A 125,627-nucleotide genomic window follows, 5' to 3' on the forward strand; every position below is an offset into this window, starting at 1 on the left:
AGCTCTGACTTGCCTTACCTCTTCGCATTGGTGTCTGTTAGGCATTTGTCCTAGGAATGCATATTATGAAACTACGCTTTCCTTGGTAAACATCCTGAAACTACTTTGGTTTCTTTTGCATTGGATTATCTCTATGATGGGGACATTGCAAAGTGTGCTGGTGCCTTCAGTTGTATTTGGAAAAGTACCATTCCTATCAGTACATTTAATCTCTAGGCTCTGACTTTTATCATTCATGTTATTTGTGCACAGGTGGTCTATGAGGTCATATTTATTTTGCTATGGTGAGATGGTGGTTGTTTTGTGGCGGTGGTAAAAGCTATTCTTTGGGTTTAGCAACAAGCATCAAGTTATATGTTAAACTAACATATGTTGTGCATATCTTCCTGGATTATTCTTTCTCTCATTGTGGAAAATGCAATTTAGTGAAATCAGTCAAGCGGCTTGTACTCATTTGTATCTATCAGAAGTGTAGTGGGTCTCATTGCATTCTATGAATCATGCATTTTGCTATAGTTCTTCCATAGTGAAGCAAAGCAAATCGTAAGTCAAAGAGTGCATTTCAAAGGAAGAAATTCTGTGGATCAAAACTTTATTTTACTGTTTTCCAACATAATTTTATACAGTAGTTGGAGACATATATTTTTGTGCCTTTAGCCACAGCCTTACTTACTTGCTTGCTTGCTTACTTACTTACAATTTTTATTTAATAAAGCCATTGTTATCCTACACTTTACACACTTTCCACTGCATTTAAGACTGATTTTTAGGAGAAGCAGATTTGTTGCACAAGAGTGCCAAACCTGCTTTAATTGTATAACCTGAGTTTTCTGGTACATGACTAAGCAGCACCCAGGAGTAACGACAGTGTAGAAGTATCCTTACGTTTCTGTATCAAGTTGCTGTTCAAAGCACAGAACCAATCCCAGTTTTTGTTTTAATGACAACCTTTGGTTATAAGTGGAAAGGTTAGTATGCATAGCACTTGATGGTAACAGAAGGGTTGAGTTTGGATTTTTGTAATGATCTCTGAAACTCATCAGTGGTCATGATTGCAATTTTCTTCAGCAGTAGTACAAAACTAGTGGCACTATTGTGCGATTGCCCACCTGAACTTAAAATTTGTCTCTGCCACTCTGATGAAATCATTTAAAAACAAAAGTAAAATGTTAAGTTTCCAAAATTCTATTTTTCCAAGATATTTGAGGGCAATGATCCTGACATTTGCCCATTGATGTGGGTTTTCCAGAAGTGTTTGCATCAGAAAATTCTCTAACCTAGCATATTTATTGTACTTGTGTTTAAGTAAACAGAACAAAACCTTTGAAATGTCCAAACTTTCCCAATATTACATTAGCAATTGGCAGCCATTCATTGCCACTTAAGAAACAGAAACTAGAAAATTTTTCATTTGGGAAAATTTTCTGTCCCGTATCTTGGGTTTTGCTTGCAGATCTACTACTCTTGCAGCAATTTTCAGCCAGAGTGAATATTTGCAATCTAAAGAGGACATACTCCTGATTCATGGATGTTTATTTATTTATTTGATGGCATTCAATGGACATGTGTGAACTGTCCACTGTAAAGTATTGCATTTGATTTCAAATTGTTGTGCCTGCGATGGTGAATTTCAGAGGGTTCTCTCACACATGTAAATTTCCACTTGATGCTAAAGACGAAACGACATGGATATGTGAGCTGTGCATTAAAAATACCTGTACAATATAGATGGCTTATGTTATACCCATGTGTTATACCCAAGAAATAATACCAATGTTAATTGGTTGGTGGTAGTGTGGAATATAGTCAAATAAATATCAATTCAACTATTGTCACAACAGCTGTGGTCTCCACCGAAGATGTCAAGCATGATGACTCGGCCCATGATTCATTTCTGTATGGTGTGCACTCTGAAAAAGACAGTGAAGTCAGATATTCAACAAATGGCACAAGGGAGGATGTGCCACCCCGAATTGTTCCTCTAGGTGATGATGAACATTATTCAACAGCTACTGGTATGACTACTAAAGAAAGCATGATCTTGACACTACCTCTTTCATGTCAGCATCAACTCTCACTAGTATCAAAGTCTAGAAGTTAGTTAATAACTAGAATCATGGTGCAGTGCTACATCTGTAGTATATCTGCTACTACATCTGCAGATAATATGCTGTGATTACTTAAAAAAAAGAAAGCAGAGCCACACATTTGAAGGCATTTCCCCCCAGATGTGTTCTGTTAAATCTTAACAAAGCCATGAAACCCAAAGCTCACGTGTTATTTGGCTTTGGCTAAGCAAGAGTGAGTCACAAATCCCAAATCTGAATTTATTTTAGACTCCAAAGTTCCCTGAAATTTGCAGAAGTTCCAAACCAACATGTCATCCCTGTCTAACCATATCTTAAAGCAGTATTTTTTAAAGTGCTGTCATATGTAACCACGTTGGCCTCAATTCAGTGCTACACAAAGGGAGTTTGGCAGTGCTAAAGTACACATAGATCAGACACGCAGCCAGTAAAAGTCGGTATAGAAACATGATGAGATTGGCCCATACCAAATCAAGTGGCCGCTGTGTTTTTCAAGTAGCCAGCGCTTGTAGACTTCACAAAAATGGCTCAGATCAGTTCCTTGTTTAGAAAGTTGGGAGCCAACATGAGCTCATTTTGTGATGCTTCACTTTGTTTTAAAGAAAGAACTATATAAACTGCTATTCAAACACATGAAAACAGAGATCTTTTGAACCCAAGGGCATAGATTTGCCAACATTAGAGGAAGATTGCATTATTAGGGAATGAAAGATGAATAAATGGCATTTATACAAACACATACGCAACTTGCATTGCAATTTTGGTTTGGTTTATTATGGAAATGTATTAGCATTTTCTCTTGCAGATGGGGTCTACCTTGCTTTCCTATTCCAAAGGGCTTTCTGTGGGCTTGGTGTTATTTCTCAAAATCTAAAGCATGTTCTCTTGGGCTCATCTCAGGCAGTCATCACAATGTTCAACACATTATGCTTCCTGCTGAATGCTGGGAAAAGGGTTGACTCTGAAGGAAAAATCTGGTGGTGTGGTGGTGGTACCTCAAGACGCTTCTGGCAGTTTCCTTGGATTTAAACAGCAGCACCTTTAGAACTGTATAAGGCTATGCTGAAATGGTTGAACTACATCTGGCTCAGAATGCCAGCCAAAATATTTTTTTTCCAAGTTGATTGTGTGAACCGACATTATCTATCTGCAGCATTTGGCCTTAGTGCCTGGAACAAATGTCTAAACATATTCCAAAAAGTACAATTTCAAAGAAAAAGGAAGAAGAAAAAGAAGACAAGAAAGAGAAAGTTTATGGACTTAAGATGGTGCTGTGATTTCAGTTGTACAAAGCCTTGGCATCTATCAAAGACGTTTGATAGATCAGTTAAAGGTGCAGGCTGTTGCCACATTTTTTCTGCCTATAATACTGTTACACGCCTTTCCGCTATTCCTACTGGTCTCTGGGGCACTGTCTGGAAAATCAGCAACTTCTGATAATCGAGGTGATGACACTGGGTGGCTGTGAATTCAACAATACTTTCCCAAAAAATTATCTACTTTCCTCCTCCTCTTGCTTATGCACATAATTGAAAAAGCAAGCCATATCTAGTTTAACAAGATAAAGTGAACAATCTGGATGGTTGTTCAGCAAGCATAACACTGCAACTGATTCAAAACATCATCATAACAGCTGGGTCCTCCAGTGATGATTTCTTCAAGCAGGAAGACTCAACTCAGAATCCACTAGATGGCGCTCTCTCTGGATTAGAAACTGAAGACACATTACCTACAACCACAGCTTCAGACGTATTGCATCCTGTGCTTGTTCCATCAAGTGAAAGAGAAAGAACTCCAGAGGAAGAATCTTCCCACCATACAGGTATCAGAACCAATAGTGAACTGTAGAATTAGATTTTCATTTGGATTGTTTGCTTTCATTTCCTGATCCAGGTTTCTGGAGAAATGGTGTTTAACCATACTTAAAAATAGAACTTTTAGTCACGGGGCGGGGGGGGGGGCGTTGTGAGTTTCCTTTATTCTTCCATATATTAGAGATGTGAGTTCCAAATTGTTGAGAGTTTTGCTTTTCGCAGCCATTCCCCCCCCCCCATAATTTTTAGTTACATTTTAAATAGATAGGTACAATCTATTATCAGTGTCAAACATACCCCAGATATGTCATACCGATAAAATTTATGTTTATACCATTTGCTAGTAAACCTATATAAATATCTAAAAGTAGACCGTACTGGACTTGATGGGCCAGTGGGCTGACCGAATATTAAGGATGTGCCGTGTGTGAGAACACAGAGGTATAAATCAAGACCACTTTGCTGTCTGGTTATTCTGAAGTTATCTGTGTTTTATCCCTGTTGTGGCAATGCAGCAGCTTGAGTTGTATTGGTTGCCAGACATTGCCACAGTATGCAAATTGAAGAATCTGGGTTTAAGCTGATGTAAGCCTACTGAACTCAGTGGAAGTAGCTGATTCTGTAAGAAGACTGAATTTTCATCCAAGCATTTTGGCCAAATTGGTTTGTGCATTAGTCATTCTATCCATTTCCACATAGAAAGAAAAATTATATAAAATGATAAAATTATGCCTCTTCTTGCACCAACTAGTGATTAGCATGCCAACTCAAACATAGGGAGCTGCCTTATACTGACCACTGGTCCATCTAGCTCAAGATGGACAGTCTGCACTGACTAGCAGCAGCTCTGCCAGGTTTCAGACAGACTCTTTCCCAGTCCTATGTGGAGATGCTAGAGCTAGAGATTGCATGCAAAGCAGATTCTCTGCCACTGAGTCAAGCTTCTACCCCATGTAAGGTTTGAACTATACTGATTCAAATAACCACCTCAGTACAGTGACACTTTGTTGAGGTGAGAGTTCTGACAGGCAGAATGGGCTTCCGTATTGATTTCTGTTGAGGTGGCGACTCTACATGCATAAATAAGGTTTCCATCCTATGGTGAAACAATTGGGGAAGCCTGTTTCCATTGAGGTTCACGCACAGAACTTTCTGAGTCTCTCACTATCTACTAAACACACGGAAATCCAAAATACTGAGTTACTGATTCCTGCATTGTTTATCATTGCTACAATAGTTCTAGCCTTCAATGAAAGTGCTGAACATGAAGAATCACCTCAAGATCAGTTATCCGCAGTGGGCAAAGCTGGGCGGAGTAGTGGTTCTGCCACAAACAGAACGATCCTTGGTGTCCTAGAAACACTTATTCCTCAAAGTGAGAAGCTTCATGACAATGAATCTTCTCAGACAGGTACTGCCTGCAGGATGTTAATGTAACCTTCCTATGTTCAGTTCTGTTTCTCTTTTATGTCAGCGAATAGGAAGGCTTTTATGTCTCAGCGAGAAGTCCAGCCTTTATTAGAACTGTGGTCTGACGCTTCTCCATTTGGGGTGAAACATGGTCTTCAGAAACGGAAGCAATTTGTATTGTGGTAATTGCACAGGGGGACGCGGGTGGCGCTGTGGGTGAAAGCCTCAGCGCCTAGGGCTTGCTGATCGAAAGGTTGGCGGTTCGAATCCCCGTGGCGGGGTGCGCTCCCGCTGTTCGGTCCCAGCGCCTGCCAACCTAGCAGTTCGAAAGCACCCCCGGGTGCAAGTAGATAAATAGGGACCGCTTACTAGCGGGAAGGTAAACGGCGTTTCCGTGTGTGGCTCTGGCTCGCCAGAGCAGCGATGTCACGCTGCACACGTGACCCGGAAGTGTCCTCGGACAGCGCTGGCCCCCGGCCTCTTTGAGTGAGATGGGCGCACAACCCTAGAGTCTGTCAAGACTGGCCCGTACGGGCAGGGGTACCTTTACCTTTACCTTTAATTGCACAGGAGGAAAGCAGCAGCCCCTCCTATGTCACGGTTCTGATCCAGTTCCCCTGCCCCTTACATGGCAGCTACATTCACAGAGCTGCATCTCACATATATTTTGGCCTTCTTACTACCCTTTAAAGTGAATTCCTAGTATTCCAGTATTAGGGCACTAAGATAATCATGGCATTCTGACAAAACCTTCCATTAATAATGGGTTGTTAGCATTCCCAATAATGGATGGCATTACCGCCAGGCCATGGAGGCCTAGCCACCAAACGGCGCCATCCCTTCTGCAGGATCCTACGCACATTTCTCTGTCCTGCTACCTCAGTCAGTGTTAAAGAATGGTGGACCCATGTTCTTTTGCATCAGAGGCACCTAAGCTTTTTAAAAAGGTAGCTTTGAGAAGAGCCACTATTCCATTCAAACAGATAAGTCACATTTCAGCATCTGAGTAGGGCTTCATATCATATTAGTTTTATTTCATCTTGACACCACCACCCCAATATAATTCAATCTCTGACACCAAGAATATTAGTGTCAGAGTGCTTTACACACAATTATTTTGCTTGCGCCTCTGTTGTGTAGATGCAGCCCATTACTGTTGTTTTAGCATTTCTTCAAGTAGAAAATACTCCACATTTACTGTAGATAACCAAAATTATCTACAGTATTTACTAATTTGTATTTCTATTGCCTGCTTTGCTGTCACAACATTGAAAGAACAAATTTGTTTTTACAAATACTTGGTAATTGTGCCATAAACAGCATGTGTCTATGAGGAAGTCAAAATACCTCCTTTGCAAGCTTATTTCTTTTCTTTTTTTAGAAACCTAGCTGTCTGCAAATAAGAAATGAACAAAATATGTTGTCTTCATACCATTTAACTAAAACCAAAATCATTTTATAGCTGTGGAATACAAAATGCTTGCTTCACATGTACATAATAATGGCTAGATAAGATATTGTTTCAAAGGATTTAACTAAAATGAATTAACTGAAATATGAACTGGTTATTTTTTTATTGAAAAATGCTTATACTAAAAGTGTAATAGAGAATCTTGACTTAGTGACAGATAAACAGACCCCTAAAAGGCACCCTTTTTTCTTGCGTGCCACCAGTGTAGTTGGATTCATATTGAACTGCAAGATGCATGTAGAATAGACAGTGGTTCTGCATATATTAAATTAACAAATACTTCACCACAAAAGCAGATAATGGGATGAAAGTTGAAGAATCCACTCAAGGCCCACCATCTCATGGCATATATCCTGAATGGTCCAATGAAGAAAGATACCCCACAAACTCATCCAGCAAAGAGACACTACCTGAAATTATTCATCCAAGTGAAAATGAGCAAAAAAATGAATCCATTTATACAGGTATATCTCAGAAAAGTTCTATTCAGCCCCAATCATTATTATTTCCTACGAAGGGTGTAATCCTGAAGTCAGCATGAATCAGGATTGCAGCCTTAACTATTGATAAATCCTAAGAAAATTATTTACTCTACATAACATGGGCCTGATAGTGAAAATGTGGTATTGATTCAGTCATCATTGTAGCAGTTGTGGTCTCCACGGGTAAGATTAACCGTGAAGACTGATAATCATGGTATATAGATTAATGAGATCCATCTTGGTGGGAGCAATGAAAATTGATATCCTACAAAAACATCTAAAAATGGAATTATGCCTGGTCTCATTTCAAGTGTAAACAAGCATGAAGAGGATTTGGAAATCTCTCATACTAGGAAGAAAAAGAAAATTCGGCATTGTTAAACTTTTCTACACTTTTTAAATTCATTTAATAAATGTATAGTCACCTTTCAAAACAACAACGACAAAACTTCCACAAGATGACTGACAAATATGTAAACTCAAGATCAAACAATAAATTTAAAAACAATTTAGAAAACCCCAAATCCACAAGAAAATAGTAGCAAGCTTGCATAGCACATCAGTAAATTTCTAAGCAAAACAGAAATGTTTTTGAAGTCTTCTTGGGTTGAAGTCCTCTTAAAGATGAAGCCATGCATACTTCTTTGGGAAAAGAATTTGAGAAATGTGGCATGTTAGATTGGAGGTTATTGTTTCCCCAGATGGAATTTATTACTTTGTCAATGCATATGGAGTTCAGTCTTAACCTAATAATTAATACTGCTTAAGCCTTAACCTAATATTTTAATTGACTTCACCTAAAATTCTGATAGTGACCGTAAAGCTAGATAAGATGGGCATCAAATAATTATGAGGAGGAAACTGCTAACATAGGGTATTGTCTAACTAAATCAAGAGCTGATCCACGGAAATGAATGGATTCATGTTATTCCAGTCCACTGATTTTAATGGGTCTATTCTTTATCAGGCTACCATTCGCTACCATTTGTTGTCTTTAAAACAGATTCAGACATTATTATAGCAGCTGTTGGAATGAACTACAAAGATTCCTCTCATGATTCACACATGTAGGCTAGTTTATATCCTCTTGGGCAGTGAAGGCAAATTTATTGCAGCTAGAGAAAAAAACCATGAAAAGGTTTTTTTAAAAACCCACCTATTCTTGCCTTTTCTTCTTTTAGACTGGGTTACTTTAGTCTTCCATTGAGGTTGATGACCAAAGGCCTATGTTGACTTGATCTGGACAAGTATTTATAAATACTCCAGAGTCCGGCAAAATGAGTCCTATGGCAGAAAGATTTGCTTTCCCAGACAAGAGGCTTCAAAAGATTCATGAAGCAGAGATGGTTGTATATGATCTTGGCTGGGACAGTGACAATAAATACCTTGCAAATGCATCTAAATTTAATTAGCCACCTAGAATCATTCCTCAGAATAAAAAGTGAGTAAAAAGGAAATGCCACATACAGGTACAGGCAGTGATTCATTATCATTAAATATTTTAGCTAAATTAGAAATAATAATAATAATAATAATAATAATAATAATAATAATAATAATAATAAACACCCCATCTGGTTGTGTTTCCCCAGCCACACTGGGCGGCTTCAAGCAAAAGATTAAAAATACATTAAAACCGTCCCTAAACAGGGCTGCCTTCTGATGCCTTCTAAACGTCAGATAGTTGTTTATTCTTTGACATATGGTGGGAGAGCGTTCCACAGGGAGGGCGCCACTACTGAGAAGGCCCTCTGCCTGGTTCCCTGTAACTTTGCTTCTCGCAGTGAGGGAACCGGCAGAAGGCCCTCGACGCTGGACCTCAGTGTCCGGGCAGAATGATGGGGGTGGAGACACTCATTCAGGTATACTGGCCCTGTTTTCTGTGTAGATTTTATAGCCATAGAATACGTTTTGGATAGAGCTATAGTTCTGTCTCATCTAAAACGGCTATTGTGGTTACTGATTTCCACTTTCCATGTTAGGGTTAAGTAGAATTGCACTTAGTGAAGCGCATGTGAAATCAGAGAATTCAAAACTGACCCCGCCATCTTTGTAACAGCAGTAGTCTCCAGTGATAGCACTGACTATGAAGATTCCGGTCGGGATACAATGTTGCACAGTGAGCATTCTGGACAGGATAATGAAGAAAAACATCTCACAAACACATCTGGAAATCATTTGCTGCCTGGAATTCTTCATGCAGCTGAAAGTGAGCATGAAAATGAACATTCAGACACAGGTATTGACTGGAAAAATAGTAAAATCATTTTACTTCTTTTTTCAGTAATCTCTCTAGATAAATTAGAAGCTATCTCAAACTATGTAAAGATGTAATCCTGACTCCATTTAAATAAATGGACTTTCACTAAACACAGGAAGCATGGTGTGATGAAAAAGTATGCACAATTTGTTTGCTGCTTGAGATTATCTCCTGCCTGAAATAACTCTTCCAAGTTGAAGCAGTCTTGAAATGGAAACATCTCCTTGGGTGTCTTCCAAGTACAGGAATTCTAATGGCTTTTAATTCTTCTGGTGTTCGATGAAAGGTACTTGAACTGTAAATCATAGTAGGTAAATGCCATCAGACTAAACGTAATTATACTTAAAAACCTGATACGATATTGATTCAATTCAACAAAACTTAGCACTTAGTAAGAACTGATGAAAAGAACGATACCTATGTAACATTTGAAAAATATTCAAACCATCATTACAACAGCTGTTGCCTCCAGTGATAATGGCAAGCAGGAAGACACCACACAAAAACCACATGCAATGCATCCTGGGTGGGAAAGTGAAGATGAAGATACCACAAACACAACTATGGATAATATCCCACCTATAATTATTCTTTCAAGTGAAGGAAAGCATGAAAAGGAGACACATCATACAGGTACCTCCCAGGAAATAGAACTTTAATAAGTTTGCAGTTTTTTGTATTATTTTTCAAATGTACTGCATTGTCACCCTACTCCATTTGAAGAGCTATCCCAGCTACTCTCATTCTCTCTGCCAGTTGATAATAAAGTTCCATTCATTTGCAACAAAATAATGGTATTCATAACCCACTTAAAAGCAGGGTCAGTAATTACAGGAGATGACTCTCCATACTTAGCCTTCAAACCCAGGTGTGTGTTTTTTTATGAGTCACTGTTAGAAGGTGGGTGTATAAATGCAGAAAGTACAGAAATAAATTGCCATAACTGTGACTTTCAGGGATGACAGTGACCACTGACTTAGCATCAGTCAGATGAATGGAGTAATTTAGTGGTGGAGTAGTAAGGACAGGTAAAATACAAATAAATCTAGGGCTGAAGGGCTACTTGGCATTACGCCTCCAAGTTACAAAAACAAAACAAAACTGTACTTGAATAGTCTTGTAGAGATACAATTTTTTTTGTGTTAAACCAATCTGTTTCATTGAAATCTTTTTAAGGAAATTCTGCCATCAACATGCCCTTTAGGGATGCTGATGGGCTAACATATGTATTATTTAGAAAGAGTCAGAAGCCTCCCAATACATAACCATAGAATTATAGAGTTGGAGGGGACCCCCAGAAGCCATCTGGTCCAAGCCCCTGCAATGCAGGAATCTCAACAAAAGTTTCCACAACAGTTGACCATCTAATCTCTGCTTAAAAACCTCCAGTGAAGGAGAGTCCCTCATCTACTAAGGGAGTCCGTTCCACTGTTAGGCTACTCCTATTGTCAGAAGGTTCTTCCTAATGTTTAGCTGGAATCTCCTTTCTTGTAACTTGAATCTATGTGCAGTAGAAGGCCAGGTAATGTGCCTCTCAGTAAACAATTTCGTAATAGATTACATAAGCATTGTAATAAATGAATGAATGATCTAACTATATTGTGACAGCTGTGGTCTCTGATGGTGGTAGTGACCATGAAGATTCTACTCAAGAAGCACATCCTGGCCAGAACAATGAACACAGGCATCCTTCAAACACGTCAACAGATTATTTTGTACCTGGAATTATTTCTTCAGTTGAATACGTGCATGGAAATGAAACTTCACATATAGGTACAAGCAAGAAGAAGAAAATTCAGATATTCTCTTTGTTACGTTCTAGATGAATTAGGCTGCTGTATTGAGCTAGATAACAGGTTGCAATTTTAATCTTACTGAAATCAATTACAGTGGTACCTTGGGTTACGAACTTAATTCGTTCCAGAGGTCTGTTCTTAACCTGAAACCTTTCTTAACCTGAGGTACCACCTTAGCTAATGGAGCCTGCTGCACTGCTTGTGCGCAATTTCTGTTCTCATCCTGGGGCAAATTTCTTAACCCGAGGTACTACTTCCGGGTTAGCGGAGTCTGTAACCCGAAGTACCACTGTATAGAAATTCATTGACATTAAACAAAACAAGGAAGATGCTCGTGTCATGATAGGGCACAATGGTCTGTAATTGACATGAGAACTGGCCATGCAATCATAATATTTAAACTTGATTCCAGCATCATTGGAATAGCAGTGGTCTATAGTTAAGGTGGGACGCGGGTGGCACTGTGGGTTAAACCACAGAGCCTAGGGCTTGCCGATCAGAAGGTTGGTAGTTTGAATCCCCGCGATGGGGTGAGCTCCCGTTGCTCGGTCCCTGCTCCTGCCAACCTAGCATTTCGAAAGCACATCAAAGTGCATGTAGATAAATTGGTACCACTCCGGCGGGAAGGTAAATGGCGTTTCCGTGCGCTGCTCTGGTTCGCCAGAAGTGGCTTAGTCATGCTGGCCACATGACCCGGATGTTGTACGCCGGCTTCCTCGGTCGATAAAGTGATATGAGCGCCGCAACCCCAGAGTCGGCCACAACTAGACCTAATGGTCAGGGGTCCCTTTACCTTTACCTATAGTTATGGTATAAGCCTTGAACATCCATTTTTCATTCATGCACACAGTAAAGCTTTTAAGTAACAATAAAATACACTGCAAATATCTAGAGATAACTTGCTATTTAGTAGTATTCCTCTATCAGAAAGTTAGAATAAAAAGAAAACATTCCATGTAACTATAAAGAGGAAGTGTGCATTTTTGTTTTGTTTTTGTTTTTTCATTCTGTTGATATATTCCAAATGAATTATATTCCTTTTGTGTCCTGGTTTGTAAGGAAACTAAATTTGCATTGAGATCCACTAAAATGTGGTAATGGATATCCATTAGCAATACTAATTTTAAAAAATTAAATGCGATGCTAAGCAAATCATGTGGGATGTAGTTCTGCAAATGTTACAGAACACTTAACATTAACCCAACCCAACCATCATTATCATAGCTGTGGGTTCCAGTGATGATATCAAACATGAAGTTGCTACTCGTGATCCAACGGTACATGATATACATCATGAATCGGGTAGAGAAGATGATTATTCTACAAACAGCACGAAGGATGAAGTACCCATCGAAGTTATTCCTCCAGCTGGAAACAATAACATAGATAATTTCTATCATACAGGTAGTTGTGGCAGATCCATTCTTAATTATGTGGTGATTGGTGATGGTGTGGGGAATCACATTGCTCACAACTGGATTCTTATTTTCAGTCAGTAAATATAGTTGAACATGTAAGGTGCACAAGAAATGTAATTGCATGTAAATATGAGTAAAGCTGAGAACATTGCGCAGTGAGTTATTGGGAGGGGAGTGACTTGCGAAAGCCATCATTTTGTATTTTAACTCGTCCAAACCTAAGTTCATCATTGATTCACCAAACAGCTGTCATACACAACGATCATGAAGACTCAACTCAACAACCATTACCTCCCATTCATCAGCCAGGCTGGGATTCTGAAGAAATATATCCCACAAATACTTCTAGAGATGGTATACCGATGGGAGTTGATTCAGATAGTGAAAGCAAACAAACAGGTATTGCGCTGAGTAATCTATTCATTTCATCACAATGTATGAAATGAAGCACTGTTTTTGAAACAAAGCATTTGTCGTTCTTTAAATCTGTACCCCGCCTTTCCAGCAAATGGAAATGTTGATTAATGTCTAGATTTTAAGGTTGGAATTCTAACCTAAGAATATTATTTGTTCCTTTTAACATAAGGTTGCTGTTTTTGGGCAATTTGAGAGGGACTGATTCTTTGGGATCGATGTCTCATGCTCTAGGAAATCCTCTGATTTTAACTTTTGAATGTTAGCTCTAGCCTCTGAGAGTTGAAAGTGCCCTATGGGGATATTTTTAAGCAATGATACATGACAAGGACAAGTGATTTGTTCAAAATAGGGATTAGGGCATAAATTGTACTGAGGCATAGCCTTCTGAAAATTAGAATTAAAAGTTCTCTCACTAGAGGCAAGCTTGCTATTCCTTAATAATAATAAGGAACAACTCCTGTTCTAGGAGTTGATTTTATGCAAACCCCATTTAAAGGAGATGTTCCTCCCATCAAGTTTATATAGCAGGCTCCAGAAAAAACAGGCCTGGCAATATAGACAATAGCATTCATTCCACGACACAAGAACTTGATAGTACCTGACAGATATTTCTATGCTGATGTTTTGTTTTGTTTTGTTCTCAAGCTAGTCTGTAGGGCATAATGTCCTTTGGTTTAAATTTCTGATCATGTAGAACATAAACTGAGCTTGTAGAACATAAACAAACAAGATATACAAATATGGTTCTGAAACTAAGTCTTACATTTTAATTATTTATATCTCATTCATTATGATTATTATTTGCATATGCCAATCACCCAGCGTCAAATAATGATGTTTGCTGTGATGATCATTTAATTATGACATGATTTATAATAAAATTAGCCCAAGTTAAAACCTGTAGAAGAGTTGAAATGAGTGTGTGAGAAAGGGCGTGGTGAGTAGAGAGCAGAAGGTTGAAGAACGTGGGCTCTCATCCACAACTGACAAGTACTTGGCTGTAGCTCATGAATAGTTTTCTCTTCCATCAAAAGTATATAACACAAATTGTCAAGTTGATGAAATTTTCTGCATGCCTAATCAACTGTCAGTGTCAGCTGGTGATGTCAGATGTTGGATCGGAAAATAAAACCAAGGGGGAAGCCAGATCACTGTCAAAGTCTTTTGGAATTTCTGAATTGTAGCAAATCTGGCATCCCAGCATGTTGTTTGGATAGAAATATTCTGCTGGTAGAGTAAGAAGTCAGTGGATCAGAGTGAAAAGCAGCTAATAGTTTTGCTATTTTTACAATCTCAATTCATTTACCATTGCCATAGATGTGGCCAAAGAAGATTCAACCCCAGAACCAGTGAGGCAATGGGGTCATGAAGACAAATACACGACGAAATCAACAGCAGATGTCTTAGTTCCTGGAATTGTTCCTCGAAGAGGAATAAGTCAAAAAAATAATACTGATCATACAGGTATTCTGTAGAATGGTGGTGGGATTCCTTTTAACCCTGTCTATCTTAGGTGAGATAATCTCATGTTGTTAATTTTCATGTCTATTTTAAAACAGACACCGAAAATTAAATTGCATGTAACCTGAACTTATATAAGGTTGAGGAACAGAAACTAAATTGTTACCTTGGCCAGGACCTTATTGGTAAAACGAATGTGTTGAAGTTGCTACTTGGGGACTGTACCATGTGGAGATCACCTCATAAAATAATGTCATAAAATCATTTGTAAGCAGTTGCAGCCTAATGACATTTCCATATCTTTGAACTTCAGTTTTGAAATTTCCCTGTCAAAATTCCTTGCTTAATATTCTTTAATTGTGGCTAAGGGAACACATGTGATTGTGATAACCATGACCATTTTGATAGCCATCAAGATTGTGAGAAGTACTTGTCTGTTTGCCAGGCACTGCAGGTTTACACAACGTAAATTTGTTGAAGGAGTATTGCATTTTGAGTTGTGATCAAATTGACTGTTTCCCAAACATATGTTATTTTTTTTGCGGGGGGGGGGGGGCGGGAGAGTATGATATGTACAGGGGAATAATTTTCTAAAACAATTTAGGTCATGATTTCTCTATTCCGTTCTCCAAATATTTGCATTTATTGTTTCAATTATGTCATTTTGCTATCATGTGAAGCTAATGATCCTTCACAAAATGTATCTATTATGCTGTCTGCTGTTACATCTCCTACTTGAGAGCCTAGTGATGTCTTTAAATACTGTCTTTATGTCAGTATTAATGCCAAGATGTAAGGTTTTGCAGGATCCTTGCTTAAACATGGCAGTGTGTTGAAGTTTTTGGTGTACTTTAGAGACTCGTTTCCTTCCTAGTTTCAGTGGCTAGTGTTTCTTTTTAGGTAGACAATTAGAGATCTCTTAATATCTGTAGTAAGAGCTGATATATTGATTATTCATTTCACTTTGTTGTTCCTGGCATATTCTTGGGCTTTCCAAACTGCTGGTGTGCTTTACATTTCTTTAATATTTATCTCTGTAGAGATAAAAATCGGACTGAATTTGAGCCAGTGGGTTTGTTTAAGTTTTGAAAAAGGGAAGGAAATGACAACCCCTTACTTCCCAAGCGTGGTGCGGGTTAATGGGCTTGTTAGCAGGAGCCATGCATGAATTTTATTATTAGACAATATTTCCATGTGTACGCACACTCTAATGTGGCATCTTTTGCCAAATGGTCCTTGGATCCAATGTTACTTTGATCTGAGCTGCTTCTGGCTGTTGATCACTTGAGTCTCTGTCCATTACTACTGGAAGGTTTCATGAGCAGATCAGAAACATTGCAACCTTCCCTATTTTGTTCTTTTTAAACTTTCAGTATAGAAGGAATTTTGTAAAACAAAAAAACAAAGCGGTTTTAATTCTGCAAAGTTCAATGTTAATTGATAGTTAATAGTTAATTCAACCATCATTACAACAGCAGTAGTCTCAAAGGATGGAACCAAAACTGAAGAATCAACACAAGATCCACAGTTACATGGATTGCGTCCTGAATGGAGCACTGAAGATGAGCCTCTTGTAAATGGCACTCAAGATTATGTATTACCTGGAGTTTTTCCTGAAATTGACAGTGGTTCTGACAGACATCCATCATCGCCTACTGCCAGTAAGAGTTATAAATTCCAGGACCTTCAGCTAACCTTTACTTTTCCATACATCAAAATCCTGGGGAAATGTGGTGTGGAAACAAATAGATTTTAGATGGAAATCCCACTGTGATTACATTCTGTTCATTTCATGGCTTCTTGCAAAGATGCATGATCAAACTCTGATTTTAATGAATGCGTTTGCACTAGTCGAAGGAAGGTGTGTGATCGTTTCTCAACAATCTTTCTGTCTCTCCAGTTTTGGAGATTAGTTGATTTTTCTCCCTTTTCTCACTTATGGGAACTATTTTCAAATTAGTAACAGATTAATACATATTTCTATAAGTATCACTACAAACAATTACACATAGCAATATTAGCTAACGTCTGCGGTGTTTGCATGAATTTGATAAGTATATGTGGTGTTATGGAAAGGCAGTTTCACCCTGATTGCTACAGGGATACTCTTCACAGAAGAACTCAAAATACAGGGCTAAAGAATGCAATAAATATAAACCAGCTGGAAATTTAAAAGAAGAAAGCATTTTATCATGGTTTGGAAAACTGATTTTAATTTTCATAGAGTAATGGATCCCCCTTTTCCCTTTCCTTAGCATAGCCTGCCAGTATTTTACAAGAGAAGGCTTTTTGAAATGGTTGGCAAATAAGGTGTGATAGGGAGAAACCCAAATGAAAGCTCTGAGGAAACGATGGTTTATATGGAGCTTAAGCACTGCTGTATCCTTGTACTTTACCATTCCCGTGTCAAGGAATAGGGCCTTGTTATGAAACTCAACGCACCTGTGTTTCCTTTGACAATATCATGTATTTTTTTTGTCTGTGAAAACTCAAGGGCTCCAGATTTATATAACACAGCTCTAATGTTTTGTGAGTAATGCATGTTTGTTTGTTTTTTATCTAGGTGATAACCCAAATGACCCGAAGGGGTCCGGAAGAGGGACACACATTGACCAGACAGGGGAATCGCCAAAAAGTGAGCCACGAATGGCTATCATACCAGGTTGGTGTCTTCACTTTTACCATTTATGTTTATTATAAAGTCCTATTGGTTTGTGATTGCTCCTCTCACTGCCACCACTGGAAGTGGTGAGCCTCTAGGTCAGTGGTTCCCAATCTTTTTATGGCCATGCCCCACCTCAGCATCTCTAAAATCCTGATTCCCCACCCCACCCCGGTGACATATAATTCTTATTATTTAAGAAGTGAACTCCTATTCACATGGAGGAAGCTTAAAAGGCCATTCACTGTTAATAACTCGTTCTCAAATTCCCCCGTGTGGGGCGTGTGCCCCACTTTGGGAACCACAGCTCTAGATGCTTTGCATGTAGAACTTCTTAGGTTAAATCACTGAGAAATTAAGTTAAAGGTTCAGTCTAGGCAAGACCATCACCTTACATTTCAGGATCTTCTGCCAGGCAGACAAGGAAAACACTTGGTTACATAGGCCACCAGATTCATTATAAAGTGGCTTCATTTTTGTCATGTATTTGCAAGGTCAGTGTAGCAGGAAACAGGAGGGAAAGTCTCAGGAACTTAGTTATCAGTTCTTGGGGAGCCCGGGGGCAAGTCGCTCTCACTGGTCTCCCTCAGTGTCATTGTTGCTTGTTGCCACTGCCAGACAGAGCCTGTGAGGAAGCAGGAGGCAGCAGCTACTACTGTTTCTTTTCAGCACCATCGTTGTTTGCTATCCTATCTGGGTCAGAGATGGGGAGTCCAGGGGCGGGGGCAGGCACCTGGCTGAACCCACCTTTAAAAATAATATTGCAGCACCATGCTAGTTCCTTGCAAGTATTTCCTTCATGCAGCCTTGTATGTGGATACACAGCCTTGTGGAGAAATCTTAGCATAACGAAGGAAGAACCTGGAAACAACCAGCAGCCATTTTCTTAGTCACAGCAGTGCTGTGTACCAGCTGTTATGATCCGGTTTCTGTATGCTTCCCACTTCTCACAAAAGAGTCTCCATACAGTTATTTTTGCCTTTTATATGGGCATGCAGGGGAGGAAAGAATATTTGTGAGCCAGACCTGAGAGGAAACCTCACTCTGTTGCTTCATACATTGAAAGAAAACAATAAGCATGGGTCCTTTAAGGAAATAAAGTGGGGTTATTAATGATACTATGTCAACTACTGTGTCAACTCTCTATCCAGATGACTAGCCAGTAAAAGTTTCCATGTTTTTTCCCCTCCCTCGAACTTCCACCCACAGATTGGCTTATTGTAGTTGCTTCTCTCTTGGCACTGGCATTGATACTTGGTGTTTGCATTGCTGTGAACAGTCGAAGGAGGTAAGGAATGGCTTTTGTAAATTTCCACTGGTTAGTGCCAGAACTTTCTTTTAGTCTTGTTGCTGGGAAATTCCAAGATCCAAGATCTGACATCTTTAAATAATACAAAGGAGAAAGCAGCTCCTTCTTTCAAGAGATGTCCATTGAAAAGCACACGTCAAGGCACACAATAGTGCATTTATACAAAAGTGTGGCTAGTAAATATTTAAATAAGTAAGCAATGAAGGAACTTCTTTATGCTTCTGAATATCTTTTAACCTTGCAACTATAATAGTTAGCTGGTAATCAGTAAGTTTAATTTTTTCTTGTTTTTATAGTGGGTGTCTGGATGGATAGATAGATGAGAGGGAGAGAGAGGTTGTCAACTATGTATTTTTAATGTGTTTTTCCCCTTTGACATGAAATTGCACTATACAAGTATTTTCCTAAAGGATGCTCAGTCCTGCATGTGGGCATCCCATAGGCATCTAGGTGGCCACTGTGAGAGCAGGCAGGCACAGGAGGGATGGAGCTCTCCTTTCGTCCTATGCAACCAGCATAGAAACCAAGTAGGCTGCCAAAGCAAGGAAGCCCTGTCTTCTGGGCCCAGCATAGAAATGCAGTAGGTTAGAGGAGAGATGGAGCTCCTTGTCCTCCTCCTTCCAGCTCTCAGCACAATAGTAAAAATTGCAGGCTTGTAACTTTTGTGGGCTTCTTTGCCACGCAGCAAAGCACCCACCTGCCTGTAACTGTAGATGATCCTATACTGTTAACCCATTTTGAGTCATGAGCGGACAGCTCTCCACTGACTGTGGACTGAGAATTACTACCTTGGCTGCAATCTGCATTCCAGTCCTATCAAAGTCATGTTACTTCATTGTTGTTGTTTTTATCTTATCTACCACACAGAAGGTACTTTTCAGAAGTATTTCCTGCTAGTTTGTAAGTTGATGCATGGATCTAAGTGTGGACAAAAATGTTTACTAATTAATGATAGTCTCTGACCTTTCATAGCTGCTGTTTTCTTCCTTTGTCTTGAAAGAAGCAGACAAGCACAGACCAAGCATGATCAAATGCAGATAACATTTCCTTTAAAATGGTTCAGTCTGGAAGCTATAAATCAAAATGACATCCTAACTGAAAACATAGTTTTTCTTCAAATATCACAAGATTAAATACTGCATGCATACTTGCAGGTTTCCCATAGGCATCTTGTTGGCCAAAGTTGAGGGCAGGATGTTGGACTTTTCTTATGTTTTAAAGCTTTGATTAACCCAGATAGAATCGGTGAGTTTTACTTCACTTTTTAATGTGATTGTGTGCTTTGACATCCCATGTTTTTCCCTTTCCATTAGATGTGGGCAGAAGCAAAAACTTATTATCAACAACGGCAAAGGAGGCATAAATGAGAAAAACAAGGGTGGATTGAATGGAGAAGCCAGTAGATCTCGGGAAATGGTTCATTTGGTGCATGATGAGAAGCCAGAAAACCAAACAGATGAATTCCAGGCAATTGATGAAACGCAGAACCAACAAGAAGTGGCCTTGAAGAGTGGCGTGTAAGAGAGCTGCGCCAATCCAATTTCATCAGAGGTGAAGAAGCAAAAAAACAATGCACGGAACTGGGACTAGAACTCACAAATGCAATGAGCTACTGATGTCTTTGAAGCATAATTAAGCATACATTTTCTTCTTTCTCTATTTTTAATGGTCAGGTACAAGATAAAAATGTCGTGTTTCCTCTGCTCAAGATTGCTTAATTTTGCCCGGTTCAGATGGGCGACCACCAACATCACCCGTCTCCCAATTGTGGTCTACTGTTTGATAAGGCAGAATACCAACTTCAACTTAGTTCCCCTAACTTGTGCAGCTTTCCCCTCATTATATTGTAATGGAGTCACCAGGATCTCTAGCCAGTGCCTTTAAGGCATTAAGGTACTGAGCATAACCTTGAGGCCTAGAACCTCAATATTAATTGCAATGGGAGACTTCAGAACAGAATTCTTATTTGTCACTTAGCCCTGAAGGATTTGTCATCTTTTTGAATCTCACTCACTTCTTGATATTTGGAATTGTGTGCTGAAGTAATTGAATACAGAAAGACAAATTTATCCAAAAATTCCAGGAACGTCCAGTAACAATTTTTAATAGGGTGGAAAGGCGAGTAAGAATAAAATTGATTTTATAGCAAATAAATTTTTATTCTCTATAATCTAAATAATCTGTGATGTTGTTTTTGCATTTCAAAGTTGCATATCTATTGCATGGTTCATAGTTGGAATATTTGTTAAAAGTATTAATTCAGCTCCATTTGACTACACCACATTTAGATATAATGGATGTACAACAGTAGATTTTCTATGGGATCCTTTGTATGTTTCCAATGAATTGGGGGTCTGAATCGAAACCCTATATGTCTGGGTGTTGTGTCTACTTCAAATAACTCTTTCCATTTTGGAGTTCCATGCATGGCTGCCAGCCAATGTCAGAAACAGCACATGTAACTCCTAGTTAGTTAGATGGTTGGGTGGGGTGATGGCACTCATAAGTTGTATCACAGCTGCTTACTAGGAAGAAGGGGAGGCTGGTGCAGTGCAGACACACTAGCAGAGGTGCCAGATTGGCTCTGCTGGTACATTTGCACCACACTTAACTCTCCTTTCCTGAAAGCAGCAGCAATGTGGCTGATCAGAGGTCAGGTGAGTGCCATTGCTGCAACACCCTGTCTGCTACTGGTAGCTCCAAGAACCATTCAGAGGTCCAAGAACCACACATGTACAGCATTCCTTTGCATACACATTGCCCATCCTAGCAGGCCGTGTGTGGGCAATAAGTTGCTTTTGTGCATAGCAGCACTATGGTGGTGGTTGCACTCTGCTGAGAATATGTTCCTTCTTAGGAAACTAGCATGTACACAGTCCATTCGTCTCATATTACCTGAATCATATTTGCAACATGATGTTGGAGAGGGGTTTTAACCTTTCCTTCAGACACTTCATTTGATTGCACCGGGCACATAAAAATAACCACAGCAGTCTCCATATGCCACTGAGATGAATAGCAAATGATCGCTTCCTTTCCAGTAGAAAGCTATAAATGGCCTGTTGGTTACACATGACAAATGCTATGAGAAATACAACTCACCTGTAGGACTAAGAAGAAACTAACATAAAAATCTCTGAGAAAATCAAACACAAATATTATGAAGCTGAATAACACTAAATAGTTGCAAATATATCACCACAGTTCCTTGTTCTTCTTATGTCCAATTTTCTTAAGAGACATATTTTTTAAAAAAACTAAAAACTCCTAATTACTTCCTAATTAACACCATGCACATTATCATACCAATGCAGAAATGTAGGCCTGTTTGTGGAAGGAGTGTTCCATGCATCAATGCTACAGCTCGGGGTAAGCATTGACATCTGTACCACATTGTTAATCTGGATCACACTACACTGTGTAGACGAACATCAGCCCTCCACCCTGCTCTGGCTGTTTAAACATGTTTGCACCTTGTCAGATAATAACACTACGAATTGTTTCTTATTTTATTCACCATTGCCACTGCAAAATCCTAGTTTTCTTTACAATCAGAAATGCTATGGATTCCTAGCAGCATACCCTCTTTTTGAACCCACCTTTTAAAAGCCCCCACTCCTGTGGATTCTTTCCAAGTGGAGAGAACCATTTTTACTGTTTTAGTGTCATGTGGGAACAATTAGAATGTCATTCATTCTCTCCCTTTCCAAGGCACAGTGGTCTCAGCAGACGTCTTTTAGATGTCCTTGAGTCACTGGCAGAGGATTTTCTTCTAGCCAGCATGTTCAAACAGCTGTGGCTTATTTATTTCATTGCTCTCCCCCCCCCCCATTTGTATCAGGGACACTGGTGGTCTCCAAAAGTTATAAACACTTACTGACGCTTGGCAGTTTTCTTCTACAGAAACGATCTCCATTGTTTTCTAAGTTGAAGCCAGATGATATTTCCTTTAAACAAAAACACCCAATATCCCTGGTCTTCACATGAATAAAATAATAAAAGTAGTTTTCCAGCCCTTTTTTGTTCACCAACTCCCTGACTGAAGCATCACTGCTTAGGAGTTTAAAAATTGGTTTTCTGTTTCTGTGTTGGACATAATTAGCTGCTTAAGAGACAAGTCTGCTACCCAAGTGCAATGTCCTTCAGCTGCCATTGGTTCACCTGCTTTGATGTAACAGTCTGCGGTGCATGGACAGCGTTGACCTAGAAAGCACGTTGCACTGGGACAACTGGAAACCTTTGATTTTAGATTATTTATTCTCTGATCAACTTTGGTATATCGAAACCACAAAATTTAAGTAACAAGGCAAGCTTGGTTGTGTCAGACGTATGGTTTCAGACCTCTTTGCCAGAAAAGAACAGACTTCCTTAGCTGAGTCATACTCAAAAAAACTCCCCATCTATACGTAATTTAAAATAGAGATTTACATATACTAAGTAGAAATAGTGTTGGGGAATAAAATACTTTGCACAAACACATAACATATTCTTTTCAGAGTTGATATGTAATAATTGACACTCGCTCTAACCGTTAAAATTATGAATCCACATTTATTGATGATATGTACATAAAAAGTACAACACTTAATGAAATATTGTCTTCGCTGATTATTTCCAGTATATAAAGAATGTCCAGTTTTGTTTTATACATAAGTTACAGAAATCAGTTCACACAGTAAGAAAGTATTAAAAGCAAATACTGTAGTTACTAAAGGAGGTATAGATAAAGATTAGGAGAATTAGAACTATAAACTACAAAAAAAATATACTCAGTAAATGAGGCATTCCCATTACAATATACAAGAAAGTAACCAGAGTTAATAGAAAGTTTTCGCATCTGCATTCATTAGTCTTTACATAAAATGTGGTACAGCAACTGTACAAGTACATCATTTCGATTCCCAGATGAACACTTTCAATCAATGTCAAAGACCAGGCTTATGGTTTCTTTTGGATGTATTCTAAATGGATCACATCACATTTCAAGGGAAGAACTGCAAATTGATGATATACACAATGGCCATGATCTCAAAGGCCCTGAGCGCAATAATTTCCCTAAACAGCACAGTCCTATACACATCTACTCGGAAGTAAGTTCCATTGAGTTTAATGTAGCTTACCCCCCACATGAATGTGTATAGGATTTTGCCCATAGTTGCATATGAAAAAGAACACATGCACAGATCTTGAGATTTTGTGGCTTTCCCCTTTTGTTGTCTCACACACTTGTGGTCATCAGGCTCAGAGTGATTTGCCACTTCAGCAATTGCTAAAGGCAATTCACAATAGGTAAGCTGGAATCGAAAAAAGGAATAGTTATAGAGTACTTTTAAGGCAGATGACAACTAGCTTCCGTATGGGATATTTTATCCCATGGAATATGCCACAGTAAAGGTGCTACATTTATTGAGTGAAAGCAACAGTGAATCCTGCCAGCCTTTCCACTAGTAGCTCTTTTTCAGAGAGCTTCCTTATTATCAGAGACATTCAAATTCTTAATATATAAAAAGTATGATTACTGGTGCATGGAAATTCTGAGATACAACTGCACATAAACACAACAGGTAAAGCACACCTCAAAAACACAGTTGTTTGTCTGTTTCCAAAACTGACATGAATGGGATTTGTTATAATTTTTCATATGCTTACTTTTGAAAAATGGAAGCAGTATTTGCCTCTGTGCTTCTGGCTAGCTGGTGTAACACAAATCTTAAGAATGATAATGTTAGGCTTGCATCCAGCATTAGATAAACCCAGAGTAGATCCATTGAAATTAATGGATTTGGCCAATTTGGGTCCATTAATTTCAGTGTGTCTATTCTGAGTAAACTTAGCTGGAAACAGTCCAGTGTCTATAGTTAACAGGCATGTCTGTGCCTTGGTTTAAAGCAAAATGACAGGCTCAGGTTATGCAGATTCTTCAGTGGATACTGTTGTCAGTGAACAAGTGAAAGCAAATGAACATCAGAGGAATCTTGAAATGTTGTTGGATGACAGCAGGAGTCCATGTTGCAAAGCAGAAACAGACATCGTAATTGCAAACGATAAGCATGTCATCCAAAGTAAAGAGTACAGCAAGGTTTGTTTTTACTTCTGACCAATGAGCTAACTGATGCAGCAACTTACTAATAATCATGTCTCTACATTTCCAACATATCAGGTATACAGACAAAAATATATTAATATTATAAACTCAGAATAATATGCCTACATTAATTCTTTAATGTAGCAGTGATATTGCATTCACAGTGCAGCAAAATGAGACGGCCAGTCACATTCACTAAGTGCCAGGGATTTACAAACATACACACACACTCGCATGCTGCTGGTTAGATATATAAAAACAAAGACTAACATATGTACAATGAGTCGGCTGCAATAAAAGGTTCCAACAATTATTCAGACTTTGACATGCACCAACATGTTTATATTATCAACATATAAAACCAGTTATCTGCCTATGGAGATTATTCTGATAAATACCTGGGGATGGAAATACTGACAAGCAGCCAACCCAACCCAAATTCTTTTCAGAACATATTATAAAGTTTCTACTCCAGCATAACTGATGTTAAATTAAAAACCAAATGGCAACTATTAATACTGTATACACAATTTCACTGAAATTACACGAAGATAAGCTACATTATCTACACAAAGTGCGGAGAGGCACTGTTCTTCATGCGGAAAACAACGCACCAAGACTGGTATTCATAAGAGTGTCATGCTTTGACAGCTATCATTAGTACTTTTATCTTACCACTAGCACACATTTGGCTCTAATTACGAGAGTATTTGAAAACTCTGCTTTTAAAATAGAAGAGGATTACAAAAGAAGTTTACATTGACAACATTCTAGATCTACTGTACAGTTTGCTCACCCAAACGCAAGGCATGTACAACAGGTTTCTCTAGTTAAATATACCTGTTTCATGGATCGTTGATGGTTTCAGTACATATCCTCTGCTCTGTGTGCTGTGCAGTTGGTGTGCCAAGAGACAACATCTACACTGTATTTAAGCTGTTCCTCAGGTTTTAATAACTCTTATTTGCTCATTCAATGTGCTTGGGTAATAGCAAGGCCATAGGACTAGAGATACTTTATAATTAACTGCTAAGGAAATAAAAGAAAAACAGATCTCATTCATCCTGGTGAAAAATATACCACTTCCTTTCTTATAAATGTCTTAAAAATCAGGAGGTATTTCTATATGTGCAAGTCGATTGACATGGTCCCATAAGAATGTTGTTTGGTCCTTTCGTACAAAGGCAAAGACATGAAACACAGTTCTGCAGTTCCTTAGGTTGTCTGAACTTGTATAAATATCATTTTACGTGACAGACCCTGCAACCCTATGATCACTGAGGTGTTCCATGGCCAAAAAACTGATTCAATTTCACACTGTAAGGGCAAAGCTCTGCCCTCCAGAGGAAGATCCAATACTCTCCCTGATACTCTCCCTGTGGAAACCTTTGTGTCCTCGCCTAAAATAAATTCTTGGTCAGGAAGAAGACAAGGAAAAACAAAAGATCCATTCCAACCTCACTTCTGACTACACCAGCAAGAGCTCAGCAGGCCATTGAATGTGGCCATTTGCCTGTCTTCTGTTCCCTTCCCCCTGCATAAGAACCCACATACCTGGGAATAACCCCCCTTGAATTCAACAGGACTCACTTCTGAGTACACATGGCTAAGTTTGGGCTGTTATTCATTAAATAACTATGACCCCTTATTGGCTTTGCTGCCACCTCCTTTCTTGTACAGTATTTGTCGAGCAGCAAACTTGTGATCTGGCTTTGAAGTGAACTGGCAAAGCCTGTTACTTTAGCCAGTCTAGAAAAGACTGTGGAGGAACTGCAGTCCTGGTCTCTGTAGGCTTCTGGCCAATCCAGCAAAAAATGTCTGTGCACATAAATAAATACAGATGCTCATCTCCTTCCACGTTATGATTCTCACCCAAGCCACTTTGAACTAGCTGGATGCATCACTTGATGCCAATTATGGGACACCAGTTCTTATGCCTGATGGCCCATGACTACAGCTGGATCAGGGCCTACTTCAGAAGCTGCAATCCTAAAGTACACAGACTTTGTAATCGATTCCATTGGAAACATTGGGGACAACAGGAAAATGCAGGAAGGAGAAGGGTTGGGGGACAAAATATACTGGTGAATAAATTATTCTGGATCAGACTCTTTGTATATTGCAGGGTGGAGACCCTTCCTAATTCTCCTGGTAAAGACACCAGGTTAAGGCTGTGATTCTAAACACACTTACTAGGGAGTAAGCACTGTTTAACACAGTGGGTCTTTTGTCTGAGTAAACATGCATAGGATTACACTGTAAGTATCAAAAATAACAGATCAATCATTTGTTCATCTGATCAATCTTAAGATTATTATAACAACATAGTGTTCCATAATGAACTGCAGCATTTAAAGACACCTTTATTTCCTATTTGTGCTTTGCTTAGAGGTTATAAATAAAGTTTACAGGGTTACGTTAATTTAATATAACACAGATAATTTTTACTAATCTATATATGTTATAAGAAAATTTTCCATTTCCCCTTTAATATGGATTCCCTGTAAATATTGTAGCTTTCTCTCTCTGTCTTATAAGGTTGTATAACAAAATATTGGTATGTCTGTAAACAGTATAAGAAAATATCAGTATGTCTGCAAATTACAGATACTAAATTTGTTAATTCAGTCTACACTGTAGTTTGTGGCTGCTGGACAAAAGGTATGAATAAATGCCTACATTAGAATTGAAGATGTATTTAGAAGTAGAAATACATATTTTCCTCATGCATTCCATAAATTACAGTTCACACTAGGAAGGACAGGAAAGAAGGGGATTTTTGTTGTTGCAGTATTCAAAAGGAAGCTTGAAGAAGAAGCTTGGAAGAAGTTAAAAAATGGAATGTTGGAATCTACAGCACTGACTGAAAAATATCAACTGGTAATCAAGATTTGCAAATAAGCTTTCAAAGCTGTAGAAAATCAATGAAAAAATCCCTGCGAAGCATTATGTGTTATGTACAAAATACTGTTAATGTGAAAGACTCACAGTATTAAATTGTGTCCATGTCTTGAATAAATGTGCACAAACCCTGGTTTTAAAGACAATAGTTGAGGGATCTGTGTGCCACTGACTGAAAAGGAACTTAATTTCAAATAATCTTCTTGTTCCAGCAATAGATCAGTTTTGAAGGAATAAATCAGATCCCTCCAGTTATTGGAATGGGGATCCCTGAATATGTAGAGGTCCTATGTGCACATATTTGCTTTTTGCCTTTTAGGAAATACTGTAATAAACCCAGCAAAGACTGGGTTGGATAATGAATTCTCTTTATCTGCTGGTTAAGGCTGTTCCAAGACAACTGAGAGAGTGTTGGGTGGCTTAGAGGCTGCTTTCAGTCAGCTGAAATGTAGGTAGGTTGACTTGTGTTATAACCCAACATCCAAGCAAGTGTGTGATGCCATTCAGTGCATATTAGGCAAACTTGCAGCAACACAAAGCTTGGTCTGGCTAAGAGCTTGGCTTAGTCACATAATCAGAATGAATGTAATACTGGTGACTAGATAACTACACATGTATTACGCCGAACTCAAGCCATTTTAACCCAAATTAGTGACATAAAATGCTACCCCACTGAAGTTGTGTGGACAATAAATGGAAAACCATACGATTAATTGTGACAAATGTTGAGCAGTAACACTGGAGGACTGTCATCATTCCGTTTCATTGCTTCATACCTCCATTACATATTACATATCATTACATATTTCATACCTCCATTACATTACATATCTCAATGAAGCTCTGCCCAGCCCACTGATTTTCAGGCATCATAAAGTTCTCTCTCCATGTAGAGAAAAGAAGAGCATTAGAGATGGAGTTACATGGCTAGAGTGGCTGCTTGAAAAAATGTTAGTAGCTGCAAGATAACAGGTATCACAACGATGAGCAAGAGAAAGAGAAGGAGCTCCAGGCCCAGGGTCATGTCTGGGGAGGAAGAGAGGGGGGGCTTTTTTTGTTTGTTTTTTCGTTTTGAGAAACTAGAGAAGTACAGGTGAGACATTTGGTAGAAGAAAAGATTAGAGGAGATACAAACGAGAGGGGAGGAGAGCCAAGGAGCTATGGGAAGAAGAGGAGAAACTCCAGTTTCTTGGGAAGAGGAGGGTTAAAGTAAATAGGAATAGGGCACAAGAGTTTGGATCCTTCCCCACACTCAATAGATTTACTTATACAAGTATGAATTACTGATTGTGTCCTATGGAAATCCACTGAAAGCAGAACATCAACGGAATTGCCACCAGCAAAGACCAAACCTCAGCCTGCTGTCCTTGAAATCTAAGGAAGATACCCACCCAGGGGTGTATCTAGGGGTTGGTCAAGTTAAGTAGGAGCCCACCTGCCTGTCCACACACTCCCCAGGCTGCTTCTTCCCTGGTCAGGGAGACCAGGCGACATGTGCAGGATCCTCTTGCAAGGGTGCAAGATAAGAGGGGGATGTGTCTCCTTGCCAAGGGTGCAAGGGAGCCTAAGTACACCTGTGTACCCACCCATTAGTTATAGTCCGAGCAGACCCATGCAAATCAATGTACTCAGGTCTGCTCTGAGTATGACTCATGTTGGATGTCACCTTATGCCATTAATTATTTTTTGAAGTCCTTAAATGGTACTAGCCAAAGAACAAAGCCAAGCCACCCAAGAGCAATACAAAATTACAACCTGGTCATCTTCTTTCAAGCGAATGGGATGCTAGAGAAGGTCTAATGCAAAGTGCTCAACATCCTTCATTTCCCTTGACGACAATGTGAGGCAGATTATCAGCATTCTGAAATCTTAGATCCCTTTTATAAAGAATCTACAAAGAGGTAAAAGCAAGGTCCTCTTAATTATGCAGATTAGCAAGCGAGACCTGAGCAAAGAAATCATTTCATCCAAAGTGCTGATGCAAAATTAGCCAAGAGAAGCAAATGAAGTGGAAATTGTTTCTCACCTGCTACTTACATAAGCATTCACCTGCCCAAGAATGACTGAAACAAGGTTTTGAGCCTAAGCAGGGAAAGCACTAAAACACACACATGCTCTTACTACACACACTCATGCTGGAAAGAGCTTGAAGTGTTGGTGAAATGTCAGGGTCTTCCGTATAACTTCCTACAAATGATACTTTTAATTGTTTCCTGTCACTGATTCTGTCTAGATTACTATCACAAGTCTGGGCAGAAGGGACAGTTGGAGATGGGAGATTAGGTTGCAGAGATGATTACAGCTGATTTTACATGCCCCTTGGTAGAAGCTGCATCCTAATAAGAGAGGAATGGAACATAGTATTGAAAGATGGCATGCCTCAGACTAGTAGGAAAAAGCATAGTGTGCAAATTCATGTTGAAAATATAGAACATTTGCAAGTTGAAAGAAGTGTCTATTAAAAAAAGGAATGTGCGTTAGTGTTGTGACCACTTACAGGGTTCATTCCCCCCCCCCCCCCCGGTTTAGCAACCTAGATTCATATTGGCTAAGCAAACTATGAAATGGCAGCTAAGGATATTTAGACTTCATAATTAAATAGAAATACTTGTGGACAGTCAGTTGACCAGTTAGAGCAACAGAACTATGTAATAGCATTTATCTAGAAGATAAAATATGCAGGCCTCCAATATAATAGTTGCTTCCCTCTCCCTGTTTTATATTGTTGGGAAAGGAGTATCGTAAGATTGAAATTCCCTGAGTTATAAAACATACAAAATTCCCTCCCTCCCCCCCCCGAGTTTTGTAAAAGGTGTTCTTTCTGTTGATATCCATTCAAAAAATCTGCACACATGCGGAATTTATCCCCATTTCAATTCGAGAACGTCTTCCTAGTTTATAAAATAAAATAAAAGCAATGGGGTATTTTTTTATTAGTGTTCCTCAAACTATTACCCTAGACAGGGGTCTGGAAATCACATTGCTGGCTCAGTACCTTGTTTGCTCATTCTAATTGTGCACTGAACAGCCGCCAAGTATAAAGTGATGTGGGGAAGAATAGAAATACGTATGTAAGCAATCCCCATGGTACCTCATTGATGTTAACATGAGCATGTGCACAAAAGATGGGGTAGGGCCTTCAATTCTACAAAATGTATGTATTCCATGGAAAGTATAATATCAGAATAGAAAAATCCACGGGTAGATTCCATCCCTACAAGAGCACACTGCCTTTATGTCAAGGAATCAGCAGAGCTGTTTCTCCTCTCTCCCTTCAGTGTGTCAAATTAGTTGGGAATTGAAAGATATGAGCACAGCTCTCCCACACAGCCTACCCCACCCCATCTCTGGCCACTTAGTTAAATTATATGACCTCCAGAATTCAAGGTGATCAAGAAGAATGGGTGTGCAGGCTGGTTTAACGGGAGACAAAGCCAGTCCTCCTACGACCCAGCCTGCGAAGTTACGTTCATGTATGAACAGAGCAAAAGGGAGAAACATGATTCTGTTGAAACCTATGGGAAATCCTTCATGCCTGTTTGGCGAAGGATAATACTCTGTAGAAGTCTGCAGGAAGGCAAACATGTTCAGAGTGGCTCAGTTAGCAGAGCATGAGACACTTTATCTCAATATTTTTGGCTCTAGCACCATGTTGGGCAAAGATTCCTGCATTGTAGATGGTTGGACTAAATGACCCTCATTGACCCTTCCAACTCTGCAATTCTATGATCTGTCAACAAGAGATTAAATCTTTCCTGCTCCAACTTACAGATATTTCCTGTGGCAGTGTGTCCTTTTATGATGGGTTGTCAAGGAATTATTGCAGTTTGGGCATCACAACAATTACTAAATATAATTCTGTTACAATTCTGAATGGATATTCTTTACCCAAACCCATTTGTACAAACCAAGATATAACTGACAAGATTATTACCATATCTTACGTTTCAGTTCTCTGTTCACAAGGACCAAACATATAAAACATTTTCGCCAGTGTATAAATAGCTTCCAGCTGTTAAACAATATTAAACTTGCTAAGTTTGTTTTTAGCAAAATGAATGCAAAAGATGTGATTTATTTGCAGACATTTTATCCCTAAAGAATAGCACCTTGTTCCATCCCAGGTCTCAGCGAAAGGGTGACAAGATATTACTTCTGCAGATTTTCCTGCTGAAATACCAGTGATATGCATCTATATGGTACTTTGACGTTGCTGGATTGAGACAGTCACATATTGCAGTCTATGTTTCTCTTTGTATGGATAATCAGAATTGTGCTAGTTGCTAGTATGAATAGCATACAATCTGGGACGGTTTATTAGCTCTGAAAACTACATATTTCACACCTAAATTTATATACTGGCAATACAGTCCATTGAACTCAATTGGAGAAAAAATCATGGTCAAGCCATGTATACATGCTGCCCAGGGGTTAATTCATTTTTGGGGACCATGCACACAGGCATTCACACCCATCCACCACTATAAACTGCAAATCATTTTTCCTATACCTTCAAGTTTTGGGTGACAAAAATGACGATATCCCCTGGGATCTGGCATGCATGGGGCTCTGGATGGTTAAAAGAACTGGGATATGACCATCGATGTGAGGATGGCATGAATAATAGGGAACTGAGAATATCATATGCCACGTATTAATAAAGCACATATAAAACATTTACAGTGATCATATATTACAGTCCACAGTGCTAACTGTATTTGATATGCACCAAGGTGCTGGTTGACATCTACAGCAGGAGAAGAGGCATTGCAAAAGACTGCACCCTTTACATTATACTTAATGCTTATTAGCCAGAGTCTCACCAGCCATTGGGGCTTTCTGATCTTTCCTCTTTTGCAGCATCTACATTCTCTACGTCTTGAGTTGAACAGAGGAAGCCCAGCAAAAATACATCTCTTGAACTGACAGGGTGTCCTTCAGCCACATCCATTCAAATGGTGACACAATTGAGAGAGATGGTTATGAATTATTTGGCAAAGATGCTAAAGGAGCAATGACTTTATGAGACTGTTTCTAAGTTTCCGTTAAGAGCATTAAATAAGCGAATAGTTTTTATGCTAAATGAAGACAGTGAAAAATCTTCTTGAATCTTGATACCAGCTTTTACCACAAGACAACTTCTGGGGCTTATTAGAGGTGGACCTGGATTGTTCCTTCCTTATTTCTCATGTTTCCAAGGTTCTTCTTCAACAGCATTGAAGTCTGCAGATTTGCCGTTTGTTGCCAGGGTGACCTGTAAATAATTGTCATCAACACCTAACTTAAAGATCAAGGCACTTTTGCGAGAAATGTCAAGAATTAAACAGCAAAACTGAATATTTACAAGATTTACATTAAATCTATGTGTGAAAATATACATACGTGTTTTTATTTTGTACTGAATCAGTTCTGCCCTTTCAATGTTTCTCAATCTGCAGGAAGAACTCAAAATTACAATAGTGCTCTGTCCGCAAAGCAGAATGTTGAGAAATCAGGTCTATAGGCCTGATGTGCAACACATACATATGTGAATCATACACACATACATATGCACATATGTTACAAAAAGCTAAATAGTAAACGGCAGAATTGATCCTCCACAAGGACCTGCTGGGAAACATCACTGTTCACTACTGTGTCCGATCGTGTAATGTTGAAGGTGCAGTTACAACTGAGTCAAACCATACTTAACAAGGCTGCATTTTACATACAAAACCACAAACAGCCATATCAGAGTCTCAGCTAAAGGTTCACATTTCAATGTTAACTTGATAACAATTGTGGAAGACCAAGAATGGTAAATCATTCCATGGGAAATACTGGCTTGTAAGCAACATCTCAGCAGTCAATATTTTTTCTAAAGGAAAAAACAACAACCCCACAGCCAGCCAAGCGCCATCTTTTTCCCCCAGTGGAGATGTGCTATGCATGGCTAGATAAGCCAAAATGGCCAATGTGCTTGTTTGACTGGGCAGAAATGAACTGGACCTTTACATAGTAAGGGAGTCTTTCATCTAATTCTAAACAGAACCCCATTATTTCCTAGCTTACCTTTCATGTTACTGTCCTCAGCTTCGCATGAAAACTTAAAGACAGGACTGATATTCCACATGATGGACAAACTGGACGCATGGGAGCATTGGGACATGAAATCATGACAATGTACCCATGTTTGAAACAAAGCCAGCCTCTTTCTTAGATAATTAAAAGGGAAACACATGCATTATAAAGAACAGAATACACCACATATTTGGAACTGAAATTATAGGTTAGTTTGCAAAGGAAGTAATGTGAATTGTGATTTTAAAAAATAATAATACAGAAAAACAGCCCATGCAACAACAATTGACATAGCTTGCTAATAAAGCATATATTAGCGGTGCAAAGCAATCAAACTAGGAAGCTGTTTAGAATATTAAGTAGAAATGACATGTCATTATATTAATACTTGAGACAAAGAAACAACAACAACAACCACTGACCAGAGTTGCAGCAAACTTTTCTCTTGCAGGGCATTTTCTACAATTTCATTCACATACTTTTCTGTGCTGCTTGTAATTTTTTAAACTTATCAAGAATAATTCAGACAAATTTAATAGGGTTGCCACGCATCTGGAATTTCCTGTACATAGCTGGCAATCAGCAGTTGGAAACTGAGTCTGGGCAGGAATCGCTGAAATGTCTGGGGAAATCCGGACATATGGCAACCCCTGTTGCCATTGTTGTTTTCGGCGATGTTTATTGAGACTTTGCATGCAAAAAGACTCAAAAAGTTTGGTCAAAACTTAAAATAATAATTTTTAAAAGGCTCAACAACTTTTCTGTCCAGATTTTCAATATGCAGTATTTAAATGAGCATGACTGAACTATGTGCTTAACTCAAAGGGGCTCAATTTTTTAACCATGGGATTCTTCTACACTTTATTATTATACATAACTATGTGATCTGAGAAATGTTTAAAACAGTAGATGCCTACTTCAGAGAAATAAACTCAGGTCCTAGGCATAATGTCAGAGCAATGGTGCCTTTCTTTAGAACTGGCATATTTATAAAGCCTTTCTGTCAGATTGTTTTTAGTTACAGGCAAAGCTTTGTTATTTTTAAATTACTTGTGTGATTTTAGAAACCTGATGTTGTACGCAGCCATCAATGGTTTCTCTCCCCTGTTCTCCCTACTGGGACTTAGAAATATCAGTATCAAGTAAGTGAGCTTGATGACTATCCAGCTGAAACATTAATCAAAATCTGAAATGGCTATGGAAATCCTTTAATGACAGCACATTAGGGAAAACTGTAGATCTACCTAAAGAAAAACGTTTGTTCAGTTCAATTCTCCAGCCAGGCCCAGTCTCGTCAATGGCTGCATTCAGACATCATGCTAAACAACAGTGATGCGTCCACAAGGATGAGTTTGGAAGCAAGATGCAAAGCATCCAAATTAGTTTCTCATTCAGCCATGGAGTTTCCTCAAGTTCATGTAACTCTTGGTCAGGACAATTCTTGTTATAATCTCTTCTTAAACCAAGTAATTTACAAACAGCAATAGACAGAAATCACAAAAATGGCATTGGAATGGCCCACAATGAAAATGAAAATAAAGCATAAATATTATGGCGAGCACAAGAGCTCTCAGTTGCTGAGGACGAGGTACAGTGCATGTGTCTCTACAGTGTGTCATGGAAAGCATCGATCCACAAAAGGACAGGCTTCGCATTTATTTGGGTGTCAGGGGAAGCATGAGGATGTGCTTCTTTCTTGTGCTTATCTTTGCTCCCCCTAACTGTATATAAATAGAAACAGCTTCATATTTTCTCCTCCAGGTTCCTTACAGCCTGATCTTAATTACGTTCACTTGGAAGTATCTGCCGTTGATTTCAAAAGAAGCAAGGAAGTGTGCTTCCAATTTCTGCCTTTTTCTACTCGGGAAAATGGCAGCCTCCTGGAACATAACCCACTGAAACAAATGACTTTTGTGTTGCTTCTGCTCCTCCCTGTGGGATGCACAAGAAAAATCTCTGGATTTGACTGAACTTCTGTTTCCAAACAGTTAAATACCTTGCGCTCTGAACTGTCACTTTTAAATATCATTTAAAAGGCCAAAATCACATTTGGTTGGCCGAGGGATGAGAAGAAGTGGAGGAAGTGCCATTCCACCAGTGGAAAGAGAAGGCCTCCACTAGAATGACACTTATGATGCTGGAGATCCTCTGGTATGGCCTGTCAGTGGTGTTCCATCGGTGGTGTGGTCTGAATCATGGAGTTCAGGAGGCATGTTGGGGGAGGTCATGGACCTACAGGATTTCAAGTCCCCTCGTTCCCTTGACACACTCCCCCCAAAGCTCCCAAACTATGTCACCCCTGGAATTGGTGCTGTTGACCCCCTTCCCCACCTGCGGTCCATGAGAGGGGAGGGAAAGAAACAGAAGATGCCAACAGAGAGGGAAAGCCTCCTGTTCAGGCTATAGCAACCCAGCAGGGCTTTAAACGTGGTAGCTGGTCCATCATGGATTCTCCAAACACACAAAGGCAACAGAATTGCTCTGATCTGGAGGAGAAAATGGTGGAGATTCTTTTTGTTTTTTGTTTTTAGGCAGTTTTAACCGTTCTCATTGCCACAACATCAATTCTCCTATTTATCTATAGGCCTTATTAACTGGATTTGCAACCTTTCTTGTAATGGAAAGCTATAAGAATGCTTAACTGGACAATATTCCCCCATTGCATTGCACTGCCTTCCAAGACACCCTGTAGAACACAATGTTATTTGTAAACATGGCATGCATTAGCAATTTAAATACTCAAAGAAAGCAAACAATATATGTACCCACGTCTTTAAACTGATCAACATAGCATGCAGCATTGTCCCATTATTAGTGATACATTTTTTAAAAAATACATGCAGGTTAAAAAACAAAGGAAGATGAGGTATGATTGACTAGATGCAAGTCTCAATATCCATAAATGTGAAAGGTACCTTGCACTCATCTATTATGACAGAGTTGTGGGCTGTATAAACACACTGGTTTGAGTTGTTTTCCCTGTGGTTTTTCATGTCATCATAAATGGACTGTGTCTTGGTCATTTCAATATCTTCGTGTCCTTTGTGATGGGCATCAATGTTTTCCAACTCTGCCTTGGAGAGGTGATAGACAATGCCAGCTCCAAAGGAATCTCCCACAACATTGACAGAGGTTCTCATTCGATCTCTGCAATAGCAAAGCACCAGCAGGATGTTAAAGTAGACCTGAGTGTCATATCTTACACCTAAAGTGGTTCCTTTAACCTTTACTAGCTTTATGTTCTTTTGAACATTTGAAAAAGAATTATAGTCAAGAGATCTCATAATTTGCATCACCCTGATGCTGCAAAGGAAAAACTGGGTAGTTCCCACAGTCTCTTGGGATTTTTGAGAAGCTGCACATGCTCATTTTGTACAGAGAAATCCAATCATGAAGTGAAAAAAATGTGGCAACTCTTTTTCTTTTAAAGGTTCATCTATGTAATCAAATAGTGACATGACTGTAGATTTTGTCCTACTGAAAAAAACCAGGTAGATGACCAATGCCAAACCTTCTATAAACAGGTACCAAAATAGCGTTCAGCAGCAGGTCAGTTATAAATTTCAGTTAGATTGCATGAAACAATCCACTTGCAGCACCCAATCCTTATCATGATGGGTGGATATGAAGTATACATTGTGAAACACTTGCCCCAATCAAGCCTGGCATCCGTAGGTGTGGCGGTTCACTTACTACCAGCCCAGTTTTAATAGGGGTCAGAGAACCTTTAATTCAACTGCTTCCCATGACGACTGTATCTGTGTATCATGGCAGCCAGTCATTGTGCCAATCAGGTGGTTTTCTTCAATCCACAACAATCATTTTGTAAGTTTGCTGTGAGATGGAGAAACATCCCCCTTCTGTGAGGTGCTGCACTGCATACTGAAACCTTCCTATGTGGAGAAAGCTACCATAGAAAGTAATTTCAGACAACCTTCATGGTATGTCCATTTCATTTACATAGGCCCTCACTGTTTCTCAATTTATTATTTAGCACCAGGCCTAAGTACTAAAAATTAAAATGTGATTCCCCCAGGCATTTTTCAGACATAAATCATGGTTTTTTTGGCTTGGTTTCACAGAACGCTAAAAGGGAAGAAAAATCAGGTGTTCACGCTAAATTTGAAGTGGTAGCTCTACATTTCAGCAAGCATTTTAGAAGCTGAACATGAACCATTTACACAAGAAGGCCCTTTCTAATTCTCCATTTCTTTGGGCATAGCATCTCTGTGCTGGAGACCTTTCCGTGACATTTGCTAAGCTTGTCAATTTCCCCTCTGGAAACTTGCAGTTCTTGGCTACCACTAATGACTCTGGATTAATTCCAGCTGTGGACAAATAACACTGTTCTTTAAAATGCCATTTTTGTTCACTTTGGAGTGGAGGAACAGCAGGAGATCAGAACACTTAAAAAAAGATTTCTTTGTGAAGTCTGTATATATCTTCCCTACACTAAACAGAGCAAAAGAAATAAAATAAAATCCAGCATATTTTATACAATTTTAAAGATGGAGTTTGCAACCCAGTATCACAGCAATTTTGAATCAAGATTGACACAGTATAATAAATTGGAAAAGGTTTACTCCTGATAAATTTTAAGTGAATGACCTGGTTTCTTAATATTTCAGTTTTCATAATGAAGAATGACTACCCTTGTATGTTTTTTTTCATGTTTTTTCCCTTCTTCCCAGATTTCATTCATGTCAGTCTATTTAGCTCATACCAAAAGTACTTAAAAAACCCCAGACATATTTTATACCTCAGGACTTGTAAGAAGTTTGCTTGGGTGCTTCTCAACAATAAAATATGTTTCTGCTTTATTCAGTAACTGTAACAGACTTACAAGGTGCACTGATATAATTGCTAGATACAATAGTCCTTTGGGAAAGTATTTCAAGCTGCCCCGCCAGCACCAATGGGAAGATCTACTGGAATCCAGACTACCTGCAATCTAGACATAACATGCATAACAGCAATACTCTTACTGGGGACATGTTCTTACTATTTATTCTCTCTTTTTTCTGTTTCGGCGGCCTAATCCAGCCTGCCAGTCGATTTAATCCAACCCCCATGGCAGTAAATGCCCTGGGGTAAAATCCAAGAGAAAGCTCAACAACTTTGGGGTAAACTTCAATCCTCAAAAAAGCTTAAGAACTTGTAAAATTGTAATTTCAATTCAATTTCATTTCACAAAAAAATTCAATTTCATTTCAATTTCATTTTCATTTCACAAAAAAGCTCAACAACTTTGGTCGGCCCTCACACTTGGTCGGCCTTCACATCAAATCTGGTCCTCTTTGAAAAAAAGTTTGGGCACTCCTGATCTAAGTAGACTAATCATGGGCCACTTCACGTTTAAAACCGGTGCACAGAAGACCTGTCTCAGAAGAATTATTTTTAGGGTGAAATAGCCTTTACAAGAAAAAGAAGAGAGGAAGGTCTGTATATTACATGACCATACTATAAAGCTGCAATTATTTCTAACAGTATTTTATTGAGTATTTTGTACAGTGCACTCTTAACACACACAAACGCATAGTAAAGTGAAACTAATTTGAAAGAAGGCCTAGGGAAGATTGTGTGAATCAGTGTGAAATCTCTCAATTATTTCTCAGGAGATGCCTAGGACTGTGCTGTGAAAAGCCCAGATACTCCCATCAGTTCCTCTATGGCATTAATTCCACTATGGAAGGTTTGAGCTCCTTTTCCTTTGCGCTGCCATGATATTGTCTTGCTCAATCTGACCTTTTCTAAAGAAGCAAATGTCAGCAGCACAATTCACCACAGGGCTTGCTTCAGGGGACAGGGATTTTTTACCACATGAGAATGATCAGAAACACAATGGTAAGCCCTTAGCCCTACCCCCTCGCTAACACCTTGCCTCTGCAGCTGAATTATGGCTTTGTCCATTCACGAGGTAGGACTTCTCCATCAAGTGAAATGTTTTTACTTCAATGACATTTCCTTGAAACAGCAAACAACCACATGCTTTAAGTTAACATCCTCCTACTGTCTGCAAACAATGCTTGCCGATTTCTGCTCTGCTCCAATTTCGCTACAGTTGGGTATCAGAAACAATCTGTGTGCATTTCCTTTAAATGCTTTGTTGCATAAACATTGGTCAGCTGCTGCACATGCAGGAGTGCTTCTTGTAGCAAGCATTATTGATCATGAAGGAGTTGACACCTGAGTGGGTAGTTAAGCCACAACATCACTGTCTGGAGAAAGGTGACAAGTTTCTTTAATGTTACTTACAAAAGCCAATCTACAGCAACAAGTAAGCTGATGTCCTGTGTGGGAAGGCCCACTGCGGTGAGGATGAGAAGCATGGTCACCAATCCTGCACTGGGTATACTCGCAGCTCCAACACTCGCAAGCGTAGCTGTCAGACTGTGAAATTAAACACATCCACTTGTTTAGCTGGGCCTTCTTTTAGTTAGTGTTTCTCTTACAAATATGGGAACTGCTTGATCACTCCAACACATTCCCAGTTATTTCAGTGCAGCCTCTAATATTGTAATTTAGAAGATTTTGACTGAGTTTAGTTTTATTAACACACCAGTCTTTTGATTTTGCAAAAAAAAAAAAAAATCATTTGTTTTCCATAACCACTCTTATTTAATGATTTTTGATTAAAGCAATATGTGATTCATTTAACTCATGCTAACTTGAGTATATTTATTTTCCATTATTTATAATCAAGTACAATGAAAATCTCTACACAACACATTAGCACTGCCTCTGAAACCAGGTTATAGACAGAAATCAAGGTCTGCTTTCATGTCTTACAAATCCCTACACAGAAATTACTTCATGTAGAAAACTGTGTAATTCCCATGTAGGCTACAATACGTGATGCTCTACTTGGGAACTGGCAAAAGCAGCCAAGGCTTTTCACTGTTTATTACAATGGCGGCTCACAACTTTAAACTGCTTTGCAATAGGCAAGGTCTGTAATGTTCATGTTTTCACCATCTCCAGTGTAGGGCAAGAAACCCACCTGACAGTGACTATCTGTCCGCCATCCAGCACAATTCCATTCATCTGTGCTATGAAGATAGCTGCCACAGCTTCATATAGGGCAGTCCCATCCATGTTAATAGTGGCCCCGACAGGCAAGACAAATCTTGTCACACGCTTATCAATGCCCAAGTTTTCTTCAAGGCAGCGAAAGGTAACAGGCAGTGTACCAGCACTGAAGGAGAAAGCAAAATGAAAGGTTATAGGTAAAATTCAGACTTCCTGGGACAGATAGCTCTATTGACACTCTGGGGGAGCAACCAGACATCTTACACACACATTCATCAGGTCTCTGTCTGTCCACAGTTCAACGTCTGCCTCTTCCATCCTGGAACTGATGTAAGCATGTAAATTCTATGGTTGTAAAACTGCTTATGCACAGTGTTTTGATCAAAGCTTGTGCATGCCCCTGTAGATGTATATATTTTGACAGTTGTTGAATGAGGGTAAAACCAGATGTGACAACATGTGCCATTAGAAACCAAGGCAGATAATTTATTTAAACAACCCAAAATTGATAGCAGGCATGATGGAATATTTCATCTGAAGCACAGCAACCCTTAGTTACAATTCCAACAAAACCCGTACCCCTCGCATATGGCAATGAGCCACAAAGTAAAATCCCACTAAGGCTCCAATAAGGTGTTTAGTTTTTAAGTTGCAGGACGGCTTTTGTTGGGAATGACAATCTTTAGTTGCAGGACAATTTTTTGTTGGGAATGCAGCTGGGGAGGAAAGAATTAAACCTCACTCCCCCATGTACAGAAGAAAATCCCTCCCCCCATGCATGCTATTGTACAATATTTTTAAAAAACTCTGATATGTTTTCTAATAACATAACTACTCCTGGTTGTCATAGGGACTAAAGAACTCAGTGAAGAAAAGGTCAGTTGGCAGACGTGCCTTGGGAAGAGAGGGAGATGACAGCTTCCTGTTAGCTAGAGTGGGGGGTGGGGGCATATGTCTGAAACCTGAGAAGGTTCTGTTGGAAAAGCAGAGAAGATCATGACTAAAAGTCAAAGTGGAAAGCCTTGCCTGATTGGAGAGAGATCTCAGACTTCTGAAGAGGAAAACTAGAAAAGCCCCAGCAGTTATTGGTGCTAAAGACAAGTCCAGGACTGGATTTAGGGCAGGTGATCTAGGCCTGGGGTGCTGGGCTTATGGAAGGATTTCTGTCATGAATGATCTCCATTCACCTTTGTAATCTTATATGACATGAATCCCTCATCATACGAATTGTCCATCCAAGTTGTAAATGGACTAACAAGGCATTTAGATGTTATATAGTAACATGACCAGTGCTATTTTTCTAGAAAAAGAGGTGCCAGAACTCACCATGAATACCTCCCTCGTTCTCTTAGAGTGCCAATGGCACCACCTGAGGGGTTCCAGAACTCAGTTCAGGGCTGGAAAAAAGCCCTGAAAATGATACTTCCAATGCAGCATTATATGGTCTAGGCCAGCCCTGGAGAAGACTTTCACCCAGCCCCCAATTCCTGCAGGCAATCCCTGAGGGAACAGATGTCATCTGAACCAAGTAGCTGGAATCACAGCAGTTAATGCTATGAACCAGGTTTGAGTTTGTGGGCACGTGAAATCCAGTTTACACCTTTTCTTCATTTTTAGGTTAATTGATCAGCTCACAGGTATTGCTAATCCACACAATAAGTGTTCGCACATTCAGCTGAGTAAGTCTTGTTAGCAAAGTATTTATAATGGCCCTGAACGTGTTGCTAACTCTGCATTTCATATCAAATACCTCGAAGCAGTGCCTAGCGCAGTAATCCATGCCTGAAAGATGCCCACAAAGAATGTGAAGGGATTTTTCCTTGTGACCACGAAGTACAGCAAAGGCAAGAAGATCCCTCCATGGATGATAAGGCCTATGATCACAGTTACCATGTACATTCCAAGTTGCCTAGCAACTACTTCCAAGTCCTTGATTGCAATGATTTTTCCACAGATGAGGCAGGCAATGCCCAGTGGCGAGTACCTAGAAGAAAACGCGGCATTAAACAAGAATGCAGTTGCAGAAGTCTGTGTCTCAAAACAGAAATGGCATCATAAAGGCAGTTGATAAAGGTATACCATGTAGCTTGAAATTACCACCTTTTGATGGAAAACCTTTCAGCCCCAAACACCCCCACTATTGAATGATGGGACCAGGGGCTGCATGGCCCTATGCTGCAGAAACTGACTGAAAGAGCACTATTCTGTTGGCTGGATTCAGTCCACAGTCTTGAGGACAGCTTTGAAAGTGGCTGGCTGATAGGGGACCAGATCCATTTTTACCTTTGAAGAAGCAGATGGGGGTGACTCTCAGCCACCGGAGCATCTTCAAAGCTCTTCTGCCTGAGGATTGGCACGTTTGAAAACCGATCTGTGCCTTCAGAGGTAAAAGTGCAAATAGGTTGGCTTTCCGTCAGCGCAAACTGCCAGATTTTAAAGCCCTTTTGAGACAGGACAGATGCATTTTCCCCTTTGTGTGCAGGGGGTGCTGGTAGCAGTAGTTGATTTATTCTGTGTGTCAAGGGCTCTTGATAGAAGGGGAAAAAATTATCCACCCCTAATAGATAAGCACTGTGAGAGTGGCTACGACAGAAGCAGTACTGTATTATTAGAGCCCTGATAATTTCTTGGACCAGAGAAAGCCACTCCCTTACAGTTCCTAAAAGTCTAGTGGTGGCTTTTGCCAGGCAGTTAGGATGGTTAACTGACTCAGCTGAGCTTTTCATTGCTTGTGCCAGTACATGGCTTCTGCCCAGACATTTAAATGTTTTGCAGACCAGCCGAAACCTTGCTTGCTGAGAAACCTAATACATGCTGATAATATCGTAGAAGCAAGCCTTTTGTTTGGTTGTTTTCTTTCCTATGATCCATCCCTTCCAGCAGTTCATAATGACACCACTTAGTGAATGGGTGGCTTGCCAGACCTCCCACAAAGAGATTCACTGGCCCTGCCCATACCCAGGACTCAAGCTACTGAGAAGCTTCCAGCTGGGATTCCATGCAGACAGGAATAGAGGTGAAGGTTTCAACAACGGCCTTGAAGCAGGAGTGGCTACCCCATGTCCTTTGGGCTATATCCAGGCTCCCAATCAATTTCTGGTGCCTACCCACCAAGAAGGGTTACTGTGTCAGAGAGCTTTATTTTTTATTGATGATGATTAATTTTGCTGAGCAGCAGGTGGCTTAAAGGAATCTCCACTCTTATGCTCTATATTAACTTTCTTTTTTTTTTTGCAATGTGAAACTTACTTTTTTATAGAGAGATAGATTTAGGAAGCAAAACTGGAACTGGGCTTTTTAGAAAAAGGAATGTCTGCTCTCCATCTGACCTTCTCATGAACCATCCAAGCATTGCCCAGAAGCAGCAAATCAATCAGAAGCTTCTATGAGCTTCGCACAATCCCCATTTTGCACAGTTTTCTCAGGTGCCAGGCAGTCTGCTTCCTGAAATGGTCACTGAGGATAATCCTTAAATAAGGGTTACGAAACATCCTTAGCAGATGCCCAATTTTGTTTTATGTCATTATGGTGTTCACAAGAGTTTCATAAATCACCAAAGCTGCTGGAGGGGGTGGATCTTTTCCTAAGAGAGTAGCCATAAATAATAGGAAAGAATGTCCCTTTGGATATGAAATAAAGGAATGCGTCTCCATAGACTAAATGTTCTCTTCTATGCAAATGAACAAGAGTCATGGGTTGAAGGTAAGCCTTCTGTTGATGCATTGAATTAAGAATCAGTCCCAGCAGTGATGCAAGGACAGTGGCTGTGTGAAGATCAAGTTCTTCTGGGGCCAATCCAGTGTGTTCTGATAGAAGAAAGCCCTGAGCATCCACAGTAAATTAAATATGCAAAAACATAGCAACAGCCTCACTTGATTCGCTGACCAAATGAGGTGTGGTGTGGCACTTCTGAACTTGAACTGACGAGACCTCAGCTCAAATCTCTCAGCATCCCATTAACTCCCCAGGTTGAGTTTGGTCCAACCTCACACATTCTGTTCCAGCTGCCTAGCTGTTGGGGGGGATGGGGACTGCTGTTTATGCCATTCTGAGCTTTGTGGGCTAAGGGCAGGATACAACTTTGAAAAGCAAACAATCAAAATAATTGCTGTAGCTTCAGACCAATATAGTGAGGTAGGTCATGCAGAAATTACAGAAAAGCTACAAAATGATGTCCAGAATACAACTGGATTTAGCGTGTCTTGGCAGATGATGACTTTGACTCACCACATAATCATGGTCACCAGCTTCATTACAATCTCGTTCAAGATATTGAAGAAATCCACCATCATCTTGGCTTGTTCTCCCATCTTGCCCATTGCAATACCAAAAGCAATGAAGAACCCAATGAGTCCTGTTGAAAGAATGCTAAAATATTAAACGCTACTGAGGCTCTGTCAAAACGAAGCACCCACACTCCTGCAATCTTATTAATTAATTTAAATATAAATAAATAAATAAATAAACCTTACTAAATCAGGCTTCAAGTCAGCTCAGACTATTTTTGTGTCATGAACATGTTGCAGAATACACCCCCAGTAAAAGGAAGGGCCCTAAGTGTTCTTCTACTCTCAGGAGAAGCTTTGGGGGGGGGGGGAACACAAGGAACAGAGTGGGGAAAAGATAATGGCAAATTTCCCTTCCACAAGTGATGCATGTGATACAACCCACTGCTATTAATATCTTGCTGTAACCTGTTATATGATGACTTGGTGCTCTTCAGGTGTTTTGGTCTATAAGTCCCATCAGTCCTGCCCTATGCTAGGAAGAACAGTGTTCCTAGGAAAGTTCAAGCATGTACTGTTCTTATTTTATCTCCTAACAAATCTATCATAATATAAAAGATTGTCATGATGACCAAATGAACCATTCATCTGTATATGTGTGTAAATGCTCAATGATTGGCAGTTCTATTTTCCTGAACAGATTTGGATTCTCCTGCCACCATACAGATAAACAGAGGAGGATATGCAAAAATGAATATGTAAATGTGAGTATATGTAAAGAATATGTGATATGATTTATTGGACTTGAATATTGCTTTACATATATTTTAAATTAAAAAGTCTGAAGGCATTTTACAGCATATATAATATGAATGCATTAAAACATTTAATCATTTAGTTAGCGTTCTTACCTTAAGGTCCCAGGGTGGGTTATGACAAGATAGCAATATATTCAAAACAATGCACAATTTTGCTACAATAATAACTGTGAAGCACACAGTGTTTCCATACCTAAGACATTCATGCCATCCTTAAATTCAAGGCCTTTCTTAATCATTAGCTGAGGCTCTGGCGTCACTTCTGTTTCATTCAACATGTCAAAGATGGAGTCTGTTGCATTGGCTGGTTCATCGATCTCTTGAGGGACAAGCACTTTCTTGGTGACCGTTTGAATCTGAAAGAATCAAAATACAGGGTTGCAAATTCAGGTATAAAGTTGCCTGCTACATAAGCAGTGCAAACTCTGAGCTTGAAATCCCCCTTCTAAATTTCTTCTGCCACCTGCCCTTGCAAATCACCAGTGCAACTAGGTAAATTTAGACCCTGGACTTTATTGTCTTCAGCAACCTTGCACAAACACATTTACATAGCTCTATGTTACTGCAGTACACAATTACACCATTTGCTTCTTCCCCCATCTCCATTCCATGCTTTACAAGAGCTTTTGTATCCTTGTTATGTTAGAGCAAAAATTAAACAAAAAGCAGTTTGCCAGCCCTAATAAAAAAAGAAGTACTTTGAACATGTGCCGTTTCCCATTTTAAAGAACTAATTTAATTAGCATCATCATGACTACAGAAAAAAAACGTACTGTGCTTCTGCTGCCCTGATGATAAACTCGAGATTCAGCACCATTTTGTTGTAGACAAAGACTAATATATATTTAAAGTAAAAATAACATGAGCATCTGTAACCATGGACATGCTTGGCTGCTGCCTAACTATAAAAGGATGTTAAATAAAAGGAGGAAAGGATGCCGTGGTGGCGGCGAGTGACAGTCCCAGGATGCCCTTGTTGGCCCAGATGCTGATGCAAGGCCTGTCTGCTACTGCCTCCATCACCTGCTGCTCTCTGAGTGCTCAGTCAGGGCTCTTGTGGTTTGGGGAGCCCTGGACATTGCCAGTTTTGTGTATGCACCTTGCTGCTCTGTGCTAAGGTCTGTGGACTGAGACACAAATCCAACTCTGCCATTAGAAAGCACAACAACACAAGACATCTCTGATCTTTCCTAAAAACCACACGTGGGGAAACATCACTATAATAAAGCAATAACTCTACCCAAATCAGGAGGGGATTATATGGGAGCAAATCCAAATGCAGGTACAATGATTCCCACAATGTTTACTTTCATCTTTGGATGTACAGTGGTACCTCAGGTTAAGTACTTAATTCGTTCTTAACCTGAAACTGTTCTTAACCTGAAGCACCACTTTAGCTAATGGGGCCTCCTGATGCTGCTGCGCTGCCGGAGCACGATTTCTGTTCTCAACCTGAAGCAAAGTTCTTAACCTGAAGCACTATTTCTGGGTTAGCAGAGTCTGTAACCTGAAGCGTATGTAACCTGAAGCGTATGCAACCCAAGGTACCACTGTACTAATATTTTTATCTATCGTTTCTGTGAGAAGTAGATAAATAGTTTGGGTTCTATCAAAGAAAGTAATCACATTCACACAAGGATGCACACATGTACGATGGTATCTCCCATACCTGTCATCCCTCTGTGCTCCCCAAAATCTCTTCTGAGCCCCCCCAAGCTTCTAGTGGGGCACATAGGGAGAGGAGAGGAGGAGAGGGAGGGAAAGTTTCATTGAGCAAGCAGGAGTCTTTGTGCAAACAGGACAACTTTGCTGTATACAAGCCATAATCTACGAAGTCCATTCGAAGAATGACTTGAAAGGTCTAGCTGGCAATGGAACAGAGGCAGAATTTCTAAATCTAGTCGATATTCAAAAATAGGTTACCAGTCATTAAAAAATGCTGTGTGTCCTTCTTTATATGCAGTGGGAATGCAAGGCATTCAAGTCTGCAGGAGGTACTTCCTAAAGCGTCTGTGCAAAGTTGATTTTGTCTTGCTGAAATCACACATGCAGTTTGCTCAATGAAAGGGGAAGAGTTAATTCCCCAGACAATTTAGTCAGATAGCAAAGTTAGCAAAATCAGCCAACAGTTATATTTGTTCTTTCTGCTAAGCTGCCAGTCATAGTGGCATCATGAATGATTAAGGGAACAATGCAGATTACGCTAACCATTTTACTACATTCACATCTTATTAATAATCTAAAAAAATGTGCTTGAGCACCCTGCGGAAATGTGTGGCTTTGAAATGCAGCAAGCAAAAGCAGAAGCTCTTAAGCAAGCCAAAATTCCTACATATTTTCATGGAGTTGATTATTATCTTGAGAATTCTGTCATCTTTAAAACATTACAAAGGCTCTGAGAACAGGAGAATTTCCTGCAACTGAAGGAAGACCTTCTTGGAAACAAAGCAAAATTATGAAGTTTTGGCAGCCTTGGTGAGACCAGGCCTGTCGTTATCAGGGACTGTCACATCAGGATTTATTCTCATCACTAAGGCACTGTATGCAGCTGTGGGAAAAGCTTTGGTCACACTGACTTCCACCTGTTCTAGTACGCGCTGAGTCAGTCATGCATGCCCAGTGCAGGCTGGTTTTAATTCTTGGTATACTGACAGGAACCATAATAAAAATTCAGTGGCTACAAGTGCATACCAATGTCCCAGAATGTGCAAAAATGTCTGGGAGTCAACACAAGTTAGGCTTTCCTCCCCTGTAACTACAATACAGGCCCTTGTCTTAAACTTCTCTTAACAACACTAAGGCTTTGATACGCAGCTAGAAATTCCATTAATTTGTATTAGATACAGGGCGCTCTAGTTCGTCTCCTCGTCAACTAGTCCCTTCCATTTGATACTCTGGACAAAAGTAGACAAAATGTTAAATTACTTATTGGACTCAGTAACATACGAAGAGCCCTGCTGGATCAAAACAAGAGTCCTCAGTCCCATGTCCCATATCCTGTTCTCACATCAGCCAACCAGATGCCTACAGGAAGCCCACAAACAAGCAGGAAATGAAGATATTTTGATCTTGCCGGAATAAAAAAGCCCAGCCTCAAATTTCTCCTGCTGTATATATGGGGGTGGGAATTGTATCTCCTGAATTTCTAATTAACCTGCACCTGTTAAAATCACAGGAAATGGAAGAAAGTGCTAGTTCAAACCAAATTAAGGCAATCTGAAAACAAACTGTGCAGATTTGTTTGTTTGCGGATGAAGATATTTCCTATACTGGAGCTGCTAAATAGTTCAGCTTCAAGGTCTTGTAGGAAGGTCTAGCAGGACTTTAATTTTCAAGTAATTAACTGCTAATTACTTAATTATTCCCTTTGCTTGCCAATTAAGTGGGAGACACATAGTTTAGAAATAAACACTGTAGTAAGTTGACAATCATTGCTCACCCTTCAAGTATCACAGTTTCTTAACTATCTTGACTTTGTGGAGATGGCTTGAATAAAGGTACAAAACCATACCTGCTTGTCTTCAATTATTCTGGGGCAAAGGGCCAGCAGACATCAAGTCCTTAGGAATGAGTCAAACTCACCCTGTTGAATTTTCAAAAGCTGATAGGCAGAAATAGCTGATAAAGTGGCTTGCTAGGTAAAACTGCTAGCAGAAATCATGTGGGAACAGAGGAAAAGGTAAATTCCTGCCCTTGAACCTGGGACCCTCAGCAGGCAAAGCAGAAGTTCTACCACTCAGCTACCGCCCTTCCCCTAGAGGCACATTGCCATTTAACTGTTTACCCAGTACCTATGTTAGGCAGGTGATGAAAATCATTGAGACAATGGCTTCTATTGAGTTCCCCGTAAGCCTATTTGGAAAACATTTATTCTTGAAATAGAAGGCTGTATATTATGATTATGATTATTATCACTACTACTACTACTACTACTACCGCAATGTGTTGGATCCAACAGAAGGCAAGTGCAAAGTTTAACTCTTGCACAGTACAGTAGTACCTCGGGTTACAAACAACTCGGGTTACAGACTCCGCTATACCGGAAGTAGTACCTCGGGTTAAGAACTTTACCTCAGGAGGAGAACAGAAATCGTGCGGCGGCATGGCGGCAGTGGGAGGTCTCATTAGCTAAAATGGTACCTCAGGTTAAGAACGGTTTCAGGTTAAGAACGGACCTCCAGAACAAATTAAGTTCGTAACCAGAGGCACCACTGTATAATATTAAAAGTTGTGCTAGAGCCTTAGCATTAGGCACCGGAGGAGGTGGAAAGTCCCACTGTCAGTCATATGCAAGTGCAGAGTTACAGAGTGGAGTTACCCCTGCTGACATCAGCGCCCTGCACTCAAATCTGAGGAATTATCCATTCAGCAATTGCACCATCTGGCCCTAACATTAGACAGAGTAAACACCTGTCCCTCATGAAATGGCAACAAGTGGTTAGCTATTTCATTTTTTTTTATTGTATTTCTGCAGTCAGAAAGGGAGAGATGCTTGTAGAATATTCAGTCTCACATGTCAAAATATCTTAATAATGGGTATTATGTAACCCAGCTTGCTGTGGCATTTCCATTTCCCTCAGGCAACAAAATGTCTAGGGCCCAGACCAATCCCTACCTCCAGTTCCTGGTGCCAAAAGGTAAAAGTGGAAATTCCCTTTCTCCCTCTACTGCTTTGCAACCATCAGCAATAGTATTCCCCCCCCCCCCCAACAAACGACCTCACTGGCTGCCACTGTTGACAGGTATGTCTACCTGCAGGAGGCAAGTACTGTTATTCTTGGATTTTTCTAAAACCACAATTCTCAACTTTTTGAGCTTCAAGGAGGGTTTCGTGCTGACACAGGATTCTTGGAAGAGTTCAAGGGTGACACTCAGTTCATACAGAATACTGAGCCTGTTGTACATCACTGTCCCTGCAGGTGAAATGATAAGGCAAGGAAGTTGTTTTTCTTGTTGAGGGACCCCAGAAAGTACTCCAGGATTCTGCAGCCACCACTATGAAAACTAATGTAAGAAATGAAAGCTATTGTGTAGACTGGCAGTAAGAGTGAACATGATGGGCCTCTGTTGGCCACCAAGCTGAATCTAACATCTTTCCTAGAAAGGATCCAATAAGCCTTTTCCTTACGTACAGGTAAAATTGTATACATGATCAGATAAAACAGGAAACATGGTTGTATAGATTGGCAAATTCATAGGCCCAGAAGAAAGAAATTTAGTCATTTGGCCTAATGTCTGTCTTAAGAGGGACGCGGGTGGCGCTGTGGGTTAAAGCCTCAGTGCCTAGGGCTTGCCGATCGAAAGGTCGGCGGTTCGAATCCCCGCGGCGGGGTGCGCTCCCGTCGCTCGGTCCTAGCGCCTGCCTACCTAGCAGTTCGAAAGCACCCCTGGGTGCAAGTAGATAAATAGGGACCGCTTACTAGCGGGAAGGTAAACGGCGTTTCCGTGTGCGGCTCTGGCTCGCCAGAGCAGCGATGTCACGCTGGCCACGTGACCCGGAAGTGTCTTCGGACAGCGCTGGCCCTCGGCCTCTTTGAGTGAGATGGGCGCACAACCCTAGAGTCTGTCAAGACTGGCCCGTACGGGCAGGGGTACCTTTACCTTTACCTTTACCTGTCTTAAGAAGGTTCATAAGATGGTACGTATGGCAAGGGATTCTTTTATTTTAATAAGTAAAATTCTGGAGTTAAAAAGGGGTCAAAATGCAAATTTTATTTGTTGGGCTGCCACTTGCTTAGGGCTGCAAACACGCTGACCTGTGAGTAAATGCCAATCAAAGCTAACGGCTCAACTCTAACCCTTACCACAGACGCAACCCAATAGAAGGGGTTGTGAGAACCATCATATCCAGGGCCCAGCCAAGCATGCAGGCTGGAGGTGGAGCTCGGGAAACAGGTAGTTGTGCCAGTCTACGGCTGCCGCCAGAGGCGGAGCAACCTGCTCTGGTACCCGGATCGGCGCTCGTCCCAGGGGGCATGGCACGCTACCCGCGGGAGGCATGGCGCAAGTCCCTGGGGTGTGGTGAGCTGCCCGGGGGGCATGGTGCACGCCTGGGGGGCGTGCGGTGAGCGGCGCACGCCCTGGAAGGTGCCGCCAATCAGAGGTCGGCATTTTGTCTCCCCCCCTTTGGAATGACACCCGGGACGTGCTGCCCCCGCCTCAGAACGCCCCTGGCTGCTGCAGCAATCACAACCAATGCCACCACATGACAGAATCTGGATCCGAGGCCAAGCCTGTCTTTCCCCACTTCTGTATATCGGGGCTGACACACAGTGTGGGTAGGGAGTAGTATTCTGCTAGCTTTTACTCTGAGTAGACCCATTGACATTAATAAACATGTCTAAGTTAGGTCCATGACTGTGGTCTTTTGCCCAACGTGGGGCTCACGCCCACAACCTTGAGACTAAGAGTGTCGTGCTTAACCAGCTGAGTTATCCATCTTAACCTTAACAAATACTTGACCGAAGTGACTGTCGACGAACAAAGAAAGCTCAAAAAAATAGTGAAGTAATTGAAAGGAGCTGCTTGCCAGAAGACATTAACATTACAATCGCCCTGAGATTTATAAAAGGAGTGAGAGTGCCAATATAAGAAGTTAGTAGCTTGCTTCCCAGTCAGCCCATTTAGCCAGTCTTTCAGCTTTCTACCAGTCAAGGGGGCGATTCCCACATCCTGTTAAGCACAATTAACTGGAAAGGGAGAGACCAGCGCAACAGAACACACATTGTTCTACTTTTTGGAACACACTGTCTACCCATGTGACTCTCCTTTTGATGATACCGTGAATAAACATGTCTTTCAATATTATAAGCACCGGGAGGGTGATAAAAGGACTGATGGGGCTAATGTAAGTTAGGTACTTGCTCCCCTTTCAGCCCACTATCCCATTCCTCAGCTTTCTACCCATCGAGGGGCCCAGTTATCACTTTCAGTAAAATACAATTAGCTGGAAAGGAAGAGTTCATTTCAGCGTTTAATGCATGCAGTTCTAATTTTGGGAACGTACTGCCTCTACATATTTGACCCTTCTTTTGATGGTATATCGAATAAACATGCCCTTTAAAGCTACTCAGATTTGATTACAATTCTAAACACGTTTACATGGACGGTAGCCCCACTATAATCTGTTAACTTTACTTCTTGGTAAACATAGTTTAGGACCGGGCTTTTAGGTACTCTTGGGTGCAAGGTAAGAGAGAGGGAAAATGCAGCTAGCTTAGTTCTGCAGCAGTTTGCATCTGTCTCCCTATGTGGTCCTGTCCTTCCTCTGCTCCCCACCCACACGGTACAGCCTAGAGCTACGACCTCAGATAACATAACACTTAAAATCCTTTAAATGGTGCCATTCAGGCATACTTAGCAAAGGTTTGGCAGTGGATCTTGCTTGGATCATTAAAAAAAAAGTCTGTGTAACTGTCAAATAATTTAGCTTCAGGAAAAAGGCTGCTCATACATGTGTGTAGAGCTGAAAGCATGAACAACATGGCTAACATTCATACCACCCTTTAAAAATCATGTTAATATACTTTTCTGATGAAATATGACTGCAGCCTGAAATGTTTATCTACTTAGTAAGAGTAGAATAGGCAGGAAAAGCTTCCTTCCCTCCCCAGCAATCACCCTGTGACATGCCTCACCCCTAAGTAGGTGAATACACCCACCATAGGTTTGCTCAGTGCCAAGAACTTTTGACTGCTTGGGCACTTTTCTTCCAGACATCAAATTGTTTCCCCCCGTGCAACAGTGGCCATGGTAGCATTGTATTCTCTAAGCAATGTGCTGAAGAATAGAAACAGCCTTCAATGCATCAGATTTTACAGATATTTATGTACGAATAATTATAATATATCCCTAGCCCTAAAGTAGTTATTTGCTGGAGATGAAATAAGGATAATGCCTTTTTATGTCTTTACAGTGTTCTATAATTACTAACTTCTGGGAGAAAGTGCTGGGCAATATAAATATGATTGTACGGAACAATCATCAAACAATATAAATATGATTGTACGGATCGTACGGATTGTACGGAAAAAGTTAAAAAAATTCAGAGAACATTCTTTTAAATTATATTCCTATTACATGGAAGCAGAGAATGGGACAACAAAAATGGATTCCATGTGCCCTAATGCTGGCTAAGAGATTGATAGTGATGAATTGGAAGAATAAAGATATGATCCCTTTTAATCAATGGATTGACAACCTGACAACACTCACAACTTATGAACCGATTGCTTATAGACACAGGCTTTGTCTGGATGAACATATTGACATTTGTTATGAGTTTATACAGAATGCAGTAGGCTATTAATAACCACATATGTAGTAAGATAATAATATTGTTTATATCTGTATACCAATATGTGGAAATGTAATTGATTTTACTAATTGTATTACACTGTACTTTCTGCAGTTTTATTTTCCAAACCCTTCTTTTCTTTTTCTCTTATCACTTTATTTCTTTATAAATGATTTTTTTTTAAAAAAATAATAATAATAAAAATAATAAGAATATACCGTATTCCCAGCCCTGTTAACTGAAATACATGAAAAATAAATGTCCGTGCGGAGTAAGATATAAAGCATGCTCTGGTCAGATATGTATGGCCCAAGACATTTTGCTGCCCGGGAAGCAACTGGGCCTGCCTGCCCTCTAAGTACACCAGACCTGTGAAGTTATTTAGTTACCTAAGGCAGGAAAAAACCCTCACAAACACTTCACCTCCAGTCTGGCAATACAAACACAATAATAATAAATTAGATCATTAGCAATATGCTGCCCTTCCACGATGCTCAGAATTGGCTGCCTGACTCTGCCTAGTGATAGGGCAGGTCTGGATCCAATCAAAGCTAATCATATTAAGCTTAACTGACTTTAATTAAAACCAGGCAAATTAGTTCAGAACGCATGTTCATTGACGGAAAATCTTTAATTGAAAAGCTTGGCAAATGGCATGGAAATCAAAAGTATTTCTGTGCTTCTCCTCTCCCTCCACACAAAAGACAGACTTTTAAAGCTGCAGGGAAACAAAAATAAATTCTGAAGCTATATGGAGTAGTAAAGAAAAAACTGAAGAATGTTTTTATCAAGAATGAAGCACTAAAATAAACTACAATGCAAACTGAACAGTGCAAAGAATGAGGAACTCAGTAGAAGCACTGATATTTGTTATTTTCTACTGATAAGTATAAAACAAGCTAAATTTACAGCTGCAAATCTAGTTTTAGTTTCTTCAGTTCTTTTTTTAGTGTCATGGTTTCCACACACAGGATATTAGTGGGAGGCAAAGGTTTGACATTCACCTGCTGAAAGCATGCTTGTACGAGGTTTTCTGGGAACAAGTTTCGGATAAGATCCAAGAAAGCATCAAGGCTGGACACTTCGTCATTCTTCTTTCCTTCTCCCAGCTGTTTCTTGAGCTTTGGATTGCCTGGGTGAATGGCTAAGACCAGAATAACTCCCAATATAGCAGCAATGATCGTCGTGGACATATAGTAAACCATAGCTCTTGTACCTAACCGACCGCTAGCCTTGGCATCCAAGCCAGACAGACCTGTATAAAAATGCATTGTGGTGAGTTAAAGATGTTGTTCTGCAGTTTGGACGCATATGAAAACATCAGGCAGGGAGCGATGGGAAGAGGAAAACAACAACAAAGTAGAACAATTACTCTGGATATTAAAACCATGAGGTCAGCTTGCACACAGTTCTAAGATGGAGATCACAGGCTGAGTAAGTCCCGCACAGGTACTACATCCATAAGGTTACATACTGAAGATTCTGGGATAAAGAATCAATGGCTGCTTTCACTCTTCTTGAGAAAATAAATCCCGACTTATAACCCCGATGTCTAGATGTAACATATTTGTGTAACATCTTGCCTGATGAAGTGTTCTGGCAAACTCAAAAGCTTGCCAAAATTTTGCAATCCTTTCAATTGATCTTAATAAAGGTAGTACACAACTGCGGACTTTGGAGTTTTTTCCAACTCTGGAGAGTTGGGAGGAGCTTCAGAAAAGATTTAGCAAGTGCACAGAGTGAGGGGAAGGAGAAAGTCCTGTTGCACAAGCAGATGTTGTTCCTCTTGCACAAGGAGTTACTTAGTGGTGTTTTGGAGACAATTTTCAAGGCTAATGCCGGTACCTTAATATGAAGAACACACACACTGTTATGAGAGTGTATAAAGCTGTGAACATGACTCTATAGGTCTTAATCTCTCACAAAAGATTAACCTTCTAATTGTTTAGAACAGATCTCACCTGTGATTAAGCTTGAGATAATTAAAGGAAGAATCAACATTTTTAGCATCCGCATCAGGATATCTCCTGGGAAGGCTATCAACATGATGACATCAGGATTAATAGGTGCTGCCATGCGAAGAAGTGCCCCACACAATGCGCCCATGATGACACCTGGATAAGAAAGGGAGGGCACAGAAGAAAGGATTTGAGTAATTGAGTTTCAATTCACCACATAATAGAATAATCCTGTCAAAACACAGTTTTGCACCAGAGCTAGCTGTGCCAATAATGGCCACTTACCGATCCTCCTTGGTGAGCGGTGGTTGCAGCCTTGCCTCACTTGCTGCCCAGACGCAACGGTCCATTTTGTGTGCAGCACGTCCCCCTCAGCCTCTGCAGAGGCTCACGGGTCCCCGTCAAGCCCACTGATTCAAATGAGCTAAGCCGCAGTGGCCTAAGGGGGCATGGCTTGGCGAGTGGACCTGAGGGAGGCAGGCTTCACTGAGGTCCGCTCACCAACAATAAATCCCGGCTAACCCTGAATGTTGTGGACTCTCACTATCCCTCTCCAATGGCCATTTTGGTTGAGGCTGATGTTTTGTAGTCCAAAACATCTGAGGGGCACACAACTTTGGCTAACCTTGCTTTCTCCTGCAGAAATCCGCAGTGAGGAGGATGGGGATAAAATTACAATCAGTTGACTGTCTTTTATTGGCTCTGGCTCCACTTACTATTGGTCTCCCTGCCTTCCATCCTAACAGTCCCAAGGAGTGACACCAGTCACTTCTGACCAGCTCAGAGAAATCACCTCCAGGTACTTGAGGATAAAGCAATCCTATATACAGCTGGAAAACTGAACACAGTGGAGCTTATTTCTGGGTGGACATATAGGATTGCACTGCGTGACTGGGTAGGTGTTCAACCTTCAGTGTCCTCCTAAAATTACCAATTCCATCTTCCTCCTAATAGCTATTTATATTATCCTGTCGAACCATAATGGCAAACATTCCAATGTGGCTAAACCATGGCCCCAGAGTTTTTTTTTTTTTTAAATAATATTTTATTTTCCACATTCAATAAACAAAAAAAAGAACAAATCGACAAACACATCAAAAGGAAAAAAGCAAAAGAAAAACAATACATACATTATACAAAAACAAAAAGAAAAATGAAAACGGTAAGAATAAAAGAGTTAAAAACAAATATTGTATCATTGTATTCTTCAGCATTAACTTAGGTCTGCGACTTCCCCATGCCTTCCCACTCTGTATTCTAGGTCTTATATTCTGGTAGTAAACTCTTTCCCTCTGGCGTATCTTTGGTTCAGATTAATATTATTGTCTTATTTATCCTTACATTTCCCTATGTCTTATTAAATATACTTTCTTTAACATTGTCATTTTTATAATAACATTCTTTTACATTCAATCTGATAACCTCAAACGTTCGTAATTTTATAATGCTTCTATAAATAGTCTTTAAATTTCCTCCAGTCTTCCTTCACCATCTCTTCTCCCTGGTCTCTGATTCTGCCGGTCATTTCTGCAAGTTCCATATAGTCGATGAGCTTCATTTGCCATTCTTCCAGCGTGGGTAGATCTTGCGTCTTCCAATATTGCGCGATGAGTATTCTTGCTGCTGTTGTAGCGTACATAAAAAAAGTTCTGTCCTTCACTTGAACCTGTTGGTTTACCATACCCAGGAGAAAGGCTTCTGGGGTCTTTCTAAATGTGTATTTAAATATTTTTTTCAATTCATTATAAATCATTTCCCAGAAAACCTTAATCCTTGGGCACGTCCACCAAAGGTGAAAAAAGGTACCTTCTGCTTCTTTACATTTCCAGCATTTGTTATCAGGCATATGATACATTTTTGCAAGCTTGACTGGTGTCATGTACCACCTATATATCATTTTCATTATGTTCTCTCTTAAGGCATTACATGCCGTAAACTTTATTCCAGTGGTCCACAACCTTTCCCAGTCAGCAAACATTATGTTATGGCCAACGTCTCGAGCCCATTTAATCATAGCCGATTTCACTTCCATGGCCCCAGAGTCTAGCAGTGACCAGAACATTGAGATGGAGAAAGAATTGTAGCTCAGTGGAAGATCATTGTCCCAAGTTCAATCCCTACCATTTCCAGGCAGGGCTGGGAATGGTGGAGAGCCACTGTCAGCCAGAGTAGATGGTAAAGGGACCCCTGACCATTAGGTCCAGTTGTGGCAGACTCTAGGGTTGTGGCGCTCATCTTGCTTTAATGGCTGAGGGAACCGGCGTACAGCTTCCGGGTCATGTGGCCAGCATGACTAAGCCACTTCTGGTGAACCAGAGCAGCGCACGGAAACACCGTTTACCTTCCCACCGGAGTGGTATCTACTTGCACTTTGACGTGCTTTCAAACTGCTACGTTGGCAGGAGCAGGGACACAGCAACATCCCGTCGCGGGGATTCGAACCACTGACCTTCTGATTGGCAAGTCCTAGGCTCTGTGGTTTAACCCACAGCACCACCCGCGTCCCCAAGTTGACAGTACTGAGTTATATAGATCAATTGTCGGACTTGGTATGAGGCAAGCTCCCTCGAATATTATTGGATTTTGTATAGAGAAGATGGTTAATTCTGAATGAAATGAGGAAAAAATGGGCTGTCATTGTGATATCAGACTCAGGTAGGTAGCCATGTTGGTCTGATGCAGTTGGAATTTTTTTTTTGTCCAGTAGCACCTTAGAGACCAACTAAGTTTGTTCTGGGTATGGAGCTTTCATGTGTATGCACCCACACAAAAGCTTATACCCAGAACAAACTTACTTGGTCTCTAAGGTGCTACTGGACAATTTTTAAATATTTTATTGTGATATCAGTAACTCATGTATGCATGAGGAGCACTGATCTCACATATACCGTCACAACTCCATCTGGCAGCACCCTTAGCTTCAATAAGGTAGCAAACTCATGCACCCTCAGACAATTCCTGAAAAACTGAATTTTGTGCCTGTGATTTCTATACCCCTCCTTCACAGGCTCAAAATGCAGCAGCCTCCGCAACAGGGCTATCCATCATTAGAGTGGTGTGTAGATTTCCCAGGGTGCAGCTTTAATCTAACCAAAAATAATTGTTGTGGGATCCTGCTGGGAAAGGCTCACAGATATCTCACAACTATCAATCTGAGCCAAGAGCTGATGTCAAAATAAATACACCATTTCAAAATCTTTCAGGACAGGAATATATTTAGTTCAGGCTATCTACACAGCCTTCTCTTCTAACAGCACAGCTGTCCATTCAAGCTGAAGTGAATAAAGGCAGGCTCTGTGAAGGCCATGCATTTGGCTGTTAGGCTCACTGTACTGTAACATTAAAAGAAAAAAGAAAAAACAATCTAGTAAGCCTGGGCATGAAGCCAGTGAACCACACTAAAATGTCAAACTGCTCCATATTTGGAAGCTGCGATACCCAGAAGGCAATTGAGAAAACTAGATCACTGTATCACTGGCCTAGTCCCTAGTGCACAGCAAAAGAGCGAGCTAAAAAGTATCAGCAGCCTGTAAGGGGAGGAAAGACCAGGGATAAATTTCTTTTCTTCCTCCTTTCTCCTGACAGGAGAGAGATCTCTCCCTCGCCTCCATCTTCAGCCCTGGTGAAATGAACTAAATTGAATTTCCTAGAGAACAGAAAAAGTATTTGAATTTTGATGCCCAGCATGGCCTGTTCCACTATAGGATTCCTCTGAAACAAGAACAGGGGTTTACATTTCTAATCTATGGGCCAAATTCAACTAAGTTGTTGGGCTAGCAAAAGCCAGCACCATGAGTCCCCCTGTGCCCACCCCAAATCTGCTTAGGAGGGTTAGGAGAATGCTTTGATCAACATGCAGAGGGAGGAGAGGGCAGATCACTCCATTGGGCAAGTAAAAATGCTTGTGTTGATCTCCTTAGTGCAATGCTGAATTCCACCCAGTATTTCCAGGGCTGCTCATCTAGGCTGTGATGTTAAGCTGGTGGCCTATGAAAGTGAGAAGGCAGCCAATCTCAAATCCTGTCATGGCCCTGGGACACTTAATCATCACCATCATTGGTCTTACTCTATGCCACTTTCCCACAAAATTGATCCCAATGAAGCTCACAAGATATCAGATTAACAAATATAACAATTTTTAAACAGAAATAATTAGAAAACAATGATTCAGGAACTAATAATAAGTAACTGTAATAAATAAATAAATAAATAAATCAGTCTTTGCATAAACAATACAAATAAACTACCCTACTTTAACAGCTTAAAACTGAACAGCAGGGAGAATAATACCTAACACAGTGATAAAATGGGGTGGGGGGAGATTGCCATTAAAAAAAAAAATCATTCCACAGAGGTCCAACATAATTAACTTTGAATGCATTAGATGGTAACCAAACCTCTTGCTTGTGGCAAGCTACCCTCCCAGCAATGATCTGCATCTCCTCTCCATCTCTTACTAACGGAGGTAAAGATTGACATCCTTCTTTCATACCCCATATGCACTCAGTTTCGATAGTGTTCATTCTCTCTCCACCAAACATCCCTTCCAGCCATGTCCATGAGGCACAGTGGCGTAGCGTGGGGGGTGCAGGGGGGCCGGCCGCACCGGGCGCAACATCTGGGGGGGGGCGCGCTCGCACTCGCAGCTCTCTGCCCCTACCTGGCTCACTCACTCTCTCTCACTGCAGTGCTGGCTGTGCGAATCCGATCCGAGCCGCCGGGTCGCCGCCCACTGTGGAGGGGAGGGTGCCAGGCGTGCGGTGCAGTGCGGTGCGGAGAGAGAGCGAGGGACTATCTGGGGGAAGGACAGTGCAGCGGGGGGGGGGGGGGGCAAATTACTTGCCTTGCCCCGGGTTAGGGGGCGCAAATTACTTGCCTTGCCCCGGGTGCTGACAACCCACGCTACGCCACTGATGAGGCACTTAGAAACCATGGTCTGATTTCAACTAAGTTGTTGAGCTAGCGACTCAACAGGTCCTGCTACCACAACAGCACTTTCAGTGGGGATCCTTCTTCAGAGTCTGGCCTTCTGGGCAAAAGCCTGCTAATGCCATCCTAGTTTTCTGCAGCAGGTAGCTTTGTAACCTCTGAATTTGTGTTTTTTTTAAATATATTTTAAAGAAAATCTACCAAACTGTGGCAGCAGTGCAAACATTCTCCTAGCCCTCTCACCCAGAATGCCTCAGTTCTGAAGAAGGACCTATTCTGTGTCCTTTCGCAAAGTGATGTGAGGCAGGAAGGAGAATATGGAATTGACAGTGGTGGAGGAGAGCCTTGTCTTGTGTTGCGGGTAATAATGTGGAAAGTAAGCATCCCAGGGAAACCCACCACTGGAGAAAATTGTCTTATTCTGCCTTATGACTGGAATAGTCCTGATTTTCTACCACAAAATGATGTTTATTCCCAAATAAATGCATCAGAAGTACAGTATACCTCATTTTATTTCATTAGTCGCAATGGTGCTAAGATTTATGTGAATTAAAAAACTGAAACTGCACACACTCAGAGTATTTCTTTCTTTCTTTTTTACCAGGCTTGCCAACTTTTTTTTTTTTTTTGCTCCCTCCCCCCAATTATTTTTGGCTCTAACGTAACTGCTTCTACATCTGCTACAAGCATGGACCAGAGGTGTAGGAGCAAAGGGGGGGGGGAATGCTAATGGTGTGCTTCACAACTGAAGTTATACACATAGCCATCTAAAGCTCCCACCCTGAAAGACCATAACATCCAGGGTCCAAAATTAACTAGCTGCGCCCAGGGGCAGAGGAAGGGGATGCGGTGGAGGCGGTCTGCCCCGGGTGTCACCACTGAGTGGGTGACAAAATGCCAGGTGGCACTCACCGTGGGGCCTGCAATGTGCCCAAGCCATGCATCTCCCCCAGGAGAGACACGGTGGCTTGGGCATGCGCAGGCTCCAACGCTGCTCAAACGGTCCACCCACTGCCTCCCCCTCAGCTGTAGGGCGGCTGAGTGGGAGGAGGCAGGCAGACTCCAGAGGCCCCGGCTCACCCCACCCCACAGGTAGCTGGCCATGCCCCTGGGAGCAGGATACATGTGCGGCCCCAGACGCTCAATAGCCTTGCTCCGCCGCTGGCTGCACCACTGTAATGATAACAGAAAGGGAGGTACAGTGGTACCTCTGGTTACAAACTTAATTCATTCCACAGGTCCATTCTTAACCTGAGGTACCACTTTAGCTAATGGGGCCTCCCGCTGCCACCACGCAATTTCTGTTCTCATCCTGGGGCAAAGTTCTTAACCCGAGGTACTACTTCCGGGTTAGCGGAGTCTGTAACCTGAAGTGTTTGTAACCTGAAGCGTATGTAACCCGAGGTACCACTGTATAGGATTATAAGAGGAAACAATCCAGCTGCAAAAAAGAATTACCTTCATGAACCAAAGAATTTTACTTACCAAATACAGTAAGTGAAAGGAGAAGATTTTTTCTGAGCGAAAGGCAGAGCCGCACACATATGTTCTTCTTCCGAGCCTCCACTGGACTCAGGTGGCCTTCATGCATTCGCACTTCTACCTGCTTTGGCATGTTGTTGGCACTAAATAAAAGAAGCAGGGGAAATTAAGACACTGTAAAGTTGGAGTATGCAAGACTTTATGTTGTCACAAAGGAGAAATGAACCAGTTTACTATCATGTTGTTCACCATGACTTCTTAGTGTTACAAAATTATTTGTAGGTTTCCTTCCTTGGAAGCTAAAATATTAAATTCAGGAGCTAAAATATTATTACTTATTATATGCCTAACACAACTATATTCTGCACAGAAATTTAAAACTAAGGTCTTCTCCATGTGTTTAAAATCTAAACAGGAGTGTTGAACCTCTGGCCCAGAAGATGTTCTTAGATTACAACTCTCATCATTGGCCATTCTGGCTGGAGGGACTTAGAGGACACTGATATCTGAGGACAGTGGCAGACACCACTTGCCACTGATCTAAAAAAATCAAATACAAGAAATTGGGGGGGAATTTCTTAAAATGAGAGAAATTGGAGGGGGGAAATGAACATGCCTATATAAACACGGACAGAAATCAGTTTGGAAAAGCAAATGGAAACATTAGGAGGGACTGAACAAATCGGATCTCCACAGCAAAGCATTTGGGACACAGCAAACAACCAGAGAAAATGTTCACTGAAGAAAAGAAAAAGGAACTACTGTTCAGAAAGCCAGAAAGAATCAGAAGAATGTATAGATAGTTGGGCGAGAGCAGTGCTTCTCTTCCGGAGTTCTCCCAGTTCCTAAGTCTTTCAATTCAGCCACTGCATTGAAGCTACCGTATTTTTCGCTCTATAGGACGCACTTTTTCCCCTTCAAAAATGAAGGAGAAATGTGTGTGCGTCCTATGGAGCGAAGACGCTATAGTCCCGCGACCCTCTCCCGGCTGGAGAGGTGACTCACGGCTATGGCATGAGCCTCTATAGCCGCGTGCCACCTCTCCAGCCGGGAGAGCGGGCGCGAGGCTAAAGCAGCCCCCCGCGACCCTCTCCCGGCTGGAGAGGTGACGCGCGCCTATAGCATGAGCCTCTATAGCCGCGCGTCACCTCTCCAGCAGGGAGAGCGCGCGCGGGGCTAAAGCAGCCCCCCGCGACCCTCTCCCGGCTGGAGAGGTGACGCGCGCCTATAGCATGTGCCTCTATAGGCGCGCGTCACCTCTCCAGCAGGGAGAGCGCGCGCGGGGCTAAAGCAGCCCCCCGCGACCCTCTCCCGGCTGGAGAGGTGACGCGCGCCTATAGCATGAGCCTCTATAGCCGCGCGTCACCTCTCCAGCAGGGAGAGCGCGCGCGGGGCTAAAGCAGCCCCCCGCGACCCTCTCCCGGCTGGAGAGGTGACGCGCGCCTATAGCATGTGCCTCTATAGGCGCGCGTCACCTCTCCAGCAGGGAGAGCGCGCGCGGGGCTAAAGCAGCCCCCCGCGACCCTCTCCCGGCTGGAGAGGTGACGCGTGCCTATAGCATGAGCCTCTATAGGCGCGCGTCACCTCTCCAGCAGGGAGAGCGCGCGCGGGGCTAAAGCGGGCTTTTGCGGGAGGTGGGGGAATTCCCCCACCTCCCAGGAAAGCCAAGAGAAGCCGTGCAGCCCTTTTAAAGTGCTCACGGCTTCTGCCGGTTTTGCGGGAGGTGGGGGAATTCCCCCACTTCCCAGGAAAGCCAGGAGAAGCCACGATCTCTTTAAAGGGGTTGCGTGGCTTCTGCGGGCTTTTGGGAGAGGTGAGGGAATCCCCCCACCTCCCAGTAAAGCCAGGAAAGCCCTGCGCAGCGTCTCCCGGCAAGGAGAGGCTGCACGGGGCTATGGATTCTTTAGCCCCACGCAGCCTCTCCCGGGAGGGAGAAGCTGCACGGGGCTAAATGGGAAGCCAAAACAGCCTTGGCTTCCTCCATAGCTGCGCGCAACCCCTCTGGCAAGGAGAGGCTGCACGGGGCTATGGATTCTTTAGCCCTGCGCAGCGTCTCCTGGCAAGGAGAGGTTGCGCTGGGCTAAAGAGGAAGCCAAAACACCGAGCGGGATCCATCCTGCTCTCTGCCTTGGCTTCCTCCATAGCCGAGCACAACCCCTCCGGCAAGGAGAGGCTGCACGGGGCTATGGATTCTTTAGCCCCACGCAGCCTCTCCCGGGAGGGAGAAGCTGCACGGGGCTAAATGGGAAGCCAAAACAGCCTTGGCTTCCTCCATAGCTGCGCGCAACCCCTCTGGCAAGGAGAGGCTGCACGGGGCTATGGATTCTTTAGCCCTGCGCAGCGTCTCCTGGCAAGGAGAGGTTGCGCTGGGCTAAAGAGGAAGCCAAAACACCGAGCGGGATCCATCCTGCTCTCTGCCTTGGCTTCCTCCATAGCCGAGCACAACCCCTCCGGCAAGGAGAGGCTGCACGGGGCTATGGATTCTTTAGCCCTGCGCAGCGTCTCCTGGCAAGGAGAGGTTGCGCTGGGCTAAAGAGGAAGCCAAAACACCGAGCGGGATCCATCCTGCTCTCTGCCTTGGCTTCCTCCATAGCCGCGCACAACCCCTCTGGCAAGGAGAGGCTGCACGGGGCTATGGATTCTTTAGCCCTGCGCAGCGTCTCCTGGCAAGGAGAGGTTGCGCTGGGCTAAAGAGGAAGCCAAAACACCGAGCGGGATCCATCCTGCTCTCTGCCTTGGCTTCCTCCATAGCCGAGCACAACCCCTCCGGCAAGGAGAGGCTGCACGGGGCTATGGATTCTTTAGCCCTGCGCAGCGACTCCTGGCAAGGAGAGGTTGCGCTGGGCTAAAGAGGAAGCCAAAACACCGAGCGGGATCCATCCTGCTCTCTGCCTTGGCTTCCTCCATAGCCGCACACAACCCCTCCGGCAGGGAGAGGTTGTGCGCAGCCTGTACGCTGCTCTTTGGTGCTGGGGGGGGGGAATATTTTTTTTCTTGATTTCCCCCCCTAAAAACTGGGTGCGCCCTATGGTCCGGTGCGCCCTATGGTGCGAAAAATACGGTAAATACTTCCTGCCTGAGTGATGTGGAGCCAGCTTGGCATAATTCAAAGTAGCTCTTTAACCACGTTCTTCAGAATCTGAGGTATAGCCTTATCTTTACTTTTTTCTTTTTATGGTGCCATCTGCCTCATCACAGCTGCCAGCCCCAAACGTTAACTTTTTAATGAGATTGAAATATGTACTTTAATGAGACCAAAAACTTTTAATGAGCCTCAAAATCAAGCATAAGGCTTGCGCTCCCAACAATTCTACTTTATGTGATAACTTAAGTATTTCACGAGTTGTTTACAGCTCAGGCTCAACTTATTATAGATTGCATCTCTGTGTCTCTGTCGGCCAACACATCTGAACATTGCTACGTCAGAGCTGCTTCACATTAACTGAGGTTCAACAGAAAACGTGTTGCCTAAATACCAATACCCAAGAATGAACATGGATGGGAAAGAGACTGCTTCATACTACCCACAAAGACAAGGATTGTGGTTCACAATTTAGCGGAACCACCTGCGACATCGGGGCCCAGTACGGGCCACATGATCTCCTGCAATGATTTTGCAAAGTTTTTTGCAGATAAAATCGCTCAGATTCGGGAAGAAGTAGACTCCACCGTGGGAGCAGGGCCAGGGCGGGAGAGTGCTAGAGTCCTGTCTAGTCAAGTTGCGTGGGATCAATTCCAACCTGTTACCTCTGAGGATGTGGACAGGCTGCTTGGACGAATGAAGCCAATCATCTGTCTCCTGGATCCTTGCCCATCCTGGTGGGCAGGTGTGGAGGATTCCCTGGTCCTGAATGGGGTAACTGTGCCCTTGAAGGACCAGGTGCGCAGCCTGGGAGTCATTTTGGACTCACAGCTGTCCATGGAGGCACAAGTCAAATCTGTATCCAGGGCAGCTGTTTACCAGCTCCATCTGGTACGTAGGCTGAGACCCTATCTGCCTGCAGACTGTCTCGCCAGAGTGGTGCATGCTCTGGTTATCTCCCGCTTGGACTACTGCAATGCACTCTACGTGGGGCTACCTTTGAAGGTGACCCGGAAACTCCAACTAATCCAGAATGCGGCAGCTAGACTGGTGACTGGGAGCGGCCACCGAGACCATATAACACCGGTCCTGAAAGACCTACATAGGCTCCCAGTACGTTTCCGAGCACAATTCAAAGTGTTGGTGCTGACCTTTAAAGCCCTAAACAGCCTCGGTCCAGTATATCTGAAGGAGCGTGTCCACCTCCATCATTCTGCCCGGACACTGAGGTCCAGCTCTGAGGGCCTTCTGGCAGTTCCCTCACTGCGAGAGGCCAAGTTACAGGGATCCAGGCAGAGGGCCTTCTCGGTAGTGGCGCCCGCCCTGTGGAACGCCCTCCCATCAGATGTCAAAGCGATAAACAACTACCTGACATTCAGGGAAGTTTTTAATATGTGACATTTTAGTGTATTTTTCATCTTTGTTGGAAGCCACCCAGAGCGGCTGGGGAAACCCAGCCAGATGGGCGGGGTACAAATAATAAATTATTATTATTATTATTATTATTATTATTATTATTATTATTATTCCTGACTTTTCCAGCATTCAGCTTCCAGATCTAGAACAATGAAAGAGAGAGAACTTTTCTCTAGCCACCTTCTCCACACCATACATAAGAAAACAAAACACCCTGAATAAAAGAAATGTCTGCATAAAAGGAAGGAGATGAAGCATAAGGGGACATCAAAGACAAATCAGTTTTTGCTTGTATATTCATGTTAAGGTTGTTCTTTTCCATTGTGCAACTCATGAGATAAGAATCACCAGGATTTGAGCAGGATGATGATGACTGTCTGCCCTCCATGAAATGGCTTCGAAGTGAAGAAAAACATGCTTTCACACAAAAAGTTTGCATTTGGAAAATGTGAAGACTATCTTGTGACTTTATTTCTATGATGTTTAACTCCCTAAAGCCTAGCAACTTGACCCTTTCTGCAGAAATTTATTGAGAATCAGAAAATCCATATTCAGATCTCTGTTCTAATTCAAGGGGCACTGAATCACTTCTCCATGAGTGTCCAGCAACGTGGCTTGGGAAGTTTATCATCATGGAAATAAAGTCACACAGTACACTCTTTACAATTTCCAAATGCATATGTGACAACATTTAGCCTAAGCAAGCTGCCCCCCCCCCCACACAATATGCCTTGTAAAATGTGGATTCATTTCTGTCAGCACCATCTTCATTTTGTATGTACTGTTGAACAATTCACACATCATTGTTTTCCTGGACATTTGTCTTGTTTTAATGAGCCTGCATTTTGAAAGAGGATTTTTGATTTTAGAACCATGGTATCAAAATTCTTTCGTTCAGAATCTTGTATTAGTTGTAACTGCAAATGTCCAACTCTCCAAAGAAACTGTATTAGGTCAATGAATTGCAGAAAAGATACAGAAACACTGTGGCTGCTTTTCTGGGGATTTCAGCCCACGGGGCTAAGGTAAGTAAGTAAGCACAATATACATTTGGGGGAGGTGTGGAAACTCAGGGTAGAATAGCAGCACTGAAGTGTTCATAATTAAAACAATATTTGGTTTAATAACTTTGTCAGGGGCAATAAATTCTGGCATCCTTTTCTTTCAAAGAAGACTTTTTCTTCATAACCTTTCTAGATGGTTGCTTCTCAGGGACACCAATTGGTTGCTAAACGGTTGTCTATATTTACCCAGAATCTGGTGAAGCATTGAGCTCTAGTTCAGCTGCAACAGGCAAGTTTATGAACATTTTGGACATTTTTGTTACATGCGGCGGATGGCAGGTCAGTGGCTGGCTGCTAAAAGGCAATTCTCACCACTGAGGCTACCTGGGCCTCCAGTGACAGAGAAGAATCCAAAACCACTACCAAACTGCATATCTGCTCCTTCAGGGCAATTGCAACCGTGTTCAGGGCACACAACTGACCAACTTCTTGAACATGGGACCCCCTCACCCACCCATCTTACCAGGAGTCAAGCCCTGCCAATTTCCCTTCATCCATCCCAACATTGCACCCTGCCTCTCCTGATGCAGAAGTTGTGATGAAATAGAGGGACACCTTGCTTCAAACTCCTGGTGACAATTCTCAGCACCTTCATGCAGATACTAAACAGAATTGAGGGTAGTAACTGCATGGGGCCCAAAAAGTACTCCCCAAGTGCTACTCTCTGGACTTGGTCCCTTAGATAGGAACAGAACTACTGTAACACAAGGGCCACAATTTCCATTCCATGGAGCCAGGAGGATATCATAGTCAATGGTAACAGAAGCCACAGAGAAGAAACAAAATCAAGGTTGTGCTCCACTATATTGATTTTAATATAAACCAACATGGAAGGAAATAAAGATAAAAATCGTAACTTCTATGAGTGTACTCATTGCTATTGCTACTCATTGCTATTGCCAACAAAAAAGAAGAAATGGCCATCATCCCATCTTAATACTGATGGGAAAAACATACATTGGAGACGAGGGTTGCAATCTGCAAAGCAAATGAACTCTAAGCCTGTTCCTTCTTCATTTCACTACATCTCCTATGCCAGATATGTTTATATCGTAGTTGGAAGAAACTTGTCTGCTGTAAATTGCCTCCAGTGAAATAGTAAGGTTTCACAAGGAAACTGATACACTTTGGGTAAAATAGTGGACTTTGAGCATATGCCTTGGAGAAGATGAATAAACTAATGCGAGAAGGTTTTTCATCCCTAAGACTGACCATCATGGACACATGAGTTAAAACTATTTGTGCAACGTGAAAAGCACCATTGTTTATCTATCCTTTTATTATCAGTATCAAAAACAATGCAGCTATTTTAAACAATTTTGGAACGAGAATGTGCTCCAATGTGGAATATGCTGATCAAGTTCAAGTCTTGATTAGGTTCTTCCACAACCACCTCAAACAAAATCTACCGTATTTTTTGCTCTATAAGACTCACTTTTTCTCTCCTAAAAGGTAAGGGGAAATGTGTGTGTGTCTTATGGAGTGAATGCAGGCTGCGCAGCTGTCCCAGAAGCCAGAACAGCAAGAGGGATTGCTGCTTTCACTGCGTAGCGATCCCTCTTGCTGTTCTGGCTTCTGAGATTCAGAATTTTTTTTTTCTTGTTTTCCTCTTCCAAAAACTAGGTGCGTCTTGTCGTCTGGTGCGTCTTATAGAGCGAAAAATACGGTATATTAAAACCCCACTGAAAAAATGCAGAACTTGGTGAGGTCCACTGCACACACGGTCATTGAGTATGTGAGCTGTAGCACCAGATGGCTCAAGTATTGAAGTTCTGCCTTCGCCTACCAAGAAAAAGACAAATACAGTACTGTATTTGCCCAAATGACCTTGACTTCTAGCACTCCAGCATTCTGGTGAATCTTAGATCCATGTGTGAACAGTTCAGATCCATTAATAAGGACAGCAAAACATAAGAGGAAGGCATCCTTTCCAGGGGTAGCCATTCCTAGCAGTGACTTGGAATAAATATGAACTATGAAGTAACGACTGCTCGAGATTCTTCTCATACATCTGCATTTTATTACATGGGATTTAAGCATGTTTCCACTGTTCTTTCCTTGGCTGCTGTTGTCTGTGCTTCTCATAGATGCTGCCAGGAGATTCTTAGCTGCAGAATAGAAACCTATCCAAATGCTCCCCCCTCTGCTAGCTGAACTAAAGCCAAGATAAATACTGAGATTATTTGTTTGGCCCGTTCGCTTACTCCGTGAGAGCTTCTGTGTTTCAAATGACATATATGTCTAGTGAAACATGCATAGGTTAAACTACTGGACTTTAGAGGGATCTGCACACAAGGTATATATTACTGACTTTCTATCTAATGATTGATTGATTGATTGGATAGAGATCTTATTATACATAGATATATAGCAAGTGCTTGTTCAAATGGTGAGTGGGGAGAGAGCCAGGACCTATGAATTCAGGGTGGGTATCAATACTTGCTGGGTACCCAACACTGGGAAATTGCTATGGCCCCAGTGCTCCAGCAGGACCTACTGCTGCCACTTGCCCTGAGCCCCACATTAAAAAAAGAAAATTGCTTGATGCTCTTTGCCAGGCATAGGCAAACTCAGCCCTCCAGATGTTTTGGGACTACAACTCCCATCATCCCTCACCACTGGTCCTGTTAGCAAGGGATGATGGGAGTTGTAGTTCCAAAACATCTGGAGGGCCGAGTTTGCCTATGCCTGCTCTTTGCAGTGCTGGATGGTTGGATTTCACTGACATACTAATTTCCTACAATCTCCCTGATGCAGTATCACTCTGGAGCATTGTGGGAAGTTAAAATGCAGAAAGACTCAGGCACTTGATCCTGCTTCAAGTACTGACCAGAGTGCTGCAGCCACCAAGCAGGCCTGATAGGGCAGACCAACTGAGGAGAATCTAGATGCCACTTTGCCTACAGCCTTCTCATCCCTGGAGCTATCCCTGTATGAAATGCTAGGCTGTGTGGTCCAGACCTGGCAGAGAAGATAAAATGATGGCCAGCCTACCAGCATGGTTGTTGTGGTGCTGAATTGCTAGTCAGGATGATTGTGAATCCAAGGAAATCTAGATTGCCTTTGCAGTTATGCAATCAAGCAGTTATTGAACATTATCCCTTTCATATACATTACAGTGGTGCCTCTCAAGACGAAATTAATTCGTTCTGCGAGTCTCTTCGTCTAGCGGTTATTTCGTCTTGCGAAGCAACCCTATTAGCGGCTTAGCGGATTAGCGCTATTAGCGGTTTAGCGGTTTTTAGCGGCTATTAAAGGCTTAAGGGATTAGCGGATTAGCTGCTAAAAGGCTATTAGCGGTTTAGTGGCTTAGAAAAAGGGGGTGGGGAGCGAAAAAAAATCTCAAGACTCGCAAGACATTTTCGTCTTGCGAAGCAAGCCCATAGGGAAATTCGTCCTGCGAAGCGCATCGAAAAACGGAAAACCCTTTCGTCTAGCGGGTTTTCCGTCTTGCGAGGCATTCGTCTTGCAGGGCACCACTGTACTTCCAGTTGTGTATATTAGACTAACGTTATAAACCTGTGGCCTGATTTTGGCTCCTAAGTCCCTCATAGCATCACTGGCAATATTTGTTTACCAAGGTTAATTTGAATGGATTGGCACTGATACAATTTCTAATTTGGGGTTCTCTGACTTACAATAGTCTACTAGTCTGATCCTTGATAGCAATCTTGAACATCTGTGCAATAGTTGCGCTTTTCACATGGAATACAATGTTGCATTTTTACACATTGGTGCCATTTCAGTGAAATCACTGCTTCAGGTTTCATAAGGACAAACACAGGCCCCCTTTGTGCATCATTTGCATGAAGAGGGGCAAAGCATGTTGTCAGGGACTTCCAGAATACGTCTCCACCCCCACCATGATGGCATCCATTTCTTCCTAGACCCATCACTGTCCCATGAGTTAGCATGCACATTTGAGGGTTCCTCGAGAAAACCTGTTCATTGAGCATTTGTCCTGATTTGCTTGCACAAATCTTATGTGGTAGTTAGACTCTGTCCAGTCTTTATTTAGCAGCTTCTTATTGGTTTACACAGCAGTTATACAATGACCATTCATCCTGATTTGCTTGTGGGGTGCTTATACACCTTACCATTAAACATTCATTCACCCACACTTTTCAGTGGATCTCCTTGTTATGGTCTTAGCTGCCATGTGTGCACCTTAAAAACAACAACTGTGTGCTAGGGTGACTGGTTGCTTTAATCCACTTTAACTGGGCAAACCTAAATTTCTGGTTTGTGCTTGAATTTCTCCTAACAATTCAGAAGCACTCTAAGTCATGTGTGTGTTGAACTTTCAGGCCCACCCACTCCCATGTTTCAAGTTTGTGCTGGGCCTAGAGAAACTGTGCAAAAGACCAAACAGGCCAACCAATCAGGCAGATTACAGTTTCAGGGAGGGACAAAGAGTAACAGAATATAACTTTGTCCTACCTGCCCTAGTAGACCAGACTGTCAGCAGTATCTTCCTGCTTCATTGTAAGGGTTCCTAACTAGGCTAGAAGCAGAGAACTCAGGACAAATCAATTGGCCACAGGTGAGGCTGCATTCCAAGGCAGCTGCGGATAAGGAAAATTGATTCCTAGTGGAACTGACCGTGCACTTATCTCAGTTCAGTATTATAATTAAGGCACAGAGGTGAGGTGAGCTCAAGAGGCAACTGCAGCAATCCCTAGGGAAGTGGTTGCTTGACCCATATTACCTAACTTGGGCTTTGAGTGAAGCATCTTAGCAGTGCAGTCCTCCACATGTTTACTCAGAACTAAGTCCCACTAAGTTCAGTGGTGCTTTCTCCCAGGGAAGTGGGCATAGCAGCCTTCACCAACCTGGTTACTTCCAAATGTTTTTGGACTACAGCTCCCATCAGCCCTGGCCCGGAGTTCTAGTCCAAAACATCTGAAAGGAACCAGGTTGGTGAAGGCTGGGGTCCAAGACTGCTGCCTTAGGGCCAGATTTAATCAAACTGTTGTACTAGCGCTAGTGAGAGCTACTGCAATGAGCCTCGCTAGTGCAACTGTACCTTTCTTCCTCTTTCCCCCCTGTGCACCCCCACCCCAAATTGGCTTGGGATGCGAGTGTGTCCAGGAGAACCCCCAGAACAGTATACCAGAGGAGGTGAAAGGAGATTATCCCGTCTAGTAAGGAGAAATGCTTGCACTAATGGAATGATTGTAATAGTACAATACTGAGTTCCATACTTAAGCACACTTATCCTGTCTGATCCTACAGCTCCATGTCATTAACACATCTTATTTCCTAAATTATTCTCTCTCTCTCTCTCTCTCTCTCTCTCGCCTGCCTTCACACTTAATACCTTCCCCTCAAAAAACCCCCCAACAACTCTAATTGGGGTTGTTATCATCACTGTGATTTCTTACCAGGCAGCATCTCCCTTACAGAGTCATTAGGCGTAGCCTGCTTTCATTAGTTAGAAGGAGCAATCCCATTAAGAGCCATTTGGATACTAGACGATGAAAGCAAAACAACCCCCACCCTAAATCCCTTCATTTTTGAGGATGTGCTACCTTTCTGTGAGATGTTAAAAGGATTACAGAAATCAAGTGTAGCATAATAGAATCTCTTGTGACAAATTATTTTAGGTCCTAAAGCTTAGTATGTACGGCTTTATCCTTTTTGACAGCTGTTTCTTGGAGCAAGTATATATGATCACAGTGCAGCATGATTTGATGAGTGCATGCCATCTGGTGGAACCGAAAAGGCTTTTTGCAGAGGGAAGCTTTGAAAAACCGATCCAATTCTTCTCATCTAGAGTAAAGCATTTTTCCTGGTTCCTTCCGTAGTTTAACAGCAACCTTCTTTTTCAGGGTTCCTCTTTACCCCTCCTTCCCTGCCCCCACTCTCAACCCAATAGAATCCTACCCTTCACACACTGATAACTGAATGCACTGCTATAAAAAAGATTGAAAGGGAGCCTCAAGGCCCCCTGGTGTGTATGTGAAATGAACCGAGCGGCAAACTAAATAGGTTACCCAGGTGTGCTATTTTTATACTCAGCCTTCCTCAGATGTGTCTGAAATCAGAAAAATATATATACCGTATATACACTGAACATCAACAACAAGTACCGTATATATTTGTCACGTTGTCACTTGGTGGCAATACAAAAGTGATAGTACCCACTCTCTGAAATGCCTTCTCTCAGGTAATTGATGAGCTGGAGACAGTAATGGTCTTTAAACGCCTTTTGAAGACCAATGAGTGGGATTCAACTAATGAGTGCTTGTCAACAGAAGCCCTGGACAAGGAAGTCTCACGTTCCCATTCTCTGGCCCATTGGACATATAAGGTAACAACCTGGGAGCTTCCAGCTGTTATTTCAACAATGGATGGCTGGGGATATGTTTTTGCCGACTTTTACAGAATCTTGATCAGGACTGGAATATGGCTAGAGGCATTTCTGGGGACATTAATTGTCCCCTATCTCTAGTTGCTGCCAACACTTTTGTCCCAATGGGGGATTCTTTCAATATAACCAAAGAGAAATGAACACAGAAGAGTTCAAGGCCCTGTTCCAGTCAACATTCATTTGTTCTCCCTGATTCCCACGCCCAGCCAAGTATGTTTAAAAATTTAGAAGTCTTGTGTTTACACTGAACAGCGCTTAACAGTGTTGTTGTAGATTGGAGAGTAAATTCTTTGCCCCGATTTTTAGCTGGAATTATCCTCAGTCATCTCAAAAATGACAAATTGCATAATATTCTCAACTTCAGAAATGTTCTCTGTGACTGCGTGTTTTCTCTTGCAGATTCTAAAGTGCATTATATAAACATAATCTAGGATGAAATGGAGAGTCACAAGGCAGAACTTAAAGGCAATGGCTAAAAGGCAGCATAGCGTGATTAAAGAACTCATGTGTTTACACAGTAGGCTTTAATTCCAATGCTGATTTTTCACAGGAACCCATCTACAATTATTATTATTATTTATTTGATTTATTACCCATCCTTCACCATAAGGCATTGCTCATGGACTTCTGCCTCACCTTGCCTTTGGATCATGAACAGGATATCTCCCGACCTCCTGGACTTGAGAACTTGGAACACATAACATCTCTCCCTTTTCAACATTCCACCTCAGTTTATTGTCTCACATTTAGTCCGTCACTATCTCCAAGCACCTCAGCTGTAATGTATTTCAATGTATTTCTCTTTCCTCTTAGTTTTAATGTATCTATGTGGAGTTTGTTATCTGTTTGTTTGTTTGGTTGGTTGGTTGTAAGTCACTTTAGGTTGCCGTGGGCAAGATAAAGCGACTAACAAATTTAATAATAAATAAATAACTATTGCCTCTCCTGACTCGGGTGGAGTAGAGCAGGAGAGCTGGGTGTCATCTGTGCATTGATGACAGCTCCTTTGGTGCTCAGCAGTGCACCCTCTGAATAACTACTCTCTGGAAAGTATTATTAAGGTAGATACGGAACAACGGAAGTACAGTGCCCCTGACCCTCACCTCCCTGTCACATTCCACAAGTGTTGAGTGGTATTGAAAGCCACTCAAGGAGAAAGTGAATGGTACTGGAGACCACTCATTCAAGGAGAGTGAGCAAGGTTGCAGAGCCCACATCTCTTGCCTAAGAAATGATCTCTCCCCCAACAAATGTCATTTACCAAGGTGACCAAGGTGGTTTCAGTGCCAAACTGGCCCCAGAGCCAGACTGGAATTTCTTTCAAGCATTCTTGAAGCTGAACCACCACCCCTTGAATGACTTGAAATTGTATTCAATGCTCCCCTTCCATTCAGAAGTAATCATTTAATCCATCAGAACAGAGACTTTCATGAATAGAAAGGAGAGGGGAGCCCTTTTTGCTGATTCCCTGTCCCCCTTACAGTCTGCTCCCAAGGCTTGGAGTGTGAGAGATGACATGGAAGGCTGACATTTTGGACCAGCTGTAAGGGAAGCCACACAAAGAGTATGGGGCAGTAATCTAGTCTTGAAGTTACCATTGTTAGGAAGATCTCTCCTGGATGAGGCCAAAAGTCCATCTTCTTCTTGGAGCCAGGATGGAGTTTCTCATTTAAGGTAGACACAAGGTGTGTCATCCCAGTTCTCCTTTTAAGAGTTAGGAGCCCACACCTTTTGGGTTGAATTAAGGCTCCTGCAGAGATATTTATCTCATTGTAGATCACTTTAAGTTGTGACCATTTGTTAGCCCCATAACAGTCTTGGGGTCTTCATCCCAGAGCATGAGTAATGTGCTCTAAAACGTCTCATCATCATCATGATTTTGAAAGAGCATTTAGAAAGCCCTTTTGCTATCTATTTATTTTGTAACACTATTTTAAAATTGCAAGCAAAAGTCTGAAATCATCATTATGAGCTGCAATTTTAAAAGGTTTTATTAAAAGGGGGTTTGCACATGTTTTAAATAATAATTTGCTTATCATTAGTACTTAACAAAAGGTGCATTCTTTTCAAAGTCAGCCATGTGTCAGATGAAGTCTATCAAATTCAGAAGACCTTGCATTCATAGTGACTTCATGACAAAAGTTTAAGGAGCAAAATGCATCCTATTCAAAACTCTGATTCATGACTAAGGCAGTGATAGACAGATTAAAAATGTGATAATTAGGTTACATCAATAATCATGCTGTGAGCAAAAAATATCCAGAAAATATTCAGTTCCACACTGGGAATTCTGCATTTATGTCATAGTGTTTGGGCATCGTCTCATTGAAGTTCCCTGCTTTGAAGTGCCAAATATTTCAGCTGGGGTGATTTAAATCACATTCTTAACTCCCATTGATATCAATGGCACTGCAAAATGCTTAAGCCCATTGTGTTATACTTGGGAATAAGTCCAATTGAACTAAATGGGACATACCTTTGAGCAGGCCTGTTTAGGGCTATACAGTAACCCTGGGTGGATTGTGCCCTGCTTTTCCTGTTATGGTGACTTTCAGTACTAGAGGCTTTTGAATGGGATAGTGCCCAGAATCTGGGGTTCTCAGAACCCTGCTTTTCTGCCATAAAAAGCAACTTTCTAGAAGACTGATTAGGTCTTAATAATAAAAAATGCCCACGCTCTAAATATTTATTTTTAGAAAATGTCACTTTATGCACAATTTTAACACTTCTTGCCACAGCCACTTAACCTTTAAAAGGATCTAGGATGGAACACTTTGTTTCAATTTGCATTACAGAATTTTATAAGATGAAGTCTGGTGTTGTTAATGCTTACTGCTCTCTGAATATTTTAAACACTCCAGCAACTGTGTTTTATGACTAAGGCCTTGACGTTGTTAAATCATGTCTTTCCCCTCCGTAGTCATGGAAGAAACAGGGCTAGGTTTAACCATGTTTTCTCAATGCGATTGTGGGAGAGAGAGAGATTTCTGCCTCTCAGTTTTACAAAAGCTTCAGGTAGGGTTTAGGATTTTGTTTGGCATCACACAGGGAACAAAAAATCATGTAGATGTTTTGGGACTCTGAGATTGGATCTCCCCCCCCCCCCGAGCTTTTGCAGGTCAAATTAATAGTGTGCCTGTTCCACTTTGTGATATCACACTACAGCTGTAGTTGTTGTGCTTAATTTAGGAGTCCGTAATTTCTTTCAGAAATGGGTGGTGTGAGAGGAGTTGATAATGGCCACCAAAAGTTTTCACTTAGCACAGCAACTGCTTTTCCCTTATGGATTGCAACTGTATGTCCAAATAATAGCTACCGTACTCACTGATGACAATAAAGCTAGGGTTTGCTCATGCATTACTTTCCCCCGAAGGTGCTGAATAAACCCAGAATGTATGGAAATGATGGCAGTATTGCTTCCTCTGCACATGCACACGAATACAACTGACCCAACTTCAAGTCAGGCATCTCTATACACTGCGGTACCACAAATGCACATTTCCCTTCATTTTTTATCCTCATGCATAAATAAAAGATTGGATTGTGAATCAAGCTAGACGCTACATGGCAGCCAATCTCTTCAGTTAACTCAGGATAAGCAGATTAATGGGGGTAATCCAGACTGTTTAAAACACCTGTTTCTTCATAAGATCATTTGCTACACCAATACCTCCTGTTTCTGATAAGCAGCACTAGAAAGGGAGCCCATCTCACCGAGTTGGACTTGTAACCGTACAACATACTTTTCTTCTTCTAAAGAAGCTTTCCGAAGTTAACCGAGGTCAATCTGTGTTCCTCTGTCTCTCACTCAATATGCCCCTTTAATCTCCTTATGTTTTTATTTCTCAGACATAAGACACACCATTTGTGTTAGTTGATTCAGAGATTTGGAGTATCACATAACTCAGCTGCTGCCTTCTGTCATTTCCATAGGTGAGGGAAGTTACTTTCAGTTATACAGACATTCTTCTTGGCCTCATGTCCCTAACATTTAAAACTTCTAACAACATAGACGGATAGATGGATAGACAGACAGACAGACGGATGGATAGATAGACTTATAATGGCACAAAATAAATTTAAAAAAAGAGTTTAAAATAAAACTTCATGAAGATATAAGCCATATTTGGGTTTCCTCCTCACAACAATCACATGGAGTGAGAGAGCAAGACTGCTAGTTCCACTCCCACAAGTCCTACTGGCCTCATCCTCCTCCATTCACCTTTTGGAGAGAGGAGGAGTTCTCTAAATGAGAGCTTGTTCTATACGTGTAGACTCTCTGTGATGTGAAATCTGGACTGTGCAGGAGTCTACATCATGAAGGGAGCCAGAATACATGCAGCAGGTTCCTCCAGGGTGGGGGTGGGGGACAGAGTGGCCCAAACTCTTCTGCTTCCATTAAATGCTGAAAGAACACATACCATCTCAGTAATCCTTACTCAGCCTTGTGGTCTTGCCACATTAGAGGTGGGAGTGGGAAAGGCTGAGGGAGAGTAAGATACCTAAACCTACTAGGGGAAACCATGATTGAGTCAAGGCCCAAGATTGGTACAGGACACTTTCCATGGCCGACCCATCTCCATAGCCACTGGGCTACGGCCCACCCTCCTTTATTTCCTTTCCTGGTTTCTTAATTTATAATGAACAAGTTCCAAGTTGTCACAGCTATAACAAAATAAATAAAGTGGAAACATGAGTGCATGAAAAACGGGATTATTGGGGAAAGGTTAAAAAAAAGGTAGGGCAGCCTATGAGCAAAGGTAATTTGGAGGAATCCAGAGCTCGTATGGCTATCCCTACAATTCAGTGCAGACTGTCCAAGCAGAAATCCTATTACCCTACCTCCTTGTTTTCTTTGAGTGGCCATCTGTGTTGCCCACTGCCTCAAGCAATATGGCAGAAGGAGGAATCCTTCATGGGATCAGGAGCCCCGCCCTAGATTGACAGGGCACACCTTTTCCTGTATGTGCCCTTTTAACTAAGAGAGAACCAGCTAGGTGTCTTCTTCACAATGCATAAAAAAGTCTGCCTCTGTTAGCTTTGTGATATCACATACTATGGGGCATAACCCATCTAATTATATTTAATTGTATTCATGGACTTCCTGCCTTTTATTTGAAGTATGCTTCACCTGTTTCTATTAGATCATTCAGCACACTGCTAAGGACCTCCAAAACTTCCCGCTGGTATCTTATTATCAGTCTACAGTTCTGTCCCATCAGTTTCCATTAGCTTAGAACACCAGTGTGAGACTGTGTGCAAATTAAAAGGCAGGATCAAATTAGCTAGTGTGTTAATTACAGTAAGTGTAAGGCAGAAGAGACTCCCTAGGGTCTCTCACCTCAGTATTCCTCTTAATCCTCCATTGTCCTTTAGAAGACCATATTGCGCCGATCCTTCCTTCTGGCATGAAGACTGGGTGTGATTAGATCTGGAATTTTCTCTTACATCAGTTGGTGTCTGATGCTAGACCTAAGTGATGAGGGTCATTCTCTGCTGGCTATTATGTAAGCCTATGAGATAAACAGGCTGCAAGAGGCCTCTCTACTTATTCAATACCTGGAGCTGAACTCCACTAAAACACACACCCCACAACACTCAGGATATAAATGATTATCACACACTCGGAAAATGCTCCGTAGTGCTATTATTCCCCATGGTGCACACATTTATTTTTTGTACCAACAAGTGTGTTTTTTTTGGGGGGGGGGTTGGATGACAAAATTCTTTATTGAAATACCAACAAGTTTTGAGGTTCCTCAAGCCATAGTTTAGAAAAGCCGAAAGAAACTCCATATCTTCCTCTTTGCATGACAATTAACTCAACTTCTCCTTTACATCTGCAGCTGTGGCAGTGGATGTGGAGGACTGTCATTTATGCTCTGATAACCTCTAGGTTAGATTACTGCAATGTGGTATACGTGGGCCTGCATCTGATGATGGTTTGGAAACTTCAGTAGGTGGGAAATCTGGGGGCCACGTTGCTCACTGGGGCAAGACAGATTGAGCATATAACACCTAGACCAAGTACACTGGATGCCAATTAGTTTCCAGCCCAATTCAAAGTGCCGGTTTTGACCAATAAAGCCTTAAACAGCTCAGACCGCCTCTCCCCATATGAACCAACCTGAACCCTATGATTATCATCTGGGGTCCTTCTTTGTGTGCCCCCTACATGAGAGGCCTAGATGGTACTGGCACAAGAATGGGTTGTTTCAACAGGGGCTCTCCCTAGAGAAGCTCACTTGGTACCTTTGTCACATATCTTTAGGTGCCAGTCAAAAATATTCCTCTTCTCCCAGGCCTTTGGCTAATTAAACCATCTATGGACTTTTAAAAAGAGCATTACTGCACCATGGGAGTCATTTGTGCTGCCACAGTGCAGTTGCAGTGCAGTTGTTCTTTGTGGTCTTGCCCTTTCCGTATTAGAAGTTCCTCTCACAAGAGCCTGGAAAAAGTGAAAACCATCACACTAAGTTGCAAACGATTGCTCTAACCCTCCTTTGAAGTATTTGCATTAACCTATGATATCATAAGGGACGCGGGTGGCGCTGTGGGTAAAACCTCAGTGCCTAGGACTTGCCGATCGTATGGTCGGCAGTTCGAATCTCCGCGGCGGGATGAGCTCCCATCGTTCGGTCCCAGCTCCTGCCCACCTAGCAGTTCGAAAGCACTCTTAAGTGCAAGTAGATAAATAGGTACCGCTTTATAGCGGGAAGGTAAACGGCGTTTCCGTGTGCTGCGCTGGTGCTGGCTTGCCAGAGCAGCTTCGTCACGCTGGCCACGTGACCCGGAAGTTTCTCCGGACAGCGCTGGCCCCCGGCCTCTTAAGTGAGATGGGCGCACAATCCTAGAGTCGGACACGACTGGCCCGTACGGGCAGGGATACCTTTACCTTTACCTTTATGATATCATAGATTAATAGAACATAAGCCATACATTTCACCTTATTTTTAAATAGGTGTGAAAAAATGGCCATTCATTTTGCCTGAATTAGAGAACCACACAGTTTTAAGTGGTGGAAGGGAAACATTTAAAATGACCTATTAAAAAAATAAGTGTATGCACTGCCTGTTTTATGTGCCATCTGTGCTGGAAATAGAACAACTGTAATTCCATCTCAAAATTGAATTATGCAGGAAAGAAAAGCAGTCACAAGGAAAACTAACCATTTAATTTATATTATGCTCCTTTTGTTTCAATTGCAATAAAGTCACATATGAATTACTTATACAAATATGAAGCAGGTTTATGCAATTTATTTTTACAATGCCTGTGTTTGAGCCTCTTTTAAAATTTCCGGACACCCTCCATCTCACATTAAGCTTGATTGTCTTTTTAAGGGATGAGATTCCATACATATTATGGACTTCAGTAAGCTCTTACTTAGCTTTATTTCATGGAACAGTTATGCCATCCACATATAACATAGATTTTATATGCTCATTTCAGCAGCACAGATCATGCCAACCATATTTGCATCATTCCTATGACTGATCCTTTCCCTTTCTAGCCTTTTTCTTAGCAGACAGAGAAGTATACAGTATTATGCAGTCCACTTAAAGGGCATACATATGAGAAGCAAGATGAGTAAGAAATTATGAGTGCAGAAAGCAAGTTTTCACAGGCCAGACAAGCAGCCATGGTTGCAGATGCATAGCCCTGCAAATGAAATAGGGCCAAACTTTTCAGATGTTTGATAGTAGGGTTGGAAGCCAAATCCCCTACTCTCCACATCCCTAGCCAGTCAAACAACCTGACTGCGCCTTCGTTCACAGAGTTGTACATGTCCTCTATTGGATAAAACATTAGCTATCTTCACCTTGTTTTAGAACTGGCAGGCAGAACAATCAACTGGATCTGAAAATTATGAAATAGATGGGATATTCACGGAAACCCAGGTTCATTCTTCACCTATTTTCTGAAACATCCTCAGTGCCTGTGGATTCACAGGGTTTGAGTCACATGAGGACTAGAAAACTGGGTTTCTTAAATTTACAGCTGACAGAATGTCAAATATTTGTGTTTGCCGAGTGAGTGAGAAGAACTGTACAATATGCGCAGACCAGCCGGTATCCTGTTTTCTTCTTTCTAAGCATTTTCTTTTGCTGCTGATTCCCACACCACTTCCTGTAACATCATATTGTAAGAGCAGCACCAATTCACAGCCCAATTCTTCTTCAGAATGATCATTTGGTAATTCAAAGCAGCAGAACAAAGGAGGGCAGAAGGGCAAAAACCTGCAAGATTTTGTTGCTGCACAATCACAACAGAGCCCTTATAAATATGTAGCCAGAAAATTTACTTAAAATTCTCAGTAGAGACTTATGCTGCTGTAATGCACAAGCCCCTGGAGAGAATTCACTGTAACTTCAGTCTGATTTCTGATGGATGTGATTCACACAAAGAGGAGAAGATGCCAAGCCTTAATGGGATAAATCTAGGTCTCTAAATAAGCACAGACCTACAGACCTTTATATAGTGAGACAGCTGAAACGTGAAGCGTGGATTTTTGTAAAGCACGCATACCAAAGCTAAATAAAGAGGAGCTTTGCTAGTTATGTAGAACATTTTTAGGTTTGAAAGTTGAAACACGTCCCATTACAAATTTAGCAGATACTCTGTCTGTGCCCAGAATAAAACCTGGCAGACTGCAAATTAGCAATCGCTTATGTCGTTTCCTCTCATTTGTTTTCAACAAGAGGTTTTTTGGTTTTGTTTCGCTTTGTGTGATGGCCCGAAATGGCATCCTAGGCAACAAAACCTGCAGCTGAGGATGGGGAGTAGCAGCCTCCTACTCTTTGGTTTCAGCGATGCTTCTTTAGAGGCCAGGTAAAAACGTTTCTCTATAACCAGGTCTCATTAAACAACCTACAGCCTTTTAAATGTATTTGTGGGAGTGGGGTGGGTGGGTATTGGTTGGCTTTGGTATTTTTCCTTATGTATTTTGTGTACTCATTTTGTATATTTACTTTGTGAACCGCCCTGCGATCTTCATAGAATTTGCAGCGTTCGCTATGTGAAACCACTGGATCCCTTGGCTCTCTACGTTTCTCATTTTATTTCCCCTACTTTTAATTCTCTTTATTTAGGCCAGTCACTGACCCATTCATATTTCGGTTGCCACATCTGCGAAGCAGCCTAGTCTTTCATTAACAATATGTGTAGCTTCTATTTTTAATTCCAGAATATTCTGAAGGTCACCAAATAAATATTATTTTATTAGATCTAAACATAGCGGGTTTTGTGTTTTTCTAACGGACTGGCATGGAAAGAAAATCAAGCACATTGTACTGTACTCAGGGGGACACCCATAAGCACGATTATCCAAGCTGTCTTACAAACTACATATGCACAAACAACGCATCTCTCACTGTACAGCCTACAGGCTCACTGTCATCTGCTATTCATAGAATGCCCCAAATATAGGACTCTTTCAAGCAATAGTTGCACTACAGGAAGGGAATTGAGTTGTGGGGGGAGCCTTAGGATTCCTGTGACATCTTCTTTATTCATTTAACATGGTCTGGTATGCCATTTCTGCTCATCGCTGATTAGCCCTAGAGCTTTTTTTCAACTTACAGGCTAGTTAAGAGAAAATCTCACCCAACATGGCCTCAGTGGAACCCCCGCTTGTCTGTTCCTTGCCATCCTGATTGCTTGTTCAAGATGACAGAATTCATATGCTGTGTTGCTGAAAAATGCATGTTGATTCAAGGCAGTTTCAGTGCCTCCCTTAATGATGCACACGTTACTGTATTCTGTTGCATTTCCCCTCCCTTGTCTCCCAGAGGTCTCTAGGGAAGCAAAGATTCTGTATTTCATCTTCCTTAGTATAGGCACATAGCTGCAATTATAGGAAACAATAACAGTGTCAGCTAAGTTCATTTATCTTTTACTGTGACAGGGGAAGTAGGGAAGGAACAGTGTGAAAAAAAATCCACAACCCTATTCCTTTGGCATGCTGCAGAGAATCTCTCTCTCTCCCTCTTTGTTTGAGATCTCATTTCTCCATTACACTGGAGTGTTTATGTGAGCGTGTGGATCTAAGTGGTGGTCTGTATGCATTCATTTTGCATCAGTAATATTTATCCAACATACAAAGACACATTTTCCCCCTGCCTATGTTCCAATGCAAAGTGGAAATTAATTTCACTCATTTGAAAGGCATGTAAACTGCCCCCCGCTTCTTCTCACTTTAGCCTTATTTCAGGATCCCCCCCCCCCCCGGTTTAATCCACATGCAAAGCAGAGACAAGTGCACAACCTTTGCACCCCACTGCAGTCCCCATCACCATCATCCACGCATTGGTAAATGGGTGTTTGCCTGTTCATGTAGGCTCCCCGCACAATGTAGTGTCCTGACTTTCCAACCCTTGATGGGTTACAGGGGAGCAAGGGGGCCGGATCGTGGAAGCATACTTGTCTTTGTTCTCTCCTCTCATGTGTTGACTCAATGCAAAAGATTTGGGTAAATGGGATCCTTCCTTAAAATACACGATATACAATTGCATGCATCTTCCCCTCCATGTTTTATGTTAAAAGCATCAGAAAACTCATCTCTTAACCAGAGGACCATTAGCAACTGGAGCAGGGGCTCTTTGACCTTTCTGCCCTGCCCTGCCTGCTGTTGTTGTTTTGCTGAACATTCTTGTTCAATGGCTTTCCCCCATGCAGGGAAAACCTGTTTACCAGGGTATGGTCTGAAGGTTCACTAGGCTACCACCTTGCCGATGCTAAGCATGTTTGGGTCTGATTAGTCCCTGAATTAGTGACCACCTGGGATACAGGCACTGCCTTGGGTTCCATAGTAGAAGAAAGGTGGAATATAAATGTAACAAAAGAAATATATTCCCATGCTGTTTTGGGTACCCAAACTATTTTTCTGCCATCGCTGGGGGGAGACTTGAGTGGGAAACTGCCCCAATCCCCAGTATCTAGTACTTTGGTCATTAACCTATCTTCCTGAGGCTACCTTTGGTCTAAATAGGGAGGAGGAGACACGAGGTGAGATACATACAGCAGGTCCCATGTAGTCTTTTCTGGAAGCAGTGGAGATGCTTGTCATGCTCAGAATACCATGATAACTTAGGAAGAGCTCTCACAAGCTAGTATATTTGGGAAAGTGTGGAAAGGGAAAGGAGGAAAACTGGCAGCAGGGAGATGTGATAGCATCAGAAGAATTCTCCCTGTCCAGAGCCTTCTCTGCTTTGAAGAAGCATTTCCAAGAGGAGTGAAACCATTATGAATCAAGATGGGCGACTTTTACCTATCACATCCTTCTTTGGTCTATAAAAGGCCTCTCCTGTTTTTCTTGATGGACTCGCGATCTCCACCCATTAGAACAATTCTGTTCCCTTGCTGGTGTTAACTTACACTGTCGTGGAAGAAAGTTAGCCAAGAACCAGTGGTGGTTTTCCCTTTACAACTAAGTTCAACTCTAGCTTGCCAAATCATTGCTTAAAAGAATGGCCACAGGTTGTCACAGAATTAGAGATCAGGTGAACCAGCCCAAAGACAAGTGAGGTTTCCCAGACAGGAAACTACAGTGGTACCTCGGGTTAAGAACTTAATTTGTTCTGGAGGTTTGATCTTAACCTGAAACTGTTCTTAACCTGAGGTACCACTTTAGCTAATGGGGCCTCCTACTGCCACTGCGCCGCTGCTGCGGTGCTGCTGCATGATTTCTTTTTCTCATCCTGAAGCAAAGTTCTTAACCTGAGGTACTATTTCTGGGTTAGCGAAGTCTGTAACCTGAAGCATCTGTAACCCGAGGTACCACTGCATACACATAGAATCTGCCATGTTTCACAAAATGTGGTACTTCCACTCTTCATGTTAAACAGGACATTTCCATAAACAGAAATATGACTACTGGACTCCTAGAAATGGGTTGGATTAAGAGGCACATATTCTGAACTATTAGGGATTTTAAAACTGCAAGTTTCCAGGCAATTAAACTACAGCTAAGCCCAATAGTTCATCTGGACTACAGATTATTCTGCAGGGCACTGATGTAAACAAAGGCAGACACATCTTAATTCTATTTCTTGGCTGTTTCATTCAAATTTCAAAGCTAATTTACATTTTAGCTCTACTGACCTCACTGGACTAGCACCAAACAACACTCAGGTCTCTGCCATCTACTCTGTTTATTTAGGTATCAGAGGTAATTTGACCATGATTCCTTTCCAGCGTTTAAGGCTCAATAACTGTTTGCGCCATTACTGCCAGCCCTGTGACAAATTTGTTCCAAAATACTAAGGTGTTTGCATGCAGATGATATATGAAGCAATATTTTGCTGCACTAATGCTTCCCAAGTGAGCTCCTTAGAAAGAGAATGCCAACTGGAATCTAATATTTCCTAGCACGTTAATTACAATCTCTAAAATGCTAATGTGGGATATTTGAAAAACAACGTTCCACTTAGTTTTCCAGAGATACTTGGCACAACTTAAAATTACTCTCATTGTGCTGAACTGATGCTTTTGAAACAAGATATAGCTGAACAAATAATTAAAAGTATATGGGTCACAGAATCAGAGTTGGGGGTACCACAAAGATCATCTCGTCCCATGTCCTGCCAATGCAAGAAACCCATAATTGAGGGGGTTTTTATCAGCCTTGGATTAAAAATGTCTTCAGAAAGACAAGCAATGCTATCATTGCAGTATGCTACCTTGCGAAGCACAGAGTAGCTTATTTATGCTGAAGTCACAGTAAGAATAAAAGTAACACTTGGATTCAAGTTACAAGAAAGAAGTTTCCAACTAAACATCAGGTAGAACTTTCTGACAGTAAGAACTGTTCAGCAGTGCAACGAACTCCTTTGGAGATTGTGGACTCTCCTTCTTGGGAATTTTTAAACCAGAGCCTGCATGCCTATCTGTCATTGATGCTTTAGTTGAAATTCCTGCTTGCACAGTGTTGGACTAGATGACCCTCGGGTGTCCCCTTTCAACGCTACGATTCTGATTCTACCTTTATACCGTGCTTTGTAGAGAATAAATCCTCTGCAATTTTTGCTGTGCTTGTTAGTCTCCAGAAAGGATTATTATCTACTGTCTCTACTGTATCTTTCAAGTTCAGCATTCTATATATGCCTCATACAGATATATATTTGTATGTTTCTGTGCATAAAGTCAATAAGGAAGGAAGGGCCTAAAAGCTTCCAAGTTCTTCCTAAAGTTCTGTTGAAACCCCCCCCCCCTTTTTTTAATTCAAACTCATTCATTTGGGTCATACCCCCTAGCTAAGTCAGTATAAATCTTACAGAACTAGAATGCCACATTGCTAAAATGAAACCACAACTGATGTTATAACAGGTTAACATCAGTAGCAGACAGAGGGGACAAATAATACCTTCACTTGGTATTCATGAGCTTGCAAAGAGTGGACCAGCTGCAGTGCAGAGCAGCTACAATATGATACAGTATGTGTATTTGCTTACTCTTCAACCACTGTTAAGAATGCATACTATATATCAGGGGTTGGGAACCTTTGGCCCATTGGCCAATCTTGGTCTGCCAGAGGGTGCAATTTTGCCTGTGGGACCATTTTGCCCCCCCCCCCCATTATGCCCAGCTGTCAATCAGCTGGTATCATATGTGATGCCAGTTGATTTGCAGAAGGGTGGGGTCAATTCTGCCTTGGAACAGATGCCTACAGCCAATGAAGCAGGTTTTAACATGTTCAGGGAACATGTAGCCCAAGGAAGCCTGTTGAAAGAACTTTGCCAGCCCTATGTTTATGATGATTTATTGAAGGTCTCAGGGCAGTTCACAGGATAAAATCAGAAGAGAAAACCACAAAGTATATAATCAAAATAAAAACAACAACCCAATAACCCCCCCACACACAAATAACCATTTTAAAAGGGCATAGGACGCCAATCAAATCAACCAAAGGCCTTGTTAAAGAGAAACATTTTTGCCTGGCACCTAAAGGTGTATAATCAAGGTGACCACCCAGGGGAGAACATTCTACAGATGTGGAGCCACTGTAAAAAGAAGGCCTGTCCTCGTGTTGCCACCCTCTGGACCTCTCATGAGCAGCATGGGGCAATGCCACTTGTGCCCAGCTGGCTGTTGGGCACTTGGGAGCCCCAAACAAGAGATTTTGACAGGTTGGAATCCCCCAGCCACCTGCCAGTCATACAATGTCATAATGATACAATGTGGTTTGCTGAGGTGGAGGGCTCAAATTTGGCCCACAAGGCCAATCCTGATGAGAATCTCACTCATGGAGGCAAAAAGGTTCCCCATTCCTGCTATACATGCCAAACATGTGAAACATGTTTAATCAAGTTATAAGACGAATGTAAGAGAAGATACTTTAGTACTTCTCATGGATGGCAAAATAGTGCATGCAGGATAGAGAATTTATTTCTACCTAGAAATAAAAAATTAAAATTCAAGTGTCACCAGACACAAAGCAGTTAACATTATCCATATGACATGATCAAAGGGATGACTGGGCATCTAGGCATTGTGTAGGTTCTGCAAAACCAGTTTCAGGACTGGAAAATCCCCACTGTTAATGGTTGTGGGTTTTACCTTTGCTCCATTAATATTATCTATTCTAATACCATGTAAAGTCTATAATGAAGAGCAAAACAAACACCCATGAGCTTCCATTGCCTTTAATCTTGTTAATCACCCGCCTCCAAGGAAGATATGGCAACCTAATTTGAAGATACCGAAAGGCGTTGACACTGCTAAGTAAGTCAAATTTAAATCTTTGCAGTCTTCAGGCCTATCACTGCTTTCTCCTGCCACTATTCCATTTGTTAAGGAGCCCTCTAAGATTCCTAACAAACCACTTTAAATTAAGGAAAGAGGCTGTGTTTGCTTTGAGTTTTTGTGTTGTCATCTCATGTGCATTTGGGAAAGGCAAAACTGTGGCCACTGTGCAGCCTGAGGCAAAGAACAAAATGGCTTCCCCTATATTCTACGTATAAAAGCTGACTGGACTGGCAATCAAATATCAATTGCAACATTCTCCACAGTCTCTTTGAGGAGCTGCACAGGGTACACACAGCCTTATCGACCAACATCTCACCACCACTCCACGACCCACAGCACCTGCCACCTGGGGCCTCTTTGTGCCCACTGGTAGGGTCAGCCCTGTGCCCAATCTACCACTGTTTTCAGGAAACCCTTCCATTTTTTACCCCTGCAAATGATGCCCACATAGCGTCTGAACACTTGTGCTCCACATTCGTGAATTACCTATGGCCATGAAATGACAATTCTATTCTAGAACCTGAACAACCATGAAAGGATGGATTATTCCAACACCCAAACTGGTATCTGGATAACAGAGTGACATCCCCACCCCACAAATACAAAAAGTTGGTTCTTCCTGACTTCACATACAGCTTGGAAAACCTGACCTATATATTCATTGGAAGCCTCATTCAGCAAGACTGCACACGCACACCGCTAAGGCAGTGTAACATAAAGCAAAGAGCAGAGCCACAACCATGTTGAACTTTTGCTTTTATTCCCCCCCCCCAATGTAGATCTGTGCTTTTTTCAACCACTGCATCACATAATCTATTCCGTAACCTCCCTGCGTACTCTCTGTGCCTCTCTGTGCGGATAAATGCACAGTAGTTTATTTTTAGTGAACTTTTTCAAAGAGTTTTATTTTAAAGCCCAGCTAATCTTTGCTGGTCCACGGACAAGGCTGATCTCTTGATAAATCTTAGTGCAGATTTGTGGTGAGCTGCAAGAAGACACCGAATGCCTTTTCAATTAATCCTCCTTCATAGGCCCTCTTGCAAAACCAAAAGCATTATCCCTCCAAAAAGGCCAGCTGAAAGACTGAAGTGGCACACCTACTATTTGTGATTTCTCAGAATCTCCCAGATAACAGGCATGCTCAGACATGCACCTGCCTTTTATCTGATGGCTTTCATTTTCTTCACGAGATATTTTTAGAATCGTGGTGGAAAAACCAATTCACACTGCTGAAATTACTTAACATGATGCTTTTTTTATCGACGCAAAATTCACATTCTTTCCTAATGTGGCTGAATAAAATAGAAAGGAGAAGATGGAAGAGCTGGGGATAGGGTCTTCCAATATTAGATCAAGAGTCTTCTTTCTTAGGTTGTGCATGGAGCAGGGAGTTTCTGTGCTCTTTTAATTACACTTCCAGACTATTGCTATTTTCAGGTGGGATTCCATCACATACTGGCATGTTCAGGTTGCATAATTAAAGCTAATTTGGAGCTCTTGCACAACAAACCCGCTTGCCCCCTCCCAATTTTCCCCCAATAAGGAAAATGCAGTGGAAAACATGGGGTAACACTTGCAGTGACACAAATCAGAGTGAATGCTCATTAAGTAGCCGAGGCCGCCTAATCTGCCTGCAACACATCAAGGTGAATTTTAAACAAACAGTTCAGTTGAAAGTGCCCTGAGAGGCACTTTAATGAGAGGTACATTCAGTGCCATTTAAAATAATAATGTAACAGCACATTTTGTTTTCCATTATATGGGAGATGTTAATGCAGAACCCATCTTTACTTTTTCTTTTCCTGTTGCTGACTCCTTTATCATTCCAAATCAGATTCCGAATGAAGAAGATAACGCAAGACCAGAGCAACAATGAAAAATGCATTTGCTAACATTTCAGGCATGTGCTGCTCAGCACGCGATGGCCACTGAATTCCAGAGCAAGCACAGTGTCTCATAAACATTTGCATAGACACCATTACTATAAATGAGGTGGTGATCACGCTCTTTTCTCCTGTTATGGGCACACATTCCAGGCCTGTATCTCTCTCAGTTCCCTGGACTACCTCTGAAGGAGAAATGAGTGTCTTGAATGTATATGCTCTTTCCAACTTGTGTAAAAATCATAATGGACACTGGCTGAAGTTCTTAGCAGAAGGTAGGTAATTAGCAACAGTGATGAACGGGAAATGCTTTGGGGTTGTTGGTTTTTTAAAAGAAACCACAGTATGCTTGCAGCCACACACTCTTGATGTATGCTTGAAGCCATACAGTATTTTTAACCTCATTCATAAACCAGTCAATGTGTACAAAAAGAAGTATTAATCACATCAGCTAAGAGACCTGATTGTTTCCGATTCAGCAACTGGATATTGTTATATTAAAAGCATTCCTCTAGTCTTTGTGAGCCAGCCAAGCTTCTCATTCCCTCTGGGTCTTGAATAGAATTGAGGCAGAAGAGCACAGAGAAAATGTACTCAAACCTCAACACAGCAGGCATGCAAGGCAGTATCAAATGTGTGTTACAGATATCCGGGCTTTCTTGGATGAAACCCATTTCCTAGATTCACTTCGATCAGGGTTTAGGCTTGGTTTTGTTATGGGAACTGCCTGGGTTGCCCAGTTTACCTCAGTTGAGAGAAGGGCATGGGGAGTGTGTTCCTGTGAACTTTCCTCAATCTCTCAGAGGCTTTCGATACCACCATCCAAGGTATTCTGCAGGGGCGGCTGTGAGATGCGGGTGGCGGCACCATGTTGCTATGGTTCCAATCTTGATGGGATGGTTGTTTTCAGAAGGTGGTACTTGGGAAGTTTTGTTCAGCCCTGTGGAGACTTGAGGGTTCTTTCTTCAACATCTACATGAAACTAGTGAGTGTGGTCATCAGGTGTTTTGGAATACATTGTAAGCAACATGCTGATGACACACAGCTATACTTCTCCTTCGCAGGTGCAGCAGTGCTGGTTTGATCTACTGCCTTGAGAACTGATTCAATGAGAACCAAGAAAGTGAAGCTTAATCCAGACAGGACTGAGGCACTGCTGGTGGGTGGTTCCCCTTTGGATGGGGTTACACTCCCTTTGATGGAGCACATAGGTAGCTTGTGGGTATTTCTGAATCCATTACTGTCACTTGAGGCCCTAGTGGCCTTGGTGGTGGTTCAGAGTGCCTTCCTTCAGCTTTGACTTGTGGCCTAGCTGTGCTCCTATCTGTCCTCTATGCTTGACTATTGCAGTGCATTTTACATTGGGCTGCCTATGAATGTGGTTTGGAAACCGCAGGTGGTATGCAATTAGGCAGTGTCACGGTCCGGTTCATGGGCGATCAAAGTCCCGATTGGGGACGTCAGGACCGGGGGCAAGATGGCAGGGTGGGAGCAGGAACAGGAGTCCAGAAGACAGGAGTCAAGAAGCCAAGGGTCCGAGGATCAGGAAGCAAGGAATTACGAAGGCAGGGGTCCGAGGAGCAAGGAGTCAAGGAACCAAACACAGCAAGGCAGTGAACATGTTGCTGTGGCAAAGAGCTGAAGGGAAATGCTGACCTTATATCCCTTCCCAGCTCTTGCCACCAGGTGCTATGAGTTACCAATCGGCCTCACCTGTGAAGCCACGCCTTGCCTCTTCAGAACAAACTTAGGAAGGCCCCACTCCTGGTCACAGGGCCTGGCTCCTGCACACACACCTGACAGGCAGGCAGATTGTTGACTGAGGCAGGACGGTCTGAATGTACGATACCAATTCTGGCTGAATGCGTTAGCTCAATTCAAAGTGCTGGCTTTGACCTATAATGCCTTATAGACCACAGAACTGAAGGGTTAAAAGGGACCTTGAGGGTTACCTAATGCATCCCCCTGCAATGCAAGAATATCAACTAAAGCATCCATGACAGGTGGCCAGCCAACTTCTGCTTAAAAACCACAAATGAAGGAGACTCCAGCACCTTTCAAGGGAGTCTGTTCCACTGTCAAACAACTCATACCATCAGAATGTCCGTCCTGGTTATGCAGCTCAGGATCCCAGTACCTCAAAGACCACCTTGCTGCACATGAACCAACCCAGGTCCTGTGATAATCGTCTGAGGCCATCTTTGTGTTCCCCAACCATGGAAGGATCAGAGGGAGGCAACACACAATAGTTCGAAATGAAAACCAGCCCTCCTCCAACATTTGCCCTACTTCGCTGCATGCCTGGAAACTGAGTTGCATTCCACAGTGCAACAATCCACAAAGCTTTGTAAGAGTTTTGTTCTAAAACTCCCAGACAATTCTTACGGGGGGGGGGGGTGTTCAACATAACATATGCTTATGCATGAGGCTGACAGCCATCAGAATCCTAAGCAAAAAACCAGAAGGGGTTCTTCCCTCTCCTCCTTCCTCGACAGCATTTGAGTGCCTCCATTGTGCCCAACTAGGAGGCTGGGGGGGGGGGGAGGGCGGACCAAAAAACCTCACCCATTTCTGTCGCTGGGCAGCACTCACTCTGGGTGTTGTTTCTGGCAGAAACACAATGCCACATTTTGGTGTTCTTTGGACATTGCCAGCCTTACATTATTTTGCATACCTAAAGGACACTGGAAGGACAGATCCTGAAGCTGAGCTTCCAATACTTTGGCCACCTCATAAGAAGAGAAGACTCCCTGGAAAAGACCCTGATGTTGGGAAAGACGGAGGGCACAAGGAGAAGGGGATGACAGAGGACGAGATGGTTGGATAGTGCTCTCGAAGCTACTAACTTGAGTTTGACAAAGCTGCGGGAGGCAGGAGTGTCTGGCATGCTCTGGTCCATGGGGTCACGAAGAGTTGGACACGACTAAACAACAACAACAAAGCAAAAGGTGGACTGGAGCCCATTGGTGTATGATTTTTTAATTATAAAAAAAATAATTGTGAGAGCAATTGGATGCACAAAAATGGCAACCCTGTCTTTCTGAAGGCACTGCTATGAGTACACCATTGTAATGCTGGGCCTGGGAGTTAGAAGACTGAATGCTCCACAAATGGCACGCTGGTTAATAGCTCCAGGCCTAAACATTCTCCAACAAGTATTCACAGATTAGCAATCATATTACATAAATTATTGGGGGTTGGTTGTCTTCTTGTTCTCAGGTTCATGGATTTCTTAATGTTAAAGCAGCAGTGATGGCATGATCAGGTTTGGGGAGCTGGGACCAAGGGTGGCTGCCAAGCCATTGTACGTCATTGGGTTTTTTCTTTGATGAGTGATATGTTGGCAGGAAAGCAATGCATGCTACTGTTCTTCTGCCAGTATGTTGCACTCTCACACTCTCTCTCTCTCTCTCTCTGTGTGTGTGTGTGTGTGCATTTATTAGTAACTACTTATATGAAATTTGGATATATTGTAATTCTTGGGTGGGCAAGAGGGGAACCACCACTGCTAAAAGGAAAAGAATCCTACCACTGTCATTGATGGTGGTTATGACATCCTTAATAAAATTTCACTGCTCTACTAAAATGCAAAGATGCATTGCTCCTTAAATTCTACTTAAAAACACAGTCCAGTTTGCTTTTGGGCCAAGCAGTAAAAGTTTAACATTATATTAACTAAAATATGTAAGTCAATAAACCTTTGAAATCTTCTTGCTGTGGATTTTCAACAGATAGTTATAGGCAAATAATAAGAGATAACTTCCAAAAATAAATATTCAAGTAAGGCTTCCCCAAAAAGTCACAAAATAGTGTGCTAGATTTCTCTTCATCAACAAATCTTCATCAAGCTAGATGCCAAAAAACAACAACAAAACCCCCAAGCCAGATGAGGCAGGAGAAGCGGGCAGGGCCTGTTGGTCTGTGTTTTGTAAGAGTTTTAAGACAGAGTGTGAGAGAAAGTAACAGACATTCAAATGAGGCCTGTTCAGGTGCTTTACAGGTTTCAGGTTGCACCCAGGCCTCCTGGGGATGGGAAAACACATAATGGCTGATCCCCCCATCTCTGCAAATGCAAAACCAGCTGTTAACTCAGTTCTGCCTCCACCTTTGGCAAAATACACAGGTTCTTTTGGTAGGTAAAGAACAAAGAGAAGCGAGGCTGCCCTTATTAGTTTCATTACATATTATGGCTGGAACCCCAAAAGCTGAGGAGGATGTTTGTCATACAGCATAGGGAAACATGGTTTGTGCAACACAAGTTTAAAACTCCCTTGGGCACATGAACTAGTTGTGCAGTTCTTTGGACCCAGGGCAAAACTATTAAAGTAGTGGGATGTCCACAGAAAAGAAGGTTGTTTTGGGTGAAGGTTCACATTTTGCACATTAAAAGACAAGTTTCAGTGTGTATGTGCATGTGTGTTTTAAAGTGATGCTTGTACAAATGTGGAGGTCTGGACCATAATTTAGTTACACCACCTGCAAATATTTGCCTCCAAACAGTAACTTAAATATTTTTTATTGTTATTAAATTTTACATAACAAATTTCAATTTAAACAAATCAATCATCTTTACATTTTAGGATTCTTCTCTGGTTTCCATTGTCCATCCCTTTTTATTAAACTTATCCTCCCCCCCCCCCAATTTGTTGTGTTTATTATTAACTTTCCCAGTATATTTTGTCTTTTACAAGTATTACTCTAATCCTGCCAAACAGTGACTTAAATCTGGGTGCTGCACATGAGAAAGAACTAACACCCAGCAATAAACCTCTGTATGTGGGGCAGCCCCACGGGCATCCAGTTTCAGGGCTGCCTCGAGGCAGACAGATTTCTGAACGGCATGCATTTGATATACGGCATGCAATGTGAAATCTACTCATCTTACTGTATAGAAATATATTTTGAGGTGAACTCTCTGCAAACGCTCTTCCGTTCACAATTTAAACTGTCACTATTACAAACTGTGCCTGTTGAGTACCTACGCAGTCTGCATTTCCCAGATGAGGTGTCCAAGAAGGCAGCTGCTGTGCTGGTGTGGCTGGTTGGTGCGTGCGTGTTCATTGCATTTTGGAAACAGGTATGTAATTTTCAAAATAACACCATGGCTCCTCACATATGCCCCAAGGGCAGGGCATGCATCCCATAAATGTGACCTTCACAAAAGCAAATCAAGCGAGACTGGTTGTTGAGAAAACAAAAGCCTCTGACAGTGTGAAAGAGAACCCTTGCCTCATGAACAACACCCTTGCCTCATGAACAACGGACCCTCAAAACCACCCATAAACACCAATGCCACAACAAATTGGGTAGGAAAAACTATGGGGAAATGCAAATGTGGTGGTGTGGAGAATTTAACAATGTTACCTTGGGTTACAGACACCTCGGGTTACAGACTCCACTAACCTGGAAGAAGTACCTAGGGTTAAGAACTTTACCTCAGGATGAGAACAGAAATCGTGTGCCAGCGGTGCAGTGGCAGTGGGAGGTCCCATTAGCTAAAGTGGTACCTCAGGTTAAGAACGGTTTCAGGTTAAGAACGGACCTCTGGAATGAATTAAGTTCGTAACCAGAGGTACTACTGTAATTGGATCACCACTGTGACCTTTGTTCACTTGCAGTGAATAGTTCAACAGATATAGTATAGTTTTCTTCTTGGAGCCAAACCTGGCCTGAGCTTCCCTGCCTCACAGTGTGTCGTGGATGATACTGCCATCTTCTCTGTGCATGTTTGCATGTTTGCTCTTCCATGTTTGCAAATATGGAGTATGTGTCGGCAACAAATTATGGCACAATATATTATCATCCCTGTTGTAGATCAGCAATTCCCATTTTGTTTTTAAGGCTTATGGACAAGTTTGGATTCTTTATTAACTGTCATGGATACCACTCGCCTCTGGTCATCTTTCTCCCCACCCTTCCCCCATATCAGACTCCTGCCACAGACAGAAAGGAAGGGCACACACAGGCCATGTTCACTTTTCTATGGGATCTGGGTAGCAGTCAGATCCATTAGAATTAGTCTGAGTCATTAGAATTGCATAGAGCTGAAAGAGAAAGTGGGAAAGTGTCCCTCTTCCACCTTCCTCCTTCAGCTCTGTGTACTTTTCAAGGGAGAAAAATGACCAAGCGGACAGCAAGGCATTGGATACTTTGCGGCCATTGGGGGGAGCCCTCACGGGTGCCATTGCACATTGGCAGCCACTGACACAGATGGGAGGAAAGGCAACCTTGTTGAGTCAATGCACAGCCTTTCCTGCCTGGCCTTCACTATAATACCAAAGCACCATGTGGAAAAAATGTGACCCATTCTTTTTCAGCATTTGTGTGTGAAGGTTGCAATTAGTGATCTAGTTACGATTCAAGCTGAGGGGAGTTTGGTCACTACTCTTTCTGAGTCATGTCATTTTCCTTGACCACTGGCAGGAACCGCACCAAACAGGCACTTGGGGGGAAAAATCTGTCTCCTACCTAACAGCATAACACAGAAATGGGACGCCCATGGTTCTCCAAATGTTGCTGGACTCTAACTCCCATAATCCCCCACCTTGCTGGCTGTGGTTGATGGGAGATGAATTCCATCAACATGTGAAGTGCCACAGGTTTCCCATTCCAGCCTTATCTGGTAATCGCCATTGTTAAAGACTTAATGGAGAAGCCCATCATAGCTCAGATCTGCTGTACAGAAAGTGAACTTTCTGTGTCTTACTCATACAAAACGTCTAACTCATACATCAAGATCTTCCGTTTCCACATCTAGTTTTAACAAGATGAGATAAGCTACTTTCAGTGTGATAGTTACATATATGGAAGGAGCCATTTACTCAGAAAAGGAAAGCGTCAAAGACGTTATCAGCCAGGATGTTGTTGTTTTAAAGAGCAAGCAGTGATGTTTTAGATTTTTAAAAGACCCTGTACCATTAATCTGGGCTTTTATTTGTGGGGTATGGGAAATCCAATAGTATTTATAAGCATTCCTAATTGATGTTGAAATGACCAGGTTCCTTTAGCTGAATATCATTATCTTAATTTTCAAATGAAATGTCTGCATGCCATCTGTGAGCGATCTCCTCACAGCTTTATTCAGCTAAGGCCTTTTCGGCTGGCATCAGTTTCTCAGTTCCTCTTCTAAATGTGTTCCTTATCTCCACCGCTTCCATATGTTGCAATTCTGCTGAGTTTATGAGGATATATGTATTTATTTTAATTTTTGCAGAAGGAAATACGATGGTGAAACCCAGAGAATATGAGATACCAGTAATTCTCTTCTCTTCAGGGCTGCCAATCTCTAACTTCTCACCTAGCTCATTCCTGCTTCCCCACATTCCTGGGGTTATACCCTCAAATCATCACCAACTCTTTATACATTAATATTGATGGCATGAATAGTTATAGGACCAATAGTTATACCACCAATAGTTTCTAAAATTACCATCCACTTCCAATGTGCCACCATTCCACTTTTTGCTGCTGCCCTCATGTATCTGCTTCCTGCCCCCCCCTTCCCCCAGTCTCCTAACTTCCCATTTACAGTGGTACCTTGGGTTAAGTACTTAATTCGTTCCAGAGGTTCGTACTTAACCTGAAAATGTTCTTAACCTGAAGCACCACTTTAGCTAATGGGGCCTCCTGCTGCTGCAGCACCGCCAGAGCACGATTTCTGTTCTCATCCTGAAGCAAAGTTCTTACTGAAGCACTATTTCTGGGTTAGCGGAGTCTGTAACCTGAAGCGTATGTAACCTGAAGAGTATGTAACCCGAGGTACCACTGTATTCCTTCTGCTTGCACTTCAAAATTCTCTTGCTTACTAAAAACAGCTTCCTTCTCATATCCTGCTAGCCTAAACATCCTTGCTGGGGATTTGGTCAAGGGTTCAAACTGTAAATAAGAGTAACATTTCTCATGCATTGTCTTTCTGGTAACTATATAGCACTAAGAAAGCATGACGGAAGCTGAGCTGCAGAGTTAATTGCTATGCCCAGGCTCAGAAAGCTGATACATTTCTAGTTTTTTTAGGAAACCTTTCCTGAAAGTGCCTTTCCTGCCTCTCCAATTATAATGATCTAGTACAGCTAATTACACAGAACGCATCTCTGACAAACCAACACTGAAATTTGGAGGATCGCTGTGCCTATATCTTCTTCATGACACACATTTTTCTGTGCCAATTTCTTCCTGCTCCTAAAGACCTGTTCTCACAAGCAGCTCGGCCCATAGCAGGCTTAGAGGAAAAGACAACCTATGCTGACTCCTCCCATGTCAAACTGTAGCCAGGTAGCCATGTTGGTCTGACGCAGCCGAAATATATATAAAAAATTGTCCAGTAGCACCTTAGAGACCATCTAAGTTTGTTCTTGGTATAAGCTTTCGTGTGCATGCATGAAATCTGAAGAAGCGTGCATGCACACAAAAGCTTATACCAAGAACAAAGTTAGTTGGTGTCTAATGTGCTACTGGGCAATTTTTTAAAAAATATATTTTGACTGTAGCCAGGCAGTTTCAAGAAACTAGTGTTGGCATGCACAAGATTCACCCTGGATTTGGCTTCTAGCATACCCTACTTTTAGGTTGAGGTATATGGTGGTGGCTGCAGCAGCAGCATGCCAAATCTAAATCCTGCAGATTGCACAGGCTGGTGACCATGAACTAATGTGGCTAGAGGTCAGCATCAACGGCTTCTCCTCTTCATTACTGCCATGGAATCCATCGACCACACTGTACAAAGAATTATAATTTTCTCATAGTACTTGCTTGCACCATGACAATAACCAGTGTGGTTAGAAGAGGTCACTGGGCAAATCACTCTCTCAGTCCAACTTGCTCACAGGCTTCTTGTCCACACACAAAATGAGAAAGCTATACTGTAACCAATGCTGAATCCTTAAAGCAGAGGAACTCGAATGAAAATGAAAATTTCAATAAAAAGTGTGTGTGTGTGTGTGTGTGTGTGTGTGAAGCCGGATATAAATTTTGTGAAATATATAAAGAAATCATTTTTATTTATGTTTTTCAACATGACCTGGGCAGCTCCTAGTTTACGGATTGATGATTAAGTATGCCTCTTCAAGAAACAGCTTGAAGGGCCTTTGTTTCCTGCTTTACTGCCCCGCTAGACAAGACCTCATATTGTATTAGGAATTACTGCAAGATAATATGCATGTTGAAACACAGATCACCACACCCATCCTCTTTCTTTCTTTCTTTCTTTCTTTCAGACAGGATGATTTATGTTCCCAGCATATTACTAGGTCATATCTTTAACATTATTGTGACTAGGAGTCAAATTAGCATTTTATTAGTTATTGTTCCCAATAAACCATTTGAGGAAAATGCCATTTTTCTCAGAAGTCAGATTAATTTCCGTGGAGATTACTCCCAAGTCAGCTTTTTAATTCTGGGAGTGGTTGGACAGATTGGGGGTGGGGGGGTGGAGACAGAGTCCACTGGGTGCTTTTTTGTGGTGTGAGTGAGTGAGGGGGATCTTCCAGGACAGAGCTTGTATTAGAGCTAAAACCCAATTTAAAACCAGCCATACAGTTTCTCTTTCTGCATACAGCACACAGGTGTACACCTATGTGTCTCTATCTACCTGCAAACCTTCTGTGTGTATAATCCTATATATTGCATGGTTTGTTTTTTAATAGCTTTGTTAGCTGCATGGGCTTTTCCTAGTGACAGAATGGCAGACCTAGAAATATTTCCTGTCTTCCTTGTTTTTGATCCCACTTTTCATCAGGCATGACATCCAAGTGGTTTACATAAAACAAACATAAAAAACCCTCACCTATAAAGTTCAATTGAAAAAGCCAACAGTAAAACCAATGATAATCAATATAAAACACACAAAAAGAAGACTGGAGACTGAAAACACTTCATTTTGAATTAATAAATAAAATAGCCCTTAGTGATCTTTTATGATCAGTTGCACCATAACAGCCATTTAGTAAAATTAAAGATTATGGATACAAAGCCATCTTTTACAGTTATTTTGAAATACATAGCTACATTTTCATGTCATTCATTCTCTGGGGCTAACATGGGGTGAAAGGGGGAGGAGGGTGATCTTTCTGCGTTCCACTATCATTCAGAACCTTTAAAAAACTAAAAATATAGAGAAATATCATTTCAGAAGATAGATAGATATAGCTGCAGCTTGGCCACTTAGTATGGGGGAAGAAAACCCTTGACATGTACTGCCACCTGTTGGGAATCATATGAAATTTCTCCCGGTCCTAACTATACAACAGAAATATTTATAACAGATTTTCTGTCATCTATATAACACCATACCCTAAGTAATATTCTAAGGTAAGGAACTGACCCATTTGCTATGGGGTGGAGGGTGCAGAAGTGGGTATAATTACCACACCCAATTATCAGGGTGGGAGAGGGAACGTATTTATGAACAGATGAACAAGGAGAAACATGTTAGTTTTGTCCATTTAATTAATACATCAGTATCAGATATTTAAAATCTCTCTAAAATACGGCTATTTGAATGCAATAATATGCAAATTAGGCTTAGGCTCAGTGAAACCTTTACATTGCTTAAATTAAATATATAGTGTTGGATCCTAACTTCAATTGCTTCAAAGGTAAGCCTGCAAGATCACTAACTAAGATGGGATACTATTATTATAGCTTTTGAGAGGGCACCTTCCCAAACCCTGGATTTTGATTATTTTGAAGAGAAGATTGCAGGCCAGTGAAAAATACAGGCTAAGCTTCCTTTCCAAGCCTGGGCTACAGGCATTAACATGACAAAAGGTGTTGATGGCCCTTCTAAGTGGAATCATGGGCCTGCTCAGACAGAGGGTTGCCAAGGTAACTGGGTGGGAAGTGACAAGGAAAGAGCGTCTTAAGCAAGGTGTGCTGGGAAGAAGAAGGGAGAAGAAAAAGACTAAGATCCATCTTGGGCAGGCTGGCTGGGAGAGAAGCCTTTGACTCCAGTGCTGGATGGAAATGAAATGACTATGCTGTAAGATCTGGACTCCCTCCATGCAGACTGAAGGTGTAAATAGGTGGATAAATCATATTTCTTAAACCTACAACAGTCTCTAGCACATCACCAATTCTCCAAAAGAACACAGACCCTGGGTGAGTGCCCAGAATCTTGCTACCACTTGGCAGAGAGTGGGGGTAGCACCCAACTTTTGTGACAGTATGATCATATGATGCCAGTTCTTTGTTCACCTGAGCTTGTTTCTGTTCTGGTTCTAGACACAATTCAAAGTGCTGGTCTTAACTTAGCCCTCAACTTATTTGGGCTTCAAGGTGTTGTTGGACTCCGACTCTCTTCAGCCCCAGCCACTGTGGCCAATGATCAGGAATGCTGGGGTTTTAAGTCCATCAACACCTAGAGGTGCAACCGTTCCCCAGGCCTGCTTGAAATCCCTAAAATGGCTTGTTACCAAGTCATCTAAAGGATTGCCTCACAGAAACCTAGCCAAGCCCATATGATCTTTCTGAGATGCCCTTCTCCAGGTTCCCCACCACCACCAAATTACATGCAGCAAGTGACCACCAGTGAAAGATGTGGCTTCTGTGATGCTTTTCCAAACTCGTTGGCCTTTTCAGTAGCAGATGAAGACTCATTTTCACTTTCCTTGGCATTTGCATCTTAAAATCTTCCAATAGAAGATTTTAGAACTTCTGATCAATAGAACTTCTGGTAGTTTTGGACTTTTAAGATCTATGAATTTTTCGTTCCTATTAGTGTTGTTGCCTTGGTTTTTATCCCCTGGTACTGTTTCATGGTATATCTTTCTAGGTAGCTATTATATGTATATGGTTAGCCATTATTCAGTGGCATATAAATGTAAATTAGCCAGTAACCTGAATAGATAAGCAATATGTGCTGTTGCAGAAGGGTTTTTATCCATGTAGTAGAAATGAGACACAAGACCTTGTTATGTGCAGACTTCAGGATCAGGGCCCTTGGGAACAATTAAGAACAGTTCTGTATAATATTATCATTCCTCCAGAAAAGGTTTTCTTTCCCATCAAATATTGTCCTTTATTAGTCTGATGCATTGCCAACCCATATGCATGAACAGCCTTCAACAGTCTCTCCTGCCTGTCCATGCATGGATAGATGAATCATATGTGAGTTGCTTTCCACGGTCTCTCTCTTTCACAAACCATGACACATTTTGGAGCTTCTGCAATCATGGAATTGTGGTGGGACTGAAAGTCTACAGTGCTAATTTATCTAATAAGAGGTGTTCCACTTTGTGAAAATTCAAGTTACTTGTGTGCATATTACACTAGTTGCAACTGTTACGTTAGAAATCATTTAATGCTAGGGTAGCCATGGGCCCTGCTTTGCAGAGGACAATCTTCTATTTGAAAGTGTTCTTCTTGAAGGCTATCTTGTCCAAGTCCAGATTAAAGATACAAAACCATAAGAAAGAAGAGCAGGAAGTTTTAAGTTCCACTTCTGAAAGTTAGCATTTGGATAGCAGCTACATAGGCTACCTAGTCTTCCCCACTATGGAGAGAAATGCTGGATGCTACAGTAATTATTTCTAAATTTTCATCAATAGGCATGAATTAGCACTAAAAATAAAAATAAAAATAAAAAAATATCCCGCCCTCTCTGGCCAGAGCCGGGCTCAGGGCGGCTAACACCAGTAAAATTACAATAAAAACATAATGGGGGGGGGGAAACATAAGGGTCAGACTGAGTCCAAACCAAAGGCCAGGTGGATCAGCTCTTTCTTGCAGGCCCTGCAGAAAGATGTCAAATCCCTCAGGGCCTTAGTCTCTTATGACAGAGCATTCCACCAAGAAGAAGATGACGACAACACAAGTCATCTTTTCCTTTCTCTTTTTGGTAGTTACTTGTGGTAGTGGGGAGAACTGGGAGGCCACACAAGGTACCCTCTCCTAAGGATATACCCACCAGCTTTCCACTGAAAAACGTTGCCTGAGCTTCCTTGTTGTTGCACCACCATAATGGTGGTGGCAGAGGGTGGGTACATTTTGTGAACACTCTCTCCGTTCTGCTTCACCCACGCACCCTGTGCAATGATGCTTTTTAAAAGGCCAACCCCAAAAGGTGGGGGGAGTGTGTGTGCAGCTGCAGCGCCAGCACCAAGGTCTTCCATATCACCACTCCAGTATTTCATATATAGGCAGGACTTCACCAAGTGGCGACGCTACGACACCGGGTTGCTGTCGCTTACTGCATTTGCATCATTTTCCCTGCTGCCCCGTCCCTTTGCCTTCCCAGGGGAGCAATAGTGACCCATCTGCCTGGAAGCCAGCATAGCGGCTTCCACTCACCTAGCAAGCTGCTCCTGGTCTTCATAGACAAGACAGCCCTGATCAGCTGGAACTTCAGCACCATGTTTTGTTGTTCTTGGTAACGTGGGGCGTCATTGTTACTACGATTTCGGTGTCTTTACAACAAGAAGAAAAAATGGTACCAAAGCTGCAGCTTATGCCAGCTACAAGCAGCAGCAGTTTTGAATCCCCACAGTTAGGGGGGTTTTTTTACTACTTGAAATCTTGAGGTCCCCCCCACCCCAAGCATGCAGATACTTCCCTATTGGGCAGGGGTACTGCTGTTTAGGCTCTATACTTGGAGAATGAGAAGCTCCCAGCCCCTTTTTCGCATCATACATTTGGCAAAGCCCTTGTAATGGCACATAATCTGGTTTAGTTGTTTTCTGACACAGCGTTACACACACACACTTGAGAATAACAAGATTTGTCAACATAGTTTGGTTTACAATGATGGTAATGAATTGCCGGTTCCTTGGGGGTGCTTTCTTTTTTCGTCAAGCCACCACTGTATCCCCTTAAAAACTTTGCACAAAACTACCCCAACCTCTGTTTTGCTTCTGCCATTTGTTCTTTTTCAGGGGGCAGGGGAACACCACCGTGTATTTTTTAAGTGGCAAGAATTTTTAAATTGACGCTGTATGAATATGCACCTGCTGGTAAAAATAGATGCACCCACATGCACGCTCTGAGTACAAATATATGTGGGAGGTGAGGAGATGAATGGTTATTTTTAAACCAGACTCTCAGCACGATAGGAATTATTTTCTCTAAATGAATGCCTCCTAATTGGAGGATAAGTTAACTGAGCTAATAACGGTGTACGCTACACCTAACATTTTAAAATCTTCATCTATACCAGGGATTTTCAACTTCCATGTTTCCAGAAGCCACACACTTCTCCAGGAAACTTTTTTTTTTTTTTGGTGGGGGAGGAGGAAGGAATTCAATGTCTAAACTAATAGTCACACAAGTTGTTATTCGGCAAGAAAGCTGGTACCATCTGGCAGTCAGAGGAGTGGGCCATTGCATAAGAATGTATACTACATATTACATACGATGCATTACATAAGAAAATATACAACATGCCAAATCTAAAAGAAATATAGAACCTTAAGGAACTGAATATCTGTTTCTTAAAACGTGAAATTATTGTTCAAGAAAATGTAAATTGTTTTATTTTTTACTATTACACTATGAAAAATGTGAAAGGGTACCTAAAAACAGATAAACCTTTGGTGGGACCCGTCTGTCGACTTAACCTATACAAAGGATTGCCATTTTGTTGTTAAATCAGAATAATTTCTGGATTCAGGTTAGATATCCTACTGCAACTGAAGGATTTAAAACTATGGCAGGGTTCAATGATATTACATCCTATATCTCAAGATTCACCATGTGAACTTCAAAACTGTCATAGTATGAATACCTCCACCCCACCCCGCAGCCACGTAAAAACAGCAGCTGTTTGAAAGCTGCTCAGAGATTTGCAGCCTAAGGAGCAGTCCCTGCTGAAAGATTAGTGAGCAAAGTGGAGGTGAAGAGGTCAGGTGGGTAAAAAAGATGCAGCTAATTCTCCTGTTGTGCAGCTTATTTCATGCCCAACGAAATGAAAACATTCTTCTGGAGCTTCCTAAAAAACATAGGCAGTTGATTCTCCAGAGAACATCTTGAAACCCAATAAATATGTGCATAATTTGCATAGTTCAATTATTAGCCTGCCTGTACCACTGCCACAAAGCTTAGAGACCAGCACCTCAAGGCATAGTTCCGCAATCCAGATGCAGACTTCTGATGCACATACATGCAATGGCGCCCCCAGTTATTTCAGTAGAAGGTGCTGGTTTGGACACACACAGGAATGCATGGGTGGATCTGCTCCTCCATTGAAATGAACAAGAAAGCAGCTGTAGGAACAGACATGCCATACTTGCATAAGAGTTCCCACATCTGGCAAGAATTGCTGGACTGGGTTGTATAGGTGCATGCAATTAAGAAGGGCTTTTTGAGAGATGCTATTTGAGAGGAAGGCAGGGATGGGGAGTCAGGAAAGAGGTGCGGCTCAGTTGTAGAGCATTTTCCTTACATGCAGAAGGTCCCGAGATCAATCCCTCTGTATCTCCAGATGGGCTGCCCCAGACCCTGGACAGTTGCTGCTGCTCAATACTAAGCTAGGTAGGCCAATTGTCTGACATAGTATAAGGCAGCTTCCTATGGTTATGTGTGCAAAGGCTGTGCACATAAAAGGTGCATAAGAATAGGGTATGTTCATATAGTGGCACCTGCCCCTTCCCTATGTATGCAAACCCTGATAGGCATTAGTAGAGCCCTGCTGGATCAGACCAAAGGCCTATCTCGTAGAGGCAGCATCCTGTTTTTCACAGTGCCCAACCAGGTGCCTACAGCAAGCCCACTGGCAAGACACGAAGGCAACAGCACGCCCTCACTGCTGTTCCCAGCAACTGCCTCTTATCCTGGATAGTTCACTCTCCCTGCATTCGTCCATGACTGAATGTCTCTAGCTGGAACGAAACACAATTTGGAGCACTGTAACTGTTTATACAGTTCTGCTTTTGCCGCAATGTTTCGAGCCACGGTGAGCTACAGAAGGGTTCCAACCTCTAGCAATTGTAGCATTCCATAACTTTTTGTTCTGCTTTCCAAGGCTCATCCTTCAAGTCTTACTAGGTGATGAGCCTGTTGGTCTTCTTGCCCCAGGTTATGGGGAACATGGGGGTGCAAGGGAGGAAAGAGGAAGACTCTGATGGGACTCATTAGGTGATTCTTGCCCATAGAATTTAGATTGCTTGCATTATGAACTAAACTTTTGTGGGGAGGGCGTGTTAAGGTTTGTAATCCAAATAAAATATGATACAAATTGTAGCATCACTGTTATATACTGTTTCCAGAGGAGGTACTGTGTTAGCCTGCTGTTGCAGAAAATATAACAAAGTTTTGTGGAGTTTTAAATGCATTTAAATACAAATATCTTTGTGGACTAGAGCCCACTTCATCAGATGGATGAATTTCCTATCCCCATTTGGCATGCATTTCTAAAGGGGGAATCAGAAAAAACCAAGAAAGAATATGGGCTAATATGACAGGTCCTAGATACTATGTGTGTTTCACTTCAGCTGAATTCTTCTGGTGCCATATTTTATTTGTGTATGTTCTTGTTGCTTAGGAAACCTTTGGTTAGCCAAGGTATGGCCAGTTAACTAAGCCCAGAAACATAATGAAAAGCAATTTGAGATACCAACTACAGTATCGCAAATCATAAAAGTGATTTTGGAACTTCTACAAATAGAAGCTGGAATGATAATGCAGAAATGAATACATGCAAAATATGGATTAATGCAGTGGTAGTTTATATAGTGGCTTTTTTGGGTGGGGCACTACCAGATTTGTTTTGTCTGAAACCCTGGAGAACTGCTACTGGTGTCAGTGTCAGTGCCATTAAGCCAGATAAACCAATGATCTGGCTGAGTATAAGGACATGTTCCTATGGGCTATTGGTTTGAACTTACAGTGCTCTATGACAGAGGAAAACCCATCCTTGACAGAAGCCTAGCAGAGGCTCAGATGCTGCTACTTTGGCACTATGTAGGAGGCATTGAGCAAGCTCTGAGATCGCCAGCCAACATCAAGCACTATTATTCTCCCAGTGACTATGGGCAGTATCCAACAAACTTTCTGTTTGCACAATGCAACTTTCCCCCAAAGGAGATTTAGGGGAACATGGGAGCGGGGAGGTTTTGCTGGGCAAGTGGAAATCCTTGCATTGATGGAACAAGCTAATTGGATACTGCCATATGTGTGTTGCTGAAGTAGTCGCTCCTCTGCCTACAACATTCTCCTGACAACATCCATCATTAACGGCATTGGGTCCTGCTTTCTCTTGCTCCATGCTGAGAAATGGAAGCTGGTGGGCCACCAGCAAACTGCCATGTGAACCATTACTGGTGTGGTACTTTAAGTATTATATGACAGGTTTTGCCGATAGCCAAACAGAGTAAGTTTATTGGTCCACTGTTTATTGATGCCATGGGCTCCATTGCATTGACCAGCTCAAGTACAAAGATTAGAAGGGGGTGGGAAGAAAGAAATCACAGTGGAATCCTGAAACTTCTTTATCCCTATGGCAATTTTATGGTGTTTCAATGTAAATGACCGAGTTGTTACATACTGCTGTTCTTCCCTCCCCCTTTTGGCCCTTTTTATACTTTACAGATCCTGGACTTAAATCCTAAATTTAGTACAAAAGAGTTTGGCTGATATAAAGAGCTTGTACACAGTATCCAGAGGGAATAAATCAATGAAACCGAGTAGCAAAGCAGTTTGGGTAGAGAAACTTAAGACTTTGGAGGCGTTCATTGTGTAGTATAAGGATGTGGAACTTCTATCGTCCCTGACTATTAGTCATGCTTGCTGGAGCTGATGAGATTTGGAATTCAACATCAGCTGGAGAATCTCAGGTTCCCCAACGAAAGGCTGTATCCAACCAAGTCAGTGTATTTATTTGTTTATTTTTAAATACTGAAGTAAAATAAACAAAATAAGTCAGCATAGAGACATTGAAATCGATAGACTTGAGCTGGTCATGTTGATGGATTTCAATGGATCTGTTCCGAGTATGACTTAGACTCAATCCACATACGTAAAGATACATTTGCAAAGATGCCCTGTTGTTGCCAAAGGTCAGTACCACCGCCCTGTGACAGCAACCTGCTACTTTCATGAACCCATGAACTTTGTCCCCTATAAACCCAGTCAGTTTAGAGGCTTACTAAGAAGCTAGAAATGGGATACATACATGACACTGCAATGGGTGTGTAATGACACCTACTCAGTAGACAGTACCCCTCTTCTTCAGACGTTACCCCTTCTTTCAGAGGATGTGTGGAGGGAAGTGCAGGGCTGTTTCACCCTAGATGTGAACATCTCTGAACTCCACTGCCAGACCTTCACGTGTTGAGTGCAAAGTCTGAAGGGAGAACTTAAGATGCTTTTAGCTGAATGTCCACAGGCTCAGCATGCTTTGAAGCATTGTGTGGTTGGAGGCCCCCATTGCTTGGAGGAACCTGTTCCATCAGGGTCCAAATCAAAGGGAAGCAGAACTATTCTATCACCTCTGCAGATATACCAGCTGCCTTTGGATGTATCTCAAGAAGCCATTCCACCAGACAACCCATGACAGCTGTTATAAATACTGTTACATTAATAGCTGGTGCCTGAGCTTGCTTTTTTCCCTTTACCCTTACTCTCTCTTTTTCTTTGTGTGTCATATTGCCTTACTTACATTCGCGTCTTACTAATGATTTTGTATCCCACTCCAGGATTCCTTTGCAGCAGAAGAGCAGGACAAAAATGCTTCAAATAAAAAAATCTGAAAGTGCTTGAGAGTGCTTTCTTATTATCACAGTTGCATCTGTACACAGGAGCTCACCTTCCTGCTTAGCATTTTCAAACATGATTAACATTTTAAGAGAGGGTGTGGATTTGACATTCCATTGAATATTTTATTGTTTACAGCTAGAAGCAACAGCACAGGTAAGTCCAATGCCTCAAATGACCATCCAGAGGGCAGCAAATGATGAAGGCTGTGACAAACAGGCCTCTATTCTACATAGTGGGATTTATGTCTTAAGTAAATATGCACTGGACTATGCTGCACACAGATAAGCAATGCAATGTGTATACCTGAGGACATCAATCTCACTATATGGCATAGTCATTAAGCCCTGCACGTTCCCTCTTTTGCTTTTGTGCTCAAGGTCCCATTTTTAACTATCTGAACGTGCTTCTCCATGTATCACAAGATTGCTCAAGATCTCATGTGGATAATCTCACTCTTGTCTCTGTACTAATATCCAAAGAATTTGGATGTTGCCAATTTTAGAAGTCAGTTTATAGAGGTTCAGACTCCCACTTCCCCAGATCAGGTTTGCTATCATGAGTTAAACTTTGGAATATAGAAAGCTACCTTTCACAGTGTCAGACTTTTGGCCCGGGAAGCGGGTGGCGCTGTGGTCTAAACCACTGAGCCCTGGGCTTCCCGATCAAAAGGTCGGTGGTTCAAATCCCTGTGACTGGGTGAGTTCCCGTTGCTCGGTCCCTGCTCCTGCCCACCTAGCAGTTCGAAAGTACATCAAAGTGCAAGTAGATAAATAGGTACCACTCCGGCAGGAAGATAAACGGCATTTCTGTGTGCTGCTCTGGTTTCGCCAGAAGCGGCTTAGTCATGCCACATGACCCAGAAAAACTGTCTGTGGACAAACATTGGCTCCCTTGGCCAGTAAAGCAAGATGAGTGCCGCAACCCCAGAGTCGTTCGTGACTGGACTTAACTCTCAGGGGTCCTTTACCTTTACCTTTTTAGCTCAGTATTGTCTCCAGTGCTCCAGACCTTCAGTTTAGACCTTCTACATATAGAGCATGTGCTCAGCCACTGAGAAACAGTCCTTTCCCTTGCTCATGCCAGAAGAACAAATCCAAAACAATGGCTTCCCAGTGCCAAGATGTTCTGTTTTCATCAACACTGATTTGTGAAGGGGGTCGCTATAATTATGTTACATACTAAAAGCTTTAAAGTTAGCACAGTCAGTATTTCTTGCACTCTATTTCTCTCTCACTTCACTTGCTAACATTCTTTCTCTTGGTAAAAAGGTAAAGGACCCCTGGACGGTTAAGTCCAATGAAAGGCAACTATGGGGTTGCAGCCCTCATCTCGCTTTTCAGGCCGAGGGAGCGGGTGTTTGTCCACACACAGATGAGCTTTCTGGCTCATCTGGCCAGCATGACTAAACTGCTTCTGGCACAACGGAACGCCGTGACGGAAACGAGAGTGCATGGAAGCACCATTTACCTTCCTGCCTCAGCAGTACTTATTTATCTACTTGCACTGGTGTGCTTTCAAACTGCTAGATTGGCAGAAGCTGGGACAGAGCAACGGGAGCTCACCCCATCATGCAGATTCGAACCGCCGACCTTCCAATCGGCAAGCCCAAGAGGCTCAGTGGTTTAGACCACAGTGCCACCAGCGCTCTCTCTCTCTCTCTCTCTCTCTCTCTCTCTCACACACACACACACACACAACACCAGATATATCATTCCCTGCTTCTAATGAAGTCAACTCTAGCCCATCAACACTTTTGTCAAATCAATGTTACTCTTTGAGCTGCCACAAAACTCTTTGGCGGCCAACCTAAACATATGTATTAGGCGGTACACCCCATTAGACACAGTAATACTTACTGGTACTTCTGGGTAAGCATGCATAGGATGACAATGTGGTTTGGGTTTGGGGGGGGGTTCAGCAATAGACTAACATGGCTGGAAATTGCTCAAAAAGTATAGATTACAGCTTATGGCACAGAAATATTAATATTTCTTCATCAGTGACTTTAAAGTAATACCAATATTTCCAGAGCAGTACTTATGCTAGTCTGTATTCCAAAGTCACAGACTTTGAATTCCCTTGAATACGTGAGCTGGTTTACACTTCTGAATCACACCATTTGATGAATGCAGCATCAAATGATGACTTGAAGATGCAAAGAGCCATTACAGATCAAAACACAACAGGTAGAAGTTGCATGTCAGCCTCATACCACTTCAAACAGAATGCTTTTCAGTTTACATGTTCAACCAAGTCATAAACTATTGAGAACTCCAGGAAGGTTCATTAATGTTTATGTATAAACTGGCCCAATGTCTACATTACTTTTACTATTAAAACAGAATGAACATATGCACTTCTCTGAAGAAACTGAGAAATATAGATTGGGGGGGGGGGGGAAGAGACAGAAATGAATACTACATACTATCTATATGCAAGTATGAGTTGATTTGTTGTTTTTTAGTCGTTTAGTTGTGTCCGACTCTTCGTGACCCCATGGACCAGAGCACGCCAGATGAGCAATGAAGGCACTTATATTCATGTTCTCCATCCAGCACATACGTGGATGATGATATTGCTGTACCTTTACAGAACTGTTATAAGAACTACTGAGATACAGAGGTGAAATGCTAGGCAAATTATGGTAAAACAACAACAGCATGTGTCTATTATTATTAAACAATCACTAGAGGAAATGCAAACCTTTGGAAAAGCATTTCATAATGAAAACAATCTAGCCAACATTAGGCACTCTGAACTAGGATGTCACCTAGTTCAAGAAATGGAAATTTAGTATATTCATTGGTTAATCAATTTGTTAAATCCGCATACAAAACACTGGTCAACAACAAATTTGTTGTCTGAATTTTTTCAGTTGATTTAGGACGAATCTGATGCGCTGAATCCAAAAATCACATTGGTTTTGCTCAATCAGGTCAAGTTTTTGAGCTATGGCCACATGTCGGTTTTTTACGTTTTTGTTCACATGTACGCTTGTGTGGAGCATTTTAGAAGAAGTTGGTGAGGGTAAAATGCCATGTCGAATAATTGTTTTGATTGGAAATGATTATTTTAATGACAAGAAGTATTCAGGTCCGATAGTTCTGGGTTATTATGCCGAAAAGGGATCAGTTTGAAGTCATAAAACCTCGAAATCTTCCATAAATTGGTGCGGCTGGGATCAACAGAAAGAACTGGAGCAGCCTCAAGTATCCTGATCTTCAATCAGCATGTCGTCCTGTAGCTCATTGTGATGAAATTCCAGTGCCTATCTTCGGAGAACTTCCTGACATTATTGATGAAGATGCCTCCAGTGTTGAAGGACATGAAGAAGAAGAAGTGGTTCTTGAAGATGATGCTCCACATCCATTATCCCAAAAGGAATTGAATGATCTAGTTCGCGACCTCAGCTTGTCAAAGGACTCTGCTGAACTGTTGGCATCCAGATTGAAGGGAAAAAACCCTCCTCTCTGGCAGTGCTCGCATCAGCTTCTTCCGCAACAGGCATCAAGAGTACCTCCATTTTTTCTCGGAAGAGAAGGGCTTGGTGTACTGTGCAGATATTGCGCAGCTTCTGCTCAAGCTTGGAGTACCACAGTACGAACCCAAAGATTGGAGACTGTTCATTGACAGCAGCAAGCGATCACTGAAATGTGTTCTGCTACACAACGGCAACCAGTTTGCCTCTATACCCCTGGCTCACTCAAGTACACTGAAGGAGAACTATGAAGCGGTGAAGTATGTGCTGGAGAAAATTGGTTATGATCAGCATAAGTGGTTTATTTGTGTTGACCTGAAGATGGCAAACTTTTTGTTGGGACAACAGTCTGGCTTCACCAAGTACCCATGTTTTCTGTGCATGTGGGATAGTAGGGACCATGCTCAGCATTACACGAAGAAGGACTGGCCTGTGCGGGAGGAATTGGTGCCTTGCAAAGAAAGGAACATCATCAGCGTCAGAGACAGAATACTCTTCCCACCGCTGCACATCAAGCTCGGCTTAATCAAGCAGGCTCTGGACAAGGATGGTGACTGCTTCACTTACTTGTGCCAGGCTTTTCCAGGATTGACCATGGAGAAGTTGAAAACTGGCATCTTTGACGGTCCTCAGATCCGTCAGCTCATCAGAGATCCAGAGTTCGGAAACTCAATGAATGAAGTGGAACTGGAAGCGTGGAAGGCATTTGTTCTGGTAGTGAAGAACTTTCTTGGCAACAATAAGGCCAGAAACTACGCAGAACTTGTCAACAACATGCTGACTGCTTTCAGAAACCTGAGCTGCAACATGAGCGTCAAGATGCACTACCTCTTTTCACATATGGACCGGTTTCCTGAGAACCTGGGTTCAATGAGTGACGAGCAGGGGGAGAGATTCCATCAGCACATGAAAGAGATGCAGACCAGGTATCAGGGTCGCTGGGACGCAGTCATGATGGCTGACTACTCTTGGACTCTGAAGAGAGACCTCCCTGCCGCTGAGCATTCCAGGAGTTCCAAGAAACGGACGTTCAAGCCCTGAAGTTTGAAAAATGGTGAAGCAACATGCAATTTACATGTACTTACCTTTATCAATGCCCACCATTCAGTTTACAGTAAACCTGACCTGATGGAGAGAAACGGATGCCATTTCCTGATTCAGCAGTACAAAAATACCCTAAATCAGTTGTAGAAATCTAGACAACATTCAAAAAGTGAAAAATTGTTGCCCAGTGAAATCCATAGCATTGAAGAAAATATACATTGTTGGGAGATGATGCGCATATGCTTCACAGTGGACATAATCTTAGGAGAAGCATCACCCCTCACCTTCCTCCTCTCATGCATAGGTGGGCTTTGCTCTTTTAATATGACACTTGCCACCTGCTGTTTGTGTAATTAATCTCACGGGTTAAACGATACAGCCCTACGTTCAGACCTCAAAAGGAAAGAGTTCAGCAGAAGCTTAAATATCTAACTGAAGTCAATGGGGACTTTATAGCATTTAGTGCTGTAGCCATCCTAAAACAAGAAGTATCTATACTGATAGGTTGCACAGAGCAAACTAGCAAATGGGCAGTTCCTCTTCCAATGAGATCTAGGTCAATATCCACTTGCATCCCCCAACCACTACCTTTTCTTTAATCCCTCTTCATTTACCTATCAGCACGACGGCTGCAAAGAGGAAAATGCCAGCAATGCTAACACAGGACTGTGCCAACATGAGATTCGCATTCGCTGGAGTTACATCATTAAGTGTGCAATTTAGTGGGGCTTACTTTTGAGTAGACAGGAATAGCTAGGGTGGCGCTAAAAGAGCTTCACCTTATTAATACTGGGCGGATTTCTCGGTCTGCAGAGATTTCCTATGGACCAGGGTCCCTGCACACAGGAAAGCAGAGAGCTTGCAGCTGCTTAGTGCTTGCAGTTTTTGAACAACCTCCTGCCGGGTAACCTGTCTTGGTCCAGGTACTGGGCATATATTTCCCTTCCCACCAGGAGTGCGAACAATTGGGTGAGCGCGCGCCTTCCAGCAATGTGCAGCTGAAGCAGCAGCAGGTTGATTTAAATCCCCTTTTCGCGTTGGAAGTGCGCGCACGCCCACACCTGCAACCGACATAAACAGAGCTGCTTCTTTTTTACACCCTGTCCTCACAAGGTCCCGTCCAGAGCAGATCACGCTGATCCAAGCTGACAAGCAGCCCCGCGCGGATCAAGAGGAGATCGCCCTCCCCAGACGCCGGAGAACGCGAGACAAACCCGCGGGAGCCCCAGACATTAACTTGCAAACAAACGCGAGCAAGGCGGCCAATCGCCAGCGCCGCCCGCCGCCTGACTTGGGCCCCGGGGAAACGTTTCGCAAGAGGCGCGCTTCCAACAAGATTCCCGCGCGGCAGGAATACTACCCAGAAACTTGTGTTTGCTTGCTTGCTCCACAATGCATAACTCTTGAGTAACCCGCAAAACCCCCTCCAGCGTAATATTCCGGGTTGTTTTCCCTTGTGGGCATTGCAAACGGCAATTGACACGAGTCTCTCTCTCTTGCAAAACCCCTTAAGTATTTGGAAGCAGCAGCGAGCTCTTGCTGCTGTTTTACAAATGTTTGGTCGGCAGGAAGTCCCACTCGGTTCAGCGGGGCTTGCATCTTCAATATGTTTAGGATTGCGGCCAGGTTCGTGTCTATTCAGAAGTAAGTCTCAAGTGCACCTAGGAGAGCAGCCTTGCAGTGCAATGCCTGCTCAGGAGTAAGTCCCATTAAGTGCAATGGGGCTTACTCTCAGGCAAGCGGATATAGGATTGCAGCCCGATCCTATGTGTACGCCCACTCTGAACTAAGCCCCGCTGATTTTTTGTGATGCACATAACAGCAAGCTTGAGTTTATTATTATTATTAAAGCGGTTTGCTAGCGCTCAGCCCTTGCAAGGGTTAAAGCCGGTAGGGAAGAGGAAAAGCTCTTTCCTTCTCCCAAGGGAGATTCATATTTGAAATGCCATTCTCCAGCCTTGAGCTGCAGCTGGATGCTTCTTTCATCCTGTAGGGTCGGCAGGAAGGACGCGGAGAATCCCGCCGCCTGATAAGCCCACACGCAACAACGGAACGGAACAGCCACGCGCGAGCAAAGCAACCCACTCGAGACCCAGCCCGATCTTCTCACCCCACCCCTGCCGGCAAACCAAGGAAGGGGGAAAAGAACAGAAAAGCCGGTTTCCTCCTCACCCTTCTGTCGATGCCATGGTCCCGCGGAAGCCCCCCTGTCTTGCCTTCCCAAGAAATCCAAGGGTTTAAACCACGCGCGGCCGCTTTCTGGGTGGGGAAACTTCTTCTTCTCCTTTTATCTTTGGGTGTCGCAGAACCCCTTTAGTTCCTGCCCTGTATAATCCTCCCGGCTCCGAAAGGCGATCATCCAAGAAGCTTGGCTGGTCTCGAGATCTAAGCCCCGACGCCGCCACCTCCTCTTGCTCCTGCTACTCGGAGGGAGGTTTCTCAACGTCTCCTTCCAGAGGCTTGAATGTCTTCAGGAGAGAAGGGTAGTAGTGGAAAAAGAGAGAGAGAGAGAGAAGATGAAATAGGGGAAGGAGGGAGGGGGCGAAGAGAGAAGATGGTCAATGGCAAACGACAGGCAAGGGCTCCGAGGCTGTGTGCTGGTGGGCACCTGCGCTACGATCCTTGGCTTTCTGCGCTTATTCGGAGGGCTGCCTGGCGAGGGAGTGCAGTGTGTGTTTGTTTGTGTGTGTGTGTGTGAGCGAGAGAGGGAGGGAGGGAGGCGAAGGGGGTTGTGTGTATGTGGAAGAGGCGGTGGGTGACTTCACATTGCCATGGTGTTTGTTGGCTGAGGCTGGATTGGAAGGCTTTAACGGTGGATTTGCAGTCTATCCCTCTCTATTTTAGGCGAGAGCTGACATCACCCGGTGTGGTTGCAAATCCCCCTCCCCGAGTCTCTTTATAAAGGGAGGGGGCAGCCCTCCAGGGAGGGAAGACGCGTGGATCTATAGGAATGAAGGCGATCCCGGGCTGAGATCGGCAGCTGGGGAACTCCGAGGCCGAGCACAACTCTACGCCCCCTCCCTCGCTCCCTCCTCATGCTCGCTCGCTCGCATTGCTATTATTATTTCGACGCTTTTCCTCGATGGCTTGGATTAGCTGGCGGGGAGGGAGGCGTCTCCACTGTCTCACCAGCCTGCACAGACGATCGATTCCTTTTGTGCTCGTTGTCTGATCCCAGTGGCAACAGCAGCAGCAGCAGCAAGCGTCTGTCGGTTCCCCCACCACCCTGCTAACGAGGGAATATATTGCCCCCTCGTCCCTATTAGCAGCTCCGCGCCGGGCTTGCAATGCGTGTGCGGCTCTCTCCGCTCCCTCCCACACCCTTTCCGCCGTTTACCGTGGAGGTGCGGGGCCACATGGCGCGCGCGCACCCCTCCCCACGCGGCCACTCACTCGCTATCAGCTCCGGAGCCTCCCGGCGGCCTGGAAGAGCTAATTGGGAAGTCGGACTAATTAGTAGTGCAAGCGCTCGCATTGCTGGAATTCTGTCGGCAAGTGACGCTTGTGATCATATGTGTAGAACGAAGACATACACAGAGAGACAGAGAGAGAGAGCATCCTCTGGGCCGGCAGAGAAGGGGTTAACCCCCCCCCCCCTCACTCCAATGCTGTCACATTTATTGTCCTTTAAAACCTGCCTGGATATCCGATTGGAACTCGGGCGGGAGGGGCGGAGCCACTGTACACTAATGAATTAATACTCGCGACACGAGACAAAGGGCGGCTTTACTGAACGCTGCGCAGGCAGAGGAGGACAGGAAGCCAAATAAGCTTCTCAGCCAGTCAGGCCGCTCTCTTTCTCTAAGTTGCCTTATGGAATTAATATGGCTCGATACGATTCCCTATCGTTGAAGGCTGCTCTTATCCGCTAGCGTTAGGGAGATTTCCAAAGAACCAGGGAGGTTTCTGGAAACTCCAAACGGAGAGAAACTGTGGGACTCTGATGCAATCCTATCATTTCTTTTAAAAGAAATCCTTCTGGAGAGATGAGGGTGACTTGTGTGGAATGGATGTTGGGTAATATAAGCTTGCCTGCTTTCTTCAGTGGCTGAGCCATTGTTTCTTTCCACTACTGCATATCTGTTTGAAAGTCCCAAAAGGCATCTTTGGCCTGCAGCTCAATACCTCCTTACCTGGGAGTAAGCCTCAATGGACTCAATGCAACTTACTTCTCAGTAGTTATGTGTGGGGTTGCGCATGTTCCTGCAGGCAGTTTTATGAATGTGTTGGTGTAAGCAAGGTTAAGCAAGAACAGAGCAACTCTGTTTCCCATCTCCCTGCAGTTTTTCCTAGAGGAAAGGAAAGGCAGCAGGATAATTCTTCTGTATTTTGTATTTAAGGTTTGCAATAGCAGCAAACTTGACACCTCTTATTGGGTCTAATGTTTGAATTATATGTATACAATCTTTTGAGGAACGGAATGATGAAATGAACAAAAGAAGGCAGGCTCACCAACCACCACTACCTCAACAAATCCCCCCACCTGCACCCTTAGCAACTACTGGTAAACTTCTGTGAGTCTCATTACTCCCAGAAACGATGAAGATACACCATGTGTTAGCATCGTTTTAGCCCATTAAGAAATATGAGCAGCTTCTCTGCATCTATAAACTTCAATGACTGATAAAGAGTCAGTCCTCCAAGGCTCTGCTGACCTCTGTTGGAGATGTGGTAAATCAGTGCTACTTGAAAAAGAGCTGGGGAAGAGAGGGCTTTCCTGGGAAATTCGGAGCATTTTGTGAGCTTGCTTTTCTCTTCCTCAAAACAATTTCTTCTTAATTGGCATTCTTAGTAGTCAGTAGATTTTAACTTCCTTAGAAGACGGTAAAGGAGAATATAAACTGGTATTTTTCTGAAGTGGAACACTGGCTGCTGGAGTACTCGGAATCATTGTTCTAGGGCAGGGATGTCCAACTCCCAATAGACTGCGATCTACTCACAGTATAAAAAAAACCTGGCAGTGATCTATCCATTGTGGTTGAGCTTTTTTTAGGAAGCCACTGCTGTTGCTTTCAACCTTTTTGTGGGGGGAGATCACTGAGGGGCAAGAGATCTACCAGGAACACCCCACGATCTACCATTAGATCACGATCTACCTGTTGGACATGCCTGTTCTAGGGGAATAGTCAAACTGGAGTTGTACATTAGCTTTCCTTGCAGGACAAAAAGAGACGGCTGTGCTGTAATTCAAGGAAGGAGTGCAGAAGCAAAGAAGCAGTTTGGCAATATTGACCTCCTCTGTTGCTTGTTAGTGAAATGCCTCCTTTATCTCTAGCGACTTCATCTTTGCAGACTGGGTTATTTGACAAATAGTACTTAGCCTAGGAATATGCAAACACCATGTGCTATGTGGACCCAGGTCAACTCTTACCAACATTACTGCAGTGATCTCCTTCTTCTCTTTACTTCCTGTTTTTCTGTCCTCTCCACATCACACATGTCTAAACAGAGGTGGAAATTGGGGGGTCCTGCAGATGTTGTTGGACATACCATCATCTCTGACTCTTGGCTTTGCTGGTTGGTGCTGATGAGAGATGCCTCCAGCTAGCTCCCTCCCCCTTTATCGTTCCTAAGCCACTTCCTGACTCTAAATATTTTTGCATGCTTCATCTGATTCCTTATCAAACAGAACCTTTCCCCTTAATCTTTTCCCTTAGTTCTAAGCTTCTAATCATGAGAGGACTCCTGCACCTTCTAGACAGGAAAATTCCACTAGCTGTGGTTTCTCAACGTTTTGTAAGGAAAAAAAGGCACACGGGCAAAAATATTTCTCCTTCTGATCGACTCTTAAAGGTACAGGATGTCAAGCAATTTTATTTCTGTCCAGCCTGTTACATATGTGTGTGCATGCAGTATTCAAAAACAGGAGCATCAAAGTAATGCTAACACAATCAAACAACAAGAAATGCTTCACTTGAGCCAGTCCACGTGTTCAGTTCCCAGAATTCCAAACCAGGAATCAAATGATGAGAGATCAGGTAAAAGCATGGGTGGATCATGTACTTAGTGGATTGTCCCTTCAGTATTTTCCAAGGATGCAATCATATGGAGAACATTTCACATCAGTTCTCATGGGCAAATTACTTTGGAAATGTGTGCTATGGTTGTAGAAATTACTGCAGAGAAGTGATAGCTGTATCTCTAGACCTCCACATTTTTGAGATGTTTTCTTCCTGGGAAGGGTAGCAATGATACAAGGGTGACCATATAAATGAGCCAGTATATGGAGGTGTGACCTGACCTTTAGGTTTTAAGCTCTCCAAAGGCCCTTCATCCGTTCTGTACAATGTTTAGGTCCCAAGATGCAATATAAATGTAATGTTCTAGTACTAATGATCAACATAGTCCTAGGGGGTGGTCAGAATATATAAATCTGTTGTTGGCAATACATAAAGTTGCTGTTGCAGCTGGGTCAGATGAAGGCGTCTGGTTGTGCTGCTGCAGATGCACCAAGGCATTTCTTCTCTCTGAGCTCCTCCCAGTGGTCATCCCTCCTCTGGTCACTGCTATGGATACACAACCTGTCTCCAGGCATTATGGTTGTCTGCAAGGAATGATCACATGGCAGGGTTGATGTTGCGAACCTTCATGTCATGTTTGCAGACAACTTTATAATGCAGAATACCTGAAGCCAGCTCCCTGTTCAGCATGTCCCTGGGGATCCTGCCATCTTCTATACTGTGGACATGACCAACTCCGTGTAGACAGAAATGGTACTTCTTCTTTTTTTAAAAAAAAAAATGATTAGCCTTGGTCACGGTACTGGCCACAAAATTTAACCAGTCATCAGTGCACTTACACGAAAATATCGGTTTTATCTCTCACTTACATGTGCTATTCTATACATGTCCGCTCAACAGATATGGTGCTCACCTATACTAAGGTTAAGGAGGCATAAGGTTGCAGTCTTGATATTTTCATTAGCTTATTGATCTCCAAAAAAGGAAGTGTGAAACAAGATCACATAGAGAGACCCAAGAGTTAGTTTTAGATGTTTGGGGGCTGTGCATTCATTCAGCGATAAAGAAATGGCACTCTGCTCTTGCTCAGAAGCATCACTTTGTTATGACTTTTGCTGTCTCGGGGCAAGAATTACCAGTTCACAGATTCTGTTCAGAGTTACTATAACTATAAACAATCATGCCTGGGAACATTTGAAGCTGGCTTATTCTGAGTCAGACTGTTGGTCTATGTATCCCAATACTATTCCATTCAAAAGCAAGGTAAGGTAAAAGTAAAGGTACCCCTGCCCGTACGGGCCAGTCTTGACAGACTCTAGGGTTGTGCGCTCATTTCACTCTAGAGGCCGGGAGCCAGGGCTGTCCGCAGACACTTCCGGGTCACGTGACCAGCGTGACGACGCTGCTCCAGCGAACTGGCACCAGAGCAGCACACGGAAACGCCGTTTACCTTCCCGCTATAAAGCGGTACCTATTTATCTACTTGCACTTAAGGATGCTTTTGAACTGCTAGGTGGGCAGGAGCTGGGACCGAACGATGGGAGCTCACCCCACCGCAGGGATTCGAACTGCCAACCATGTGATCGGCAAGTGGGTTTTACCCACAGCGCCACCCACATCCCTTTTTCTTTTTCCCTTGTCAAAAGCAAATGTTCTTAAATTTTACAGGGTTCACCCTCCCCTTTTAGTTTAACCTTGAATATATGCAAGATGGGACCTTTCAGCTTTTCTCAGAACCGTGTTGTATAGCTTGCGTGGCAAGCTGAAATCCCATCTTCTACCCAACTATTAAAGATACAGGAGTCATGTTGTTTTTTCTACTGAGCCAGCTCTCCTCACCCTTCATCTGACAGAGGCTGTATAAAAGCAAAACAACTTAAGAAAACCCTGAAAACTTTTTTTTAAAAAATGAGCAGGAACTCGGGGAGGGGACACAATTTGGAATGGACAAGGGGGCTTTTGGAAATTTATTGATGGAAACACAGTTTGGGAAATAATTTAGAGTAGGACAGCTGTACATAGGGAAGAGATGAAGCGTCTCATTTCTCTACTCCAAGCCATGCTCCTCTTGAAACCTCCCAAATTTTTATAATGACAATTTAGATTCTGTTTCATGCATATTTGTATAACAGAGAATCATAGAATTGTAGAGTTGGAAGGGACCCCAAGGGTTATCTAGTAGTAAGGCCCCAAGTCCTATCTTAAAAGGTACGGTTAAATATAAGATACACACACACACACACACACACACACACACAAAAGAATAGTGAGATGCTAGATTTGCAGCAGGAATAACCTTAGCATGCCTTTTAGACACTTCAAATGCACTCTCTGTGGAATACTAGGTTCTACATCAAAGCCTGCTTTCATTGAAAGATTTTGTTTTATGAGCCAGCAAAAGACTCTCAAGAATCAAATCAAATTGTGCAGATCAGCAAAGGGTACGAAGCAGCTCTCTCTTTGTTCAAATGGCACAATTCTTTTTCCCTTGTCAAACTCTGTTATCAATCTCAGCTCTACTCTTAAGAGGATCTAGACTTCTATCAGGGTTTTTGTAATACAAACGGGCTTTCCCCTTGCTTTGGGTTTAACTTGAACCCTGTGTCAAAATACACCCTGACCCAGCACTAAGATAAGCAGGTGCATTTGACACAGCCCCTGTACTTCTAACAGCTGCATGGCAGCTTACAATGCAATTATTGAAGATAATTAAATCCTATTCTCTTTTTTCAGGGTTGGGTAATCTGTGAGCCTCTAGTTATTGTTGCTGGACTCTGACTCCCATCAGCCCCCGCCAGCATGGCCAATGGTCAAGCATGATGAGACTTGTAGCCCAACATCTGGTGAGCCCAACATCTGGTAAAGCATGATGAGACTTGTAGCCCAACATCTAATTCATCTACAATGAACAGCAAATCATCTAATCCATTAGTCCATCTACCCAGGATAGCTGCCATAATTCAAGGACTCAGGGAGATAGCCTTCCTAGCTCTGCAACCCCATGTACTGGGGATTGAATTTGGAAACTTATTGCCACAAGTACATCCTCTAAGCCAGGCACAGGCAAACTCCAGCCCTCCAGATGTTTGGGACTACAATTCCCATCATCTCTGACCACTGGTCCTGTTAGCTAGGGATGATGGGAATTGTAGTCCCAAACATCTGGAGGGCTGGAGTTTGCCTATGCCTGCTCTAAGCAATATTATCTAGTCTTTACTTTCATGAGTTGGGTTATTATACTAGTACAGTAGAGTATTTGACATAGCCTTCAATAAGATTGTTCAACACTAAACTGTGTTAAGTAAGCGAGAGTTTCTTATCTGCTTGGAGACGTACATGCAAGTGATGCAATTTCCTTTGCTTTTGGAATATATATACATATTTGCACATTATTTGTGATTGGGATAACACTCGTCTGTTTCTTATGCCCTCTGTATCAACCTGCCCACCTCCCAGCCCACTGATATGCCTTAAAATAAAAGTGTTTCCTACAGAAAGCAGTCCATTTTTATTGCTTGATAATTGCTGTAATAGTGACAAGTGACAGCAAAATAAAACAATAACTCACTAACACCCTTTTAAAGGGGAAACCAGAAAGAGGGCAAGGAAACATACAGTCAGATTCTGTACAATTTTACTTGGCAGTAAGTCCCACAAGTTCAATAGGACTTTCTCCCAAGTAAGTGCACATGGGATTGCTGGCTAAAGTTTCAACACTGAACATGCTTATTTGGACACAATTCCTAATGAAACCAATGAGACTTGCTTTTGAGTAAACATAGAGCAAATGAGGCCATCAAATTGCAGTGGACCATTTAGAATCACTTGAGAGGTAGATGTCTTCGGGTACTGGTAAGAACCTATTCTGTGCTGAAGCCTTGCCACATTATTATTATTATTTATTGAATTTATACAGCAAAAGTCATCTGTCTCTCAGTTTTTCCTCTTGGGGAGTCACTTGCTTGAAGGCAATACAATCACTATGGTGAAAAGTATGTGAAGGAGACAAAGACACCCCCCCCCAATTATTTTATAAATGGAGGAGACTCCTGGATAAGCAAAGAATCATAGAATTATAAAGTTGGAATAGACCTCAAGGGCCATCGAGTCCAACCCCCTGCCAAGCAGGAAACACCATCAGAGCACTCCTGACATATGGTTGTCAAGCCTCTGCTTAAAGACCTCCAAAGAAGAAGACTCCACCACACTCCTTGGCAGCAAATTCCACTGTCAAACAGCTCTTACTGTCAGGAAGTTCTTCCTAATGTTTAGGTGGAATCTTCTTTCTTGTAGTTTGGATCCATTGCTCCGTGTCCGCTTCTCTGGAGCAGCAGAAAACAACCTTTCTCCCTTCTCTATATGACATCCTTTTATATATTTGAACATGGCTATCATATCACCCCTTAACCTCCTCTTCTCCAGGCTAAACATGTCCAGCTCCCTTAGCCGTTCCTCATAAGGCATCGTTTCCAGGCCTTTGACCATTTTGGTTGCCCTCCTCTGGACACGTTCCAGTTTGTCAGTGTCCTTCTTGAACTGTGGTGCCCAGAACTGGACACAGTAGTCCAGGTGAGGTCTGACCAGAGCAGAATACAGTGGCTTCCCTTGATCTAGATGCTATACTCCTATTGATGCAGCCCAGAATTGCATTGGCTTTGGATGAATTTCAGATGAATTTCAAACATCTAAAAAATAATGTAAATGTAATATCTAACTAGAAAAGAGAACTTCTGATGTTTACTAGCGGTTAATTCCTAGCATATATGTTCTTTTTAAATTGTCAATAAGAACATTTTTCAGGAGTAATTTTCTGTTTGAAAGTGCAGTAAATTGAAATATGAGCAGCATGTAATTGATGAGGGGAAATTAAGTAATTCAAAGCTAAAAATGGTCATGATTCTGAAAATGCTTCTGTCTATGAAAATTGAAGAGAATGCTATTTATTTATCTATTTGTGTGTTTGATTTATTTAAAAAGATTTGTATGCTACCCTGAAACTAATGTCTTCAGATAATCCCACTACTAATTTCCTTTCCCAAGTGTAAGTTTCAGACCATGTTCAGATAAGAAACACTTTAAAAGTAGGATTTCCAAACATGTTTTTTGTTTTCTATCGACCAGGATTGCACCGTCTTATAGTATTGGGTAACCTGCTTGGGTCTCCTGAGAACCAGTGCAAAATGATGTTCATGAGCAGTTTCTATGACTGGAAGAGGAAATGTCAACCCAACAATGAAAATAAGATGCCAGAGTACAAGCACAGGCAAGGGTTAGTCCTCAGGAGCTAGTAAGGCACTAAATACCTGAAAAAGAATCTATTTTAGAAGCACAGAACAGTGAACCCTGGTGTTTGTTGGCATATATTATTGTTTTGATGATATGGACCAATCTCTTCGAATGCCGAGTATGGGGGACCATAATTCAGTGGATTAGATCAAAGGTTTTCAAAATGCATTCTTGCTTGGAGGTTCTCAGGGGTTCACTGCTGAGAACATTACCAAGAGCAGGGAAACTTGCCTGAAAGATACTT

General features: G+C 42.2%; 2 protein-coding genes across 29 annotated transcripts in view; one reads left to right on the forward strand and one right to left on the reverse strand.

The window, feature by feature from the left end:
- CD44 (CD44 molecule (IN blood group)) overlaps window positions 1-20,766 on the forward strand; it is a 67,215-nt gene extending 46,449 nt beyond the window's left edge. For 6 of the 26 annotated variants that reach the window (XM_083425289.1, XM_083425313.1, XM_083425314.1 and 3 more), the window contains 14 exons: window positions 1,842-2,015; window positions 3,721-3,909; window positions 5,139-5,312; window positions 7,076-7,246; window positions 9,324-9,503; window positions 9,984-10,157; window positions 11,133-11,297; window positions 12,545-12,727; window positions 12,985-13,137; window positions 14,473-14,619; window positions 16,092-16,277; window positions 17,180-17,278; window positions 18,488-18,566; window positions 19,901-20,766. In XM_083425289.1, the coding sequence (XP_083281415.1) occupies window positions 1,842-2,015; window positions 3,721-3,909; window positions 5,139-5,312; window positions 7,076-7,246; window positions 9,324-9,503; window positions 9,984-10,157; window positions 11,133-11,297; window positions 12,545-12,727; window positions 12,985-13,137; window positions 14,473-14,619; window positions 16,092-16,277; window positions 17,180-17,278; window positions 18,488-18,566; window positions 19,901-20,108 (2,282 nt within the window). In that variant the 3' untranslated portion in view covers window positions 20,109-20,766. The remainder of the gene's footprint in view (window positions 1-1,841; window positions 2,016-3,720; window positions 3,910-5,138; window positions 5,313-7,075; window positions 7,247-9,323; window positions 9,504-9,983; window positions 10,158-11,132; window positions 11,298-12,544; window positions 12,728-12,984; window positions 13,138-14,472; window positions 14,620-16,091; window positions 16,278-17,179; window positions 17,279-18,487; window positions 18,567-19,900) is intronic. The other 20 variants (XM_083425300.1, XM_083425302.1, XM_083425306.1 and 17 more) reach the window with 14 other exon arrangements.
- Window positions 20,767-30,092: 9,326 nt separating this feature from the next.
- SLC1A2 (solute carrier family 1 member 2) lies at window positions 30,093-117,652 on the reverse strand. Of its 3 annotated transcripts, XM_083433918.1 has the most exons (13): window positions 117,267-117,422; window positions 116,310-116,605; window positions 62,375-62,514; window positions 55,964-56,116; window positions 55,007-55,257; window positions 45,900-46,062; window positions 44,890-45,016; window positions 42,413-42,646; window positions 40,634-40,828; window positions 39,889-40,023; window positions 36,549-36,780; window positions 32,956-33,005; window positions 30,093-32,827 (listed from the first exon to the last, which is right to left on the reverse strand). In XM_083433918.1, the coding sequence occupies exons 2-12, from the start codon at window positions 116,324-116,326 to the stop codon at window positions 32,991-32,993; spliced, it is 1,662 nt and encodes a 553-aa protein (XP_083290044.1). In that variant the 5' UTR covers window positions 116,327-116,605; window positions 117,267-117,422; the 3' UTR covers window positions 30,093-32,827; window positions 32,956-32,990. The 3 variants fall into 3 exon arrangements, with proteins under 3 accessions (XP_083290044.1, XP_083290043.1, XP_083290042.1); XM_083433917.1 differs by lacking the exons at window positions 32,956-33,005; window positions 117,267-117,422 and adding an exon at window positions 117,531-117,652; XM_083433916.1 differs by lacking the exon at window positions 32,956-33,005 and having other exon boundaries at window positions 117,267-117,423.
- Between the last annotated feature and the right edge of the window lie 7,975 nt (window positions 117,653-125,627).

Source organism: Podarcis tiliguerta (genome assembly GCF_965153285.1).
Source record: "Podarcis tiliguerta genome assembly, chromosome: 1".
NCBI lineage: Eukaryota > Metazoa > Chordata > Lepidosauria > Squamata > Lacertidae > Podarcis > Podarcis tiliguerta.

Coding starts and splice junctions, on each gene's coding strand:
- SLC1A2 (XM_083433917.1), bottom strand. Junction 36,781..39,888: donor GTTGCTGTAGATTGGCTTTT/GTAAGTAACATT, acceptor TTGCTATTGCAG/AGATCGAATGAGAACCTCTG. Junction 32,828..36,548: donor TCATAATAGATGAGTGCAAG/GTACCTTTCACA, acceptor AATTATTTACAG/GTCACCCTGGCAACAAACGG.